The sequence below is a fragment of the Canis lupus genome, chromosome X (assembly GCF_011100685.1).
Source record: "Canis lupus familiaris isolate Mischka breed German Shepherd chromosome X, alternate assembly UU_Cfam_GSD_1.0, whole genome shotgun sequence".
Taxonomy (NCBI): domain Eukaryota; kingdom Metazoa; phylum Chordata; class Mammalia; order Carnivora; family Canidae; genus Canis; species Canis lupus.
In genome coordinates this window covers 93,085,482-93,220,685 of record NC_049260.1, presented here as the reverse complement: position 1 = coordinate 93,220,685, position 135,204 = coordinate 93,085,482, and the positions used below count along the sequence as shown (strand labels likewise).

Here is a 135,204-nt window from a genome sequence, read left to right as displayed (position 1 = left end):
AGCCTAGGTCTTTCATATCCATGCATACAATATGTGACCTGTTGTGTCTTTTTTTCATTTAACATGCTTTCAAGCTTCACCCATGATACAGCATGTGTCAATACTTCAATACATTTTATGGTTGAGTAATAGTGTATGTATATACCGCATTTTGTACATTTGGGTTGTTTTCTTGGCAATAGTGGCATAGCAACACTATGAAGATTTGTGGACAAATACCTGTTCACGTCCCTGTTTATAAATCATCTGGGTATATATTTAGGAGTGGAATGGCTGGGTTATATGGCAATTCTTTAAAAAGTAATCTATGGGGACGCCTGGGTGGCTCAGTGGTTGAGCATCTGCCTTCAGCTCAGGGCATGATCCCAGAGTTCCAGGATCGAATTTCACATTGGGCTCCTGCATGGAGCCTGCTTTTCCCTCTGCCTGTGTCTCTGCCTCTCTGTGGCTCTCATGAATAAATAAATAAAATCTTAAAAAAAAAGTAATCTATGCCCAATGCAGGACTCAAACTTACAACCCCAAGATCAAATCTCATGCTCTACCAACCGAGCCACCTAGGCACCCTTTCTTTGGGCCATTTTTATTTTATTTTTATTTTACTTTATTTTATTAAGATTTTATTTATTTATTCATGAGAGACAGAGAGAGCGAGAGGCAGAGACACAGGCAGAGGGAGAAGCAGGCTCCATGCGGGAGCCCCACGTGAGACTCGATCATGGGTCTCCAGGATCCCGCCCTGGGCTGCAGGCAGTGCTAAACCTCTGTGCCACCGGGGCTGCCCTGGGCCATTTTTAAAATGGTTTGTCAGGCCGCCTGGTGGCCCAGCGGTTGAGCATCTGCCTTTGGCTCAGGGCATGATCCCGGTCCAGGGATTGAGAATCCCGCATCAGGCTCCCTGTGAGGGGCCTCCTTCTCCCTCTGTGTCTCTGCCTCTCTCTGTGTGTCTCTCATGAATAAATAAATAAAATCTTTTTAAAAGTGTTTTGTCTTCCTGTTGAGTTGCAGGAGTTTTTTATATACTAAGGATACTAAACCCTTATCAGATATAATGGTTTGCTAATATTTCCTCCTATTCTATGGGTTATCTTTTTACTTGCTTAATAGTGTCTTTTAAAAAAATTTTATTTAAAATCTGCAGAAGGCAGGCGCTCAACCGCTGAGCCAGCCAGGCGTCCCTTGTTCTGATGTTGTCATGGCTGAAAAACCATTACCAATCCAAGCTCATAATAATTTACCTCTTTGTCTTCTTGTAAGAGTTTTATACTTTTACCTTTAATCTCATTTGAGTTCATCATTGTATGTGACATCAAGTAAGGGTCCAACTTCATTCTTTTGCATTTGGTTGTCCAGTTATCCCAGCACCATTTGTTGAGACTATTCTTTCCCCCATTGAAGCACATGTCACCCTTTTTCTTTTAAGATTTTCTTCATTGTTTCATGAGAGACCCACAGAGAGAGAGGCAGAGACACGGGCCAAGGGAGAAGCAGGCTTCCTGCCATGAGCCTGATATAGAACCTGATACCTGATCTCAGGATCACACCCTAGGCCAAAGGCAGACGCCCAACCACAGAGCCACCCAGGCATCCCTTGTGTCATCCTTTTTGAAAATGAATTGAGCATAGCTCTGTGGGTTTATTTCTGGACTCTTCCATTGATCCATATATGGGTCATTATACCATACTACACTATTTTGATTACTGTAGCATTTTAATAGTGGAAATCGGGAAGTGTCTTATACTTCTTTTTTTGAGATTTAGTTATTCAGGTCTCTTGCTATGGCATGTGAATTTTAGGATCAACTTTTCCATTTCTAAAAAAAAAAAAAAAAGGCCGTTGGGATTTTGATAGGGGTTCCATTAAATGTATAGGTCTCTTTGGAGTGTTGCCAATTTAATAGTATTAAATCTTAATGTCTTTACATTTTTTTTTAGAGTGAGCATGTGAGTGGAAGTGAGGGGAAAGGGGGAGAGAGAGAATTTTTTTAAAGATTTTATTCATGAGAGACACAGGCAGAGACACAGACAGACGGAGAAGCAGTCTCCTGCAGGGAACCCAATGTGGGACTCGATTCCAGGACCCCAGGATCATGCCCTGAGCTGAAGTCAGACACTCAACCACTGAGCCACCCAGGCATCCTGAGAGAGAGAATCTCAAACAGGCTCTGCACCCAGCACAGAGCCCAATGCAGGGCTTGATTTCACAACCCTGAGATCATGACCTGAGCTGAAATCAAGAGTCAGATGTTTGATTGAGCCACCCAGGCACCCCAGTGTCTTTACATTTTTAAACCACTTGTTTTAGGTCTTTAAGAAAAGAACAAAATACATAGGAACACATTTAACCAGGGTGATATAAAAGACTTGTACAGTGAAAAGTACAAAATATTACTGAAAGAAAAATTTTTTTAAGATCATGCATTTTAGAGAGTGAGAAAGCACTCACATATATGAGTGGCGGGGGGGGGGGGAAGCGGAGGGAGAGAATCTTCAAGCAGACTCCCCACTGAGCACAGAACCACATGCAGGGTTTGATCCCATGACCTATGAGATCATGACCTGAGCCAAAACCAAGAGTTGGACTCCCAACCAACTGAGCCACCCGGTTTAAATGTGTTCCTATGTATTTTGTTCTTTCTGATGCTGTTGTAAATTGAATTGTTTTCTTAATTTACTTTTCAGATTATTCACTGCTAGCAAATACAATTTTTTTGAAGATCTTATTTGAGAGAGAGAGTGAGCAAGAGAGAAGTGTCAGGAGGAGGGGCAGAAGGAGAGGGAGAAGCGGATTCCCTGCTGAGCAGGGAGCCTGACATGAGACTGGATTCTGAAACTTTGGGATCATGACCTGAGCTGAAGCGACTGAGCTACCCAGGTGCCCCTAGCATATACAGTTTTTAAAGAGATTTTATTTTTAAGTACTCTCTTGTGATCACTTAAGCAGCACATATATTAAGTACTCCCTATACCCAATATGGAACCGAACCTGCAATCCCGAGATCAAGAGTCACATGCTCTACTGACTGAGCCAGCCAGCTGCCCCATATACAATTTTTGTGTGTTGATCTTATACCCTGCAACTTTGCTGAATTTGTTTACTAGCTCTAATATATTTTTTGGATTTTTAAGGATTTTCTATATATAGCATCTTTGTTACCTACAAATAGAGATAGTTTTACTTTTCTCTTTCCAATTTGGATGTGTTTTATTTCCTTTTCTTGCCTGATTTCTCTGTCAGGAGCTTCCAATATAACGTCCAATAGAAGTGGCTAAAGCAGGCATCCTTGTCTTGTTCCTCATCTTAGGAGGAAAGCTTTCAGTCTTTCACCATTGAGAATGAATTAGTGGTGGGGGTTTCACAAATACCCTTTTTCATGTTGAGGAAGTTTCCTTCTATTCACAGTTTTTTGTCTATCATTAAAGAATGTTGAATTTTGTCAAATGCTTTTTCTACAACAATTCAGACAGTTGTGGCTTTTTTTTTCTTTTCTATCAAATTGGTACATTATATTTATTGATTTTCTTTTTTTAATGTTTGTTAATTTCAAAGAGAGAGTGAGAGCAAGCGTGAGCAGGTGGAAGGGCAGAGGGAGAATCAGACTCCCTGCTGAGCAGGGAGCCCTATGTGGGGCTTGATCCCAGGGCCCTGTGATCATGACCTGAGCCAAAGGCAGAGGCTTAACGAACTGAGCCACCCAGGCACCCCATTTATTTGTTTTCATATGTTGAACCACCCTTGCATTCCTGAAATAAATCTTACTTGATCATGGTGTGTAATCCTTTTAATATGTTGCTCAATTTGGTTTGCTAGTATTATGAGGATTTTTGTGTTATATATTCATAAGGGATATTGACTCGTCTATAGTAGTCTTAGGTCTTTGGCTTTTCTCTCAATAGAAGGAGTTACAAAGTGTTTCTTCCTCTTCTATTTTTGGAAGACTTTGAGAAGGATTGGTGTTAATTCTTAAATATTGAATAGAATTCACCAGTGGAGCCACTGGTCCTGAGCTTTTCTCTATGGGGAAATTTTTAATTATTCATTAAATCTCTTTGCTTATAGATCTGTTCAGGTTTTCTGTTTCTTCTTGAGTCAGTTTTAGGATTTTGTTTCTGGGAATTTGTTGATTTCATCTTGGTTATCCAATTCATTGGTGTACAGTTGTTCATAGTGGTTTTTTTCATCCGTTTCATTTCTTTAAGGCTGATCCTAATGTCCAATCTTCATCTCTGATTTTAGTAATTTGAGTTTACTCTCTTTTTCTTAGTCTAGCTAAAGGCTTGTCAATTTTGTTGTTCTTTTTAAAGAACCAACTTTTTGACTTTGTTGCTTTTCTCTTTTGTTTTTCTGTTCTCCAGTTATTTCTACTCTAATCTTTATTATTTACTTCCTTCTGATAGCTCTGAGTTTAGTTTGCTCTTTTTATAGTTCCTTAAGGTATAAAAGTTAGCTAATTGATTTGAAATTCTTTTAGTGTAGTGCATTTACAGTTATACATTCCACTTTTGGATGTGGAATGCACAAATGCACTTTTACTGTAGTGCATTTACAGTTATACATTCCACTGTTGGCATATTTTTGCTGCATCTCGTTGAGTTTTAGTACAGTATTTTTATTCATCTCAGCACTTTCTAATTTCCATTGTGGTTTCCTTTTTTGATATATTTGTAATTTAAGAGTGTGTTGTGTTATTTTTACATATTGTTAACTGTTCACTTTTCTGTTATTGATTTCTAGTTTTTTTCATTGTGGTCAGAGAAGACCCTGTGTATGATTAAGTCTTTTTTTAATTTATTGAGACTTGTTTTGTGGCCTAATATAGGATTTTTCCAGGAGAATGAATATTCCATTTGGACTTAAGAATGTGCATTGTAGGGATGCCGGGGTGGCTCAGTGGTTGAGTGCCTGCCTTTGGCTCAGGGTGTGATGCCGGCATCCCGGGATTGAGTCCTGCATCAAGCCCCCCTCAGTGAGCTTGCTTCTCCCTCTGCCTATGTCTCTGCCTCTCTTTCTGTGTCTCTCTTGAATAAAGAAAGTCTTTTAAAAAATTCTCAGAAATGTGCATTGTGTTCAAGTCCTGTTCCCTTATTGACCTTCTGTCTTGTTCCACCAGAGTGGAAGACAGATTAATGGTTAGCATGGGTTGGTGTGGGAATAGGGGCTTGACCCACAAGGGGATAGTAAGAAGGTATCTCAAGAGGCAGTGGAACTGTTTTGTATATTAATTGTGGAGTTACACTTTGTATTTGTTAAAACTTGGAAGTGTACACCAAAGTGAATTTTACTGCGTGTAAATTACAAGCTTAGTAGAAAAACAGGTGGCTCAAAAGTGAGCAAAGAATGAAGAGGCAATTCACAGAACAGGAAACCCCAATGGCCAACGAATTTATAATATCAATCTAATAGTGGGGATACAAAATAAAACAGGTACAATTTCACATGCATCAGATTGGCAAAGATGGAAAAGTCTCAGTACTAAACGACATTTGTGATCAGCAATGTAAACTCGGTGGTGGTGATATAAATTGGCACAACTACTTTAAAAAGCCATATGGTGATGTTCTGTAAAGTCAAAGGTGCTCACATTTTATGACTGAACAATTCTAATCCTAGATATATATTCTAGAGGAATTCTCACATTGTGGACAAAGGACTATACAAGAATATTTATTTCTATATCATCTGTATCATCTGTAATTAGTAAAAAAAATTGGGACATTGTGTTCAGCACAGCAGCACAATAAACTGATAAATTGTGATACATTTTAAAGTATATAACAGTTAAATTTCAAATTTATATATAAATGTATAAAATTTATAATAAATGTTACATAACATTTGAATGAATTAGTACTACATCAACACATAAATCTCTAAAACAATGGTGAAAAATGCAAGGTGGAGTACACATCCAGTATGACACCACTTACATAAGTTTTATTTTTTTAACTTTTATTTTTTAAGTAATCTCTCCACCCAGTGTGGGGCTCAAACTCACAACCCTGAGTTCAAGAGTGGCATGCTCTTCTGACTGAGCCAGCCAGGTGCCCCCATTTATGTAAATTTTAAATAACTTACGAAAAGTAAATAATTAAAATTCCTTCTTTATTTTTTTAAAAGATTTTATTTTTTCATGGAAGACACAGAGAGAGAGAGAGAGAGAGGCAGAGACACAGGCAGAAGGAGAAGCAGGCTCCCTGCAAGGAGCCTGACGTGGGACTCGATCCTGGGTCTCCAGGATCACATCCTTGGCTGAATGTGGCCCTAAACCTCTGAGCCACCCAGGCTGCCCAAAATTCCTTCTTTAAAATTTAAAAGTATAAATAATACATTTTAATGTTGAAGGACACATGTACACAAACATTTGAACTAGTAAAATTTTTAAATTGCTTTAGAATGATAAACACCACATCCAGGATAGTGCTAATCTCTTGGGAGAGGATGAAAGAGAATAAGGTAAGGGGGGTACACAGAACTTGAATTCTATCTGTAGTGTTTTATGAAAATGTACAAACCCTATGTTCAAGCGGTTCCACATTGGAGAATCATGCTTCATGCGCATGAGAAGACTTATACATAAATATTCATAGTTTCCAGCCAAGTTTGTTAACTAGGTTCTTTGAATATTCTGTATTGTTATTAATTTTTTTGTCTTCAGTTTTAACCCATCAAAAATTGAGAAAGGAGCATTACAATATCCCACCTTTTATCCTGCTCTAGTGACCCTCTCAATCCCAATGAATGCATTTTAAATTCTGTTTTGTCTTATATTAATGTAAGCACTCTGACTTTTGGCTAGCATTTGCTTGGTATATTTCTTCATTGCTTAACTGTCAGCCTTTCTGTGTTCTTATATTTTAGGGATGTCTCTCCATTTTAGGTGGATTTTCCCTTTTTGCCCCTTTTTTGACAATCTCTTGACTTTTAACTGGCAAATTACATCCACTTGCATCTCTGTGGTCACATTTATTTGTATTTGTTTCTAACATCTTACTGGTTGCTCTCTATCTGTGCTAATTTCCTTTGCTTTATCTCCTTTCTCAGCTTAAAAAAATTGAATTTTGTTTATTTTCTTATTCCATTTTCCATCATGACTTAATTTGGAAATTACATATTCTGTTTCTGTTCTTTTATTGATTACCCTTGATATGTTAGCATATATGCTTAACAAAGTCTCAAGTTAATATCAATTATTCCAAAATAATATGGATGTTAGAACACTTTAGATACTGATCACCTCTTTCTCGGCTTATGTGGTATTATCCAGTATTTTGGTTTTGTCCTCTTTTTTAAAATAAACACCACAAATTAAAAGTCTGCTCAGACACCACTTTTTCAACAAGGCTTGCCATAGCCACTGTGTTTAAAATATCCATTTACCTACCAACCCTACAACAGACATTCCTGATTCCTCACTTACCCTGCTCTTTTTTTCCTTTTTCACGTGTCACTTGTTACCTTCTAGTACAGTACGCAGTTTACCTGTTTAATGGTATGTTGTCTGTTTACTCCACTAGAGTAGAGTTTAAGCTCCAAGTTTAGTATATGTGCTGCTGAAGCGAGCACTAGTTAAGTTTAAGACTTTTGTTTGTTCCTTGATTTTTTAAAAAAGATTTTATTTATTCATGAGAGAGACAGAGACACAGGCAGAGGGAGGAGCAGGCTCCATGCAGGGGGCTGGATGCAGGACTCCTCCGGGGACTCCAGGATCACACCCTGAGCCAAAGGCAGACGCCTAACCGCTGAGCCAGCCAGGTATCCTTGTTTGTTCCTTGATTATCTCAAACACTTAGAGCAGTGTCTAGCTGTAATAGTTGCATTTGTTTCCTGTGGCTGCTGTAACAAATCACCAGAAATCTAGTGACTTAAATTCACAGAAATTAATTCCCTCAGAGTTATAGGGACCAGAGGTTGGCAGCTTCACTGGGCTGAAATCAAAGTGTTGGCAAGGCGACACGCCCCCTAGAGGCTCTAGGGGAAAGTCAGTTTCCTTGGCTTTTCCAATATCTAGAGTTGCATTCCTTGCATTCCTTGGCTCTTGTCCCCCTTCCTCCATCTTCAAAGCTAGCAGCATAGCATCTTCTCTGACTGTGCTTCTATTATATGGCTTTCTTCTCTACTTTGTAATAACCCTCTGCATCTGTCCTATAGGGACACTTGTGATGGCATTTTGGAACCACTCAGGTAATTCAAAATAATCTCATTTCAAAATCTTTAATCATACAGGCAAAAATCCTTTTTCCAAATAAGGTGACATTTTATAGGTTCTAGGGATTAGGATCTGATATCTTGGGTAGACATTATTCAGTCTACTACAGTAGGTGATAAATACTTGCTGAATAAATGAACAAATTATTTTATACAATGTATAGTTTACGTATTTTCCAATTTTTTTCTTTATCATTCCTTTTGGCATCTCAGAGTTATTCATTCTTTTCCTTCTGAAGTACATCTTTCACAAATTTGTTTGATGTAGGTTGTATGTAAGTTTGTTTTTCTTCAACTAGGATGTTTTTGCCTTGAAATATTTTTCTAGGGATGCCTGAGTGGCTCAGTAGTTGAGTATCTGCCTTCGGCTCAGGGCATGATCCCCCACCAGGGATTGAGTGAGTCCTGCATCGGGCTCCTCACAGGGAGCCTGTTTCTTGCTCTGCCTATGTCTCTGCCTCTCTCACTGTGTCTCTTATGAATAATAACATTTCTTTTAAAGAAATATTTTTCTAGGGCAGCCCCGGTGGCGCAGCGGTTTAGCGCCGCCTGCAGCCCGGGGTGTGATCCTGGGGACCCTGGATCGAGTCCCACGTCAGGCTCCCTGCATGGAGCCTGCTTCTCCCTCTGCCTGTGCCTCTGCCCCTCTCTCTCTGTGTGTCTCTATGAATAAATAAATAAATAAAATCTTTAAAAAAAAGAAATATTTTTCTAGCCACACATTTCTTGGTTACCTGTTTGGTGTTTTTTTTTTCCTCAACTCTTGGAAGATATCGCACTGTCTTCCAGCTTCTATTACACTAAAGAATTTACTCTTAGCCTCATTTTTATTCGTTTACAGATTATTTGACTCATCTGAGGCGTGAGGACTCCTGTAGTTCTGTTTTTATTTTTTTTTAAGATTTTATTTATTTATGAGAGACACAGAGAGAGAGAGAGGCAGAGACACAGGCAGAGGGAGAAGCAGGCTCCATGCAGGGAGCCCGACGTGGGACTCGATCCAGGTCTCCAGGATCAGGCCCTGGGCTGAAGGCAGCAGTAAACCGCTGAGCCACCTGGGCTTTCCTGTTTTTAAATTTTTGAAGAACCTCCATACTGTTTTCTTTATTGGCTGCACAAATTTACATTCCCACCAACAATGCCTGTGGATTTCCTTTTCTCCATGCCATCACCAACACTTGTTATCACTTGTCTTTTTGATGGTAGTGTTTCTCATAAATATGCAGTGATATCTCATTGTAGTTTTGATTTGCATTTCCCCCCCTGCTGATTGGTGATGTTGAGCACCTTTTCATGTGCCTGTTGGCCATCTGTATGTCTTTGGAAAAATGCCTATTCAATTCCTCTGTTCATTTTTTAATTGCATTGTTTAGTTTTGGGTTTAGCTAATTGAGTTGTATGAGGTTTTTTAAAAAAGATTTTATTTATTTGAGAGAGTAAGTGAGGAGGAGAGAGGGAGGAGGGGCAGGGTCAGAGGGAGAAGCAGACTCCCCACTGAGCAGGGAGCCTGACTTGGACTTGAACCCAGGACTCCAGGACCATGACCTGAGCTGAAGGCAGACAGTAACTGCCTGAGCCACGTAGGTGCCCCAAGTTGTATGAATTTTTACATATTTTGGATTTATTTATTGACCTCTTATTAGATGTATGATTTGCAAATATTTTCTCCCACTCTATACATTGCCTTTTCATTTTGTTGATGGTTTCCTTTGCTGTGCAGAGCTTTTTAGTTTGATATAGTCCCACTTTTATTTTCTTGCTTTTGCATATCTTCCCTGTCTCTACTTAATTTTTTAAACATATGGAATACAGTTATAACTGTTTTAATATTCTTCTCTGCTAATTCTAACATTTCTGCTTTGTTTTTGATAAACTTACTATTCTCATTATGGGTCGTATTTCCTTGCCTCTTTTATGATATTAATTGGATACCAGGCACTGTCAGTTTCATTATGTTGGGTCTTGGATCTTTTTGTATTTCTATACATCTTCTTGAGCGTCTGTCTTACTATTATTCTGCAATACTCAGGCAAGACCTATCTGTATTCTACGTAATACCCTGTAAGTCATGAGATTTTCCATTCTGGCTGGTGGGAATCAGGCACTATTTCTGGCCTTATGTGTGCACTAGGCATTGTGTTCTCTAATTCTTTCAGAAGGTTCTTTTCCTGTCTCAGTAGTTTTCTCATGTGAATGCACTTGTACTCTGCTGAATACTTGAGGGGCACCATCTGTAGATCTTTGGAGTTCTCTCTCTGTACAGTTGTGTCCTGTCTGGTATTCTTTCTTTCTTTTTTTTTTTAAAGAGATTTTATTTATTTATTCATGAGAGACACACAGAGAGAGAGGCAGAGACACAGGCAGAGGGAGAAGCAGGCTCCATGTAGGGAGCCCGACGTGGGACTCGATCCCGGGTCTCCAGGATCACGCCCTGGACTGAAGGCGGCACTAAACCGCTGAGCCACCTGGGCTGCCCTGGTATTCTTTCTTATGTGCTCTAGCTGCCTTGGCGTCTCTACATGCTCAGCCATGTCTCCTTAATTCAGGGAGGCTGCCAGGCTGTCTTCATTCCCCTTCCCTGGTAAATAGGAACAGCTTCACAGACTGGTACCAATGCAATGTAGCACGGGACCCCAAGCTCAAAAGGGCCCATGTTTGTATTTAGTACTCTGTGGTCACCATCTTGAAATTCCTAATAATTTTATCTTTGAATTTGTGTTTTGTAAGTCCCATGGGACTGCAGAGCATGCACTAAAGGCTTGGGACCAGGGTTCACACATGGCCTTTTTTGCCTCTGTCTCACTGCTTCTCTAGGATAGGTTCCGTCACCTTCTGGCACCTCAGCCTCCCCCTCTATTCCCTTACCCGGCAACTAATGCCAGCCTCTTGTCTCCAGTGGGGACTTGGGCATGGGCACAGGGAAGGTCAGAATTAGATGTCTGTCCTTGTGGAATATCAGGGTGGGGCCTGGTGGTAACCATCCCCGTCCAGTGGCTGGCAGCCCCGCCGTACATTCAGCAGAAGATTCAGCAGGGATGAACCTCTTGCCTACTTTTATCCAGGTACCTAATCATCCTGGCCCAGAGTTTTCAATACCCCTTGGGGCTGCTCATCCACACTGCTTTGGGGTGTCAGATTTGTGGGAAGTGCAGATTCCTTGCTCATCTTCCTAGGAGCATTGCTATGACAGCTGGCGTGAGGGAGAAGCCAGCAGCTGGTGTGCCGAATGCATGTGTGTGCATGCCTTGTCACAGGGCACAGCTTCTGGGCACCTCTGAGAGTCTGCACTTGCTCTGAAAGAGTTTCATGCCTGAAGGAATGAAACATTAAGTAGCACGTAAAAATCACCATGACAGCCTAAGAGACTGGAAGAAAGGAAAACTTTTTTCCTGCCTTTTGAATAAGGGCCCCTACTTTTTAAAAAAGATCTTATTTATTTATTCATGAGAGACACAGAGAGAGAGAGGCAGAGACATAGGCAGAGGGAGAAGCAGGGAGCCTGATGCAGGCTTGATGCGGGAGGGAGATGCAGGGAGCCTGATGCAGGACTTGATCCCAGGACCCCAGGTGCCCTGGGGCCCCTACTTTTTAATTTTGTGCTGAGCCCCATGAATTTTGTTGTAGACTGGGTTGGAGGGCTCACCTTGCTTTTTAACCATTTTCCAGGGATCACTTTTCCTACATTGCCTGATGTGTCTTGAAAACTACTGTTTCATGAATTGTTTTTTGAAGATTTTATTTATTCATGAGAGACAGAGAGTGAGAGGCAGAGACACAGGCAGAGGGAGAAGCAGCCTCCCTGCAGGGAGCCCGATGTAGGACTCAATCCCAGGACCCCGGGATCACAACCTGAGCCCAAGGCAGATGCTCAACCACTGAACCACCCAGGCATCCCTGTTTCATCAATTTTCTAATTTTTTTTATTTATTTATGATAGTCACACAGAGAGAGAGAGAGAGAGAGAGAGAGAGAAAGAGAGGCAGAGACATAGGCAGAGGGAGAAGCAGGCTCCATGCACCAGGAGCCCGACGTGGGATTCGATCCCGGGTCTCCAGGATCGCGCCTTGGGCCAAAGGCAGGCGCCAAACCGCTGCGCCACCCAGGTGTTTCATCAATTTTCTATGGCTTTTTTTTTTCGGTTGTTTAATGCAAAGGGTAAATCCATTCTTAGTTACTTACTTCCTCTTAGCTGGAGGCAGAAGTCCTCTACATTTTCATACATTTATCTTTGTGTACTTGGCATCTGTATTATGCGACTGCATTAGAAAGAGTTTAATATTAGATTAATGGCAAGCTAAATTCAATAGTAATATTTGGAATCCACAGAGATAGACACATGCACATCAGAAAGTGGATCCAATCTTATTAAAATTCAAAACCTATAACTCCCAGGGAAATTATTTCAGGAAATTTGATCAGAATGTGTCCTCAGGTGTTTTTTTTTAATATTTTATTTATTTGATAAAGAGCACAAGCTGGGAGAACAGCAGTGAGAGGAAGAAACAGACTCCCCACTGAGCAGGGAGCCCAATGCGGGGCTGCATCCCAGGACCCCAGGATCATGACCTGATCAGAAGGCAGATGCTTAACCTACTGGACAACCCAGGTGCTTTATGTCCTCAGGTTTTAATATCTGTCCTAAGCACCCTGGACCCTTCCAGCCAGCCTTGGGTTAATCCTCAAATGGGTCATTCTGTTCAACCTCTCTAAAGACTCATGGGATAAGATGCAATTAGTCATACAAGACCAATTTGTCCAAACCAATTGTTCAAAGGCCTAATCCAGAATATAGTGTTTTGAAAGGACACATAAAACCTATCATGCCCACACAGTCTGGCCAGGATTGGATTTGAAGAGTAAAAGTCAGCAACAGGCAATTTCCACTGAGCAGATTAGGAATGTTGCCAAACAAATTGAATTTAGATAAAAGGAAAGAAAAAAAAAGGAATGTCGCCAAAAGGTCAGGCAGTGGGAAATGCCTAGCAGCTGGGGAACAAAATCTGAGGGCTAGAGCCACTGCTGCTGTTTCTCTTCCTCATCCCACCAACAGAGCAAGCCCTCTCTCACCTCTCCCCAAGCATATTCTCCTTGGTCATCAAGAAAGTCCAACCCAGGTGGCTCAGCGGTTTAGCGCTGCCTTCGGCCCAGGGCGTGATCCTGGAGACCTGGGATGGAGTCCCGCGTCGGGCTCCCTGCATGGAGCCTGCTTCTCCTTCTGTCTGTGTCTCTGCCTCTCTCTCTCTCTCCTCTCTATGTATTCTCATGAATAAATAAGTAAAATTTTTTTAAGAAAAAGTCCAACCCTTGTAAAGGTTCTAACCATTAGCCTTTAACCAGAGAAGTAAAAGTATGGTGATCTGAGTTTACTTCTATAGCACTACCTAGTGGTGGAACCTTAAGCATTTCTGGGCTTCACTGTTTTCATTCAAATTGGGAAATGATATTCTTACCTTCATTTACATGATTGTTGTAAGGATGAACTTAGATTATAGGGGAAGCAGGCTGGTGTAGTGTAAAGAGCATGCTGGATCCAACAAAATGATGCTTCCAATTCCAAAATAAACACTTCATAGTTGTATGACTTTGGGGAAGTTACTTAATCTTTCAGAGTCCTAGTTTCCTAATCTAAGAGATAATATCTGTCTCATAGAGACATTGTGAGGATTAAATGAGATGATGTCAAGAAATTTGCTAACCTAGGGGCACCTGGGTGGCTCAGTCAGTTAAGTGTCTGCCTTTGGCTCAGGTCATGATCCCAGGGTCCTGGGATGGAGCCCCAAATCAGGCTCCCTGCTCTGCAGGGAGTCTGCTTCTCCCTCTCCCTCTGCTCCTCCCTCTGCTCATGCTCTCTCTATCAAATAAATAAATGAATATAATCTTTTAAAAAAAGTGCCTGACCCCTAATAAGCACTCAAAAAATGATAAAATATTACAAAATCTAGATAATACTTTATAAAATCATATACAAATGGAGCAAGGGGATACACAATGGGAGGGATTTGCTGCCCCCCCTTTTAAAAAAGATTTATTTTTTTAAGTTTATTTATTTATTTATTTATTTATTTATTTATTTATTCATGAGAAACAGAGAGAGAGGCAGAGACACAGGCAGAGGGAGAAGCAGGCTCCTTGCAGGGAGCCTGATGTGGGACTCGATCCCCAGACTGAAGATCACACCCTGAGCCAAAGGCAGACGCTCAACCACTGAGCCACCCAGGCGTCCCAGATCTTATTTATTTATTCATGAGAGACAGAGAGAGAGAGAGAGAGAGGCAGAGACACAGGCAGAGGGAGAAGCAGGCTCCACGCAGGGAGCCTGATGTGGGACTCGATCCTGGGTCTGCAGGATCAGGCCCTGGACCGAAGGCGGCGCTAAACCGCTGAGCCACCTGGGCTGCCCTACTGCCCACCCGCACCCCCCCCCCCCCCCGCGCCCCTTTTAAAGAGAATGCTACCCTTCTTTATAAAGATTGGTTATCCTGGCTTTTTGCTATAACATCTTTAAATTCAAGATTTCACAATAATAGTTTTCAGAGAAGCTTAGGACGGTAGTGTGTAATAAAAGGGTTGAAAAAAGACTTTTGGAAGGTAGGCGAAGACCTCTAGCTCTACCCATATTCCAAAATAAGGTGCTCTAGGAATTAGCCTAGGACACTTATTTCCTCAGTCGAGATAGATGCTTCTTCTTGATTTTGGGGGAGGTCTTCATGAGCACAGCATACTTCACATGTTGCATGATCTCATATTTGCCCATCAAATGTTCACTACTTGGGGTATCTGGGGGACTCAGTCAGTTGATTGTCCAATTTGATCTTGGCTCAGCTCTTGATGTCAGAGTCATGGGTTCAAACCCAATGTTGGACTCGTGGAGCCTGCTTTAAAAAAAAAGAATGTTCACTACTCTTTATGTACATTATTGTGCAACACTGGTAATTTTCATATTCTAATTTCAATTTCATTTCTCTTGTAACCCTACATGACTTCTTATTGGAACTTTCAACACTCCCACTGCTTTCGTATGTATCAGATATATGTTAATAATGTTCATTAAACTGCTCAAACCTAAGCAAAATCACAGCAAACATGCCTGATGAACACCAATGCCAGAGGCCAAAATGATGGTCAATAACCAACTGCCAGTGGCAGGCAGAGTTGGTGACATTTTCTCTCCATACAGCTTTGTGACTCTCAGAAATGTCTCAAGTAGAGAAGTTTCTGTGGATATAGAACTTACTAAATGCTGGGAATGCAGTGGGAAGCAAAACATACCTAGTCTGCTTTTCTCAAAATCTCAGTCTGGCAGAGGGGACAGATCAGGAGATGGGCAATTGTCATACAGTGTGGTAAAGTGAGAAGGAGCTATAGAAGCACAGAGGAAGGTCACCTAATCCAGACTTGGAGGGCAGAGATTTCTGGAGGAAGTGATGTCTAAGCTGAGACCAAAAGGATAAGTAAGGTTCAGTCAGGTAAAGATGAAGGGAAGAGGTGTCCTACGTAGGGAATGTGGCCTGTTCAGGGAACTGAAGTACGTCTGTCTTGATGGATACAAATTGCGTTGAGGAAGGCTGGAGAGGTAAGTGAGATCCAGGCCACACAGGGCCCTTCCTGTAAGCCATGGGGAGGGAGGGAGTAGTTGGGTGCTCTGGAGGGAGACACTTGGGAGACTCAGCTGTCTTTTCTACTCAGTAGTGGAAACTTGGACAAGTTATTTGAGATTTTAAGCCTCAGTTTCCTCATGTGTAAGGTGAGGATAATACCCAAATAATATCTACCTCATAGACTTGTTTAAGTGTTAATAAGATAATGCACATAAGATACTTAATATATAGTATGTGCTCAATAAATATTAGCAGCTATTTCTTCTTAAAAAGATTTTAGTTGAGAGAGGAGAGGGGGAGGGCAAAGGGAGAGGGAGAAGCAGACTCCCCACTGAGCCCCCAATTTGGGGCTCAACCCCAGGACTCTGGGATCATGCATGACCTAAGCTGAAGGCAGACAGCCAAACGACTGAGCCACCCAAAAGCTCCACTAGCAATTGTTTCTGTATTATTCCTTCTGATATTAAGTTCACGTATTTTGGCTGGTGAAGACTTGGTGTCATAGATTTGTTCAGGATATATGTAAGTATTGCATATGCATATACCGATATACACACATTTTTTCGCATTACATTTTTTACCTTGGTTTTATTATGAAACAAGTTTTATACATTGATATAGTACTATTTGGATTCCTTTTCTTTTCTAATTAGTCTCCCATGGCTTTAATATCTTAAACATCATCATGCCTTCACAGTGATAGTATCTTCTGTCCTCCTGTGTTCTTGCTGCCTTTCGGCCTTCTGGCTCTGTGCATCTAAATTGATATCCTTAGGAAAGTGCGCCCTCTGGTTTTCATCTTGTGTCAGTTCAAAAGACAATGTTCCATTAACTGTGGTCTGAGGTCCCTGCCTGCTGCCTGTGAGCAGAAGCCCTTAGTCCTAGAGAGCAGGGAGGCTGTTAAAACTGTAGATTTTACGATAGGAAACCTCTGGCTATTATAAAATGTTCTTGTCCTTGTCTTCTCAAAGGTATCATACAGATACTAATTAATATATAGCTAACGTTAATATATCCATGGCACAAAGATTATAACATACAAAATGCCTTTCCTAGAAGAAAAGTCCAAGGAATTTAGAGACCTAGGATTAAGGCCTATGAACCGTCTATTACTATGTGGCCTTGGAAAGTTCCCCTCAATTGGGCCTTCCATTTTTTCCTAAAGATGTTATTTGTTTAATTGAGAGAACGAGAACGAGAGAGCATGGGGGGAGGGGCGAGGAAGAGGGAGAAGCGGACTCCTTGCTGAGCAGGGAGCCCAATTGGGGCTCAGTCCTGGGACTCCGGGATCATGACCTGAGCCAAAGATAGATGCTTAACTGACAGCTACGCAGATGCCCCTCAGGCCTTCCATTTTTAAAATGAAAAAGACTAGATCCATGTTTCACGAAATACGTTTTGTAGAATACTCTGTTAATTTTGAGGGATCACACACAAACAAGAGAGGAGAGACTACAAATAAAATGGGAAAATGAGGGTTAACCAAAAAGTGTTTCTTAACTGCAAGCCTTCTCAGATTTTACAGTGCTAACCCAATATTATGAATGTGCAAGAACATGGCTATAGCTTCCCAAAGGCAGTTGACTGCAGAACTTTTGCTGGCAGAGCATTCTGCAGTGCCAATGTTGTAAAGAAAACACTTTTGAAAATGCTGGTCTACACTATGATTTAATTGGGTGAACCTTCCTGATCACTGGATTCCTTTGCTGGATAGAGACAAGGTCAGGCAACCAATCTGCTAATGTTAGGACACCAAGTCAGCAATAAAGATAACTGGATAGCAATCAAGAACATAGTCTCTTAATAATAGTAACAAAAACAATAATAATAATAGTTCATGTTTATTGAGTGCTCTATATGCCAGACACTGTGCTAAGTATTATGTGTATTACCTCATTTCATCCTTACAATAGCCCAAATGTGTTTCTATTATTATCATGCTTATTAAAAATTTTTAAAGTGAATTTATTATTATTTTTTTGAGAGACACAGAGAGCGAGCTAGGGGGAGGGATGGAAGGAGAGGGGCAAAGAATCTTAAACATTGTGGAGCCTGACTCGGGGTTCCATCTTATGACCCTTAGATCATGACCTGAGCTGAAATCTGAGATGCTCAACTGACTGAGCCACCTGAATGCCCCTAAAAAAAATTTTTTTTAAGATTTTATTTTCAAGTAATCTCTACATCTAACCCCGAGTTTGAGTCTTATGCTCTACTGATTGAGTCAGCTAGGTGACACCATTATCATCCCCATTTTTTTTTTATCATCCCCATTTTAAAGATGAGACTACTTGAGTTTGGGAAAGATTAAATAACTTACTTAAGGTCACAAAGCTACTAAATCCCTGCAAAGCTGGGATCCAAGCCCTGGCTGGCTGCTGCCAAGGCTAATATGCCAAGTATGCTAACTGAAACACTATTGAGAGTGAAGGGGACTATAAAAATAACTACATAATTTTGAGATATTTATTTTTTCACCAAAATTAATTTTAGTGGTGTGCGAAAACCAATCAAAAGTGAACTCCTTTGCTAAAAAAATGAAAATAAAATCTATCCGTATATACTAAAGCAAGATATAAATGATTTGTATTGATTTTTATTATTTCTTATTTATTTTTTGATTTATATTGATTATCTGAATATTTTTAAATAGCATGAGTAATAATTTTTAGTACATATTCAAATGATCTGATCAACTTCTTATTCTTGCCTTTTATAATGCATCACTGGTATTTTTGTGAAGTATGTATTTTTTCAATATTTTATTACTTAAAAATTTTTAAAATAAAATTGCAGTAATTTTCAAACTTGTATTTTATGGCTAAGATGTTTGAAATTGTTCACACCTTCAATTAGCTTATATCTGTAAAGCATGATTTTTAATTTTTAATTTTTTAATTTTTTAAAGATTTTATTTATTTATTCATGACAGACACAGAGAGAGAGGCAGAGACACAGGCAGAAGGAGAAGCAGGCTCCATGCAGAGAGCCCAACGTGGGACTTGATCCCGAGATCCCAGGATCACGCCCTGGGCTGAAGGCAGATGCTTAACCTCTGAGCCACCCAGGGATCCTAATTGAACTATTATTAATTTAATTTGCATTTGAAGCAGCCAGACATTGTTGTAAAGTTGGTATCGCGGAATCATTTTTTTTTCCATTGAACCATTTGTTTGTCAAATTCAGCCAACACTTTAACAGCTACTGGTTCATTTTTCATACATGCAAGGAAATTTAGAATAAAAAATAAAATGAATTTAGAAAAACAACCATTTGATCTACATGAGAAGTTATACTTTACAGCATTATATGTAAATCTTCTGTATCTGCATGTGTGATCCTTCAGCACATTATTAAAATAACTACCAACTTTTTTAAAATTTTAATTTAATTTAATTTTAAAGATTTAATTTATTTATTCATGAGAGACACACAGAGAGAGAGAGAGAGGCAGAGACACAGGCAGAGGGAGAAGCAGGCTCCCCGCAAGGAGCCTGATGCAGGGCTCTATCCCAATCCCCCCCCACCCTGGGATCACATCCTGAGCCAAAGGCAGATGCTCAATCACTGAGCCACCCAGGCATCCCTTTTTTATTTTAAATTCCAGTATAGTTAACATACAGTGTTATGTTAATTTCAGGTGCACAATGTAGTAATTCAACAATTCTATACAGGGTTACCTAGTGCTCATCAAGATGAGTGTACTCTTAATCCTCAATACCTAATTCTTCCATTCCCCCACCAACCTCTCCTCTGGTAACCATGAGTTTACTTTCTAGAATTAATAGTCTGTGTGTCTCTCTCTCTCTATATTTTTTTCCTTTGCTCATTTTTTTTTGTTTCTTAAATTCCACAATGAGTGAAATCATATGGTATTTGTCTTTCTCTGTCCAACTGACTTACTTTGCTTAGCATTGTACTCTCTAGCTCCATCCATGTCATTGCAAGGGGCAAGATTTCATTCTTTTTAATGGCTGAATAATATTCCATTGTGAACTAACCGACTTCTGAGGTAGATCCTGATATTTTGTCAGCAGATAGATGTCTTCTGGTTTTTGTGTGATCAGTTATATCACTGTGGCCCCCATGGGCGGTAGAGGTCAGTAGACATTTTATGTGAGTTACATGTAAATCATTAAGTTCAGTACCTAAATTTTCATAAACACATATGTTCATTTATTTGTGTTCATTAGTGCCAAGAGGATTTACTGCAAAATAGAAAAAGCATTATCAGTAAAATAAATAGTTGTAGATTTATACCATGTTTAAATTACACAACCATTGTTGCAAGAATGTTCAGACTGCTCTCTATATGCTATATGGCAGGGCTGCTTAGCCTCTATTCCCTATGCATATCTCATGTACAATTGACCTGTAATTTCCCACATCTCCCATTGACTCTGCTACCTGGTGAGCCAATAGCTTGTGCGAGGGACATCTGGGATTCACAGGCCAAGGAACAACGGGCTAGTTAGTATACCAAGTAGCAGGCAGTTGGACAGTGTCAAATACTTCCTCCACTACTCTCTGAGACCTGAGCTTGTTAGGCGTCCATAGCTGCTGTTACCCGGGCACATTTTCTTTCATCATGAGCTCCCTGCCTGCTTTTCCTGATGAGGATGTTAAGAAAGATGGTGAAGAAAGAAATGCATTATCACTGGTTGTCTATCAAATTTAATCATGTGAGAACCAAAGTAAGAACTCTGTAGAAACTGGAAGTTCGGGCAGCCCCTGTGGTGCAGCGGTTTAGCTCTGCGGTTTAGATCCTGGAGACCCAGGATCAAGTCCCATGTCAGGCTCCCTGCATGGAGCCTGCTTCTCCCTCTGCCTGTGTCTCTCTGCCTCTGTGTGTGTGTGTGTGTGTGTCTCTATGAATAAATAAAATCTTAAAAAAAAAAAGAAACTGGAAGTTCAAAGGGGAAATCTATTAAACCCAAACCAAATTATTTGGGCACAGCTATTAATTATAATACCCAAATCAAAGATGAAAACTGTGAGACAAACCTCACACCCATCAGAATGGCTAGAATAAAATAGACAAGAAACAACAAGTGTTGGCGAGGATGTAGAGAAAAGAGAAGCCTTGTGCCCTGTGGGTGGGAATGTGAGCTGGTGCAGTCACTGTGGAACACAGTATGGAGGTTCCTCAAAAGCTTAAAAATAGAAATGCCATATGATCCAGTAGTCCCACGTCTGGGTATTTGAAGAAAATGAAAACACAAATTGGAAAAGACATATGCACCCCTAAGTTTTTGTTTTTATTATTTTAAGACTTTATTCATTCATGAGAGACATAGAGGGAGAAGTGGGCTCCATGCAAGACTTGATCCCAGGACCCCGGGATCACGCCCTGAGCCGAAGGCGATGCTCAACTGCTGAGCCATCCAGACATCTCTGATGTTTTTATTTTTTTTAAGATTTTATTTAAGAGTAATCTCTACATCCAACATGGGGCTTGAACCCACAACCCTGAGATTGAGAGTTGCATGCTCCATCAAATGAGCCAGCCAGGTGCCCTGCACCCCTATGTTTATTGAAGCATTGTTTACAGCAGCCAAGGCATGGAAGCAACCCAAGTGTCCATCAATAGATGCATGGATAAAAAAGATGTGGGACACACACACACAAACACACACACACACAAGACTATTACTCAGCCATAAAAAAAGTGAAATCTTGCTATTTCTGACAACATGGGTGGATCTAGAGGGTATTATGCTAAGTGAAATAAGTCAGACAGAGAGGGACGCCTGGGTGGCTCAGCAGTTGAACGTCTGCCTTAGGCTCAGGGCGTGATCCCATGTCCCGGGATTGAGTCCCGCATCGGGCTCCCTGCATGGAGCCTGCTTCTCCCTCTGCCTCTGTCTCTGTCTTCTCTCTGTGTGTCTCTCATGAATAAATAAAATCTTTAAAAATAAATAAATAAATCAGACAAAGAAAGACAAATACCATATGATTTCTCTTAAATGTGGAAACAAGAAAACAAGATAAATGGACAAACAAAAAATCAGGAACACATATAAATACAGAGAACAAACTGATGGTTGCCAGAGGTGGATGGGCAAATAGATAAGAGATTAGTAGGTACAAACTTCCAGTTATAAAATAAATAAGTCACAGGGATGAAAAGTACAGCATAGGGGATATAGTCAATAATACTGTAATAACTTTGTATGGTGACAGGGCAACTACGCTTATTGTGCTAAGCATTTTGTCATGTATAGAATTGTCAAATAACTCTACTGTATCCCTGAAACTAATATAATATTGTATGTCAACTATACTTCAATTTAAAATAAGAATTTTTTTTAAAAGTATGAGACAAATGCTAAATTGGATGAGATGCAGGACAACGGGTGTAAACTAAGACCGTCCCAGACGAACTGAGAACGCGTGGTCATCCTGGTTACACTACTTCTCGGCTGATTATCCTTTCCTAAATTGGGTCCCCTTTAGTAACTCCACATGGTCTTAATCAAGGTCCTAGAGTAATAACATCATGCTGCTGTTGCTGCTGAACTTTCGACTCAGTCGATTACATGATTACACGAGCCTTAAAATGTCCTTCTCTCTCGTGGCTTCTGAGGAGTTGCATCTGAATTCTGATGTTCCTCTTTCTCCACCCAAGCTCTAAATGTTAGAGGGCTTCAGGGCTCGCTCCTGGGCCTACCTCTCTTCTCTATCTGCCCTCTCTTCCCAGGGGATCTTCATCTAGGTCCGTGGCTTTAAAAAAACAATTCTGTGCTGCTGGCTCCTGAATCTATACCTACAACTTTGAGGGTTTTCCCTCATACCCAGACTCATATCCTCACTCTCCTATTCAACATATCCATTTTTTTCTATTTATTTATTTATTTATTTATTTATTTATTTATTTATTTATATTTTTATTTATTTTTTAACATATTTTTTTAACTAGAATTCAATTTGCCAACATATAGCATAACACCCAGTGGTCATCCCATCAAGTGCTCCCCTCAGTGCCCGTCACCCAGTCACCCCCACCCCCCGCACATATCCATTTGAATGTTTTAGAGACATTTCAAAATTAACATGTCTAAAAAGGAACTGTTGCCAGGGTTTGAATCTTAGCTCTGAAATTTACTAGCTATGTATTGTTGGTTGTTTTTATGTAGCTTAAGTTCCTTATCTCTAAAATGGGGATATTAAACCTCTGGGGATCTTGTAGAGTTGTGTTAGTCAATGCAAAGCTTAGAACAGTATCTGGCACATATTAAACATTCCACTCAATAAATGCTGGCTGTGGGCAGCCCGGGTGGCTCAGCAGTTTAGTGCCACCTTCGGCCCAGGGCCTGATCCTGGAGTCCTGGGATCGAGTCCCACGTCGGGCTCCCTGCATGGAGCCAGGTTCTTCCTCTGCCTGTGTCTCTGTGCCTCTCTCTCTGTATGTGTCTCTCATGAATAAATAAATAAAATATTAAAAAAATAAATACTGGCTGTTATTATCTCTATCCTCTGTTTTTTTCATGAAGCAATAACATTTGAGATTAGTTTGTCTTGATCTTCACTAGTCTCCCCTACTAGAATGTAAACTCCTTGAGAAAAGAGACAATATTTGTCTTATTCGTCACTGTAGCCTCAGTACCCACCATAGTTAGTCCTTGGCTCATAATAGGTGCTCAATAAATACTTGTTGGAATGAATAAGTAAATGAATGAATGAGTGAATAAAATAACTGCATGACCCAACTTAAAGGTCCTGAAGCAGAGTTTTCCGTCTCTCTCTCTTTCTAATGTGTCTTATTTGGGAAATAATGGGGAGCAATGTTGGGAGTAGTTGTTTTGTACGGGGTTGGGGGATGGCTTGCATGTAAACTACCTAATGTAAGTGACCACTAGCTATGTAGACTTTTCTACTACAGGTCTTCTTAATGTGTTTTGTGCCATGCACCTCTTTAAGAATTTGATGAAGCTTATGATCCCTGACATGGAATAATGTTTTAAATGTAATAACATTAAAAAAATAAATGAAATAAAATAACATACATAAAGATTACAAAGGAAACCAATTATATCAAAATATTTAATAATATGTGTTAAAAATGTGTGTGCTTCTCTATTAACACATTAAATATCAAGATCTAGAGATGCAAAAAGTAACAATGTTGAAATACTGATGAGCGTAAACCACGGGTCAAGATACCTACAACAATAGTGATGTGATATAAAACATATCCACGGTTTCTATTGGTGACTAAGTCAAAAGTATTGCTAATTTTACTGTGGGTTGTTTCTATATCCATGGTTTAAGGAAATCCTCAATTTCAGTAAAAGGCTGGTTCAGATAAAGACGCTATGTTTTTTCCCATCCCAGTTCATGAGCCCCTCTGAACTCTATGTACAGAACCTAGGTTAAGGACTCCTGGCTTAGAGTCAGGAAGTTCAGGGCACTGACTAGGAGGAAACCCACACTATTTCTGTAACTTAGGATCCCACTGGGATTGCCCTTTGTTTACCACATCTCCTTGGTATGTGTTACTGTTACTTGTTGGTTTACCCCCCAGTGTGGTAGTCACAGAGAATATACCATCCTGATCACCATCGGAGGAAGGACCTGCTGCCCAACCTTGGAATGTGTGCTCGGACACCAGCTGTCAGCCACTTCACGGTCTGCCTCCACTTCATGTCATGAGGTAATGCCCCTCCTGGGACAGCCCACATCTCATGATTGAAAGACGGAGGGGGATAAAGGCCTGGTCTTGTTAGCCTGTTGTGGGACACTCTGATGGGCCATACTTGTTCCAGACCTCTCTGTGAAGTTGGCCAAGGCTTTGTTAGGCTGGCATCACTGTTCAACTTTTCCCTCTTCCCAATCCTGCTTCCCACCCATTTCCTTTACAGATATTGATCTCTAAACATCTTGCACCCAAAATTCCACTTCAGCACCTGCTTCTGGAAAACCCAATCTGTCACACCCCACTTCTTGCCCTTATAGCAACTAAAGTCCACAAATTTTAGGGCAACACTTTGGTGCAAACTGAGATGCTGCTCGTCCTGACCTCCGTGCCAGGTGACCCAACCTAGCTTTCCCACCCTGTGCTTGCCCAAGATGTGCTCCTTTGGCACACAGATTATTTCAAGCTGAAAACAAGGCCCCTAAGACTCAAGAATAAACTTTGACCTCTCTGCCTAATTGCCTAAAAGACTTTGGATAGAGGACCTGCTCCAGGAAGAGAGTGACCACCACAGATAACTACATTATACTATGAATTAGGGGCTGCAGACAAAATAATTTAGAAAAGTCTATGAAGATTCCTCTCTGTGTCCCATTGTTTCTGGATGGCCCAGCAAACATTTGTTGACCAAACACCTACTTTTTCATCTTCCTGTGAGTTGCTTTCCTTTCCTTTGTAGTCCCAGAATCCTACTCTGCTTTTCTTTAGTTCAAGAGGACAGGCCTCATTTTGCCTGTGTTTGGAATCTCATGTTTATGTGGACTCCCCATACGTACTTAATCACATTTTATTTTCTCCTCTTAGCCTGTCTGGTGTCAATTTAATTTTTAGGCCAGCCAGAAGAACTCTGAAGGCTAGAGGAAAATCCACCACCCCAACACCTACATCCTGCCCCATAGCCACAGGAAAGGCTCCCCATGTTAGGCCAGGGGACACAAAGTAGGGAAAGCTTCATGGAGTGGGCTGAGTTTGAGGTGAACATTTCAAAGTAAGGAGAGAGAAAGCGGAAGAGAACAAATACCCACTAAGTTTACCTCTAAATATCTCAGGCTGTCTGCCAGGAACTTGACTTGTTGATTTCATTAATGCTCTGCTCACAAGGATACTATGGGGTAGGTGGTTCCACCACAAACAATAACAAAATAAAAATAAGTCAATTGATCAAATGCAGTACTTACTATCTGTACGGTACTGTTCAGAGCCTTCACACTCATTATTATCTCATTTATTCCTTAAAGGTCCCCAAGGCCTGGGAAGCTTTCAGATTTTGGAGACATTCACCAACTCCCACCCCTTAATAGCAGAGTTCCATGGACTTCACTTAGGATCAACGTTTGTGATAACCATTCTACCAGCAATTCCACAAAAGTTTACTACTACCCAGCAGCCCAGATTGGAGGCCCTCCTAGAATAAGGGTCAAATGATCCCTCTTTCTGCTCCTCCTCTGTGGACCCTGATTCTCTCGGGACTCTGTGAGGAAGCTAAGGCTCAGAGAAAACACTAAGGGTATGAGTTCAGACCTGGGTGGCCCTGACTCCTTAGGCTGCTTCCTGACATTGGTGATGCATTACCTCTACTGGACAGTGATGTTTGTTGTTTTTTTTTAATATTTTATTTATTTATTTATTTATTTATTTATTTATTTATTTATTTATTTATTTATTTATTTGAAAAAGAAAGTACAAGCTGTGAGAGGGGAAGGGCAAGGGAAGAGGAAGAAGCAGACTCCCTTCTGAGCCGGACCCTTGGCTTTCAGCTCCCAACCTGAGCTGAAAGCACAGGCTTAACCAACTGAGCCACCCAGGTGCCCCCCTTCTGTTTTTGAGGTCTGATAGCATTGTTTTCTTAGATGTCACAGCCATAGTAAATAAAGTACTAATGAAATGTCCTCATTTAGGAAAAACTTCGCAGGTAAAACCGTGTGCCTATATTTACAGAAATTCAAAACTTTAAAATAAATAACAGTTTACTCATGAAGAAAAGGCAGTAGATCATGATTTTTTTCACTACTCAGTGACAAAGATAAAAGAAATATATTTTTGTTAACTTTTTAAAGATTTTATTTGAGAGAGAGAGCCGCACAGTAGGAGAGGGAGAAGCCGACTCCCCACTGAGCAGAGAGCTTTGGTGGGGGGGGCTCAATCCTAGGACCCTGAAATCATGACCTGAGCCACACAGGCGCCCTTTTTTTTTTTGTATTTTATCAGTCCCTCAATTTTGATTACCATTGATTACTTCTCTGAATGTATTTCTTTTTGAAAGGTTTGTTGAGGTATTGTTGACATTCAATACACTGTACGCATTTATTTATTTTTAAAGAGTTTATTTATTCGAGAGAGAGAGAGAGAGACACACACACCCAGAGAGAGGCAGAGACACAGGCAGAGGGAGAAGCAGGCTCCATGCAGGGAGCCCGACGTGGGACTCGATCCCGGGACTCCAGGATCACACCCCGAGCCCAAGGCAGACGCTCAACCGCTGCGCCACCCGGGCGTCCCCACTACACGTATTTAAAGTGTACAATGTGATGAGCTTTGACATGTGTATATGCGCGCCACAGCCGGGCGTCGGGCGGTTCCTGCGCTCATAAAGGCTCCCCGGGGCGTGCGCACGCTGAGTAAAAGACGTCAAAGCACCCACCGCACTGAGCCCAGAAGTGGCTCCCTTGGCCACGAAGGGCCGCACTTGACTGTGCTTTCCTCCCGGAGCCATAATCCGCCGGTAAGGACCGCACTGCACTCTCGGCGCCAGCCTCGCCCGGCAAAAACAAGCTGCATTTAGAAGCTAGGCCTCCAGGGGGAGAGCTCCCCTGCAGAAGTGCCTGGAAAGCGGCCGAGCCGCCGGAGTCACCCGCTCAAAGTGCAAGAGTCGCTCGGCCGAGCAAGGTCCCCAAACGGGCCCAACGCCGGAGACGCGCAAAGCCGCTGTCTCGGCGGGTCGGATCGACGCGCTGCGGTTCCCCACACGCGCACCCACCAGCGCCGAGGCGCGCCCGCCGCCCAGAGCCCCTCCTCCCGCCGCGCCTTGGGCTCCGGCCCGCGGGGGGCGCGGGGGGCAGCGGAGGAGCCGCAGCACGCATTACCCACGCTCCCCGCGCCTGTGACCATACTACGAGGGGGTGGGGGGGAGCTCCCCACTTTTGGTTTAGTTTCGTTTTTATTAAAAACTTCACGTGATTGCCCGACTCTTGACTCAGCGATTTCTGCAAACGGCCTCCTTTAATTTATTGGTTTGTCATCACCGCCTCCACCTCTTCTCGTACAGCCCTACCTACCAGTCTTGAGCCTTTAAGCGGAATTCTCCCGTTGGATTCAAAGAACAAATCAGCTGTGACCCCCATTGAACCAATTCCTTTCCAGCCCGCAAAATGCCAGGGGTTTGAAATAATCGCGTAAGTGATTCCCCTCATTCTCCACGGAAGCAACTGCCACGCGTTTTCTTAAAAGGATCGTCGACTTTTTTTTTTTTTTCCACTCTTCTGCCTTAGTTCTGGACATTACAGATCCATTCTTAAGTAAATGGGAGAATTAGATAAAGATTTAATAAGCAGTTGTCCCAGAACTTTTTCTCCCTCCCCCACATCCCCCAATAAGGACAATTCAGATAAGTTTTGTGCGAACTGAATTTTTAGGATACAAAGGTGGATTTTTGTTTTTAAAGGTTTATTTTAATCTTTATTTTTGTATTGTTTTATTTATTTATTTATTTTAGTTTATTTTAGTCATCCCTACACCCAATGTGGGGCTCGAACTCACAACCCGGAGATGAAGAGTTGCATGCTTCTCAGACTGGCACCCCTTATTTTAATCTTCATAATGAAAATGATAGTATAGAAAACGTGGGCAAACAATTCAAAAGACAAAAGATAGTATTTGCAATCTCAGTGCTCGGGAACAATTCCTGTTAATAATTTGGTTGGTGTTTTTCCAGTCTCTTTATTATGGAATTTAAAAGACCATTTTAATTGTTGAAAAGTACAGGTTTTCTCTGCCATTCAAGGATATTTTGGCTGGTCTAAGAATTAAATTGACAAGAGACAGATTTAAAGGAAAAAGTGAGACATCAGACAGGTTAACCTGAGACAGGTTAACAGGAGGGGGCTCCGCAAAAATATGAGGCTCCCAGGCAGTTATGCAGTTGAAGTTTCTATGCTGTCTAGAGGTAAGGAGAAGGGATTAGGGTTCTGGATCTTCCAAAGAAAGAAGACAATTCCTAGGAAGATGAAAAAAGAGTAAATGTTTAGCAAACAAACGTTTGCTGGATCATATAGAAACAATGGGACATAGAGAGGAATTTTAACAGATTTTGCTCACTTCCTTCTTGTCCACCAGCCCTGGTTCATATCATAATGTAGATATCCAGGGTGACTGTTTATTCCCTTCCTGAAACAGGTCCTCTAAATTCTTTTAGGCACTTAGAGAAGAGGCAGAAAAGAAAAACTTGAGTCTTCTATTTCTTAAATATAATCAGCTTAAAATAATCCACATGCCAAAGAAACACATTTTAGGTTGGCAAATATTCCTCCCCTACGTAATTATACAATTTCCTTTCTAACTCTCCCCCTCATTACAACATTACCACCTTCCCATTATATTAGGGACACAGCTTTTAATAACCGTTTAATAGTCCACCGTAGGAATGTAACATGCATCACTTAATCCTCCATTTTGTGACATTCAGGCTCAAAATTTTCAATTGAGCAAACCCTTTAAAATAACCCTGCAGTAAATTCTTTCCGTGAAGTGAAGCATCCTTTGAAATGCAAATTGCCACTCTCAGACCCAATCTGGTTTTATAAGCGTAGGAGAGAAACACTTGTCCTTTTGGCACTTCTCTGATTCTTTGGCTGGCCTAATAATCAAATTGACATGAGACAGAATAACAGGAGAAAAACAAACAAATAAAAATATGTGACTCCCAGGCAATCAGATACCAGAGGGTTCCGTGTCATCCTGGGCTGAGGAGAACAGGGTAGCGGTCTGGGGCTTCAAAGGGGAAGAGGGCAAGTCCTTCGAAGATGAGAAGAGCAAATGTTGGGTAAACAAATATTTACCATGCCAGGCAGGTACATCTTTCTGATATGAAAAGTTATCTCTCCGAGCGCCCGGGTGGTGCGGGCGGTTAAGCATCCAACTCTTGATTTCCGATCAGGTGGTGATCCTAGGGGGGTGAGATGGGGCCCCACATCAGGCTCCATGCCGAGTGCAGCACCTGCTTGAGATTCTCTCTCCTCCCCCCTGGCCCCTCCCCACCTCTTTTTCCTCTAAAAAAAAAGTGATCTCTGGCAATAGCTGTCTTCCTGGTACAGGCATCCTATCTAAATTCGTTTAAGCGGTTACGGGGGAGATAGAAAGCTTTTCCTGAGCTTGTTGGGTTTTAATTGTCTTCAGCTCAAAACATTCCACATGCCAAAGTGACACACACTTTGGGGTATTGTATTCTGCTCCCCTTCATAAGTCTTTGAGCTCTCCTGTATTGGGTTTATGGAAGGCAAAGCACACCTGAACTTTTGTTGAAGTCTGGGAGTCGTTTGAGGTTTCCCTACAAATGTATGTTGGACAACCCCCAAAACTATTGTTCTAAACATCTTCTGTGCTTTTCTCAAAGCACTTTAATGCATCTATAAGAACCTAGATCTGTGGAAAGGAGTGATTTAACTCCCTTTGCACTCATTCCTTTCCACTGAATAGAGGAGAGAAATGTGGGCGAATGGGCAACACTAGAACAGCAATGTGTTGAGGAGTGGGGGAACGGGGCTGAGTACCTGGGGACTGGCTGGAAGTAAGAAAGTGGACGTGCCCCCAAGTGTTTACAGCTTAGCCGAAGTGAAATCGAACCTGTGTGCGGTACTGGTGGGCAGATCATAAGTCATGCAAGCTCGTATTCTTCTATGGCTATTCCCCAGGACCTGGCCTAGCATGAGCACAGAGGAGAATTAATTCATTCATTCAACGGAGTATCTACTATGTTCCAGGAATTATTCTTGGTGCTTAGGCTCTATTGGGGAACATAAAAGATACAAATTCCAGCACTTTGTGTCCTTAGCATTTTAATGGGGGGAAGACAGACCCTAAACAATAAACATAATAGAGAAGTCGTATTTTATGTTAGGAGAAGACAGGTGTTGTGAAAAAATGGGCAAGAAAAGGGAGTGTGTGTGTGTGTGTGTGTGTGTGTGTGAATATTTGAGTGTGTGTGTGTGTGTGAATATTAAGTAGGGTAGTCACGGTAGGGTCCGTTAAGAAAGTGGCAGACAGGGACGCCTGGGTGGCTCAGCGGTTAAGTGTCTGCCTTTGGCTCAGGTCATGATCCCGGGGTCACGGGATCAAGGGATCAACTCTCACATTAGGGCTCCCCATGGGGAGCCTGCTTCGCCCTCTTCCTGTGTCTCTGCCTCTCTCTCTCTCTCTCATGAATAAATAAATAAATAAATAAATCTAAAAAAAAAGTAAGTGGCAGATAAGCAAAGACTTGGAGGAAATAAGAGAGTTCATCATCCGGATATCTGAGGAAAGAACGTTCTGGAGCAAACAGCCAGGATAAAGTCCTGGAGTGGGACTGTATCCAAACAGCAATCAGCTAACGTGCATGGAGAGGAGCAAAGTTTATTGCTTAAATGAGTAAATGGCTAGATACCCCATTACAAAGCAAGGTGTTAGCAAGGATGAAAAAGAACTCTACCCACGTGGCAGATCGAAGGTATGAGCAGCTGCTGAGTTAGAAAGTTATCAGATGGAGGTTCCCGGTGGGCTTCCCAGAACTTGAGGGGTGCAAGGTGTGGGGAGGGTGGACAGGGCACATGAAACAGAGCCGCGCCCTCAAACTGCCCCACGATCGTTGTCAAGACTTGCAGGTTTCTGGAGGGCCAGATAAGAAAGCTGTCTGGAGACCATCGAAAACTGGCATCTGCTCTTCTTATTCCGGGATTTTTAAGTGGCAAAGGAAGCCAATGAACCAACCCAAACCCCCAAACGACAAACTACATTTCCCCAAAAAATCTTATAAATGCCAACTTCAGTGGCCAAATGCCCAGGGACCCACCTCTCCTTCCCTAAAATCTGCTGGTCTTTCATACGGAGGTGGTTTTATTAGTTTTCTTTTTGTTGTTGGTTTTTTTTTTTTTTTTTAGATTTTTGTTTATTTATCCATGAAAGACACAGAGCCAGAGAGGCAGAGACACAGGCAGAGAGAGGAGCAGGCTCCATGCAGGGAGCCCGACGCGGGACTCCATCCCGGGTCTCCAGGATCACGCCCTGGGCCCAAGGCAGCACTAAACCGCTGAGCCACCCGCGCTGCCCTTTTATTAGTTTTCTATCGCTGCTCTGACAGATCACCACAAACTTGGCGTACAACCACACGTCTTTATTATTTTACAGATCTGGAGGCCAGAAGTCCCCAAATCAAAGCGTCAGCAGGATTGCATTGCCTCTGGGGGCTCTGCGGAAGAAGAGGTTTCCCTGCCCTTTCTAGTTCTGCAGGCTGCCCGCATTCCTTACCCTGTGGTCCCTTTCCTTTATGATACCACCGTCCTCTGCATTTCCGTTTATTCTAAGTTCCCTACCCTAACAACTCCCGAGGCACCAAGGTATTTCTGCAAGCTGCAGCATCCAGTTGATGGAGCGCTGAGAGGTCATCTTATCTAATTTTTCTTCGAGTGCTGAAACTCATTCAGCATTTTCTGGACCAATGCTCATTCAGCTTCTCTTTTTTAAACTCGGACGGCAGCTCAAAACAAGTCATTAGGAGTTGGTACTTATTAAAGTCTTACTGTTAGAAAGTCTTCCTACTGAACCGGCTCCTCGTTAACTCCAAACTAACCTTCCCATTTTCCCTCTGCAGCTCCAGAGAACCGTCTGTCTCCTCCCGTGTCTGCCCCGTAGGTATTTGAAGACTAACCCAGAAGACTTCTGTCGTCCAGCCTGAGTGCATGTGGCCATGGGATTTCCCGGTTCCTCTCCACGCTGGTCTCCCTTCGCTGGAGACTCCCTAGTGTCCTGAAACTGTGGTATCCAGAACCGAATATATGACTCTGGGCCAGGATCCACTGGGATGGGACGCCTGGGTGGCCCAGTCAGTTGGGCATCTGCCTTGAGCTCAGGTCATGATCTCGGGTTCCTGGGACGAATCCTGCATCCAGCTCCCTGCTTAGCGGGGAGCCTGCCTCTCCCTCTGCCCTGCTTGCATTGGGTGCTCTTTCTCTCTCTCATAAATAAACAAAATCTTAGAAAAAAAAAAAAGAATCCACTGGGCTATCACTTTCTTTGACTTGAGCTTTCTCTCTCCTTTTTTTTTTAAAGATTATTTTATTTATTTGAGAGAGAGGGAGAGCAAGAGAGCATGTGCTGAGCACAAAGCCCAAGGTGGGGCTTGATCCCAGGATCCTGGGGTCCTGACCTGAGATGAAATCAAGGGTCAGATGCTCAACCGACTGAGCCATCCAGGAGCTCCTTCCCCTATCTGATTTATAACAGCTACAGATAAATATTCTGTTAAAAGTGTACTTTTAAGCAAGTAAAAAATGGGCCACAGAATTTTCTGATTATAAAATGTAGCCCACAAACCACATACATCTGACTCACCTGGCTATTTTCTCCAAATGCAGACCCCTGGGCCCAACTCAGACTCAGATTCTCCAGTTGTGAGGCTTAGGAATCCTCATTTGACATTAAACCAGAGGTCATTCTTATGGACACTAGAGTTTAAGCACCCTGCTTTAGGACTTCAACACAGCCATCTACAGCAGTGGGTCTCAACTCTTAAAACCTCTCCTGCCCAGATCACACCTCCTATGAAGTCAGAATCTCTGGGTTGGGACCCTGGTATCTGTGTGTTTAAAAAAGTTCCCCAGGTGGTTCTAATGTACAGCCATTTCAGAGAGACACCAATTTCTAGGTTCTACAGTATAGATTTGAGAGTCAAATAATCTTTAAGAACTTGTCAAATCTCAAGAAAATGCCCTGAGCTCATAAAATGTCACCCGTTTACTTTGGACTTGAGTTACTTGTCCTAGAGTAAAAGTGAACTTATCGTGAGGAGAGACACGAGGTGCCTCTTAGTGCTAAAAATTTCGATAATTATTGCCATCATTTTTATTCAGACAAAGAAGTTTGATGACTACCATATGTACAGCACAGTGTTAGGTACTGCTGGCAGTGCTGGTGATAAATAAGCTAGCAGAAGGCACATTCCTCAAGGAACTTAGTCTAGTTGGAGAGTCAAAATGAACCTGAGAGAAACTGGAGTGAAAAGTTTCACAAAACCTCATCGTAATGAAATACTGAACTGTAGGACACATGGTAAACACTAATTCAGAACCTCAACAGAAAGAGGTTGATGAGGTCTGCAGATAGGGTTTGAGCTACATCTCGAAAACATTTCAAGACCTGGATTGATGGTGAAACAGAAGGACAGTTTCCTGGATGAAGGATACTAATTTAGATGACTTCAACTCAAGCAATTAAATTCCCCAACTAAGAGTGACTTAAGCTTATATGGACATTTATTATCCCACTTAACAAGAAGTTGGGAGGAGGGCAGTCCCAGAGGGGATTGTGTAGCAACTCAACGATATTAAAAATATTTTTGTCTTGGAGCACCTGGGTGGCTCAGTGGTTGAGTGTCTGCCTTCAGCTCAGGGTGTCATCCCAGAATTTGGGATCAAGTCCTGCATCAGTCTCCTTGTGGGGATCCTGCTTCAACGTCTGCCTATGTCTCTGCCTCTCTCTGTGTGTGTCTCTCATGAATAAATAAATAAAACCTTAAAAAAACATTTTTGTCTTTTTTGCTCTGACATCCACAGTATAAGAATGTCTTCCCTCATGGTTCAGAGATGGCTGCCACTGCACCATTCATTGCTTCCTAACCCTTGTATCTCAAGGAATAGGTTGGTGCAGGCCTTTCTCATATGCGTCTCTTTTTCAGAGAGGAAAAATCTCTTTCAGAAGTTCCTTGAGGGTCCTCCTCATGTGCCGTTAGTCAAAACTAGGTCACTGGCCACCTTTATATCCATCACTAGCAAAGGCTTGCATGGCTGGCGTAAAGCAATTGTGATTCATCTCTTACAGCTGAACACACTGTCACCTGTAATGTAATCAGGTTGTGTCACTAAGGAAGTAGGGAGAATGACTCTTTGATAGGCAGCAAGCCGAGTCTGCCATAGACATAATGAACATTTGTACTAAATGAATGAAAACTTATGATAACTCAGTATAGCAATTCAAACTGACAAAGATGTGCAAGTTATTTAAACTTTCTGTGCTTCAGTTTCCTCGTCTGTAAAACAGAGATAACAGTGCTTACTCTATAGAGTTGCCATGAGAACAACACGAGATAGTAAATGTATCACACATGTTAGTACATCACAACAGTCCCTGGCATACAGGATGGGCCAGCATCCTTTGGGTGTCACCAGCTTAGAGATGATTCTAGAGGAGTGCCATGGATGTGCTCTTTGAGTGTTCTCATTTGAGCTTCTATGTTTAGAACAAAACCCACCAGAATCTTTCATTATAAGACAGGTGCATTTTGGAAACTGGGAAAGAACCTAGGATTTTATACTATTACAACTGAAAGTGAACATGACAGTTTTCTCGTCCAATGTTTCTTGTAATTTTGTAGCCACCGAGCCACAAAAATTTATGCTCTAAAACAAAGAAAACCGAAGCCATTGTCTTCCCTACTCACTCTGAGATCCTTCTCCTGAACCCAAGGACTCCATGGAACACACTTTGAGAAACACTGACGTAGTTTAAACACTCAGACAGTAAAGTGTGATTAAGTGGCCACAGAGATTAAGTGGCCCAAAAGGCCACAGAGTGATTAGTGGCCAAACTGGGATCAGAAACCAGCTTTCCTGGTTTGTATGCTGAGCAGAGTGAGCGAAGTTTCGGTGTGAGCAGGGGGCCAGCTGTGACATTATGGTTAAACCTCAGCGGGGGCTGAAGCCCATCATTTAGGCTTTATCTGGAGGGCTGGCATCTTCATCCTGCTCTACAGGTCTTCAGGTAGACGCGTCTACCCCAGGAAGCCACCCTGGCTCACAGGAACCACTGTGTCTGGGAAGAAAGGATGGAGAAATGCAGATGGAAAGAAAGGGATGGAATCAAGTGACGCTCATTATTATTCTCGGCTTCTGTTAGAGCCCTAATGAAGGGGCTGGCCAATGGACTGTCTTCCTTAAAGCCTCACCATAAAGCCAGCCAGTGCTTAGGTGGACAGTCAGCTGGAAAACATCTGGAAGAGTGCAGTTTCTGGGAAACGCACACAGTGCAGACCCTAAGAGTGCTAAGCTCCATCTGATTAATTCCGTAGCCGCACCGACCGGCGCCCTCCGTGTGTTCCTGGCCTCTCTCACTGTCAGGACACTTTCGTGAATGGGGCCTTTTAGAGCACAGGGTGGGAGCTAACCGAGAATAGAGCCCCAGACAAGAAGAACAGAGGTGAGAGCTCTGGTGCCTGTTTGGCTGCAGACTTGGGCAAGTAACTTGAGCTCCCTGGGCAAAAAGAAAAGGTTGAAGCGGACAAGGGCTCTTTGATTTGAAAACATCCATCGTTCCAAAGCAGGAGTCTGCAGCAAGAGGCCGCCCTCTTTGCAGAAGAGCTGGCCGAGGCCTTCCCAGCTATATGGGCAGAGTCAGGCTATCAACATCACGGAGACACAAAGTGGGGTTAAGGATTTCTGAATGTGAAGCCCCTCCTCCAAACCCCTCCTGCAAAGGAAGGGAAATGTGACATGATCTGCTAAGCGATACATCATTTCACAGTTTTTTGGGTTGTTCTGTCCTGGGACTACTGGCCTGCGTGATCTGTTGGTTGAAAGAGAATGTGGAGATCACGGGAGAGATAGAAATAAGGCTGACATAAGTGTGTGTGTGTGTGTGTGTGTGTGTGTGAGAGAGAGAGAGAGAGAGAGAGAGAGACAAAGAGACAAAGAGACAAAGAGAAAGTGGTGGAAGTGGAAGCCAGACATTTGCCAATGGTCAGCAGGTCAGTCTAGGGGAAAGAAGGCACACAGCCTGTCACTTTCCCTGATGTGACTCAGATGGAAAAACCTGGGGAAATATTCTGCCGAGGAGACCATTCCTCCAGCTCAGCACTTAGATCACATAGTCTCCAAAAGCCGAAACCTATTCTTAGATCTGTCATTCATTCATTAATTCAATATACATTTTCCGAGCACTTACTATGAGAAGAGATTGATGGAAAACATGGCCTGGTCTTTGCCCTCAGGAAGCTCACAGCCACTGTGTGGCAATTGCAGCGTGGTGAAGGAAGTCCAGGGTATTGGGGGAGCACGTTGGTGACCCCCCCGCCAATTCCGCTGTGGCTGATTAAAAGAAGGTTTCTTTGGAGAAAGTCATGTCACCTGAAGGAGAAGCAGAAGCCAGCCTGATGTTGGAGGAAGTGGGAAGAGAAGGAATGTTCTCGGCAGAAGGAGGACTATAGGCTTTCTAAACGTTTTTCTTCATGCTTAGCAGTGTTGTACAGATATTCATTACTGGACATATATTACGTTTATATAAAAGGGATTTTAGGATTTGAAGGATAGCAATGGCCCTCCCTCAATCAGAGAGCACCAGTGAGAACTTCCTTAGGTCTGTGACAGCCTGACAGGGAGGGAAGGGAACACAATAATGACCACTACTAATCCCGGTATTGGAAATGTTTGTTAGTTCCTTTCTATATGTGAGCGTTTCCCACATACCTCACACTTAGTCCTTACGATGATTCTATGTAATAGATACTACTGTTATCACCCCCTTTTTATGGATGAGGAAACTGAGGCCCAGAAGTCACACGACTGGGAGGAGGGAGAAGCGGGAGTCAGAGGCAGTCCAAAGGCCAGAGCCCCGCTTCATCACCACCAATTAGGCTTTGCCGCGCTTCTCTAACAGAGTAAAGCGATACACACAGGGGATCAGCTAGTGTTCTAACCTCACCCTCTTCTAAGAAGCAACTTCTTGCCATCAGCTGACTGTGTTCTTGTCTCCTCCAAGTCGGGGTGAGGGGCACAGGGGAGATGCTTCATTTGGGCGTGGAGAGGGATAACGGGTGCGCAAAGCAAGAACTATTGTCCGAAGGTTGCATGACAATGTAATGAGTGGATGGGTCCCAAAAAACCACATCAGCATCACAGCTGCTGGACTCCACTTTGCTCTGGCCATACCAGCAATATTTACCTTGTGCTAAGTTTCCGAGTTTCAAAACAGCGACTTCAGTCTAAATGGTTTATTAAAATTCCCTTGGGACGCCTGGGTGGTTTGTCTGGTGGTTGCGCGTCTGCCTTCGGTTCAGGGCGTGATCCCAGGGTCCTCCCTCTCTCTGTGTCTCTCATGAATAAATAAATAAAATATTAAAAAAGAAAAGAAAATTCCCTTATATTGATGTTGTTCTGTGATGCAATTCCTAGGTGAACCACAAGGTGATGCTGCAGACAGATCTAGGGATTTGTTTGAAAGGAGAGGTTTAAGCATGTTTGTATTTTATGAATTACGATATAGCTACACAAATATTAAGCAGCCACTTGAAAGTATGAAGTAAAGCTGTATGGCTTTTAATAAATATCTTTTTAAAAAAGATTTTATGTATTTATTCATGATGGACACAGACATAGACCAAGGGAGAAGCAGGTTTCCTGTGGAAAGCCCCATGTGGGACCCGATTCTGGGACTCCAGGATCACACCCTGAGCCGGAGGCAGACGCTCAACCTCTGAGCCACCCAGGTGCCCCTCCCCTATATTTCATAAACGCTTATCACTTTCCCATTCTAAATCTCTATATCTTTACATCCATTTCCTTCCTCTGACCTGCACATTTCATTATCTATCATCTATCAAATCTGACAGGACCATTATTTCTCACACCATTCAGTGTTCACACGTAGGGATGTGTTTGCCAGCGATTCCCTGCTCCCTGGCCAAAAAGTCATGAGCTCTCAAAGCTGTTCAAATAAGTCATAGGGACACCTGGCTGGCTCAGTCTGAGGAGTGTGCGACTCCTGATCTCAGAGTTGTGTGTTTGAGCTCCACATTGGACATAGAGATTACTTAAAAATAAAATCTTTTATTTATTTTATTTTTTTAAGGATTTTATTTATTCACTAATGAGAGACACACAGAGAGAGACACAGAGACACAGGCAGAGGGAGAAGCAGGCTCCACGCAGGGAACACAACATGGGACTCAAACCCGGGACTCCAGGATCACGCCCTGGGCCGAAGGCAGGCGCCAAACCGCTGAGCCACCCAGGGATCCCCAAAATAAAATCTTTAAAAAAAAGTCATAGGGTGCCTGGGTGGCTCAGTCTGTTAAGTGTCTGCATTCGACTCAGGACATGATTTCAGGGTCCTGGGATCGAGCCCCACGTCAGGTTCCCTGCTCAGGAGAGGAGTCTGCTTTCTTCTTCTCCCTCTGCACCTCTCCTGCTTGCTTGCACACGTGCGCGCGCTCTCTCTCTCAAATAAAAAAAAAAAAAAAAAATCATCTTAAAAAAAAAGGAGTCATAAACAGGCTGGCTCAGTTGACAGTCAGGGTCGTGAGTTCAAGCCCCATGTTGGATGTAAAGATTACTTAATGGAATAAATAAATAAAACCTTTTTATTTTTATTTATTTATTCATCATGAGAGACAGAGAGAGAGGCAGAGGGAGAAGCAGGCTCCATGCCAGGAGCCCGACACGGGACTCGATCCTGGGACTCCAGGGTCACGCCCTGGGCCAAAGGCAGGCGCTAAACCGCTGAGCCTCCCAGGGATCCCCAATAAAAACTTTTTAAGAAGAGTCATAAACTACCTATGGGGGTAGAGGGTGGGGAGTGGGTGAGCTGAGAATTTTTGTACATGGGGGAGGTATGCAGGATGGCAGGAGAGGAAGTGCACATAAAAGTACTCTGGATGCAGCTGTAGCAACTCAAGTCACCGGATGTGAAGCTCAGAGGGGAGGGGGCCTCACAGAGTTTCTCAGACATGCATGCTAGTCCCCCATACAGATCTGCCTTCAATACAGAAGAGTTTGGGGTAAGCTCCTTCAGCTGGGCTGGGGTCCTGGGATGCTGCCTACAGAAGGGAGTCATTTTCAGTATTTCACACAAACAATTGTGAGTGTGGAAGCTCAGACCAAAGACTTGAGAATGTTTAATCTATTCATTCTAACAAGATACTCACCAATTGATTTACCACTTCAAAACATCACTCTGTCTCAGGAGTTCCAGTCAGGGAATCCATGTTTGTTTTTGGTCAGGGGAAAAGGTTGTGATGAGGAGGTTTAGCTTATCAGGCTGTTTATGTCTCACTGTGTTCCATTTTTTTAATTTGATGACATCTGCAGAATGTTAAGGGCAACAATTGAGTAAACTGGATGTTTGACTAATTGCAACAGTTTCCTTATCTTTGAAATAAGTGAGCATTTATTCTTAGAGAATCTTAGCTGGAACCACCTTAGAGATTGTCTGTGGCCCATGAACATTGCCTTGGAGAGTTTTGAGAAAAATCCAATGCCCAGGTCCCGCATCATACCAACTGAATCAGAGTCTCCAGAGATAGGATCAAGGGGCAACACTAGTTTTAAAATCCCACAAGTTATTCTAATGCAGCCAGGACTGAGAAACAGCCGTAGTCTCACAATACAGAAGTTGAAGAGATGAAGTGACTTGTGCTCACTTTGGCAGCATATATATGAAGAGACAAAGTGATTTGCCCAAGGTCACAGTGCTAGTAAGTGGTATCTTACCCCTAACTTCCCTGACAGCCCAGCCAGTGTTCTTTCCACTATGCTCTTTTGTGTCTTCTAGAATTTAGGGTTTTGCTGAACATCATAGTTAGGTGGTTTACAGTTGAGGGAGAAGGGACAGGGTCCATCAGAAAGGGTGGGTGGGGAAACTTTTAAGGACTCAATGCAATCAAGGATTCTCCAGAACATGGTTTCCGTCAAGTCAGCCTGGTGGGAGGACAGTCAAATGACCTTTTGCTGAAAGCAGTGCCTAATACTGTAGTGTATATTTAGTTCCTCATAGAGCAAGTCAGCTGCTCATGACTCAGTTCCACCCATGAAGACATTCATGAATAAGTGTTCTCACTTTCAGGAATTAATCACATTAAAGTAAATGACATGGTATATCAGTGATTCTTAATATTTGGGGTGGGTGTTGGGGAAAACTAACAGGTTCCATTTGAGAACTAATAAAAGCTATAACTCCTCCCCCCCTGCTGAAAAATACACATACATAAATGTTGCGTGTAATTTCTGGAGATTCACAGACTGTCCCCTACTCCCCAACTGCACCCCCCTCAAATTCATCCTTTGACATCGTATTAGGATCTCCTGGATTAGATGCTTTTGGAGCTCTGTTTTTTAGTGTTTCTCAAAGTGTAGTCCAGGAACCAGAGAAATTAGAATTATCAGGGGTGTTTGTTCAAAAAACAATTTCCAAGGACAGCCATAGACCTACCGTTTCCGAATCTCTGTGGGATGAAGTATAGGAGTCTGTATGATATTAAAACTCGGGGATGCCTGAGTGGCTCAGCAGTTAAGCACCTGCCCCTGGCTCAGGATGTGACCCGTGGTCTCAGGATCGAGTCCCACATCGGGCTCCCTGCCTGGAGCCTGCTTCTCTCTCTGCCTATGTCTCTGTCTTTGTCTCTGTCTTTCTCTCTCTCTCCTCTCTCTCTCTCTCTGTGTGTCTTTCATAAATAAATAAAATCTTAAAAAAATATATTAAAACTCCCTAGATGATTCTTTCGGACACTAACATTTGAGAATTAGTGCTTTATCCCAACTTGAGATTTTTATAGTTTTTGAATGCTTTCATTTGTTGACTGAGGTTTCATCTGTTCACCTGTCAAGCATACCAAATAGTATGTCTAGTATGAGTTCATTAAAGCATATTCACATGTGGATATGCACAGGAAAAACAAGTGGAAGGATAGATTTTCTTTCTGTGTTTAAAGAAGATTCTGGGCAGTGGCGACGGCGGCGGTGAGAGGATGAACAACAAGTTCGACGCATTGAAAGATGATGACAGTGGGGACCATGATCAGAATGAAGAAAACAGCACACAGAAAGATGGTGAGAAGGAAAAAACGGAACGAGACAAAAGTCAGGGCAGCAGTAAGAGGAAGGCTGTTGTCCCTGGGCCAGCAGAGCATCCCCTGCAGTACAACTATACTTTCTGGTACTCCAGAAGAACCCCTGGCCGTCCCACCAGCTCACAGAGCTATGAACAGAATATCAAACAGATCGGCTCCTTTGCCTCTGTGGAACAGTTCTGGAGGTTTTATAGCCACATGGTACGTCCTGGGGACCTGACAGGCCACAGTGACTTCCATCTCTTCAAAGAAGGAATTAAGCCCATGTGGGAGGATGATGCAAATAAAAATGGTGGCAAGTGGATTATTCGACTGCGGAAGGGCTTGGCATCCCGTTGCTGGGAGAATCTCATCCTGGCCATGTTGGGGGAACAGTTCATGGTTGGGGAGGAGATCTGTGGGGCTGTGGGTCTCTGTCCGGTTTCAGGAGGACATTATTTCAATATGGAATAAGACTGCCAGTGACCAAGCAACCACAGCCCGCATCCGGGATACCCTTCGGCGAGTGCTTAACCTACCTCCCAACACCATTATGGAGTACAAAACCCACACCGACAGCATCAAAATGCCAGGCAGGCTGGGCCCCCAAAGGCTCCTTTTTCAAAACCTCTGGAAGCCGCGGTTGAATGTGCCATGACCCTCTCCCTCTCTGGATGGCACCATCATTGAAGCTGGCATCATCGGAGTCTCTTGTTCTGTTGGCGTGCTACCTGGAAGATCCTTCTGTCCTGGACAAGAGGAATTGGAAGAGCATTTTATGTTTTAAGAACAGGCTGATATACAGCAGCTACAACAACAGCTGAGATCACTTAATAAATGGTGCTAAACTAAAAAAAAAAAAAATAAAGAAGATTCTTCCTCTTTCTGAGTTGAATTTCTCCATCTGAAAAATAGGGTATTGCAATTAGGCGAACCTCAAGGCCGTCCTGCTCTGGCTGTCCGCGACACCAGGCTACCCACCCGCTCCCTTGTCCATTTAATCACATGAACTGCAGGGGCATATGAAACACGTCTTATGGAACAGGCGTTCGTAGAATAATTCCGTGTTATTAGTGTTCATATTACGTTATGATGCTTAGCAATCTTTTTAATCCAGCAGAATTATTCTCTTCTTCCTCAATGAGTTGGAACTGAAATAAACTCTACTACCTACACCCCGCGAAAAGTTAATCCTCTCTCTTATTAAGCCTTAGAAAGAGCCGTCCGCACCTATCTCTTGGGCGCAGAAGAAGGACTGTGAACCAAAAAGCCAGGGCGTGGTCGCCCCGCCCACCGACTCCTGCATCACCTCCCCTCGCGCCGCTTTCCAGCGAGGCGATTGGCTAAGCGCAAGAAAGGGCCCCGCCCCAAGTCTTATGACCCGCACCGAGGCGGCGCGTCCTGGCGTTTGCAGTGCCGCGCTCGGTGGTCCGCGGTCCTCCCGCCCGGTGTCGGCGAGCCCCTTCCCGGGTGTTGCTGTGCCGTTGCCACCGCCCCCTCCCGCCCCGCCGCCGCCCCCCCGCTTGGCGGAATCATGGTGTGCTTCCGCCTGTCCCCGGCTCCGGGCTCGGGGCTCGTTCTGCTCTGCCTTGTCCTGGGTGAGTTGTCGGGCCCTCCTGCTCCGTCCGTCAGCCTGGGCCCGGGGAGCCCAGTGCCAAGGCCACAGGCCGCAAGCCTGGTCCGGGGGAAGGGAGCGTGGGGCAGGCCGCGCGGCTGACCCTGGGCGGCGGCGCTTGGCCCGGGGAGGCGAGCCGTGACCTACGGAAGGCCTGACCGAGAGATGGCGGGGAAGAAGGGCCCGTGAGAGGGGGACGGGGCAAGCCAGCCGGGTGGGCGCCCAGGGAGTAGGGGGGGAAGAGTGGGGAGTGGAGCAGCCCTGGGGAGGAAGAGTAACTTGGGGAAGAGACTAAAAAGAGTGAGTCTAGGAGGGACGTACGGGCGATTCTGGGGTGGCAGAGACCATTGGGAGACTCCTGGTTTCTTAGGATCTGGGTAGAGTTTTGAAGATGGTGGAAAATTATGGGGTGGGAGCGAAAATTGGGGAGAGAAGGGAACCGCCTTCGCCTGCGCGCAGAGCCTTGGGGGAATGGTGGGGAGTTAGGGGCGCTTATGACCGTAGAGTCTGGGGGACAGTGAGAGGGCCGGGGGGCGTTGTGTGGGTGGAAATTTGAGGCCGTGGAGGAAGGGTGATGAGAGAGATGAGGACCGCTGCCGGATTTGAGTTTGGTGGTTGGGAGTTTTGAGGGGTAGGGACCTAAGGTGACCCCGGGGCAATTAACAGGCGAGAAAACTCGGACCTAACCTCTGGAGACTAAAGGGATGAGGGGGAACTTTGGCGGGGAGTGATCTGACTTGGAGGTGCTGAAGATGTCGCTTTTCTACCAGTTTTGCTACTTCCTCCCAGCCAGATACTGATTAAGAACAAGCAGGCAAACCAACTTAAAGCCTTAAAAAACAAAAAAACAAAAAAACCAAAAACCAGAAACCTCCGGGTATTTCAGCTGGGAGGGCCTCCCAGATGTGCGGTTTTGGGGGTGGAGTATTGAGTCGTGTATACTGCCTCTGCCTTCCGAAGCTCGTTTTCTTCTCAGTGACACAACTGGCCTTTTACTTCATTTTTGGAGGAGGAGGATAGGTGACTTGCCAAAGACTGGGTTGTTACCAAGTCATAAGAAAGGCTGGATGAATGTTGGCTGATTGTATTATCCCCCCCTCCCCCAAAGATCACTGGGTCCCTGAGGGCTGTAATGCCTGAAAGGTGAACTTTGACCAGAGTGTCTCTTCCTGACCTGATTCATCCTGTGCTTGTTGCTATCCACCAGCTTGCTGTTTGTGACCAAATAAAAGAAAGGGGGAACAAACCCAGGTGGTGGGGGTGGTGGTGGAGGGAGGGGAGGGAGTAGGCTTATTAAGGGTCCGAAAGGGCAGTGAGAGGTACACAGTCTGTAATTCTCATTTCAGTAGAATAAAATCAGCACCCTAAAATAGTGGATTCTCAAACTGGGAACATTTGGCACTATCTGGAGACATTTTTGGTTGTCGCAACAGGAGATTGCTTTTGGCATCTAGCGGGTAGAGGCTGGGGATGCTGCTAAACATCCTACGGGGCATAGCATAGTGCCCCCATCCCCCAACAAAGAATTTTACACCTCAAAATGTCAGAAGTGCTAGAGTTGAGCAATCTTGCCCCAGAGTGAGAGTGCTGGAAGGGTGGGTTCTTGATGATCTAATCTAGTGCTTCTCAAGGATCTTTTTGAGGAGGTACCTGTCAGATAAAAACTTATTTCTAAAATAATACTAAGAAGTTATTTGTTTCTTTCACTCACACTCTCACCAGTGTACAGTGGAGTTTTCCAGAGGCTACACAATGTGTGATGACATCACCACCACTCTCATGGCTCTGATGTTGTATTTTAGTCACTTCTTATTTTTTATTTCGAATATGGCAAATACCGACAGATATAACGCACGTAAACCAATGTGAATAAGAGAGTAAAGGGTCCTGACACCAGACGTTTCAGACTCCCCAATCTAGTGCAGCTGTGCACATAGGGCAGGAGACACCCCTGTAGCCCTTCTGAAAGGAAGCCTTGGAGACTTTGCTCAAACACAGTTCGAAGCTGTTGTTAACACTGCTGCCAGGCACTTACTGAGGGGCCAGCGACCCTAAGAGAGGATTGTTTACAACGAAAAGCACCTTATCAGTGGCTAGAACTCATCTGACCAACGCATCTGTTAATCAGTAGTTCACTGCCAATTGAATCTGCACAAACAACCCGGTTATTGTTCAGAGAAAGTGAAAAAAAAAATAATAATTGTCCTACTTGTTGGCTTTCGTGTCATTAGATTTTTTTTGTTGTTTCTTTTTTTATGAAAGCTTTTTTGTTTTGTTTTTACAAAAGCTATGCTTGCTCATTGCAGAAAATAAACAAGCAAGAAGAAGCACATGAAAGAACCCGTCAGCTCATCTGCTAGTTTGCCATTTATTGATCTGGACTAACTAGATTCGTCTTCTTGGAAGAGTTCCAAGATCGATTTCCTCCACTTCCAGGTTTAGAACAGGGTTTGGGGGGAGTAAAAGTTCATAATGTACCTAGATTAGATTTTTAGAAGGTATCAGTGAACTAGAAATCCTCTCTTCTCCTGGGCTGCTTTTCCTGACAGTTGTTGGTTCAGTGCGGAACTCAGGTTCCTTCCATGTGGTTTTCTCTCTTAAGAATCGAGCTGGTCTTCAGTTGCCTGGTGGGGTTGGCACGTCACTTTTCATATATCAAAATACCAAGAATGGGTTTTTAAAAACTCAATAAATATTTGTAAAGTACCTGTTGTGAATCTTGTGCTGCTGTTCTGGGTACCAGTGAAGAGGGATCTGCCCTGGATTTATAGTCTCATTAGCTTGAGTGCTCAAGCTGTGCCAGTTTCACTTTGTAACTTTATAACTATCCTAGCTCCACGGAAACTTTTTAAAAATAGCTACTTTAGGGCAAGTATAGGAAAGAGTTCTTAGGAGTTATGTATTGGTCCTTTTCACAGAGATTAAGTCATGCTCCTCATTTGAATGAATTATAACTGACTAGAGAACTTTCTGAAGAAAAGCGATACGATTTTTCCAAAGCTCTACAGATGCATTATAAAGAGAGTAGTGGATAAAAACCATTTCCTAGCATCATCGTCTAAGTGTTTTTTCTTTGTGACATCATAGATTTCAGAATTCTGTGGCTATTGATTTTTACAACTAGTTTGACTTCTGGTTTTTATAGGGTTGATGTTTTTTTTTAAGATTTATTTATTTATTCATGAGAGACACACAGAGGCAGAGACACAGGCAGAGGGAGAGGCAGGCTCCCAGCGGGGAACCTGATATGGGAGACTCGATCTGGATTCCGGGATCACGCCCTGAGCCAAGGCAGATGCTCAACCGCTGAGCCACCGAGTCGTCCCTGGGTTGATGCCTTTCTGGGTGGGAGAAACCTCCTATAAATATCCTGAGTATGTACTTTACTGATAGGAAGCCCTCCCTCCCGCAGATGTTTATCGATTGCCTGGTGAGCAGAGACCCCAGCATTGCAAGGAGGGCCAGCCAGGTGACCATCTGGAGAATAGGAGTAAATCTTGTTGTTCCCAAACTCTTGGGTTATTAGGCTAGCCTGTTCTCAACTCTTTTTAAAAATACTTTTGCCAGTTAAGACTCCCCTATGGCACTAGTGTCCGAGAGCAAAGACTATTCTTATGCACTGTTATTTACCATTGCCCACTTAGCACAGCACCTGGTACAACGATCAACCCTCAGTACATTTTTGTTGAGGGTATTCATTGGTGGGCACTGGGGATATGACTGTAAATTAGACCCGCTTGGTCTCCTTTGTCTTCTGTGAACCTTAAATTACGTTTTGCAAGAAATTTTTTGTGTCTTTGGATTGAGAACTTCAAGATCAGTGCTAAGCTGTACAGATAATTATAAGACAATTAACTGATGTATAATCCCATATAATAATGCTAGTATCTTACTTGTACCCCTTCAGATACACCTCCACAGTAGGGTAGGTTAGCATGGAGAACTAGGAAGTCCTTGGTGAGAAAGAGAATAAGAGTTTCATAAAAAACCAATCTGTCTCCTTTTGGAGGTGATCTAAAAGAGAGAGAAAGTAAGCATGAGATCTTTCTGTAACCTTTCCTTAAACGGGTAACTTTGATTTCAAGGTTATGCTAAAATTATTTTTAGCTGTAACAGAGATACTTGAAAGAATAGGCTTATTATTTGTCCATTAGTCTTTGGTTATCACATCTGATAGGATTTTAGATCTTCAGATATTTCCCAGGAGTGCAGCTTTCTTCCCCTATCTCCTTGAGTGGAATTTGTGATCAACAATTATTTCACAGCACTGTAGCTGACTTAAGTGATCCTTGGTGCAGGAAGACTTCTCTTCCTCCTGTAGTGACAAAAGCATTCCCATCATAATTTCATATTAAAGTGATCAGAGATCGCCTCAGATCCAAAAGTGTACTTTATAAGTACTTGTTGGTATCTTGCTGTGCATTGCAAAAGAATTCTGGAGGTCTGCCAAACACCACTCACTCAGCAATAAGCATTTTCCATTAGTTGAATAGTGTTGAATCTTACTTCCTTACCCACTCTCTGGTCTTAAAAATAAATTATTTTGTAGCTTAGAATCATTTCATTACTTTTCTTTTTAAAAGAGATTTACCAGAAATTGAGAGTATCAGCAACTGAATGGGGTGATTGTACCTATATTAGGAAGCATAAATGAGGACTTGTAAATGAGGAACAGTTTATCTGATTTATTAAACCTACGAACAGAAAGAATAAATAGGTACTTGTATGCCTATGTCATGTGCTTTAAAAAAAACTTTATTCATTTATTTATTTAAAGATTTTATTTATTTGTTCACGAGAGAGACAGAGAGAGAGGCAGAGACACAGGCTCCCCACGGGGGAAGCCCATGCGGGACTCAAACCCAGGACCCTGGGATCATGCACTGGAGCCAAAGGCAGAGGCTTAACCACTGAACCACCCAGGCACCCCATGTTGTGTGTTTTTTTTTTTTAAACCCTTTGCCCAACATCATTCTGAACTGATGAGTTTGAGTTTAGGAGTTCATGGTTTAATATGATGAAAGTAAACAAACATACAACTAAAATTTGGGAAGGATTCCTTTAGGTGCTGTATTTATTAGGAGGGAAGCTTAGAGGTTGGGATATCTAACTTGCTTGACAAAGTTATCTTAGCTGTGAAGGTCTTGCATGCTTTCGAAGAACTTGTTCGAGAAATACTCCAATTCTTAGCAAGGATAACTTGCCTATAGTCTCACAGCTAGTAAATTGGACTGACTTGATTTGAATTCTAGCTTTTCAATGCCAGGGATGGGCCTCTTAATTGCCTCATTATATTGCTTCTTAGATCATTGTTTTTTATTGGTTTTGTTTTACCACTAGTATTATGTTCCCACCCCACCCCCCTTTCATTTGCAAATGTTTGCAAATCTTTCAAGTACACTTGCAGTCAGATAGACTTGTAAAAACCTACCCACTTTTTGCTGCATCTCCTGCTTGGAGAACTAAATTGTGAATTCTAAAAGAACGTATAAACGAATTTTTTGGAAATAAGATTGAGAGGATAATTAAATTTGAGAAAGTTGATTTTGAGGCATGCCTTTTTTTCTTTGGAGAATAAACTCTCAGCTCTATAATTATACACTCTAGGATATGTTCAGCTGTGTGGGTTTTTTTTTTTAAACATTTAACTAAATTTAATTATTTTTTTATTTGAGTATAGTTGACACAGCTGTGCTTTTTTTAAACTTTTAAAAAATATTTTATTTATTTATTCATGACAGAGAGAGAGAGAGAGAGAGAAGCAGAGACACAGGCAGACGGAGAAGCAGGCTCCATGATAGGAGCCCGATGTGGGACTCGATCCTGGGACTCCAGGATCACGCCCTGGACCAAAGGCAGGCGCCAAACCGCTGAGCCACCCAGGGATCCCTGTTTTTCTTTTTTTAATGTCATAGAGACCTTTAAACAAAAACAATTTAGCTATGCTAAAATCAAATACAGCAATAAGGATGGAAATGGTTTGCTGGAGACTTTTTAGCATATAATAAGTGTAGACGTTTTAGCTATCAACATGCTTTATGGGGAAATAGATCTTTCCTAGCTTGAAATTCATCTCAAAATTTATTGAGGCGAAAACTGACTTGGGGGTTGAGGGTGCATCCAGAGGACCAATAGGTTAGATTCATGATTTGGGGGAAACATTGGCTTTTTGTAATTAGCATAAGCTATATTTCAGGTCCTTACTGCAGGATATTTTTACCTTGATAGGCTCAGTCAGTACTTATTGAGAGACTGAGATGTATTCTACAAGATTAGGAATGATAGGAGATGGAGGACAAGTAATAGATGCAGTCTCCCCAACCATGGCACCTGTGATGGATGACATTCATATAAAAGGCACACTCCTTGGGGCTGTGACATAGATAAGATCATCTGTTGGTAAGGGAGAATTTTGGAATTCAGATGAGTGGCGGACATTATCAAAAGGGAATCTTGAATCCATATATATCAATCATTCACAGACTCAGTTCCTTTTTTTTATTAGCTAACGAATTATCAGCTGTATACCATAATTTACCATGACACAGCAGTTTGTTGTGAAGTTACAGTTGAAAACTGCTGTTTTAGAGCTTGTGACGATACAGGAGTCAGGATTTACAGGCACAACAGGCATAAAATAGCTGAATAATTTCAGATAGTATAAAATACACAGGAGGGTGGGGGTATGCACATGTATGATTGCTCCTCGAGGCTTTTACAGGTAAGGAAATCTTGGTGGAGAAATTGGCTGCTGAAAAATGGGTTAGCTTATCAGTCCAGGTTCTTAATTGTAAGCACCAGAGATAAAATCTGATTGATTTTTAAGCAGAAAAGGGGAACTTACTAGAAAGGTATCAGAGCTTCTGCGTAGGCTTCCCACCATTCCGCTCCTAGATATACTCCCAATGGAGACACATCCACATGTGTTTGCCAATGTGCCTGTTTGTAATAGGACCACACTGGAAACTATCCACATGCCATATATGATCTCCCATAGATCAGTAGAGTAGATTTAGCTTGTGAAAACTCTTTGATCTGTATGCTTAAGGTCAGATGCACTTTTCCCTTCCGTGTGTTAGTGTATACTTTTCTGTATATAAGTTGCACATCAATAAAATTGTACTGTATGAAAAAATGTGTTATCAGGTAACACAATTACCAGAGCTCCAGGCTGATGTATCTCAAGCCTGGTCCCAGTTTCCCCAGTCACGCCACTGAACCACACTAACACCACCAAGCATTAAACTGCAGTTCAAGCACTACTGGCCACTGCCACCAGCCTGCTGGCTGGCCTTGTGGCCCGAGTCCTTGATCCCACTGTAGTGACTTCCACCTGAGGGTGACAGTTCCATTCCTGGCTCCATTCCGCTGCCCTCCTATCTAAAATCTGGGGTGGATGCCTCTGTTAGGTGAAGCCTACCACAAGTGCCCACCCTTGCTGCAAGGGAGGTTGGGAAAGCGAGTAGCTGACATTTTCAGCTTTTACCCTGATATCTGCCAGAAATTATTAGGGAAAGGCAGGGTCAGTGGCATGGGGCAGAGGGTGTTGGTGTTTCAGATTTGGGGGCAGCCAAAAAGAGAAGGAAGTCCTTCCTGAAGTGAACATTTAAGTCAGTAGAAAAAAAGTAAATTTCAAATGTTAGGGACAGTAGACGCCTAAGGGTAGAGGTTGAGTAGAGCATGGCATTTGGGTCCAGTGGAACTAGTTTAACCAGATTAAAGGGTGTGTTCTGGGAAAATGGTTTGAGAGAAGTTGAAGGAATAGGGTGGGATGAGATGAAGGATTGCTTTGAAAGTCAGGTGGTAGAGTTTAAATTTAATATGGGAGTTGGGGAGCTAATAAAAGTATCTGAACAAGTGTCCTGATAGGAAGAGATATTTAAGGACCATTAATCAGGGAGCATTTCTAGGGACAGCTAGGAGGCGTCTGTAGTAATTTAGGGGTAGGGTGGTAGGTTGGGAATGGAAATAAAAGGCAAAGGTTGGATTTAAGAGAGGCCTCGAAGGGGAAAAAAATCAATAGGACTTCATGAAGGGAATGGAGTGGAAGCTTCATTCCCAAACTTTTGAGCCTGACTGACTCTACTTGGTCCTGCCTTTCCTTTAGAGCTTAGAGACGCCAAGAAGAGGACTGATGTAGAGGAAGTAGATGAGTGAATTTTAGTGTTGCAGTTGTTGAGTTTGAGGTGATAGAGACTGAGTGAAAGTGGTCCCTGGGCCGTGGGGAGAGGTGGAGGGAAGGAAGCTCTGTGGAAGGAATAGCTCTCACCGGGAGAAAGGCTGGGAAGGCACTGGAATGGAAAGTGCTGGAGCCCTCAGGGCACTTCTCAGTTCTCATTTTTTAGGTTGGTAGCTGGCCGATCTTGAATTTAATGAAGTGGTAAATTTGAACTGCAACTTGTGCCTTCTGCTTCGTGGGGTTTGAGGTCTCCCACGCGGGCACATGCTGCTGCCATTACCGCTTTACACCATTTTCTTTCTGTTGCATCAGTGTCTTTGGCAAGTAAATGAATAACACTCGCAAGGCTTTTCTCGGTTATTTCTAGCAGTTTTGAATCCTTTGGCTACAAGGAGGATATGTTAAAGCTAGGGACTTTAAATGAGACAGAGAGAGAATATATAAAAAGCAGGCCTCCAGGGATGCCTGAGTGGCTCAGTGGCTGAGCGTCAGCCTTTGACTCAGGTCATGATCCTGAGGCAGAGGATCACGACCTGAGGCTTCTCCCTCTGCCTATGTCTCTGCCTCTCTCTCTGTCTCTCACATGAATAAATAAATAAAATCTTAAAAAAAAAACCAGGCCTCCAATTGATTGGAAAAATTAGGAGCCAGAGTTCTCAGTCCTACTGCAAGGGTAGCCTTGGGTCAGGGGTGACAGCTCCTCCCTTCCACAGTGTACTGAGCAAAGACCGGCTATGAAACCTACTTAAGCCTCACGAGGTCAAGTCTTAACCAATATGTTTAGGCACTCAGTAACCACAAGCTTTAGCATAATACTCAGGCTTGAGAGGTAGCTTGGTCTCTGGAGCATCACGACGATCGGCTTTTGTGTACAACTTGAAAGCTGTTGCTGAGGGACGCCTTCTTGGTATTCCTCTTAGGACTTTATGCTCTACGGTCTATAGCATGTCCTTACTTGTAGATGGTGCTGGATTGCTCAGATATCATTAAAGGATATACATCTGTCTTAACAGGAAACAGCTTGCCCCTTGGGTAATGTGTGAGACAGTGAAGAAAATCCTTAAATGGTTGCCTGTCATTTATGCTGCTGCTGTGTTTGCTGGCACATAGTACTTTGAGTCCTTGGGCTCTTCGGTGTAATGGCAGTGTCCCTGTGTTTAGCCTAGTGTAGATCAGAGCCAAGTTAGCTCAAAAGTCCCAAGGCTTTTTTGTCCCCATAAGGTTTCTCTGCCCCTGAAGAGGTAGCAGGTTGAGAACAGAGGAAGTTGACTTTGAGTCCATGTCAAAAGGTTCATCAGCCTTCCTAATCAGTTGGATTTTAAAGTAAAACAGAGTGATGAATGTCACATCTATAAAAAATTAACCTTTTGCTTATGGACCTAACAACCTTTGAAATGAAACTCTGTTCTTTTGGTCACATGGTACAGATGCTTACAAAGAGCGATCCCACATCTTCACCTCAGAATAAAATAGTTTGCCAAGACATCCGTGTGTCATAGGTCGCGTAGCTTGTGGCAGGATTGAAAGCAACAAGACCATAGAATACCTGATCTATCATTATTTTGGCAGGGGAAGTTCCACTGGCTGGTTTGAGAGAGACAGGTTTGTTTTTTTGGTTTTTAGTTTTGATTTTTAAAAGAAATTTATTTAAAATCAATTAACATATTGGGTATTATTAGTTTCAGGGGTAGAATTTAGTGATTCATCAGTTGCCTATCACACCCAGTGCTCATTCCATCACCCAGTTACCCCATATCCCATCCCCCTCCCCTCCAGCAGCCCTCAGTTTGTTTCCTACAGTTGTTTCTTTTTAAGATTTTATTGATTTATTCATGAGGGACACAGAGAAGCAGAGACACAGGCAGAGGGAGAAGCATTTCCCCGCGGGGAGTCTGATGTAGGACTCGATCCCAGGGCCCAGGGATCACCACATGAGCTGAAGGCAGATGCTCAGCTTCTGAGCCACCCACGTGTCCCTGTTTCCTACAGTTATAAGTCTCTTATGGTTTGTCTCCCTCTCTGATTTTGTCTTATTTTCTTCCTCTCTCCCTTCCCCTATGTTCATCTGTTTTGTTTCTTAAATTCCACATATGAGTGAAATCATATGATAATTGTCTTTCTCTGACTGACTTATTTCACTCAGCATAATACCTTCTAGTTCCATCCTTATTGCAAATGAGAGAGACAGTTTAACACCTCTCCCAAGCTCCCCCTTAAACCCATTTACCTTAAAAACAAAAGTCCCAACAGCAAACTATAATTTCCTAAAACAAAACTGGCAAGGTGCAGACGAATGTGGATATGACTATTAGGAGGCAAACGGCAAATGTCACTGGTCTGTGCCATTGCATAAGCATCCTAGGTCAGGTAGCCATTCCTTCTGGAAGGAGTAATGCTAACTTTATCAATAGGATTCTACTTAAAATACAAAGAAAAACCATCACCAAGATACCATATATATTCAAAGTATTTTGTTTCATTTTAAAGCTGGTTAAACTTCAGTGGTGGATAGAGTTTGTTTTTATTTTAGATATGTTTTTGTGGTACAATTTTACAGTCTTACTCTTTTTAATCTAGGAGCTGTCTCATCTTATGCATTGGAAGTTAACGTGACAGACTCAGAAAAAGCCACTTGCCTTTATGCAAAATGGCAGATGAATTTCACAATACAGTATAACACTACAAGCAAAAATTTTGTAAGTGTTTTCCTTTTCCTTTGAGTTTTATAGTAGGAACTCAGTTCTACCCTTTATCCTTTGTATATATTTATGTAAATGAGATTTCATGTTAACTGACTTGCTTAACACTTAAATTCTGTGGGTTTTTAAAAAACATATATACTTGAAGGTATTCTGTTTAGTGTTGGAAGGAATATTTTATTTCATAGGTCCTTTGAGTTCTTGCAGTTGATTAAGGGCAAGTGATCCGAAGACTGTGGCGTTCAGGTCTAACTACATCTGTAAATGCTTTAACATGTACTAACATCAGAGCTTTCCCATTTTTAATAGTTTGCTGTTAAAATCTCCTTTTTGGGAGGGGGTGTCCTCTCAATCCTTTTGCCTTCTTATTTTCTTTTATTTAAGGTCCTGCCTGCTTATAACCTGATTTAAAAACAAATCAAGAACAGAAGTTCAGGCCACTTTCCCTTTTCCTTTTAGACATACATGAATTTGTCCAGAGGACTGGTATATAGGTGAAAAATCTGGGACTGGTTTACACAATAGGCCAGGCAAAGGGCAACCTGGCCATGGGGGCTCATGTGATGGAGATTAAATTGGCACATCCTGTATAAATGCTTGGTGCTCATTACTGTGTGTGTTACTTACCCCAAACTTCTTTTTGTTTTAGAAAACTGCAACCATTTCAGACTTTAGCACTGCAACCTATAATGGAAGCGTTTGTGGGAATGACCAGAACAATCCCAAAATAGTGGTGCAATTCGGATCTGGTTTTTCCTGGATTGTAAATTTTACGAAGAAGGAATCGGCTTACTTAATTGACAGCATCTCATTTTCCTACAACCTCAGTGATAATGCAACATTTCCTGATGCTAAAGAAAAAGGTAAATTTAAGAATTAAATTTATGTTCTCATGCTCTTTTTTAAACAAAGATTTAATTTATTTGAGAGAGTGAGAGGACAGAGGGAAAGGGCAGAGGGAGAGAGAAGAAGACCCAAGCAGACTCCCCGCTGAGCCCATGGAGCCCAACATGGGGCTCAATATCATGACCTGAGATCATGACCGGAGCTGAAACCAAGAGTCAGATACTCAACCAACCATGCCACCCAGGTGCCCCTCTTTTGTTCTATGTTAATAATAAAAATGTAGGTAATTTAAAAATCATCTGTATGCATGTCTGTCTTTCTAACTAGAATGGAAAGTTCATGTCTTTGTATTTCTCACCCCTACCCCATGTATAGCAGTGTTCAACACAGTGATGATACTTGCTGTCATTGTTTGAGTGCTTTACTTTGTACTATGGAGTACCCAAAGTGTGTGTCTAGCTGCATCTTAGTCCATAACAGCAAGCCTGGGAAGTAGATATTATTTCTACTTTACAGGTAAAGGGAATGAGGCTTGATCAAATTAAATGACTTTTCCTAGAGGTCAAATAGCCAGCAAGTGGGCGAGCTGGAGTTTGAACTAAAGTCTGTTAAGCTACAGAGTTCGTGCACTTCACTATTATTATTTATTTCATCCAGTAGCGGGTATCAACAAATGTTGAATGAATGAGAAAATCCTTTACTGATAGCTATTTTAAGCCTGTACACGGAGGATCCCTGGGTGGCTCAGCAGTTGAACACCTGCCTTCAGCCCAGGGGCGTGATCCTGGAGTCCCGGGATCGAGTCCCACGTTAGGCTCCCTGCATGGAGCCTGCTTCTCCCTCTGCCTGTGTCTCTGCCTCTCTCTCTCTCTTTCTCTCTCTGTGTGTCTCTCATGAATAAATAAATAAAATCTTTAAAAAAATTAAGTCTGTACACGTTCAGTAACCGTAGATCAGCAGAAACTTCATCTTCAATCTTTTTACTATTTATTTATTTATTTATTTAGATTTTATTTATTCATGAGAGACACAGAGAGAGAGGCAGAGACATAGGCAGAGGGAGGAGAAGCAGGCTCCATGCAAAGGGCTCAATCCTGGGACTCTGGGATCATGCCCTAAGCCAAAGGCAGACGCTCAACCACTGAGCCACCCACGCGTCCCTCTTTTTACCATTTAGATAGGATTTGGACTGAAGAGTAAATGATTAAAGGCAAAATGACTGAAGTCAACATTTGTTGCTATTTTGAGACAATTTCACGTAAAATCAAACTTGGAAAAGCATCAGCAATAAGGCGTTCTTGTCCATCTTAGAGCTGAAACATGTACTAGATTTTTTTTTTAGTACTAAAATTTTGAAGGTGCACAGATAGTGGAGATTTCAATTTTATCCAGCATATAATTCTCCTTTCTTTCCCTTCTCTTTTGATTTGGGTTAACATGGGGTTTGTAGTAGCTTAGCATTTTTCACAGGTAGATAGTATTTCATTCTTACCCCAGAAACACAGGCAGATTGGCTTCGGTTGCAAGACCTGGGATAAATGACTCATTTGGATGTATGGATATCCAAAGATATGTATGTCCAGAACCCAGAAGTGAATGAGCTCATGTAAAACTTGGTGGGTAATGTGGACTCAGACTTGGAAATCAATCCTAGCTTTCTCTTTCCTAACCTCTTAGTTTGAGAGGATAACTAAAGCAAGTCCGTTATGGGTTACTTTCTATATTTAGCCTTGTGCCCTGCATTGTCTTCTAGAATTAGTATAGGATTTGCTCCCTCACCTTCAAGTGAGGAGTTTTAAAACTAGTTTGGGAGACAAAGCAAATTTGGCTTTCTAGGTGAGATGCCAAAGTAGAAAGCATTGAGAGCAGTGTGATTTGTTTGTGGTTCTGTTTGGGGAGTAGCAACATGAGAGAGGCCATAGACACCACCCCCCCTCAGGGTACAGAGTCAATTTTGCAGATGCTGTATATTTCCCGAGCCCATCTGTTTGCACCTGATCCAAATGTGTCCTCGCAAGTGGTCTGTTTGGCAGCAGAGAGAAGGGAGAGGTCAGTGTGTGTGGAAGGAGTGAGAGATCTTGGTGTCAAGAAAGATGTTGAAGCTCGGCTAATGGTCTAATTTGAGTCAAGCGGAGAATTGGAGCAGAGGATTTCCAGCAGGGGGAAGCATAGTACTGGCAGCAGTAGCTGGAGAGCTACCTGATTCAAATAGAGGCTGTGCATGTAGCAGAAGGAAAATCAAGTTGGCTGGGCCTGGTGGGTCTAAATTATAGGGAGCCTTGGGAGCCAGGGAGAGGCATTTAACTTGATGGGGTAGGCACTGGGGAACCATTTTAGGTTTTTCAGTAGGAACATGACCTAACAAAAGCAAAGACAGTAGTTTGTAAAGAATGTTCTGTAGGATTAATTTGGAAGTGAGGAGACTGCAGGCAGAGATGCCAGCTTTAAGAGGCTGTTCTAGTAACCAAGGGATGATGTAATTGAGTGCCTAGGTCAAGGGGGTGGTAGTAAAAGGACAAATCTGACAGATTTGAATGGAAAAACTATGGACTCTAACAGTTAGCTTCCCTCCTTTTTATTTTATTTTATTTTTTTATTTTATTTTTTTTCCTTTTTATTTTAAACAAGGGGAGGATGCAATTTTTTTTATTACTAGCATCTATGTAATAAGATATGTGAAGCTATTTGGAATTTAACATGGTCTCCTTAAATGGATTGCTGTTTTTGAAATAATTTAGTGTTTTATTTTTAGGCGTCTGAGAATTGAAGCAACTTTGAAGTTGCTGTTTTCTTAAAATTTTTTCATGATTAAAATACAGAAAAGTACAGAGAAGAATATGATAGATATACCTGTATCAGTTACCCAGAGTTTATAAATGCCGTTTTTTCATATTTGCCTCATCTTTTTATTTATTTAGAGAAGTAAAAGCTTAAGATACATTTGAGGTTTCCTTTGTACTCACTCCCCAGAGCCATCTTCCTCTCTGCCTCCCCAGAGGCAGCTACTCTTAGGAATTTCCTATCCACCTGTTTACCTTTGACTAATATGTACATGTTCATGAATAATACATTGTTTAAAAAATTATCATTTCATAGTATAACTCCAGTGTGTCTATAGATTGTTTTTGAGGTCTGTCTATATAAGACAGTTCAGATATCTATTCGCTTAATGTTAACAGTGAGAAACGGTTTTGGGGAAAAATGTTCTTCTAGTATGTTGGTTTAAAAATTGTATTTTTCCTTTGGCCATTAGGGGGTGCCAAGACAGCATTAATTGGCTGCCTTGCTGCATGATGGAGAGGCCCTGAAGGCAGCCTCTATTAAGGACCTTGCATACCTTTCTTGCTGCTTCTCCAAAAGAAACTAAGCCATTTGGGTGGATAATTGTGATCCTAGTCTTGAAGCATCCCCACAGGCATTATAATAAAACTCCGTATGGGATGGCTGTAACTTATTTCTTTAACACTTTCATATTCTGAAGATTTCCTGAAATGGAACAGTCTTTAAATGCTATCCAGGAAGGAGTTCCGAAAGCTCATTATAGTAATTGTAACTGCCTCTGAAATAGTAGCACAAAAATAAGAATTTACTCTGAAGTCCCTGATGAATCCATCTTTCTTCCTCCTTTGGTCACAAAGTCCTGTTGATTGGACCTTAGCTATGTTTTCAGTGTGGCCTCTTTGCTCTCTATTACCTTAATTTAGGCAAACCCCTCACCTTTTACCTTAACCAGAGCAGCAGCCTTTTAACTACTTCCCGTCTTTTTAATTTTTTAAGTTTTTTACTTCCCATCTTAAATGACTTTCCTTTAGAGTCTTTTCCCCTGCCTGGCCCCTACAATTTTGCCATCTCCCTTATAATAAATTATATGTGTGTTATTTATTTCCAGCTTTAAAAACTGAAGCTAACTTTTCACGACTAACAAAATAAAACCTGACCTGCCCTCAGCTTCTCCAGTTTGCTTCAACATGTGGCCACCTGCAGCTCGTCTTTCCTTCCTGACCCCCGTCACATCTTTCCTCTTTCTCCTTGTGTTTCGGCCCCAGTGAATTTGTCATTTCCTGAACATGCCATGTCCATTGTCACTTAAGGATGGGGTGAGGCAGGCAGGACGAGAAGAAGATCTACAAATAGAGTTATGTGATCGCTTTTCTCCTACCTTGGAAACAGCTGGTGTTAATCTTGTTTTATAGGAATTTTGACTGTCCATGACCTCGTGGGATTCAGAATTCCTTTGAACAACATCTTTAGATGCAATAGTTTATCAACTTTAGAAAAGAATGGTGTTGTCCAGTACTATTGGGATGTTCACGTACAAGCTTTTGTCCAGAATGGTACAGTGAGCACTAAAGGTGAGTACTTAAAGTATATATATTTGGACCTGAATTTAAGATTAGAGTATACTAGCCGGCTTTGATTGAAATTGTTAAAAAAAAAAAGAAATTGTTATCCGAAAGCATTTCTATACTAAGACTTGTTTGTAGCTTACGCTGGACTATAACATTTTTGTGAATAACAACAGTCTTGTTCTTGCAGAACTTGCAATTATAAGTTGATGATGTGCATGTTGTGCGATGGGTGGTTTTGTTTTTTTTGTGTGTGTGTGGTTTTTTTTTTTTTTTACACAAATGCTGGACCTGTAGTGTTTTCAGCTGATTAAACCTAATCTTTGAACAAATCCTCAAATAGCTTGATCATCAGCACTTTAGCTTTTGACGATCCAAGACCTTGGCTCAGGAATGAGGTTTTTGTGTTCACATCTTGAATTGTATAAACTGTTTTTATCACTTCTATGTGACTTTATTGAAGTATCATAATTCTCATTTACCAGCTCTGAAAAACGACCAACACTTCCTAAGAAGAGGTTGAAATGCCTCCGATTTGTTGTAGGGGTGATACAAATAAAAGGTTCATTTGTATTCACACCCTTTAGTGATTTTTTTAAAGGATTTTTATTTATTCATAGAGACACAGAGAGAGAGAGTCAGAGACACAGGCAGAGGGAGAAGCAGGCTCCATGCAGGGAGCCTGACATGGGACTCCATCCCAGGACTCCAGTCACGCCCTGGGCTGAAGGTGGCGCTAAACTGCTGAGCCACCCAGGCTGCCCCCCCTTTAATGATTTTTTTAAAGATTTTATTTATTCATAGAGACACAGAGAGAGAGGCAGAGACACAGACAGAGGGAGAAGCAGGCTTCATGCAGGGAGCCTGATGTGGGACCGGATCCCGAGCCTCCAGGATCACACCCCAGGCTGCAGGCGGTGCTAAACCACTGCGCCACCAGGGCTGCCCCCCTTTAATGATTTTTAAACTTTTTTTCTGGTAAATCCTCTCCATCCTTATAGTGGTTGTGTGTGTGAAAGAAGAGGGGAGGCATAGGTAGGGGTGAAATGTTTTCTTACTTAAATTTCTTATTTTCACATCAGAGGCAGGTGACATTCTTTATTCTTTGGGCATAAAGGGACCTCGGGGTCTGAAGAAATGAGTGTGTGGTAAATAAAGTATAAAGTAGATAAAGCATTTGTATGCAGTGTCTGGTGTGTCATAACTCTTACAGATTGTTGGCATCTGAAGCTGCAGTTTAGGAATGAACTTCTGCCTCATTCCCTTAATAAAACCTTTTGGACTTCTATTGTAAGAAATAGTTTGCTCTTCCCTGGGCTTATGGATTAAGAAAAAGGCCAGTTAGTTTATTTTGTCTTTCGTTTGTTTCTTTAGAGTTTCTGTGTGAAAAAGATAAAACTTCAACCACTGTGGTGCCCACCATCTCCACCACCACACCATCCCCTACTACAACACCCACTCCAAAGGAAAAACCAGAGGTGGGATCCTACTCGGTTAATAATAGCAATGGTACTTGTCTTCTGGCTACCATGGGGCTGCAGCTGAACATCACTCACAATAAGGTATAGTGGTCTGTTTTTATTGATAGGTTCTTCTCGTATCTCCTGTCAAATATGGTATATCCTACCTCTGGCCCAAGAGTAGTGTTATTAGACTGATTCTGCCTTAAAGATTTTTTGAAATTTATTTATTTGAGAGAAAGAGAGAGGGAGCATGTGTGCATGAGCAGGGGGAAGGGCAGAGAAGCAGACTCCTCGCTGAGCCGGAGCCCAACACGGGGCCTCAATCCTAGGACCCTCATGACCTGAGCTGAAGGCAGACGCTTAACCAACTGAGCCACCTAAGCACCACTAGACTGATTGTGTATGTATGTATTTATTTATTATTTTAAAGATTTTATTTATTCATGAGAGACAGAGAGAGGCAGAGACAGGCAGAGACATAGGCAGAGGGAGAAGCAGGCTCCCTCTGGGGAGCCCAATGCAAGACTTGATCCTGGGATCGCGACCTGAGTCCAAGGCAGACACTCATCTGCTGAGCCACCCAGGTGTCCCCTGATTCTGTTTTAAATGGAGGTTTGATGTTGACTTGTTGAGGTCTGATTAATTTGGAGTTACTGTAACCACGAAGAGTTAATGTCACTGTCAAGGTGTTGTCTTGGCCAGCAGGAAACCTAGCCCTTTCAAGGACTCTTTGGGGTTTAGATTCAATTTACCATCAATAGATTGGAGTACAGTCGATTTTTAATTCTAGTCAGTTTAAAATATAACTCCTCATTTGTATCTGAAACACAGTGTAGGTTGATGTGCTGGGAAAGCACAGCTGTTTCTCCAGCTCCACGATGACTCAGATGGTAGAAATGCTCAAGTAGGGGAGGGCACTTCTGGTTGCAGTGTTCCACAGAGGCTACAGGGGGCGTGCTGACCAACAAATCCCATTTCCAGAGTCTTGCGACTTAAACAAGCTAGACAGATGGCTCTTGTGCTCCATAAAAATGTGTCTTCATTTGACTCATTATTGAGGAAGCTTCTCTCTTGTTTTTCTTTTTTTTTTTTTAAGTTGTCGGAGTCATAGCTTGATGGCTTGGGCCAACTTCGTTTGAAAGTAAGACACCATAAACTTAAGTATTCAGACAACAGGATTTCTTTTGCTACACTGAGGTTGCTTATTAGGGTATAAAGGTTTTGCCGTGGACTCATATGGTTGAGCTGTACCTTTCTCCCTCTTCTCCGCTAAAGGTAGCTTCGGTTATTAACATCAACCCCAATACAACTGACTTCACTGGGAGCTGCCAGCCACAGACTGCCCTGCTTAGACTGAACAGCAGCAACATAAAGTACCTTGACTTTGTCTTTGCTGTGGTGAGTAACAGATTTCTTTAAGATTAGGTCCATTTTGCTTTGAAACATCTGAAAGTCTAAATGGCTCTGTGGGGGGGGGTGTGGGGGGGGTGGGTGTCTGTAGAGCATGTTTAGCCCTATTTTCCATTTCAGCACTACTTAATTATAAAGTGTAGTCCATTGATCCCACTTAATCCCTCAGAGTCACCTCAGTGGTCTATGAGCTGGACTTTTGTATTCATGTTCATGATCATCAAAAGTCACTATTCTTCCATTATATATACTTCAGGGTAGGAGCAAGAATTAGCCCACACCAAAAAAAAAAAAAAAAAAAAAAAAAAAAAACCTCTCTCATGTATCCCATATAGAAATATTTAATAATAAAGTAGAAATATTTATGTATATTATAAAAGATAAAAAGTAATTTCCAGAATATTTTTCTCTGTTATTGGTTAGGAAACTTGTGTTTGTGTATTCTAATATTTGAGGTTTTTTTTTTGGAGGCTATGCTGTTTGTCATAGCATCAGTAATAATAATAGTTAACATTTATTGAGTACATGCCATCTATAAGGCTCTGTGTAAGTACTTAACATGCATAAGTTCATTAAATCAGGATAGTTTATAATGGCAGCATTCGAGTTTTTGTTCATGCTTGTATCAAGGGCTGAACACTAAACAGAAGGCTTAGTATACGTGCTCTACTTCTTGCTAGCATAAATTCATCCCTGAGGACTTTTATTTCTACCTTCTCAGAAGCAGTTAGTACCCTCACAATTTTTGAGGGGGCTGTGTGGGAAAGAGGGCACAGGTGTGAGTGAGGGAAAATCTTAAACTGTCAGCAGTTCTCCAACTAAGACTGATTGTTTAGGTAGATTGATTAACAAATAGTTCTGCTTTTAAATCAGATGACTCTACTAGGGATGGGGAAACACTCTCAACATCTGATACATAAAAATTTAGGTATGTGGTATTTGTTTCAATTCTGAACTTGGTATCTTTAGTCTAAAGCCTTTTTTCTCTATGGAATATATGTAGCGAAATTGAGGGTTATATTGGGCAATTATATTTCAGAAAGGTTTGTAAGAGTCTTCCCTTCACCAGTGTGGAAATCATTCCTCTGTTACAGTATGTATATGACCAGAGGATGAGTATTAAAAATGTCTGCTCAGGCTCGTCCTCTTCAATGTGGTAGGAGCAGGCCTCCCCAGACATATTCTCTTTTAAAGTCATCTCATCGGGATTGTACTATAAATAAGAATGAAGAGGGATCCCTGGGTGGCGCAGCGGTTTGGCACCTGCCTTTGGCCCAGGGCGCGATCCTGGAGACCCGGGATCGAATCCCACATTGGGCTCCCGGTGCATGGAGCCTGCTTCTCCCTCTGCCTGTGTCTCTGCGCGCGCCTCTCTCTCTCTCTCTCTCTCTCTCTCTCATTAAAAAAAAATAAGAATGAAGAAAGGAAGATTCTAGATTCCTTCTCTTTGGAATGATTGAGTTTGGTCTTTCTAGCTGTGGTCAGGTCCTAAAAGAAACATGATTTCTTTTGACTCTTATTGGGAAATATTTAATAATTACAATATTTAATTTCCCCAACAGACTATTTTAGAATGCAGTTCAAAACAGTGACATTTTAATTGCACTACAGGCACTTTGAAGAGTCAAGAAACCCTTGTAAAACCACCAGACTTCACTGCGGCCCATCTTTAACCCTGTCCCAATAGACCCTTTTAAGGAGAATTTATTGAATTTCAGTGTGCCGTGTACAGGATACCATGGTGGGATTCAAAGAAGAAGGCCTGTTTTGATAAGGAGCCCACGGTTTAGTGGTAAAGATTGAAATACACAAATAATGGCCATTTTGGGGAAGGCCTTGAATGCTATGCTAAGGCTTTTGAGCCGGATCCTGTGGGCAATTAGAGTGGTGTGGAAGTTGCATTCTAGGTTGGATGAGTGATAGACCAGAAGAAAACACAAAGTCTGTGGGAGTATAGAAGAGGCAGTGGTTAATTCTGGGTGGAGGAGAGTCAGGAAGGTTTAACGGAAGAGATGACATTTGAGCTGGACTTTCAAGGATGGGTCAGATTTGTACCCATGGAGCTAAGGGGAGTAAGCGGAAAAGGACAGGTTATTTCTGGACAAAGGAACACAGTCAAGACCAGCTAGGAGAATGAGGCATGTGGCATGTTTAGCAAAAAAGACGTTATGGAAAAGCAGTAGGGATAAATTGTGGGGAGCCTTGAATGCTGAGCCGAGACATGGCCTCAGGGAAGGAGAGATGTGATGAAGTGGTCAAGTCTTCCTTTGTGCTTCTTCCTGATAGTTCTCTCTGCATCTGTCCCCCTCTCCGTTTTCTTTCCTTTTTTTTTTTTTCAAAGGTTCTATTTGAGAGGGCGTGAGCACAAGCAGGGGGAGCAGCAGGCAGAGGGAGAGGGAGAAGCAGACTCCCCACTGAGCAGGGAGTCCAATGTGGGCTTGATCCCAGGACTCTGGGATCATGATCTGACCTGAAGGCAGATACTTAACCAGTGAAGTCACTCAGGCAGGCGCCCTATCCCCTCCGTTTTCATTCCTCACTGCCTTTGCCCTGAGTCCAGCCTGCGTGACCTCTTACCTGGATTGTTCAGCCTCCCACATCAGTTCTTCCTCCTCTTCTCCTCCCTCAACTCTGCCCCCCGCCACGACGTGTTCTTCTGCATCCGTTTAATCTTCCTGAAGCACGACTCCTCCTCAGAAAGTTTTAGCGGTTCTGTTTCACCAACAAGATAACATCTAAATTTCACGGCAGGGTGTTTTATGTCCCCCCCCCCCCCCACTGCCTCCCGCACACAGCGGAACTTGCGTATCTGGCGTTATGTTTACTTCTTTCCCTTTCCATGCATCCCATGCTTCCCTCACCCTGTGCCCATTCAGTGAGGTAGGAGAGCATAGTAGCAGCCAGTGTACAGGTTCTGCAGCCAGACTTCTGGGGTTCAAATCCCACTTCCCTGACTACTAACCATATGGCCTTGGGGAAAATCACTCCGTGTCACCCTACTTTGATCACCCTGTCGCAGAATGGGGTGTTATAATTATTCGATGAGGCCCCACATGTAAAGTTTTAAGAACATCGCTTAGCACTGAATACATTTTCAAATGCTAGCATGCTTGTGATGATGCTTTCTTTCTGGCTACCTTCACTCGTGCTCTTGCCTTCCCAGATACCCTCTTTTGCTGGTTTCCTAATTGAATTCTGCCCAGTTCAAATGGTGCATCCTGGGCAGCCTCGGTGGCTCAGCGGTTTAGTCCTGCCTTCAGCTCAGGGTGTGATCCTGGAGACCCGGGATCGAGTCCCACGTCAGGCTCCCTGCATGGAACCTGCTTCTCCCTCTGCCTGTGTCTCTGCCCCCCCCCTTCATTAATAGATAAATAAAATCTTTAGATTAAAAAAAATGGTGCATCCCTAAGCTCATATCACTTGCCTTCTCCCCTACTTGGAAGTCCACCTATCTCCTTTTAATTTTTATAATCTATTGCTATTTTTGCAATATGGTTATTTCTTTTTTTTTTAAAGATTTTGTTTATTCGAGAGAGAGAGAGAGAGAGAGAGAGAGAGAGGCAGAGACACAGGCAGAGGGAGAAGCAGGCTCCATGCAGGGGGCCTGATGCGGGACTTGATCCTGGGACTCCAGGATCACGCCCCGAGCCAATGGCAGGAGCCAAACCGCTGAGCCCCCCAGGGATCCCCGCAATATGGTTATTTCTTTGTGTAGTTATCTTCCGTGGCAGATTGCAAACATGGTGGGGGCAGGATCCACATCTGGTTCACTCGGCTAGCTCCCCAGAGCACGCGGATATGTTGCCTTGTCCATGCTAAGCACTAACATGATTAGAATGACTGGCTGATCAGATGTGTGCTTCACAGAGAGCATAGTGGCAAAGGGAAGCTCCCAGCTGGAAAGGCTGAAAGGCAGGGAGGGAGTCCAGTTAGGAGACTGATCATGATCCAGGCGGCAGGAGGCGGGGGCTCAGCAAGTGGCAGGAGACCTAAAACGAGGGGATGGATCGTTGAGTGTCAAAGACCCCGTGACTACCCCCGGGTCCAAAAATTGGAAACAAAACAAAAAGGGAAAAGGATTCTGTTACATTTTACCTAGCTGGTCCGGGTCTCATCCGTGGTTTTATCTTCTGAGTAATAGTATTAGATTGCCTTTCATCTGTAGATATTAACTGGACCTGTAGACAGTTGTGATGTGTTGATTAACTGGAAGCTCTTTTTCTAACAGAAAAATGAAAATCGATTCTATCTGAAGGAAGTGAATGTCAGCATGTACTTGGTTAATGGCTCTGGTAAGCAAAGCATCGGCCTCGGGGAAAAGAGTGGGTTACACTGAAGGAATAGAAACCATAGTTGTTTTGTTACCAAATAGTGCCTTATTTAATGGAACAGAGGAGTCTGTGTGAAAATTGTGCTTTGACCACAATTGAAAATCAATAACTGAGAACTATAGTGTTTTATCTTTTCAGTCTCCCTCGTTTTCAAATAGGGTGGATAATAGTTAAGGATGTGACTGATTTTTAGACCACAGAAACATCTATAGAAAGATAGAAAACCTAGTGATCGTAAGAATTGCTTTTTTTGGTAGACTCTGTACCCCAAGCTCCCATACTTCACTGAAAAATTCTGAGGACTGTCCCATTTCTTATGTTCATAAAGTTACTAACAGGCACCTGACTGATTCAAGCGGTAGAGCATGGAACCCTTGGTCTCTGGGTCAAGGGCTTGAGCCTCACCTTGCGGGTAGGGCCTACTTAAAAAAAAAAAAAAGAAAGAAGTTCCTAACATCTTTGTTTTCTTTAAAGTTTTCAGCATTGCAAACAACAATCTGAGCTACTGGGATGCCCCCCTGGGAAGTTCTTATATGTGCAACAAAGAGCAGACTGTTTCAGTGTCTGGAGCATTTCAGATAAATACCTTTGATCTAAGGGTTCAGCCTTTCAATGTGATGGAAGGAAAATATTCTACAGGTAAGAACTGAGCAAGTTTTATTAATAATTTATGTTCTTATGTTGACTAATAGGTGGCTTTTCCTTTGACTCATGGAAATTTAAGCAGTGAAATAGAGAAATATGAATTCACCTCTTGTGACTCTGTTGGAGAGTTCGCATGGCCTTGAGCAAGTTCTGTAAACTCCGTATTTGGCTCATCATTTTGCTCAAAGTAGATTTTTTTGTGTGTGGACCTGAAACCCATTTGCAGCCAAGTTCTTAAAACTAAAAACTGATGGAAGCTGTCAGCGAGCCTTACTTAAGGTAGAGACACTCCCTGCCAGTTTTTAGTTTGTGGGAAGGATGGCAGCTTTGAGAAGCTAGGATCTATTTTCTTGGAGCCATCTTCTTATTGGAAATATTTTCATACCCGAATGAAAGCAGTTTGGTCTTATTTTGTTAAGACAAAAGATTACGGTTAGCAAAGCTTCAAATACCATGAACAGTGTTTTGGCCAGCCAAAATGATTTGGAGAGTTTTAAAAGCATATGCCAAGGTGTGAGGCTTTCTGGAAGATCGAGTCAGGGCTAATATTAGGCAGTATTTGTCAGATTTTTAGTGAAACCTTTTGTGGAGGGCTCATTGTTCATATGAATATGAAGGATGTATTTGGCATTATGAGATTAAAATCTGCACATAGGTAAAAAAGTACATAAAATTCCTTAATTGACTTGTCCTTTGAAACTGATGACTTAAAATTGGGGGTTTGTGGATCACAGCTCTGCTGAGCAGAGCTATTCAAACCATCCACATCCTTTTTAACAATTAATTCTGTGGTTTAGAAGGAAATATGGCAGCTGTGTTTAAAAGTCAATATTCCATGAGCCACTCAACCACTTTTGCACTGGTGCTGGATCCCCGACCTGACTTGGTTAGGCCAAAATAAGTTGGGATCTCCACCCTACCATTCTTGTGACTAGAGAGGTTATTCACACTTAGAAATTTTTTTTCAGGAATTCATTTCCCCTTTTGTTATTTTTGCTTATGTACTATAATTATTTTGATCCTCTCATAGTTTTATTTTTGAGTCTTTATCAAGCTCCTCTACATTATTACCCTAATTTTAGGTCCAGATTTTTGTTTAGAATTGAATCATTTGCAGCGTGATACCAGCTCAAGTCTGTTTATCTAGTCAGCTGAAATAGAGATGAGCTACATTCTTTCTCGAACTTGAAACTTTGCTTTTTATGTATGTTGAATTCAAAATGGTACCCAAAGGAGTATACAACATTTAATACTGGCAATGAACGTGTCATCTATTTGTGGAGCTAGGTTCTTGACCGTGGGTACCTACAGATACAACATACCACTAGTATTTGACTGTACAGGGAGGAGGGAGTAGACTTGTATTAAGGGAAAAGAGTGTTGAATGGATTTTACTGGATCGGACTACTCTCTGAAATAGAAAAGCTCGCCCCTTGTGGGCTGCCAGCCCTGACTAGGTTGATAAATGTAGTAAACACACGCAAATTAGTTAAGAGGTCCCAGTTTCTTGACTTCTGTAGCTGCTAAGATCACATACTCTAGGTCAAGGATCCGCAGAGTATATTTGGAAGGCATAGACAAGTAAGTGTTTTAGGTTTGGAGACCACATGGGCTCCGACACCACTATTCAGCCTCCTGTTGTAGCATGTAAATAGCCAGAGGCAATAAGTAAATGAGTGTGGCTGGGTTCCAATAGAACTTTATTTATGGATGCTGAAATTTGAATTTCATACAATGCTCATGTGTCACAAAATCTCTTCCTTTTTTTGTGTTTTTTTTTTTTTTTGGCCATTTAAAAAATGTGGAAAAACCACTTTTAGCTCTTGGGTCAGATTTGGCCTCCAAGCTATAGTTTGTTTTCTGCTCTAAAAGATTCCAGAGCCAGCATGGTTCTAATCCCATGATTAAACCTTTCTCATCTGTTCTCAGTTTCCCAAAAGATATTCACTCTAGCACTAAGAGGCTAACCTGGCTATGTAGAAATGGATTAGAATTAGCTCTCTTCATTTCTTTCTTTCTTTTTTTTTTTTAAGTTTTATTTATTTGAGAGCATGCACACGTGACCTGGGGGAGGGATGGAGAGGGAGGGAGAGAGAGAATTTCAAGCACACTCTGCCCCGAGCGTGAAGCCTGATGCAGGTCTTAATCTCAGGACCCTGAGATCATGACCTGAACCAAAACCAAGAGTTGGGTGCTTAACCGACTAAGCTACCCAGATGCCCCTCTTCACTCCTCTATTTTAGAAAGGATTTGGACTATGAAACACATACACATGTGTATGTGTTTACTCATAGATATAAACGATATAATGTTCTTTTATTCATACATTCGAATTATCTATACATATATAACACAGAAGAAAAGACAAGTAAATTTTAATTCTAGAACAATCCATAATTTTCTATAGCTTTATCATTAAAATATACCTGTCTTAATTAAAGTTGACTTTGTAAGAACATTTCTGACTTTTGAAACAACATCTTTTACTTTTGGACATTCATTTTTTATTATACTCATTATTTGTTACACACTTTTTCTCACCTACAGCCCAGGAGTGTTCGCTGGATGATGACACCATTCTAATACCAATTATAGTTGGTGCTGGTCTTTCAGGCTTGATTATCGTTATAGTGATTGCTTACCTAATTGGCAGAAGAAAAAGCTATGCCGGATATCAGACTCTGTAATACTAATCTATCTGTAATCTCTGTTACAAAATAATAAAGCAAGTACAAGTTCCAATATGCAGTACTGTTCAATTTGAGGTATATCTAGTTGCAGTTCTGATCTTAGAATGGGTGGTGTGGGGGATTTCAAACTCAAATAAATAAAAACACCCTAAAAACTATAAACTACAAATTAGCCACATGATTTTGGTTTCCCCAGCCAAGGAATTTAAAACTGTTATTTCTACAGCAAAAAGCATGTGCAAAATAACCTGGATGATTGGTTCTGTTCTATTGTCTTGAGTTAGTAATGTCCATGTTTTCACTTTATGTATTCTGACCAGAAATACACAGTATAGAAAACTCAATTTGCAAAAAAAGAGATTTTTTCCTGCATATAGTTAAAACTGGGACCGCACATTCTACAGTGAATTTGTACTTGCTCCTTTTGTATTGTGTGTGTGTGTGTGTGTGTGTGTGTGTGTGTGAGTGAGTGATTTTGTTTGCAGGTTAACTTAGCTACTTTGGCATTGCTGCATATTTGACCTATGAGAGATATGCCAGTAGATTTGAACAGTCTAGTATTATGTTCTTAGCAATGAATGCTTTGCTAATGCCTTTTGAATATACTTGTATTTAATGTGGCTATAATGACAAGAGGTACAAAAGCTGTATACATTTTGGAATAGGTGTTAATCTTCTTGTTTAATCCCTTTTTGAAAAAAACCTGGATTTTTCAGTCTTTTAAATGGCAAGACACAAGACTATTCCAACTGGGCATTTCAATCAATTTTCTAGGTGCTTTAGAGATAATTGCTAGGCTGTGCCAATTTGGGGTGTTAGTCCTTTGTACCTGTAAATTGGCCTCTACATGCACTGCTAAAATGAATGTAGTTTCTCTTTAGCTTTGCAGTATCCTTGTTGGTGGTAGTATGTTGTATTCTTTTCTTGTTTTCTTTTTCTTTCCTTTCCTTTCTCTTCCTTTCTTCTCCTTTCCCTTTCTTTCTTAAAGAAGAAATGCCAGGATGTCCTAGAACCCAGATAAAGAAGTGCACTTACACTTAGCCATCAATTTGCACCTAACCCAAAAGTCTTGGTCTTCTCTTAGTCCATTAAAAAGTCATCCTTTGTTTCCAGCTTGCATTGATTGCGTCAACATTTACTAATTTGGCTTTCACATCTCAATGGTTCTATGCTAATCAAAACTTAATGTTATTATTGTTCATTATGGTAGAATCATTATTAATTCATGTATTTTGTGCTCTGGGGAGATACACCAATGGACACATTTACCATGCACCACCTAATGTTTATATGATAAAGCAACACATTTCAGCTTGATAGTTAATACATCAAGTATTTCTCACTGCTTCCAGGAGGTGTTTTTGTTGTTGTTGTTATTTTGTTTTTTGTTTGTATTGGAATGGCTGAGTAAATATTAAAAAGTTGTTAATATGCAGCCATATATAGGAAGTTCTTATGTTTTGGGAGTGGGAGATTATATGCCCCCATATACACTAGAAAATGGGATATGTGTTCCAAACAATTATTGATGTTGAATTAATTTAGTAGCCTAGCTCTATGCAGCACACACACAGAGGCAATTGCATGTTAGCATGTATATATCTGTACAAGTATCTTTCAAGTTATATTAGAGTGGTAAATATTTTCTCCCACTTAAATTTGCTCTCTGCTTAGAGTAGCCTGAAACCCTTACTGGCTCAGAATCAGATTCTTGACCAGTCCCTCCCTTACAGCTACACTGAGCTGCATTGCCAGCTTAAGGCACTTTTTAAGGACTAAATATAAATCTGATTTTTAAAACGTATTTTTACTTAAATAACATTCTAGTGTAGAATTGTTAACCTTATATGAATGGATAATGCTTATGAAAATATGGGCGTCAGATACTTATGAATCAAAACAAAGCAGCCTTTTTTTTTTTAAACCTAAATTGGAAGCACAAGTGAGTGGCACTAGCTTAATGCTGTTAATGTTTCTAAAAGTTTTTACATTTAGGTTATATGCCTAATTCATATTAAAATACCTCTAATTAGCACTGTTTTATAGAAAATCTGACTTCATTGAATATTTTTGTATTTTACATGGGCCAGTTCATATACTCTCTTATTTACACTATTATTTCCTATAGCCACATGTTCTTTGTACCTTTTGTAGTTTTGTTTGTTTTACTGGGGTTTATACCTTGATGGTTTGACATGCTATTTGGTTCTGGGTGTTTTTCATGTTTTAGCATTTGTATAAAGAAACTGGTCCATGTAAATGCTTTTCATGTTTTTTTCTCAAATGTTTAAACCACTAGTTGATGTATGGTGTTTCTCTTTAGATATTTGCCTGTCCATTTGCTCAACATATTGCTTCTAAAACAAACAATAAAGATTCTTTTATTTCTTAAGGAAATTTGCTCACATTTTTTCCCGTTGGTCAAAGTAAAAATTTTGTATAACTACATGATGACAATTTCTTCCAAAAGGGAAAACGTCAGAAAAGCTTAGAAGTGGAACTAAATTATTTCCAAAATATTCTGTGTATTACCGTCTGGAAGAGTGGTCCCATACATAGATAGGTCTGTACTGATCCTGGGCTGGTGACAGAATAAGATGACCTAGGAAGCTTGATAGAAAAATTCACATGCCAGGCTCCATTCCTAGAGGATTTCACTTAGCAGGTCTGGGCGTGTGTGTGCGTGCACGTGTGTGTGGGGGCGGGGTGTGGGTGTGTCAGCTCCCCAGTGGGATCCAGTGGGTAGCCAATCAGGGAACCAGTGATCTAGAATATTTATGTGATAGGAAATGCTTTAGAGTTTCTCTTTGTTCACTTTTCTCAACCACTAAGTTAAGGCTGATATTTAATGTGTATACACAGCAGCTGTACATTACAGCCATACAAACCCAGCTATTGGTCTGAACTGAAATAGGATTGTGTGTAGTCACTCTCTCAGATCACCCTAAAATACTTGAACCTTCCAGTTTTCACATAGCTTCCCACCCACAAAAACTTGGCAACCTGGCTAGTAACTTTCCTCTGGATTACCCACTTAAGCTATGTGACTGCCAGTTAATCATCACAACTCCCAACTCTGCTGCTAGCTGCTATGTGATTTTGGCCAAGCTGCGTAACTTCTGGGGTCCCAGTTTCTTCACCTGGGAGCTGAGGGCTTTAAAATCCTATTCCTCTTAATTTCTGTAAGTGATAGTTTCCAAATGTTTCAATGAAAATTGAGTATTTTTAGAAGAAATCTGATAAGCAGTTACTAGTTATAATCAAGGACATACTTTATATACAGTGTAAAATGTGCCATTTGAAGTTTCTTGCACTTTTCACAAGGAATTCTTATAAGACTCAGATATTTTTAAGATAATAGCACTTCATCTTTGTTTCTTTAAGTAGATAAGGTTACATCGTCTTGGGCTCATTCTCTCCCCACCCATCTCTTTTATTCTGGGTCACTAACTTTCGGCATCAATAATTACCACATCTTGTTTTTGAAACTAGTATAGACATGTTTGGGTAATACTGAATAGCTTCAGGTATCTTCAGATTCATGTGATATACTTCAAACAGTTTGTAGATCTAAAAGGTATATAATAAGATGTCACATAAGAATATGACTCTTAATACTGATTGTTCCAAAGAGAAATTTTGATACAATTGGTTTTTAGGATGAGTTCGTTTTATATTTCATTACAAATGTATATCTCAGCTTTCCAACTCACACTGAAAATTGTATTTGAAAAGTTTGAGCTAACAGATAATTGAGGATTAATAGTATTTTTAATCTACGTGAAACTTTTAATTGAAATTTCAGTGGCCACAAAACTTTATCTTTAAAAATCTTCACTGCTTCTGTAATTATTAAGCTCTTCCACAAATACACTGTTCCTTTCCCCAGAAATATTTTCAGTATGGTCTCAAGTGTACATTATGCAAATAAATCAGGTCAAAATGACTTCTATAGAATGAGATTTTTCTTTTCTTCAGGATGTGTTCCTATTAAAGTCATTGTTTTCCAAAATTTCTTTCCATTATCTAAAGAATTTTTAAAGGTTGAATTCATAAAATCAATAGTTATTATAAATTAATACTTCACATACTAATTGAGAGCATTTTAAGTAAGTGACAGCATCTAGAAAGATCTTTGTATTAGTGGAATTGCCTTTTTGATCTACTCTGGGAATATTTGTCTTACATGAAAGCCTTATTGGCAGTATTTATGAAAGTCGTTTCAGTACTAGGTCAAATACCCAATTTAGGGAAGAGAGGAGTATGAATCCGTTGCCAGAATAAGAAATTAATCTACTAATGAATTTTTTAAAAACCAAGTTAAATTAAATCCAAGGCATAATACTTTATGGTTCGTGTCACCTAATAGTTTATATGCCAGGTGGTAATTGGGGAAATTGAAGGGGAGGAGTCCGCTAACTGGGTGCTCTTCACACCGTGTATTCCCAAGTCATATCTGGCAATCTCAGCTATCTGGATTTCTAACAGAACCAAGAAGCAAGTAAAAAAGATCATTGAGCTGGCAGCCAAAGCCTGTATCATAAAGTCCATAAACTTCAGGATTGCATCTTTGTTCCCAGTTATTGCCCCAGAGGCTAGCTAAAGCCTGGCACATTTCTTAAATGTGGGCACAATCAAAATTGCCTAGCAGCCTATTCATTCTTATTTTGACACAATTCTAATAAGCACAATTATCTGATTTATCAATCCCCGGTAGACTGCAAGCTAGGAGGAGAACTAGCACAAGAGACAAGGAAATGGGAAACAAGTGGTGGTTCAACATCCCGGCTGCCTTCCCTCTGCAGATATACCTCCATTTGCACGCACCACCCCTTCCTCCTCTCCACTCTCAGTGAGGTGGCTTTTCCCAGTCCATGCTTCTGAAATCCCATTTCACCAGCCTCCTGGGACACCTTGTACGTTGTCTACAGTCGTTGTTTGAGGCTCTTGCCTTCATTCCACCAATGCATTTAAGTCTCTTCCACTCCAAAGATACCCTTTCTTGACCATGTTGTTCGCCTTCTAACTCCCTCCCTCGTGTCTTCTCTTCTCCTAAACTTCTCGGAATGACTACTGAATGTTCCCCATCTCACGTTCTTGATCTCCTAACCGATCACTTTCCATTGTTCCTAAACCGGCAGCAATTTGACTCACAGCCGTACCCTCTAGTCGCTAGATCCGATAGGCTTCTGTAATATTTACTGTTCTCTGTGCTGATCGAAACTGTTTCCTTCTTTGGCTTCTGTGGCACTGTTGTCTACCTGCCTTTCCTTTTTCTTTTTCTTGCTCCTTTATTCCTCAAATCTGAGTGTTCCCGAGGGTTTTGGCTCTGATCCTTTTTAAATTGTTTGCCCTTGCTGAGAAATAAATGTGTCCCTGGTTTTCACTACCACTTAGGTTCCTCTTGGTTGGGACACAGGCATCTGAAGCCCAGAAGGCCCGAAACTGCATGCCTCCTCCCACATATCCCTCCGCACCCTTCCCCCGCCCCCAACACGCGAAAATAACTACAAACCAAAACTGAATGCAGGTGTCTTTTCTCCCGTCTTCCCTATCATGATGGGAATGGCACCTGTGTCACTGGATCACTCAAGTGGGGAATTGGAAGCCTTTTTATTACTTCCTGCCACACCCCCGATACCCATTCGCTCGGTCCTGCCTTCTCATTGGCTCTCCAGTCTGCCCTTTCTGCATCCGCACCTCGTTCACCCAGTTCGGGACCCTGCTGTTGGTCTTCTGGCCTCTAGCAATAGAGACGCCTCCTTACTTCCAGTCTTCCATTTGCCATAACTTCTAAAACAGATACCCTGCCAAAAGTCCCACCGTCTTCATGTTTCCTTCCATTAGGATAAGGTGCAACTACCTAGAGCAGACCGTGCCTCTGTGAGGGGCCCTAGTACCCTTTCTCCCCCTCTTTTCCAGCCAGGAGTGCCTGTCGAGGCACCCTAGCTCTGCCAGCCTGCCTGCATTTCCCCTGGGGTGCTGCCTTGTCCCGTTGGCCCCCGTACATCTGTCCCCGCTGTTTCCTAGACCCTCGATGCTCTTCCCCCTTACCTGCGTGGTTAGTTCCTACTCGGCCTTCACAGCTCGGCTCCAGTGTCACCACTTTCAACGGATGTGTGTCTTGAGTAACAAGGCTGAGTTGGGTGTGCCCCTGGAAAACTGCTGTGACACTCTGTGTGTCGCCTGCCCCCTCCCCCCCACCCCGTTAAGGCACATTTCGAAATTCTGACCCCTGCTTTTCTTGTCTGACTCGCTGGATGCAAACAGTTATGCCGTCAAAGGCAAAGGCCCGCCTCTCTCTTCTTTCCACTACCGGACCCCGGCTTGCCACACCTGGAGTGTGTCTGTCTGCTTTGTATCGTTGTTCACGTGCTTCATTTCAATAGTGCCTCACAATGCGCAGGCTTCCAGGCGTGGTGCTGCTGCCACTTGATAGCAGTTTGCCCCTAGAAGCTCACAGCCTGAGCATCATGGAAAGATTAATGATATTTATCCTTCTGTTTAGGAAATCTGGGAAGTAGGGAATCAGTTTATATGTCTCTCATCCAAAATGCCTATATTTGGGGGGGGCGGGGGGAGGGAAGTCCCTGAAAGCAAGCGTATGACTTGGTTATTTGGAGGATGACTTTGGTGGAACCTCTCATTTGCTGATAAGGAATGCCAGTGATGCGTTCCCTTGGTGTAAAAGACAAACGTGTGTGAGGGAGTGGTGCCATTTTAACTTAACATTTGCGGCTTTGACATTTTGTCATTGTTTTCTGTTCTCAATTGTCCTTTCTCCACGTCTAGCTCAAGACTGCAGTGCCGATGACGACAACTTCCTCGTGCCCATAGCGGTGGGAGCGGCCTTGGCAGGAGTACTTATTCTAGTGTTGCTGGCTTACTTTATCGGCCTCAAGCGCCATCACGCTGGATATGAGCAATTTTAGGACCTGCAGTCCAATCAATTATAAAGAAATACATGCACATAAAATTTTTCTTGCCTCTCAATTTTGAAACACGTTGCTCTTTAAGATTGATATGTTGAAACTTTAATTCTTAAATCAGTCCCAGCATTTTGAGATTAAGTCTCTATTAATAAAAACCGTTCTCTTTTATCAGCTTAAAATTACTGTATTCACTGGTCCTGAAGACAGACTGGTTAAAATCATCGGTGTGTGGTGTGTTAAGGTCTAGCCTAAGAAGCCTCAGCCAAATTTTGATCCTAACTTGAGATGCCTTAAGCTTATTAATGCGGCCATTATAAGAAAAAAATATGTAGTTGCCTCTTAATGGAATTAATAAATTTTGTTTCACTACCAGTGTTCTGTTTTAATGTATAAGAGCTATCATGATTTCAACTCATCACAGTACTTTTGCATATAGTTCATTAAATAAATATCGATGTGACATAAATGCCCATCAGATACGCTCAAACTTGGTTTTCAGTTGAATGTCCTCAGGACCATCAACATTTTTTGAGGTTATGTGACTTTTGCTGCTTTCTTTTTCAATTTAAGGATGGAGTCACTGTCTCACGCTTGTGATTTTTTTTCCCTAGGTAAAAAACAGACCCAAGAGGCCACAACAGAACTTAAACTGGCTTTAGAATTAGAGTTTTAGAAAAATTGTTTCTTTTTCAGCAATAGAGACTGAAAAGACTCCAGCATATTTAACCACTTGCCTTTTTTTTTCCTTGTGTTTTTCTCTTTGGATGCCTGATTAGCATTGAAAGATAGAAATATTCTATGAACTAATTAGGACAGATTGTGTTGTGTTTCTCTACCTCATCTTGTTGATCTCTAGAGCATTAAAATCTATTTAGTGTTGTCATCAGACTGGTACTTATGAAATGTAAGCTAACAGCAATCTCAGAAGGGAGGCAGTGAAGCATAGCAAGTAGGCTCTTGCTTCTTCAAGAAGGCCCCCGTGGGGCAGAGTATAGATGGGGGGGGATGGAGTAGAGAGAAGCTGTTAGCATTAAAATGAGCTAGATAATCAGCTCCTATTGAAACATGCCCCTTGTCCTAAGTGCAGTTCAGATATTGAATGTATAGACAAATAAGAAGAAGCTTCTTCATCAGTGGACTGGGGCAGACTTTCACACTGAAGTGATTATTTTATTAATTCATTTTGTGAATATATTGGCTTGTTCAGAATTTCTATAACTCACTGATTACAGCATCTTAGTACCCAGCTATCTGTCTCTGAAGGCTTTCTGTGAAATGCACTGAATCCTTCCAATAAAGACTATGGTCATTACTGAAATTCCTATACTCGGAACCTCAGCAACTGTTTTTTGTTTTTCGTTTTGTTTTGTGTTTTTAATGAATGACTAAAGTGCAAGAGGAGCAAAAGATAAAATTAGAGGAGAAAGTGCAAAGTTATTACTCAATCATAAATCAGACCAAATATCACATCTTGATAATTGCATTAGGGCTTATACTTGGAAAGAGCGTTAAAGATTATCAACTCTAACCCTGTAATTTCACAGAAAAGGGGGTGACTTCACTGAGGTTATATATCTGGTGGGCCACAAAACCATTATTAGCATTTTGGTAACAGTTGTCCCAAGGAAGTCTACTCACTCACTAGTCAAACTAGTTTAAACATGCAATTATGAGATCAGAAGGGGGTACTTTGAGATTCTGTACTAACTACTTTCAGTACCTAACACCTGATGTCAACTTAAAGTATTTTTTGAAAGTCCTGAATATTGGCTTTTGATCTCTGCTTCTTTAAAATCTAAACCCTGGATGGGATCACAGACCTGAGAGGAAAGGAGGAAGGAATGAACACTTGTTGACCACCTGCTGTGTGTCAGATGCTTTAGAAATATAATTGTATTTAATCCTCAAATAGCTTAAGTCCAGGTATCATTATCCCCCTTTTACAGATAAGGAAAGTGAGGCCCGGTTTAAATCACTTGATGAAGGTCCTTTAGCTAGTTATGGAAGTAGCCAAGATCCCAGCTCGGTTCGATCTGAGTCCAAAGCTCAAAATCTACATGCAGACTGCCTTCCTAGTGGTCCCGGAATGGACTACGACGTGTTGGATATTATTATTCTTCCAGGGCACTGCTCAGCTACAAATAATTGTATATAACCTGACAACTACCTAATGCCCGTATGGAGAAAAAAAATTATACTGCATTTTCTTGATCCTAAGTCCTCTTTAGCTTAAATTTTATTACTCATACCGAATTCTCATTTATATTTTGATGATAGTGATGGCAAGGGAGAAAGGGAGTGGGAAAATACACAGGTGGTGTGTTAAGTGTAGATGATAGCTCTTTTCCCTGGTGCCATTAGACAATTAAACATAAAATCTTCCCATGTTAGGGGAGCACACATGTTTCCTGGTTCGTCCTTTAACTTCTGCCTTTTGTACTGAGGAATTAGGTGTGATGTGATCTGAGATTACATGATAATGAGAGATAGAGGAGGATGGGTTCTGTACATGTATTTGGGTGGATATGGAGAAAATAGGGACATGGAGGTAATGCTATTAAAGACTAATCTGTGTTCATTTTCAAAATGCTTGTTTCTTGTTGGCTTGTTTCTGCTTAATTGCATTCTTTACTAACTTCCTTGCTCTCTGTTCTTTTCTAACAGCTGAAGAATGTTCTGCTGACTCTGACCTCAACTTTCTTATTCCTGTTGCAGTGGGTGTGGCCTTGGGCTTCCTTATAATTGTTGTCTTTATCTCCTATATGATTGGAAGGAGGAAAAGTCGTACTGGTTATCAATCTGTGTAATCAATTAAACCTAGTGCTTTTTTTTTGCCATCAGAAGTTACATTTCCATTGGCTAGATGCCAGGAATTGCTATGCGATGGATTGTTTAAGCTATGCAGACTGACCTCAGTGAATTGCTAGCTAACTTGGGCATGAGTAGCGCTTATTTAAGACAAAAATGTATTAGGACCAATTTCTTTTTTTTTTCTATTTTTTATTCCTTTGTTAAAGTGTAATTGGAAGAAAAATTGTGGCTTAGACTATGTTTTTGAGTAAATAATGATTTTAAGCCTCTGGATTCAATTATGAAAGCATTTCTACTGAAGAATAATTTTCTGTTGCTGCTACTTGTATTTTGCTACTTTATTTGACGGTATTTGCAAAATCAAAGCTGTTAGAGAATTTAACTTGCTTGGGGAAATAAATTCAAAAACATACTGAATTCCTTTTCACTGGTGGCAAGCATAAAATTTGGTTCATAATAAGACTTCCTTTCCTCGCCTCCTGATCAGAATTGTTTAAATCTGTTTAGTATTTTTCTGTTAAAAAAAAGAAAGAAATGGCTTCTCAATATTGTGCTTAATAGCAAAAGTCTGCCTGTTTTCTTCATTACTGTTAGTGGCAACTATATTTTAATAAGGATGTCTCTCATTTTATTTATTTATTTTTTGCCTTCTGGAGTTTGGAATATATTGATTATCTCAGACTTGATATTTATGCTGAAGGATGAATTAAGATCTTCAGCTTTTTTTTTTAAGTGTTGATATAGGATCGGTTATGTTTTTTTAGGGTTATGATTTAGAATTTTTTTCCTTAGAGCCTTAACTTGTCTAGAAAGTGAATTCATCCACCAAAAAAAATGCTTCTATACTTTGTGTGCCTCCTGCACTCTCCCATTCCCTATATGAATAAATTCTAATTGACATTTTTCAATGTATTGATTTCTTCTTTCTTGCAGCAGCAAATGCTAACTAACTCTAGAGGCTAGTGGGTTCCTAAGTGTCATCAGTCAGATGGCTGCCTAGCCAAAGCTAGACTGGGATTATACTATAAATTTGTTGATCTTAATTGAAACATGTCCCTGTAGGGACTTCTAATGGCTCTGGCTTCTGGAGCAAGGTACTAGAGACCATTCATCCCAGGGCCTGCTTGGTTGGCTAGGCTGTTGAATTGCCCTTTGATTTGGAAGCACAGTGTTGTATTTCTCTAGGGCCCAAATGGCTACTTTGCATACCTGTTATTAGCATAAGGCAGATGTTTATTTTACCAGGCTATTTTCTCTCTAACTAAAAACAAAAGTCTCCAAAGATCTGCCTTTGCTTCAGAAATGTCCCATGGATTAAAAAATGGAGCCTAAACTTTAAATAAAGTTAGTTTGCTATGAAATCCAAGGATTAAGTTCCAATCTACCTCTCAGCACAATGCCAATGCTCACCACTGTGTTGCCACCGTTAACTGATGCCAGAACTCTTTGCCAATAACTGGAATTAGAAAATTTTGTTACAAGGAAGAAACTTCATCAACATCTTTCTTTACTGTCTTACCTATATGTTCATCTTGAAAGCATCTATTCCAACATGGCACATCAGATCGCTCAATTGCATCTTCCTTAGAGCTCTCTCGCTCTGACTTGCAGATTCAGGCTCTCCTCTATTTGCTAAGTATAGAAAGAAAGTTTTCTTTTAAAATGTTCTCCTGTGAAAACAATTGCTTATTTGTTATTTGGTCAAAATGATGGCACCATAAAGAACAGGGGCTTCATTTCAACAAATATTTTTTTTTCAACAAATATTTTTGAGATGATTGTCTGGAAAGCCAGATTGTGTAAACTCAGCTTGTGACCTTGTGAAGTATATGAACTGGAAATTCAGATGGATTCAAAATAGAGGTTTTGCTTAAAAGTTTTCTGCCTTCTGGGTTGGAGACTAATAGCACTATTTCTTCATTAGGTGTCATGGCTTTATCTTAGATAATTAGCAAATGTGCTTAATTCTCGTTTGAGAATAAAGATTAAAATACAAAATATTCGTAGAGGGTGAAAACAAGAGTGGCTTTAATTCCAATAAAATATGGGAAACTCCAAATCTATGAACTGAGGATTCTGTTAGCTTTGCTCACTGAGTTCATTTTTCTGTCAGTACAACAGTGAACCAGACAGCAGGACTTTGAACTCACGGGTATAAAGGATAGTTTTTCACCTAGGCTTCTTTGGAAGAAGTGATACTTGCTGCTACCTAAAGTTTTGGATATATCAATTTAGTGAACTAATCAATACCTGCAAGATAAAGCATACTGTGTTATTTCTGTTTAATCTGATATGTGTGATTTTTAGACCAGTGGATTCAAAGATAATAAAGATTATACAATCCATATCACTATGGATAACTTCATTTTTATTCCAGGTGCTCAGCCTTAAGAGCTTGGATTGATTTGTATAATCTAAGTTCCTCAAATTCTAGTCTCTTGAATTGTCAGTAGGAATCGTATGATTTCATAGGTCTGCAAATTAACCAAGCACCATTGGGAAGAAGGCATTAGGAACCTTTAGTACAGACACTTCAAATACGGGAGCCTATGTGGTCATGAAAATTCCAAGAAAACATTAAAAATAAAATATGGAAATCTAACAAATGTAAGAGCTTCTTAATAAATGTACTTTCAGCATATGTCTGTTTTTCCTTGATGAACTGTACTCATTGTTGAAGTTCATTCCATTTCGAGCAAGATAGACCTTGGGAATATGGCAGGGGTGGATGAGGAGCTACCCATTATCTGCAAATTTCTTTAGATTCTTTATAACCCAGTCTAATGCTCAAATGTTCTATCATTGGATTAAATAACAGCACACTTCTTTTTCCATAGGGCGCATTGTGGGTGGCAGAGGGAATTGAACATTGGTTCTCTCTATAGCTCCTGAGTAATAGGGTTTCATTTTCTGATTGTTAGACATTTAATGGATATTAAGTTTTTTTTTAAAGGCCTTACTTGCATTTGAGGGACTGGCAAGAGGGTTTGTGGTAGAACCCATCTTTCTTAGCTTCTTTGGTGACTGTACTTCACAAATTTGTACCTCACCGGGCCTGGAAAAGAAGCACTTGGAGATTATTGGCAGCGACAAGAGTGGTTCTTTAGAACTGTGAGAGGAAATATTTTATTTTCTCTTTGCTTTTATTCTCTATGTATTTTGATGGCAGTGTAAACGTGAGTCCCTTTGTTTCAAGAGATATGCTTAAGAAACAGGAGACATCTTGGAATACAATGCATTTTTAGTATGAAAAAGCAGCTAGAGTTGCAGTGAGCAGTTACAGAGCTGTGCACTTTACACACATTATTTTACTTAATTTTCACAGCCCTTCTCTGAGGTTGTGTGGTATGGTTCCCAGTTCACAGATGACGTGACTAGGTTAGCTACTTAACCAAAGTTGCACAGGAAGTAAGTGACAAAACTGACATTTGAGCTCATCTCTGTCTGCCTTCAGAGATCATGCTCTTTATATATATATTGCAGTTCAATTTGCAGACATATAGCATAACACCCAGTGCTTATCCCGCCAAGTGCCCCCCTCAGTGCCTATCACCCAGTCACCGCAACCTCCCCTCCCACCTCCCTTTCCACTACCCCTTGTTCGTTTCCCAGAGTTAGGTGTCTCTCATGTTTTGTCACCCTCACTGATATTTTCACTCATTTTCTCTCCTTTCCCCTTTAATCCCTTTCACTATTTTTTACATTCCCCAAATGAATGAGACCATATAATGTTTGTCCTCTGATTGACTTACTTCACTCAGCATAATACCCTCCAGGTCCATCCACGTTGAAGCAAATGGTGGGTATTTGTCATTTCTAATGGCTGAGGAATATTCCATTGTATACATAGACCACATCTTCTTTATCCATTCATCTTTCGATGGACACCGAGGCTCCTTCCACAGTTTGGCTATTGTGGACATTGCTGCTAGAAACATCGGGGTGCAGGTGTCCCGGCGTTTCACTGCATCTGTATCTTTGGGGTAAATCCCTAGCAGTGCAATTGCTGGGTCGGAGGGTAGCTCTATTTTTAATTCTTTGAGGAACCTCCACACAGTTTTCCAGAGTGGCTGCACCAGTTTGCATTCCCACCAACAGTGCAAGAGGGTTCCCCTTTCTCCACATCCTCTCCAACATTTGTTGTTTCCTGTCTTGTTAATTTTCCCCATTCTCACTGGTGTGAGGTGGTATCTCATTGTGGTTTTGATTTGTATTTCCCTGATGGCCAGTGATGCGGTGCATTTTCTCATGTGCTTTTTGGCCATGTCTACGTCTTCCTCTGTGAGATTTCTGTTCATGTCTTTTGCCCATTTCATGATTGGATGTTTGTTTCTTTGCTATTGAGTTTAATAAGTTCTTTATAGATCTTGGATACTAGCCCTTTATCTGATAGGTCATTTGCAAACATCTTTTCCTATTCTGTAGGTTGTCTTTTAGTTTTGTTGACTGTTTCTTTTGCTGTGCAGAAGCTTTTTATCTTGGTGAAGTCCCAATAATTCATTTTTGCTTTTGTTTCTCTTGCCTTCATGGATGTATCTTGCAAGAAGTTGCTGTGGCCAAGATCAAAAAGGGTGTTGCCTGTGTTCTCCTCTAGGATTTTGATGGAATCTTGTCTCACATTTAGATCTTTCATCCATTTTGAGTTTATCTTTGTGTATGGTGTAGAGAATGGTCTAGTTTCATTCTTCTGCATGTGGCTGTCCAATTTTCCCAGCACCATTTATTGAAGAAACTGTCTTTTTTCCAGTGGATAGTCTTTCCTGCTTTGTCGAATATTAGTTGACCATAGAGTTGAGGGTCCACTTCTGGATTCTCTATTCTGTTCCATTGACCTATGTGTCTGTTTTTGTGCCAGTACCACACTGACTAGATGACCACAGCTTTGTAGTACAACCTGATATCTGGCATTGTGATGCCCCCGGCTCTGGTTTTCTTTTTTAATATTCCCCTGTCCATTCAGGGTCTTTTCTCATTCCACACAAATCTTAAGATGACCAATATCCCTAATGAACACAGATGCAAAAATTCTCAACAAGATACTAGCCAATAGGATCCAACAGTACATTAAGAAGATTATTCACCATGACCAAGTGGGATTTATCCCCGGGATGCAAGGGTGGTTCAACACTCATAAAGCAATCAATGTGATAGATCATATCAACAAGAGAAAAAACAAGAACCATATGATCCTCTCAATACATGCAGAGAAAGCATTTGACAAAATACAGCATCCATTCCTGATCAAAACTCTTCAGAGTGCAGGGATAGAGGGAATATTCCTCAGCATCTTAAAAGGCATCTACGAAAGCCACAGCAGATATCATTCTCAATGGGGAAGCACTGGGAGCCTTTCCCCTAAGATCAGGAACACGACAGGGATGTCCACTCTCACCACTGCTCTTCAACATAGTACTGGAAGTCCTAGCCTCAGCAGTCAGGCAACAGGAAGAAATAAAAGGCATTCAAATTGGCAAAGAAGAAGTCAAACTCTCCCTCTTTGCAGATGACATGGTACTGTACATAGAAAGCCCAAAAGACTCCACCCCAAGATTGCTAGAACTCATACAGCAATTCAGCAGTGTGGCAGGATACAAAATCAATGCCCAGAAGTCAGTGGCATTTCTATACACTAACAATGAGACTGAAGAAAGAGAAATTACAGAGTCAATCCCATTTATAATTGCGCCCAAAAGCATAAGATACCTAGGAAGAAACCTAACCAAAGAGGTAAAGGATCTATACCCTAAAAACTACAGAACCTTTCTGAAAGAAATTGAGGAAGACACAAAGAGATGGAAAAATATTCCATGCTCATGAATTGGAAGAATTAATATTGTGAAAATGTCAATGTTACCCAGGGCAATTTACACATTTAATGCAATCCCTATCAAAATACCATGGACTTTCTTCAGAGATCATGCTCTTAACCACTATGCATTCTGCTTTCTAAGGTACAATAGATTTAAAAATATATGCCTTATATTAAATGGGTAGGGAAATCTGTCTTTGGTACTCTTCCATCCTGTATGCGGTCATCCTATAAATGTTCTTCAATACTCTTAAAATAACTTGAGTTTTTTCCAGCCCACTTGAGGGGCAGACGGATGCTGTGGCAACACGCCTTTTGAAAGATCAAGCCAAGGCCAGTTTGTGCTGTGCCTCATCAGTAATGGTAAGCCCTGAATGTCACTTTTTTTTTTTCAGAGGAGCCTCATCTAGTTATTCTGATCACGTATCATTATCATCCTGCCCTCAAACTGTTCTGCACCGTGAATCATTTTAACTGTGCATTAGTGTGTTTAAGAGACTAAATGGAACTGTCTCTCTCTTCACTTTGCCTAAATTAATGCCGTCCCTCCCCCCCAGCCATCTCCCAGCCTTAAGTGCAGTGTAGCCATGACACCCAGCAGTCCTCGCTAGGTGCTCCTGAGCTCCGTTATGCGGTTCCTCCTCTCAGATCTAGGGCATTTTTGAGAGGATTTCAAGAAATCTATACCCACATACTTAAAGTTTCCAGCCCTATCTGCAGTGCTCCCCCTTCTTACCGCATCCACTGCTCTTCCGTACTCTACTCCACTCCAGCCAGACCAGCCCTCCTGCTATTTATTCCTCAAGGCCCCTGAGGGCCTCTGCACCTGCTCTGCCTTAACCTGAAACAGTCTTCCCCTAGCTATCCTCAAGGCTCACTCCGTCATCCTACTCAGTTCTCTTTCCAAACGTCATACAGTCAGTGAAGCATTCCCTGACCACCCTATTTAAAATAGCACTCCACACTCCCAACCCCCGCTTTTCATTCCCCTTACTCTGCTTCACTTACCGCTTATCTCCTGTCACCATCTGACATACCACACATTTTCCGTGTGAATCTGTGTTTCAGGCATGGCTCCCCCTAGAAGGTAAACTTCATGAGAGCAGGAGTTTTTGCTCTATCTACTACTCTGTCCCAGTCCCTAGAATGATGCCCGGCACAGAGTTCACACTGAATAAAGATTTCTTGAATGTACGAGTGGTCATCTTGTGCCATAGCTAAACATTTATTAGGGGCTTAATACTTCCTTTCATCAGTTCTAAGATGCCAGCAACTGTAAGATAGATATGCCAATTAAACAGGCTGTGAGAACCCCATTGGTTTCGAAGGTATAAAAATGAACAAATATACATCTCAGAATTGATATGTGCCAGGCACTGTAGAGAGTGCTGGATGTGGATTATGCCATCTACCTTTCATCCATCGACTGCATCTGGGCTTCGGACCCAAGCGGTCAGAGCCAGAGCCTCTCAGTTCTCTGCCACAACAGCCTCCCTTTGGTACGACCTACTGGTTCTTGTGTCATTTTCAGTTCCCAAAACAGAAGTCTCTACCTCTGGTTGCTATAATTTTCACTTTTAAAGCAAACAATATTTAGCATTCACTTTCTTTTCTTTAAAATGCTATATAGTAGAGCATGGCAGGTGTGTGAGAACAGGATTTGAATCCTGGCCCTTACCACACAGTGGCGGTATGACCTTGGATTTAACTTCTAAGCCAAGGTTTCTCCATCTGTAAAATGGAGATGATACTGTTAACCATCTTGTAGGGTTTTAAAGAGAACTAAATAGCTTGAGGCCACCAAATACATCAGAAGGCAATCAGCGTGGGCTTTTTTAATGATACAGAGAAGAACATTCTTTCCAAAGATGATAGATGTCGAATGTTTAGACAAGATCACAGACACAGGAAATAAAGAGATTAGGGCTGAGATAAAACCTTAGGAATGGAAATCCACTCAAACTAGGTTTAAAAGAAAAAGAGAAGTGAATTATGAAGTTACAGGGTAAGTCTCACAGAATCCAAATCAAGGGAGTACATCTGGGACTCAGAGGAACAGAGAGTTAAATTATAAAGCGTCAACTGAGAGCATACACAGATGATGACGCCCTGGAAAGTTTAGAAAAAGATGAATGAGCGATAACTTGCACTGCATTATTAGAATGTGTTTGAAAGCCAGAATCAAATGTTAGATGGGAATAAGAATAGACCAGGAGGGGTTTTTTAAAAAATATTTTATTTATTTATTCATGAGAGACACACAGAGAGAGAGAGAGGCAGAGACACAGGCAGAGGGAGAAGCAGGCTCCACGCAGGGAGCCCGACGTGGGACTCGATCCCGGGTCTCCAGGATCAGGCCCTGGGCTGAAGGCGGTGCTAAACCACTGGGCCACCGGGCTGCCCTAGACCAGCAGTTTTAACAGACAACACGCACACACACAAACATCAGTGTGTGTGTGTGTGTGTGTGTGTCTGTGTGTCTGTGTTTGATAAAGCTGTTCTTTTCAGATTGGTAGGAAAAGAATAAAATATTGAGGCTGAAATACAAGGTTAATCACATTTAAACACTTACCTCACAGTAAGTACCAAAATAAATCCAAAGTTGATTAAAGACTTAGATTTTTGAACACTATAAAAGATATAGAATCGAATATAGATGGCTGTGATCTTACTGCAAAATAAAGAAGACCTTCTGAAGAATAAAGGAAAAAGAAAAAATGCCAGTGGAAAAGATCTCAATGTATAAAAATCTAAGACTTCTTTTTTTTAAAAAAGATTTTATTTATTCATCAAGAGATAGGCAGAGACATAGGCAGAGGGAGAAACAGGTTCCCCATGGGGACCCTGACGCGGACCCTGTGATCCCAGGACCCCAGGATCACAACCTGAGCCAAAGGCAGACACCCAACCACTGAGCCACCTAGGTGCCCCAAAATCTAAGACTTCTGATCATCAAAGGGCCACCAGGCACAAATTTAAAGACAAACTCCAAACAAAGGAAGATATTTGCAATCTTAAGGATGACAAAGGGTTAGGTTAATATCCTTACTTTCAAATACAAAACAAGATAGGACGGATATTCCACAAGTGGGACATGAATAGCTAAATCATGATGGAAGTAATACAAAGTGAACAAGTACCTTGAAGAAAATGTTCCATCTTTCAGGTAAGCAAAGAAATAGAAATTAACACAAGATCGTCTTTCTTTTTTTCTTTCTAAGATTTTATTTATTTAATCATGAGAGACCTAGAGAGAGAGAGAGAGAGAGGCAGACACAGGCAGAGGGAGAAGCAGGCTCCATACAGGGAAGCCCAACGTAGGACTCGATCCGGAGACTCCACCAGGATCACACCGTGAACCGAAAGCAGACGCTCAACCTCTGAGACACCCAGGCATTCCAAGATATCTTTCAAACCAGTTAGGATACTTTTTTTAAAAAAAAGGATTTATTTATTTATTTATTTATTCAGAAAGAGAGAGAGAGAGAGAGAGACTGAGAGACACAGGCAGAGGGAGAAGCAGGCTCCATGCAGGGAGCCCGACGTGAGACTTGATCCCAGGTCTCCAGGATCACACCCCCCACTGTAGGTGGCGCCAAACCGCTGCGCCACTGGGGCTGCCCCAGTTAGGATACTTTTTTTTTTTTTTTAATTTATTTATGATAGTCACACAGAGAGAGAGAGAGAGAGAGAGAGAGAGAGAGAGAGAGAGGCAGAGACACAGGCAGAGGGAGAAGCAGGCTCCATGCACCGGGAGCCCGACGTGGGATTCTATCCTGGGTCTCCAGGATCGCGCCCTGGGCCAAAGGCAGGCGCCAAACCGCTGTGCCACTCAGGGATCCCCCAGTTAGGATACTTTTAATGGTGACATTCACTCTTGGCCCTGGTACAGAAAATTGTGTATACCAACATACTGTTGAGTGTGAAAATAAAAATTTGAAAACAATCTAAATGCCCAATAAGGTAGAACTAGTTTAGTAAATTGAAATATTGCCGTGAAAGAATATTATGCGGCCATTCAAAATCACATCCTCCGGACGCCAGGGTGGCTCAGCGATTGGGCGCCTGCCTTCGGCTCAGGGTGTGATCCCGGCATCCAGGATCGAGTCCCACCTCGGGCTCCCTGTGAGGAGCCTGCCTCTCTCTCTGCCTCTCTCTCTCTGTGTCTCTCATGAATAAATAAATAAATCTTAAAATAAATAAATAAAATCACATTCTCAATATGAATATGAGATTCCTTGTGTCTTACTGTTGTTACGTGAAAAATGTCGGAAAGAAATATGTATCATTATTTTGTTCTGGTAAATCAATTTATATCTATGTATCTGTATCAACCACTGCCCTTCTGCCACCCAAGAGGAGCTTCACCCTTTTCTTCCCCCTGCCCCCACGCGTCCACTGCAAGAGGGGTCCACACTGGAATCACTACTTCAGCAGTTGAGGAGGCTACAAAAAAAGCATGTAGCATATCCTGTTTGGTAGACATGTATGTGCAGACATTTACATATGCCTGTATGGATATAAAACAAATACATTAAAGTCTAAACAAGCAGTCACCTCCAGGTTTTGGGATCATGGGCGGTTTTAACTGCTTTTTATATTTCTGGGTTTTTTTTTTAAAGATTTTATTTATTTATTCATGAGAGACACACACAGAGAGAGAGAGGCGGAGACACAGGCAGAGGGAGAAGCAGGCTCCATGCGGGGAGCCAGACGTGGGACTCAATCCCGGGTCTCCAGGATCATGCCCTGGGCCGAAGGCAGGCCTAAACCGCTGAGCCACCCGGGCTGCCCTATATTTCTGTTTTGATCAATCCAGTTTGCTTTGATACCCAGAAGGGCCTCAGGAAGATAATTTCCCAGGAGAGTGGGTCTGGAATCTCCTTGGTTCTCTCTAGCATTCTGCTCAGATGACAGCTGGCTCGTGAGAGGACAGAGCCTCCACTCCTACCAGATATCAGGGCTTTCCCCTCATTTGACGCATATTTCATTCAAAGAAAAATGCATTTATTTTACACCGTTCTTTAGTCTAGGCACCGGGCCTTTACCATGCTTCATGCACAGCTCTGCCACCCCTAAAGCAATGCAGAGGCATATTTCTCATTGGCCTGTTGTTGCTTCTGGTGACCGTGCTTCTTCCCATCTCTACACCCTTCCACATGCTGCCTGCAGAAGCCCCCCCAGGAAGGGTTGGATTGGAGCCATTCCTTCTGCAGCTGAGGCCAATGGGTGTTGTTGGCCAGGGGCTGTGTGTAGGTGGGCCTGGGAACATGTCAACCACTGCATGCTGCCCCATCTTCTGTACCTCTAGCTGCAGGTTTCACGCAGCTGTTGCCCTAGGAGATAGGTCCACAATCCTCTTCTTTTTTAAAAAAGATTTTATTTATTTATGAGCGACACACACACACACACACAGAGAGAGAGAGAGAGAGAGGGAGAGAGAGAGATGCAGGCTCCACGCAGGGAGCCCAATGTGGGACTCGATTCGGGACTCCAGGATCACGCCCTGGGCTGACGGCGGGCCTAAACCTCTGAGCCACCCAGGGATCCCCTACAATATCCTCTTCTTCCAGTACCTTATTTTCTATCACCAAGACTCCCCAGCCACCAAAGCCGGACTCTTGCCATTTCCACCCACTTCCCTCTCCAACGGACTGCCTCTATGATTTAGAGTCCTTTCATTATAGTCAATTCTATCAGGCAAGGCATTGACAGACCCTGTTAACTGCTAGTCACTGGGAAGGGTATAAGTTTGATGTAGTATAGTAGGGCATGGAATTTGGTGCCAGGCAGATTGGGGCTAGAACCCAGGCTTCACCAACTCCCCGCTGAATGATTTTGGGTAGGTTATAGAGTTGCCACATCTGTAAAATGGGAGGAAGATATCCTCCTTGGAGAACTATTAATAGTGGAATCTATTATACTTCACAGAGCTGTGGCAGTCACCAGTGGGATAATGGAGAAGGAAGTAACACTTTTTGGGGATCTGAGAAATTCAGTAGTTTGTTCCAGGTCACACAGCTAGTGAATGGCAGAGTAAGTACGTGAACCCGGGTCTCTCTGGCTCCAAAGCCCAGGCTCTTCCCTTAGACTAAACTTACTGGCTTTACATGCATGTGCCCACCCAGAATGAAGGGATAATTAAGAGCCAACCTTAATAATTCTGGCCAAAGACTTATGAAGGTTTTTTTTTTTTAAGACTTATTTATTTATTCCTGAGAGACACAGACCGAGAGAGAGGCAGAGACATAGGCAAAGGGAGAAGCAGGCTCCTCACAGGGAGCCTGATGTGGGACTCGATCTTGGATCCCAGGATCATGACCTGAGCTGAAGGCAGGCGCCCACTGTTGAGCCACCCAGGCGTCCCCTTATGAATGTTTTTATGAAAAAAGTCAGCCCTGAAATAATGGGTAATCACACTGAGCTATGGAAGAGCTATGCCCAGGGATGAGTCTATTTTCATATAGATCTAAAGACATTCTAGTAGACATCAGAGTGAGTTGTGAAGCCCTAAATGAACTAACCATAATGGAATCTAGGGTGATTTGTTCACACTACACTATGGATTACAAAGGCTCTTGAACTTCAGCAGGCATCAGAAACACTTGTTAGGCTCCACTGCCGGGACTTCCTGGAGTCAGGTCTGGAATGGTGCTTGAGAATTTGCATTTGTAACAAGCTCCCAGGTGATCCCGATGCTGCTGGTCCAGAAACCACACAATGAGAACCTCCAGATAAAAACCTACTATAACATTCCCGAGTTACATCTGTGCCCCATCTTCCCAAAATTCCAGGGAGCTATTGGCACTCACGAGAGTATCACAAAACCAGCCCCTAGCCCAGAAAACTTAGCTTTAGGTTGATGTCCCGAATGGTCCTCTTCCTCCCCAGAGCTCCTTTCTGGTAAGCAAGGCCTCTCGGTTACCAGGCCTGAGGGAGGAAGCTGGCGAGGCAGGGTCAGTTCCCTGCCCCATCCCTTGTCCCATACAGCAGGCAGCCAGGCTCCACCCCCTGTTGCCTAGGGGAACATTTGTCTTATTAGCAGGGCATCTAAACCTGGCTGTTGCCAGACTGGTGGTTGAGTGCCTCCCTTCGGCCCAGGGCATGATCCTGGGGTCCAAGATCGAGTCCCTCATCCTGCTTCCCACAGGGAGCCTGCTTCTCCCCCTGCCTATGTCTCTGCCTCTCTCTCTCTCATGAATAAATAAATAAAATCTTTTAAAAAATACATAGCAACTGCCCGCAGGAAGGAAAAACAGTTGCTATTAAAAAAATTAAAATAAATAATAAACCTGGCTGTTTTCCAGAATCCTGAGCCCCGTGATGGGGTTCTGTATAGGAAGGAGGGGAGCGTGCATTGCGGGGCAGAAACGCCGGAGGGACATTCCTGCTCACTGGACCTCTGGGAGACAGGGCCTCTGGGAAATGGCTTCTTGGTGCACAGAGCGGGGCTGGACACCGGGCGGTCGGGCTCCCAGCCTAGACAGAAGCCCCCTCCCCCCCACCTCTCGTGCCCCGCGGGCCCAGGAGCAGCAGGGACAGTGTGGACATTGAGGGGCGCAGGGACAATCACAATGGGCCGAAGATTCCATAGAAGCCTCTCCCCCTGCCCTTCTTGGGGAGCTCGCTGGAAGAGGAGAGGCCCTCGAATAGTGAATGAGAGAACTTTCCTTCACTTCGGTGGGATGCTGGGAAGGATGGGCAGCCCGGGTGGCTCAGCGGCTTAGCGCCGCCTTCGGCCTGGGGTGTGACCCTGGAGACTGGGGATCGAGTCCCACGTCCCGCATGGAGCCTGCTTCTCCCTCTGCCTCCGTCTGTGCCCCTCTCTCTGTGGGTCTCTCATGAATAAATAAATAAAATCTTAAAAAAGAGAGAGAGATGGTGGGAAGGTGTGGGTTTAAACCGCCTCAGAGCAAACCTGCCCCGAGATGCACACCTCACAGAAGACACAGCAGGCAAGTGCACACGCTTTATTATTAGAATCAGGAACCTGTGACCGATGCTGAGCTCGGTGAGCTGGGATTTCACGGGGGAACTCAAGAACAACTTTCGTTCAGGCTGGAGACCATCTAACTTTCCACCCCCTGGACTCCACCTGCCTCGGGGGTGGTGGAGAGCCTGCAGAGAACACACCAAGTGGAAGAGAAGGGGCCGGGGGGCATTCTCCAAAGTTCTCATCCCAGTCCCGTTCTATTTTTAATCCAATTAGTCTTCCCAACAGAAGAACCATCCATAGTATGATGTCCGCCCTTGGAATCCATTTTGTTCTTCATCCATCTAAAACAGAAAGGAGCTTGGGATAGCCAAAGTCTGAGGCTGAGGGCTCAAGTGTGTAGCCAACACTCTCCTTCTTCAAGACAACCTGGTGGCCTTTCAGACAACCAGGAAACTAGCAGTCCTTTTCAAGGGAGTAAATCAGCAGGAGTCTCAGAAAAGTCCCGCCTGTACTTTTGTGAGGCTACTTCCCTCCCCCCATCTTTACCACTGCCTGTTTGTCTGAGTTGGGATTGTGTGCTGAGCAGTTCAGTCATTCAAGTCCTTCCACGAAAGTGCCTTTGACGTTGCCTCCGGAATCACAGAAATGGATCTTGATGTTATTTCAATTGAGTTCACCCAAATGCCACATTATATGCTAGGCAAAGAAGACACCCCTGGTGTATACTGAATCCCAAATTAGGATCTTCTGTCATCTAACCAAACTCCTCCAATTGGGTTATAATGTGTGCACCAGATAATAACATATAATTGTAGTTCCTAACACATACCGGGCAACCAATAACTGTTCAATGAATTAATGAACAAAATTCAACAAACGTGCTATAATCTCTAACATTTAATACTACCCTCCCAGCCCCTCTTTGAAATCTGCTGTCAATCCCTTTTCCATAACAGAAGGATCAAATTCTAACAAAATCTATCTGCTTTCCCCTATTCCAAGATGTGGCCAGAATGTCTCCCTTCCCCTGATTTCTTCACATTCCTACTAGCTCCAACCAGTTAAAGTCTCACTGAGGTGAAGCCTGCTGAGAGCCAGAGGGTATTTCATAAGGATTCATTCACACACCAGGAGCTGGAGTTTCTTCAGCTTCATACAAAGTTCCTGGAGCTTAGAGACACAAAGAACAGGCCCTTGGATATGAATGTTGTAAAAATAAATCAAGAAACAAGTATGAACACTGCTGTAAGTTGACAGCACAACGACAGCATTCTCAAGGAAAAGTGGTGCGGTGTTCCTAGGATATAATGTGTATGTGTTCTAAAAGCATGATTATTCTTAGCCAAAGACCTGCTACTGTGTGAGAGAGGCAGTTAATGAGAATACAGAAAAGAAAAAGAATGTGTCATCATGTCAGCCTCTCCAGGGTGTCAGCCAATTGGTAGCAGCCATCCGGAGTCCACCACCTGTGAACTTAAATGCAGTTGCGAGAATTTTCCTTTAAAGGATTCATTAACATATTCACTAGAATCTTTCTTTTTTCTTTTTAAAGACTTTTGTCTATTCATGAGACACACACACACACAGAGAGAGAGAGAGTGAGGCAGAGACACAGGCAGAGGGAGAAGCAGGCTCCATGCAGGGAGTCTGATGTGGGACTTGATCCTGAGTCTCCAGGACCACGCCCTGGGCCGAAGGCAGCTCTAAACCCCTGAGCCACCCGGCTGCCCGAATCTTACCTTTTTTTTTAAAGCAGTACACATGCGGGAGGAGCCTCGGTGTCCATCGCCAGATGAATGGATACAGAAGATGTGATCTATGTATACAATGGAATATTACTCAGCCATTAGAAATGACAAATACCCACCATTTGCTTCCATTGGATAGACCTGGAGGCTATTATGATGAGTGAAGTAAGTCAATCGGAGAAGGACAAACATTATAGGGTCTCATTCATTTGGGCAATATAAAAAGTAGTGAAAGGGAACAAAGGGGAAAGGAGAGAAAATGAGTGGGAAATATCAGAGAGGGTGACAGAGCATGAGAGACTCCTAACTCTGGGAAACGAACAAGGGGTAGTGGAAAGGGAGGTGGACGGGGGGGGGTCGGGGTGACTCAGTGACCGGCACTGAGGGGGGGCACCTGACGGGATGAGCACTGGGTGTTATGCTATATGTTGGCAAATTGAACTCCAATAAAAAAATATATGAAAAAAATAAAGCAGTACACATAAAATATAAAATAAAATAAAGCAGTACACATTACACACACACATACACGTGTAATACAAAACTGTGGAAAGAGACCCAACTGTGGAAGTAGTGATATTAATGTGTAAAAAATGGTTATTGCTTGATGGTAGGATACTGGAAATTTGGGACATTTTAAATTTTCCTATGATGTGTCTTTTATCAGAAGGGGGACTCCAGAAATTGATTTCTTTTCAGAATCTGTATCAGTTCTTTTCCACATGCCTAAATTCACGGAGGAGCTTGTTTGGGGGTCAAAGTTAGTATCTAGATTTTCTTGCATTTATCACCAGCCACAGGAAAAGTAATCACCTCCTCCACCACAGGCGATCCCAATCCTTCCTCCCCAGGTCTGAGACAGGTTTCTCCTTTTGCTGGGATTCAAAGGCTTTCTTACCACTTGGTAGCTCCAGCATCGCTTCCTGCATTTGTTGCTTCACTCCATCTCCTTGGCTCCAGTCGTGCCCTGAAGGGTTTACTACGAAGTGAGGCATCACAGAACCTTCCTCTTGGCCTTGGCTCCTCTGGTCCCACCGTAGGACTATCTCCCGCTGGGGCCCGAATGCAGGCCACGTGGCAGGTGGGTAGATCACTCCAGCAGGCATCTGGGGTGGGAATGCTGCTCCTGCTGCTGCTTCTGAGACTACTCTGGGTTGGGGAGCTGGTGGGTAGGAGAACACTACCGGGAATGGCTTGGGAAACGACATTGGCAGAGGGAGTTGAATCTGGAGACTGGCGGCAGCGGTCCCAGCACGTAAAGCACACCTTTTGTCGTCGGGGCCATCGGGGCCATCGGGGCCTCCTCCTTCTGCGTCTGCGAATCCTGCTCACGCTCGCAACCGTGCTGCGACCAGCACCTCATTGCGCTCCGCGGCATTCAGGGGCCACACGTCGGTCGTCAGCTGCTGCACTCGAGACTCGACCTGCTGGGGCAGCGTCTGGGCCTGGTGCAGCTGCGCACGCAGCGCTTCGCGGTCATCCAGCTGCGTGGAGCGGAAATGCGAGGCGACCTGCTCACGCCCCTGGCGCAGCCGCGGCCGCGGGGAGGCCAGAGCCCAAGTGGTGGCCTCGCGCTCCCCCAGCTGCTCCCGCAGCCGCCTGACCTGGTGCGCCTGCGCGCACGCTCGAGGCCAGCGCGCTCCAGGAATAGGCCCTGTTGGTGGCGCGCGGCACCTGTGGGTCGGCCTCCAGGGCCGGCAGCTCGTGCTCTCTCTCGTTCCAGGGCTTCGAGCCTGGCCCGCCGCCATTACCGAGCACCTCTTCGTTGATAAACACGACCACCTCGTTGTGGCGGGAACCGCTCCCGGGGTCCCCGAAATCCACGGCCACGGCCTTCGCGGCCTACTCAGCCGGGCCGGCAGCGTCTGCCGCTGGAAACGACGGCGCCTTACGGATCCGCCCCTCAGCCCCTGGCTCGGTCCTTGAGTCCTTGCACAGTCCTGGACCCCCCGCCCCCCGCCCGCTTCCTCTCTCACCCACCCGTTCTCCTAACAAAGCGTGAAACCGACCCGCCACACCAACCTCGTTCCGGACGACAGAGTAGCGCGTCAGACACATGGGACGTGAGTCGCGGCCGCAAGGCCTGATGGGACCGGCCTCCCGGGGTAGAGCCCCCTACTCGGCAGGCGGGTTGGCGGCTGCACCGGGCTCTGCCCCCTTTCCTTGGCTCAACGCCTCCTACGGGGCGGCTCGGGTGGGCGACTGCGATGGAGACTGCAGGGAGCCCAGAGATGGCCTCGGGTTCCCAAGAGCTTCTGAAGGACGGCACCCAGGCGCGCGGAATTAATTTCGGACCTGAAGGTCGGGTGAGTGCGTGCTTGGGGGGCTCTTTTTGGTTCAGCTCCCCCTGCCGTAAATCGCAGGTGCTATATCAGACTCCCCATAGTCTCAAGCTGTCGGCTCGGTCAGCTCATCCTAAGCAGGAGACCGTGGGAGTTCCTCCCGTCGAGAAAATCAAGTGAGTGAGTTGTGAGGTCCCTCAGCTTTCCTTGCCAAACCCTCTGTCCATGCCCCAGACCCTAGGTCCTCCTATTCCATTTCCTCAGCCACTTCAATACATCTTATCCACCCACCCACCTCGTATTTCGCTGCATCTCCACCCCTCCCCATGCTACTGGATATTTTTCTCCCATACAGTAAACCTGTTCAAGGTCCCTCTGTGCTTAGAATAATTGCCCCCCCTCTACCCTATATCCTTCCCATTAGAGAACAGTCTGCACTCTGCCCACGGCATCGTGCTTCCCGTCACCATTCAGCCGGCTGCACACTGGTCCTCACCTTCCAAAATCTCAGTGAAAGTTCTCTATTAACATCATCGGCGGGGCAGCCCGGGTGGCTCAGCGGTTTAGCGCCGCCTTCACCCTGGGGTGTGTCCTGGAGACCCAGGATCGAGTCCCACGTCGGGCTCCCCGCATGGAGCCTGCTTCTCCCTCTGCCTGTGTCTCTGCCTGTTTCTCTCTTTCTCTGTGTCTCTCATGAATAAATAAATACAATCTTTTTTTTGTTAATAAATACAATCTTTAAAAAAAAATCACCAGCAGTCCCTACCTCAGCACAAAATCAAGGGGATATTTTGAAAGTTGGGTTTTTTAAAAACTATTTATTTATTTATTTATTTATTTATTTATTTATTTATTTGAGAGAGCGAGAACGTGTGCAAGCGCAGAAGCAGGCTGAGGGGCAGAGGGAGAAGCCAACTTCGTGTTCAGGGGGAGCCTCAGGTGGGGCTGGATCCCAGGACCCGTGGATCATGACGTCAGCCTAAGGCAGATGCTTATTTAACTGACTGAGCCACCCAGTGGGCTTCTTCCTCTCCCTCTGCCCCTGCCCCCTCCCCACTCGTGCTCTCTCAAAAATAAAAAAATAAAAATCTTTTAAAAAAGAATAATGAATTTCATTCTAGGTATGAAGGGGAAACGTAGTATTTCCTGTGATAGTGTTGTCAGGTGTAAAAAGTTTCACTCTGGATGTTATGGAATAGACATTATATGAAATTATATAAACAGGGACAACCGTTTGGAAGCTGTTGCAGTGGATTAAGCAAGAAATGATCATGATTTGGCTTAGTCTAAAGTGGTGTTAGAGGATATGGACATCGGGAGAGAGATTCAGAATGTATTTTGAAAGTAAAATTGATAGGTATTTTAGATTGTATGAGGGTTGTAAAGATTGAGATAACAGTGACCCCTGGTTTTTAGGCTTGAGCAAGTAGGTGGATGATGGTACCACTTCCAAGATGAACAGGGAAAGATGTCTCTTAGTGACCTGGGTTGAGATATCAAGTAGACCTTCTGGGGTATACAGATCCGGAGCAGAGAGGAGAAATTGTATTGGATATATAAATTTGGGGGGAAAACCCAGTGAGCTGATGGTATTTAACAACCATGGACTTGAATGAGATCCCCTAGGGAAAGAGTTGAGTAGAAAGCAGAGGACTGAGTCCTGGAGCATTCCAACATATAGAAGCGTGGCTTGAGTGTCATCAGTTATTAAAAGCACAAAACATGATTCCATGCTAATTCCTATTTAGCCTTTAAAATCAGATGATTATGACATATGCCATCTCAGCCATAGAAAAATATTAAATATTAAAATTCCCTAGATCATTTTGTATGGCCATTATAATATAATATCCAATGAGAAAAATATATAACCTCAAAAAGAATGCTATTGACACATCTCACTTATAAATATAGCTGCAAAGAGATTGTACCAACATTTCTATGTTGGTTAATATCCAAGAGCAATTCCTTGTTTCGAGATTCTTGCATAATATATGGAGTATAATAACTCTTAAAGGTATGTTATGATAAGCTAAAGATGTGTATTATAAGTTAAGGATGTGTATTCCACATCACAGAAAAAGATGGACAGCTCCCGAGTTCGTTCTGTGAAGCCAATAAAATTTAATAGCCAATCAGATAAAATAGTGTAGAAAATAATATAGTATAAAATATACTGGCCTATCTGTAAAATTCTACATTAAACATCTGAAAAAGGACTGTATCAACATTCCTGTGATGAGTGGGTGTGTTACCCTGTGCTGGTCAGTGAGACAGAAAATTTGCTGGTGGTTTCAGTGAAACATACTCCTTTGTAATAAAGGATCAATGAAATGAAAACCTTACCACAAGCCCTCATCCTTGGGATGCTGGTATGAGAATGTATTGTTTAGACCTTGAGACCATGAAGAAATATGTGGCAGACATATGTTGTGATCATCATGAAGAAACAGGTGAATCCTCACCCAAAATTTGGTTTAGGTGTCTAGACTGATGTCACCACATACACACTAAGAGGGTATGAACATGTTTATTCCTTACCCAATGGGACTCCTGGGGAGAGCAGCCGGGCCTCCACAGATGGTTTAAGACAGTAAGGAAAGGAGACTGGGATTTTTTTTTAAGATTTTATTTACTCATGAGAGACATACACACACACACACAGAGAGAGAGAGAGAGAGAGAGAGAGAGACAGGCAGAAACAGGCAGAGGGAGAAGCAGGCTCCATGCGGAGACCCCGATGTGGGACTCCATGCCAGGACTCCAGGATCACGCCCTAGGCCGAAGGCAGGCGCTAAACTGCTGAGCCACCCAGGGATCCCTGGTTTGGGATTTTAATGGTGTTAGGGTTAGGGCTGGGGTGACAGTTCCTAGATGGGGCAGGGGCTTGTGTGGTTTGAAACTCCTGTCAATACCAAAGGAGGAAGGACTCAGGCTTTCTTATTAACTTTCCCAGATGTAGAACACAGGGAAAGAGTGAGGGTTGAGACATAAAAGCTGTCAGCAGTCAAACATTAAAAAATGGGGTCGGGCTTTTCATTATAATTCACCCCGGATGTTTGAGTGATGACAAAAATGTACCATGCTTCATTTAATTGAATTTGAACTTGTTTGAATAAGCCACATGGCATACTCTATGAGGCCTGAAGCCTGTAGCCTGTAAAAAAAGTGAAAGTTTCACTGAATATCTTATTCAAGAGCCCAGTGTTTTATATTCTGAAAAAAAAAGTGCCTTGTTCACTACCAGTAATGTTTGGAAATCTAAAGGGGATAAAAGAGTGTCTTGGTAAGGCCATATTTTGTGATTTCAGTATATATACAGGCATATATGACCTTGATTTTATGTGGGGTATCTCTGAGGTAAGAGTTCTTTACCCCAAAGAGGAAACCTCAGACAAGGAATTATTAGCTGGACCAGAGGGCCAGATCACTGGCAACAGTCTACAAGTCTGTAAAACGGTGCAGATGGGGCTGATTCTTGGCCAGGGAAAATAGTTCTGAGATGCATGCTTGAAATTTGGCCAATTGTGTTGACCTTTGTGGCTTATCCTTTGTCAGGAATGTCCTGGTTAAAGGACGAAAATAATACCTCTCTAGTGAACTTCTGTCACATACGATGGTGACATTATCATCTGTAAAATGTATAAACTCGCATTACTGCTCACTCAGTTGATCTCAAGGGGCTCCCCAGGTAGCCAAGGGGTCTGGCAGAGGGATGGCTTCTCCCAGCACCATGCCATCTGGCAAAGAACTGAGGACAGGAGAAGCCACCCCTCCTGCAGATGGGATATGCCCACGGGCCGAGGTTTGGTTCTGTCCTATAGCAAAGGAGGCCTTTGTGGTCATGGCAAACTTATGGGTGCTACTCCCATGACCCAACCATAGTAGGTGGCTGGATATGGAGTATCATGGTCTCAGAGCCTGTGGGACTTCTGTTTCCAGGGAAGTCCAGTATGTGGCCAGCAATTGCTGCTCCTACAGCGTACAATACAGGGCCGAAGAGGACAGTTTTTTGCACCAGAAGCCCATAGGTAATTCATGGCCAGGGTGAGTGGTCCAGAGACTTAGGAGGCATGAGAGAAGGTTGCTAAAACTTCTACCTTAAAAAGAGTCTGATGGAGGGATGTTAATGAGAGTGGCTGTTACAATGCAATTTTGACAGAATCTAGAGCCTCTTGTTGGAAGGTGCTCCATTCAAAGTGGACTGATTTACAAATAATGCCGAAATGGACATAAGGGAAATTTGTAAATGAGGAGTATGTTGCCTACAGAACCCAAAAGGCCTAAAAGGTATTGGACTTGTTTTCATATTGTGGGAGTTGAGAGGGCCAATAGCTGTTTCTTGACAACGTTAGGTATGGAGGGGCCCTTGGTTTGCCAAATAATTTTTAGTAATTTACAGAGATGACAGGGCCTTGCACTATGTGTGAGGCAATGGTCCATCCCCTTTGCTGAGCTGCCTGTGAGTACTTGCATGTCCTGAATCAGTGTACCAAATGAATATCCTCGGGGGAGTATGTCATGAATATAATGCTATACATGTGCCCCAGGAAAAAACTAGATGCATCTAAGATCATGTCTACGAAGACTGTGTGCAATGGCCAGGCTATTGTGGTACTCCATAGATAGCCAGGCAAAGGTGTATCATGTCCATTAGGAGGTAAAGGAAAACTTCTGGTAGAATAGACACAAACAAAACATACGAGCCAAATCTATTATGGAAAAATATTTACCAGTTGCTGATCAGATAGAGTCAGCAATTTCAATAATTTTGAATATGGGAGCCTTAATGAGTGAGACCACAGTGCTGAGGCTGCAGCAATCTACTGTGAGGCACCACCGTTCATTTGAAGTTTAAGAAATTGGTCAGGGGCGCCTGGGTGGCTCAGTGGTTGACTGTCTGCCTTTGGCCCAGGGTGTGATCCTGGAGACCGGGGATCGAGTCCCACATCAGGCTCCCTGCATGGAGCCTGCTTCTCCCTCTGCCTGTGTCTCTGCCTCTCTCTGTGTGTGTCTCTCATGAGTAAATAAATAAAATCTTAAAAAAAAAGAACTTGGTCAAATTGGGTTGTTAAATGGAAGAGTAGTGGTTAACAATCACTCTTTTTTTCTAAATAGGTCTTATATAATGGGTTTCAATCCTTAAAGGTTCTATTTAAATTTACATTGGACCTTATTAGCTTTTTTAACAGGTATATGGTGGGGAGAAGGTCCACATGGTCTCATTTTTAAAAGCCAATTTGTAAGTTCCAAAGATTTAATTTTAATTTATTGCCCACTGTGTTGGAGTGTCCATGTCCTTATTATAGGATATTTTAGGGCAATGGGTGCTACCATCACAGGGAATTTAGGCAAGGCTATTGTCTGGATAGTTAAGATGAGGTATAACTGGGCAGCCCGGGTGGCTCAGCGGTTAAGTGTCTGCCTTCAGCCCAGGGTGTGATCCTGCAGTCCCGAGATCGAGTCCTATGTCGGGCTCCCTGCATGGAGCCTGCTTCTCCCTCTGCCTGTGTCTCTGCCTCTCTCTCTCTCTCTCTCTCTCTGTCTCATGAATAAATAAAATCTTAAAAAAAAAAGATGAGGCATAACTGTCCTCTATTTTGTGTTACAATAATTTCCCTAAGACTATAGGGGTTGTGTTGTTCAAATTTAGAAAGATCCTCAGGTATCACTATAATTTGAGCACAAGTGTTGATTAAGGCCATCAAGTTTTGCCAGTTGATGCATTTCAGCAGAAATTAAAGTTAATTCAGGGAATGTCTGGGTGGCTCAGCGGTTACACGCATCTGCCTTTGGCTCAAGTCGTGATCCTGGAGTCCCGGGATCAAGTCCCACATTCGGGCTCCCTGAGTGGAGCCTGGTTATCCCTCTTCCTATGTCTCTGCCTCTCTTTCTCTGTCTCTCATGAATAAATAAATAAAATATTAAAAAAATAAAGTTAATTCATAAGCTATGTTGTTAGAGGTCCTAAAACAAATCAGCACACTTTTGTCTTTTTGTTTTATAAATTCTTTTGATAAATTTTGGATCTTCAATTGGGTCAAACTATGGGTCTGTTTCTTTTCTTTTTAAAGATTTTATTTATTTATTCATGAGAGACACACAGAGAGAAGCAGAGACACAGGCAGAGGAAGAAGCAGGCTTCATGCTGGAGCCCAATGTGGGACTCAATCCCGGGACTCCAGGATCACACCCTGAGCCAAAGACAGACACTTCAACCACTGAGCCACCCAGGTGCCCCTGTGGACCTGTTTCATTATTTTCTTTCCTCCCTTGTATCCAGATTTCTCCCTCCCTCCCTCTCTCCTTTCCTTCTCTTCCTTCCTTCCTTCCTTCCTTCCTTCCTTCCTTCCTGCCTGCCTGCCTGCCTGCCTTCCTTCCTTCCTTCCTAGTTTTCTGCTTGCTTGCTTGATTTCTTTTCAGCTACATTTCCCAGAACTTAAAAAATTTTAATTTAAAATTCAATTTAATGACAATATAGTGTATTATTAGTTTCGGAGGTAGAGTTAGTAATGACTCATCAGTTGAACATAACATTCGGTGCTCATTACATCAAATGTCCTCCTTAATGCCCATCACCCAGTTACCCTCCACCCACCTCCTCTCCAGGAACCCTCAATTTGTTTCCTATAATTAAGAGTCTCTTATGATTTGTCTCCCTCTCTGATTTCATCTTATTTTATTTTTCCTTCCATTCCCCTATGTTCATTTGTTTTGTTTCTTAAATTCCACATGAGTGGAATCATATAATATTTGTCTTTCTCTGACTGACTTATTTCACTTAGCATAATACCCTCTAGTTCCATCCACGTCGTTGTAAATGGCAAGATTTCATTCTTTTTTTATTTTTTAAAGATTTCATTTATTTATTCATGAGAGACACAGAGAGAGAGGGAGAGACATAGGCAGAAGGAGAAGCAGGCTCCCCACGGGGAGCCCAATTCAGGATTCAATCCAAAGACCCTGGGATCACACCCTGAGCCAAAGGCAGACCCTCAGCCACTGAGCCACCCAGGCATCCCAAGATTTCATTCTTTTTGATTAGTGAGTAATATTCCTGTGTGTGTGTGTGTGTGTGTGTGTGTGTGTATCACATCTTTATCCATTCATTTGTCAGTGGATATCTGGGCTCTTTCCATATTTTGACTATTGTCGAGATTGCTGCTATAAACACTAGGGGAACTCTCTTTCCATTGTTTCCAGTTAGGGTGGGACACAAGAGAGTTTATTATGGGAGATTTGGAGGAAAAAGTGAAGTAGTAGCCATGAGAGAGCAAGCATGGGCGCACAGGCGGGGGCAGTGAGGGAGAAGCAGACTCCTCGCTGAGCAGGGAACCCAGTGTGGGGCTCGATCCCAGGACCCTGAGATCAGGAACTGAGCCGAAGGCAGATGCTTAACTGACTGAGCCACCCAGGCACCCCACATTGTAGCTTTTCTGTTAATTCACCTTAATGACAAGGCAGCAGCTGGGTTTGGAACTATTCCACCTTCTGCTGGATCTTCCTTTGGCTCCTCTGACTCCTGGGCCAGGTGTGTGAATTTAGTTCTGTGATGAAGTGCCTTGGCCTCTCTGCAGGATACCCATTCCATCAAGGTCAAATGAAATAAGAACTGACAAAGGTTTCAGTTCATGCTTGGGGGTGCCAGCTCATGCTTGTGGGTTCCAGTTTGTTTTTGTTCTCTCCCATTTTACGTTTATGTCCATCTTGCCTTCCTGACTACCTGTACTGTGGACTTCAGGTTTCATCATTAGATGTGAAGATAACAGCCTTAAAAGACTCCTTAACCAGTTCCCACAATTGTATAAGAGAAAATCTCTGTAGCAAATCCCTTATAAATTACATGCATACACACACACACACAGTAGTTCTACTACTTTGATTGAAGCCTGACTGACACACTTTGAAGTAAAATTTAACAAAAAAGGAGGTAGATTTTCACTACTGGTCAAGATGATATAATAGGCACTGGACTTACAAACTTTAAAAAATGGACAAAAGATATGAAATAACAGTTGAAATAGCAGTTTTAAAGTCATTTAATATTAAGTGATGAAGGACAGTGATCCCTGAGAAATGAGGTGAACCCCATGTTTGTGTAGCATACTGTCTGGCATGAGTTTCCAGGTCATGTCCTGAGGAGAGGGAACCCAGGGGGAACCTGAAAAACTGACATGAGTGGAGAATCTGGGGAGACTATGGTGGCTAGTGTTTGCAAGACAAAGTACTAAATAGGAGAGATGTATATATAGAGAGGACTCCACAGACCTGCAGAGGGTCCCCTTGCCAAGTACTAATGTGCGCATACATCTGAGGAAACTACCAAGGCCAAGGAATTAACCACACAAAAGGATCAGAACACAAACAGAGCTGGAAATAGTGCCTGGTCCCTTAGACGAGTAAAACTTCATAATTCATGGAACATTGGGTAGAGTATTGAGGTTCTTGTCTTAGTAGTGCAGGATATTTAGACTCAGACTGAACACTGCTCTCAATCCATCTAAAATATCATAAAATCCATATCCTAAAGGATCCAACTGTTTCCATGTAACTTGTGTCTGAAAATGCTCAATAATATTTGTGGGATAACAAAAAAACAACCAATACCCAACAAGTTAAAATTTATAATCTTGGGCATCCAGTAAAAAATTGTGAAGCATGAAAGAAGGAGGAAAATATAACTCATAATGAAATGAAAAAAATCAAGCAACCAAAAGCAACCCCAAAGTAACACAGTTGTTGGAAATAGAAGACAGGGACATTAAAACAGTTATTATAACTAGATTCCATATGTTCACAAAATTAAATAAAGACATGGATAATATAAAAGACAAAAATCAAATCTCTAGAGATAAGAACTATGCAATTTGAAATAAAAATGTACTGGATGGAATTAACAACAAATTAGATATTGCAGAAGAAAAAATAGTAAACTTGAATATGTAGCAATAGAAATTATCCCAAATGACACATTCAGAAGAAAAGGCATCCAAAGAAATGAATAAAGCAAATCCTGTCACATACTACAACATGGATGAAACTTGAGGTCATTACACTAAGTGAAATAAGCCAGCCACAAAAAGACAAATACCATATGGTTCCACTTATGTGAAGTACCTAAATTCACAGAAACAAAGTAGAATGGTTTGTTGCCAGGGACAGGGGGAGGGAGGGAAAGAAGATTTGTTTAATGGGTATAAAGTTTCAGATGAAAAAGTTCTGGAGATCTGTTTCACAACAATGTAAAGATACTGAGCATTATTAACTATAAACTTAAAAATGGTTAGGATGGGCAGTCCGGGTTGGTTCAGCAGTTTAGCGCTGCCTTCGGCCCAGGGTGTGATCCTGGAGAACCAGGATCCAGTCCCACGTCAGGCTCCTTGCATGGAGCCTGCTTCTCCCTCTGCCTGTGTCTCTGCCTCTCTCTCTCTCTCTCTCTCTGTCTGTCTCTTATGAATAAATGAATGTAAAAAATGGTTAGGATGTTAAATTTTATGTTGTGTGTATTTTTTTACCACAACAGAAAACTATTCTAAAGAAATAATCAGAAATGTACAAAGAGGGATGCCTGGGTGCTCAGCGGTTTAGCTCCTACCTTCGGCCCAGGGCATGATCCTGGATTCCTGGGATCAAGTCCCACATCAGGCTCCCTGCATGGAGCCTGCTTCTCCCTCTACCTGTGTCTCTGCCTCCCTCCCTCTCTCTCTCTCTCTCTGTGTCTCTCATGAATAAATAAATACAATCTTAAAACAACTTTTTAAAAAAGAAATGTACAAAGAGATTTTTTGTGCAAGAATGTTGATTTCTATATAATTTGTAGTATCAACCAAAAAAAAAAAGGTAACAACCTTAATGCACAATTTGGAATTGGCTAAATACATTTTGATGTGCCCATACTCTGAATAGTACATAATACTATTTAGTTATTAAAAGTCATGTTGCAAAAAAAAAGAGGTAATTAAGGCAAACAATAGCGATGTAGTGTGGTGTTTATAACATATGTAGAAGAAAATTGTATGATAGCACAAAGATAAAAATGGAAGTATAGGGCATCCCCGGTGGCTCAGTGGTTTAGCGCCACGTTCAGCCCAGGGCGTGATCCTGGAGACCCAGGATTGAGTCCCACGTCGGGCTTCCTGCATGGAGCCTACTTCTCCCTCTGCCTGTGTCTCTGCCTCTCTCTCTCTATCGCTGTGTCTCTCATGAATAAATAAATAATAAAAAAAAATGGAAGTATATTGTAAATTTCCTATACTATATGAGAAGTAGTATAATATGACTTCAAGGTAGACAGTGATATGTTAAAAATATCTACTATGAACCCTAAAGCAATGTCTAAAAAAAGGAACCCAAACAAATAAACCAAGCAATACAGCTAATAAATCAATAAAGAGGATAAAATGGAATCATTTTTAAAACTCAATTAGTTCAATTAGAAAGCAGAAAAAGGAGGAAGGGGAACAATGAACAAACAAGACCAACAGAAAACAAATAGCAAGGTGGTAGATTTAAATACAGCCCATATAAATAATCACATTATTTATAAATGGTCTGAACGACTCAAGTAAATGGTAGAGATTGTCAGGATAAGAAAAAATGCAAGACCCAATCACGTGTAGTCTATAATAAACCCACCCTAGATGTAAAGACACAAATAGGCTAAAGTATAAGAAGGGAAAAAATACATTCTCCTTTTAAAAAATATTTTATGTATTTATTCATGAGAGACAGAGAGAGAGAGAGAGAGAGAGAGAGAGAGAGAGAGAGGCAGAGACACAGGCAGAGGGAGAAGCAGGCTCCATGCAGGGAGCCTGACGTGGGACTCCATCCTGGGTCTCCAGGATCAGCCCCTGTGCCGAAGGTGGCGCTAAACCGCTGAGCCACCCGGGCTGCCCAACAATACATCCTCCTAACACTAATCAAAATAAAGCTGAAATGGTGGCTTTAATTTCAAACAAAGTAGGTAGCAGAGCAGCAAACACAAAGAAGACTTGAAAACTGTGATTAATAAAAAAAAAGTATGATTAATCAACTTGCCTTAATTGATATTTATAGAACACTATACCCACAAACATCAGAATACATATTTCAGGTGATCATTTGCCAAGATAAACAATATCCAGAGTTATAAAACAATTCAATATATTTAAAATCATTTAGATAATATGAAGTATATTGTCTCACCACAATGGAATTAAATCAGAAATCAATAACAGAAAGATATCATAAATCCCCAAATATTTAGAAACTAAATAATGCTACTTCCAAATATTTCATGAGTTAAGGAAGAAATCAAACAGGAAACTAGAAAGTGTTTTGAAGGGAATTAAAATAAAAGCACAATATATCAAAATGATTGAGGTGTAAAGCATAAGCTTACTTAGAGGAAAATTTAAACATGTTTAAATGTGTTATGTTTAAATTTAAACATACTTGGAAATTTATAGAACTAAATGCTTACATTAGAAAAGGAAAAAAGGTCCAATTCAATGATGGAGTTTCTACTTTAAGAAACCAAAAATATAAGAGCTAATTAAATGCAAAATAATTTTAAAAAATCAAAACAGAAATCAACGAGGTAGAAAACAGTAAAACAATAGAGGAAAATCAGTGAAATCTAAAGCTGGTCTTTAAGAAAATCAATGAAATTGATAAACCTCCAGGCAGACTCATTAGGGAAAAGAAAGTGAAGACACAAATTACTAATAAGGAATGAGAGACAGTACATCACTGCAGATTCATACAGGCATTAAAAGTATTATAAGGGAATATTATGAACAACTTTATGCCACAAAAAATGCCAATGCAGAGTATATTTTGACATATCAAGATATATTACTTCCTCTAAATCTGGATCTGAACATTGTCATTGGTGCTCCAATTTGGGTTCTTCAGAAACAGATGCTGAAATGGAGTTAGGATGTCAGATGTTTGTCAGGGATCAACACCCACGACAGGCGGATGAAGTAGGATTGGGCCAGTGGAGAAGCTGAAATGTGATACAGGCCAAAGACTTCGGTGACCCAGCAAAGAGCTTTGGAATGAATATTGCCAATCAGTGTGGCCCCATGTCAGACTCACTCAATTCCTAGATGTGGGCTGCCACAGGAAGCGTGTAACTTGCGCAAAGAGAGACTGCAGCTGAGGCAGGCCCTGAAAACACTGATAGCTACCTAGGGTCTGCTGACTGCCCTTCCCAAGAGCCAAGCAGTAAGTTCTCCCCCAAAAGGCAGCTATGTAGTATATGTCTTTGTCTACCACAATATACCACTCATGCCACTGGGATACATTTCTTTCTGAATATTTGGGGGGAGATTCTGCAGGACTCTATAAGGTATTTCCTCCTGAGGGGAAACTTAGAAGAAGGAGGTCAGTGTTACAAACTACAAGCAACACTACAGACATTGGTCTTGGGTTCACAATCGATAGTCATCATCTCCTTCCTCTACTATCCATTTTAAATTCCTTTCATCCCCAGTTACTACCTCTGTTGTCTCAATGGCATACCAAGTGGTATGACTCAGACCTTCGTCCTTGAGTGGCCTCAATCTCCTTACCACATCCTTCTCAGTCCAAGGTTGCTGTACCTGTCCATTTATAGTCATGACTGGGAAAGGTTGTACCTAGAAAATATTCAAGTGGATCACCTGGATTCCACACACATACCTGTAGGGAAATGGGTCAAGCATGGCACCCTGGCAACCTTCATATGTCTGTGTAGGCCACATAGGCAAGGCTTAATTGGTTTGACCTAAGTCTTAGCAGAACACCCTGGTGATCCTCCCAGGAACACGGCAAGATAGCAATCTTTTGACGAGCTGTCACAAGGCTATTTCTCATAAGCTTCCCTATCTTGCAGGAGGATGCCACAAATCTGGTTTTTTACTACCTCCCTGCTTCCAGTGAGGCATGGACTATCTACCTTGGCTTCCTTAGTGTATAGATAAGGGCTCAAATACTTCTTAGCTGCAGTCTAGAATTGGTTTCTGCACAACAGAGTGATCTATCAGTCTATTATCTGACCCCTGTGATTCAGGTGTCATCCTGTGAGATTAGGGATGTGGGGAGCTGACACTGTGCTGATCTTGCTTATGCTATCCATGAAAGTAACAAAGCATGTATATCTATTTGGGCTTTTCTCCTTACTGGACAGATCTCTGACAGAATAGTAATCCAATCTAGCAGCTGCTTCTGCTTAGAGACTACTTGATCATCCAGTCATTCCTTCCTATTCCCATTGTATAACAGTAGCCCTATCTCCTGATAGCCAGGGTCAATTGATCAAGTTAAGATGGTGACTCCTCTTCTTGCCTGCTGGACCCTGGACATGAGGAGATCAAAATGCCCAGGTGCAGCCACAAATTATAATTCAATGTGAATCTTTTTTTCTTCTTTGGATAGAGCAGTGATTCTCAACTTGGGGCATTTCAGTCTCCCAGGAAACATTTGGAAATATCTGGAGACATTCTTTTTTTCATCACAGCTGGGAAGAGTGTGCTACTGGTGTCTAGCCAGGGATGCTGTTAAATATCCTAAAATGTACAGGACAGCCCCTACAATGAATTGTCTGGCCCCAAATGTCATTGGTGGCAAGGTTGAAAACCCTGGGTTAGAGTGAGCTCCCTTCAGGGCTAGCACCTCTAACCTTAGAAAGTTCAGAACCCACCATTTGCTTTGATGGAGATAGAACTGGAGGGTATGTATTATGCTGAGTGAAGTCAGTCAATCGGAGAAGGACAAACATCATATGGTTTCATTCATTCGGGGAATATAAAAAATAGTGAAAGGGATTAGAGGGGAAAGGAGAGAAAATGAGTGGGAAATATCAGAGAGGGTGACAGAACATGAGAGACTCCTAACTCTGGGAAATGAACAAGGGATGGTAGAAGGGCAGTGGGCGGGGGGTGGGGTGACTGGGTGATGGGCACTGAGGGGGGCACTTGACCGGATGAGAACTGGGTGTTATACTATATGTTGGCAAATCAAACTCCAGGGAAGAAAGAAAGAAAGAAGGAAGGAAGGAAGGAAGGAAAGAAAGAAAGAAAGAAAGAAAGAAAGAAAGAAAGAAAGAAAGAGAGAAAGAGAGAAAGAGAGAAAGAGAGAAAGGAAAGGAAGGAAAGGAAGGAAAGGAAGGAAGGAAGGAAGGAAGGAGAAAGAAAGAAGAAAGAAAAGTTCAGAATTGTGGGGATCACAAACATAAAGTCACCCAAATGTGTCATTGGAAGTGATGCTAAGTGTGGCTATTCCTGCTTCCACTCCCTGGCTCCTGAACCCATATATCCTTCTAATTGAAGATATGCACCATGTAAAAATGTTTGACTCAATGAATTTAATGTATTCTGGAAAATAGCATTCTGTTCTCACAAAGTATTTACTTTGTGTTGGCGCTTCAGCTGTTTTTCAGCAGGCAATTCCATTACTTTGTCAGGATATCAGCTTTCTGGAGGGTATCATATGTTATGGAGCCAGTAGATTCCATCATCATAGGCCCATTCTTGCATCTCCTTTGCTGTAAAATGCATCTCCTAGTTTAGTGCAATGTTATGTAATATCACATACCGATTGATCAAATACTCTATAAGATCTCAGATAGCAGTGTTGACTGGGACCTTGTGATTAAGAAAGGCAAACCCATACCAGGAATATACATCTATTGCCATGAAAACAAACTGGTGGTACATCCAGGAGTGAAGCCGATCATTGTAGTCAACTTGTCACCAAAGGTCAGTTGGACACATAAAGTGATGGTGCCATACCAGATGATCCCTATTGGCCTATTTTGCTGGCAGGTTAGAAAGTCAGAGGTAGCAATAGCTAGACTAGTCTTGGTAAGTATGAATCCATGCTGTTGGGCCCATGTTTAGTCTCCACCTCTGCCATTAAGGCCACCTAAATGTGCTCAACATGCTAGCACTGAAGTCAACTGACTAAGTAATTTGTTTACTTGGTTTTCTAGTACCTCTTCCATGGTAGACATTGTCTGGTGAGCATTAACAAGTGATATAAAGATCTTCACACTTTGTAAGCATTGCTGTATGTTGATCCACATCCTGAACTCTTTTGCTTGCAATCTCCCAATCATTTTCCTTCCAGGTTCCCAATCAGTGGACCAGGTCATGTACAACTGCCCATAAACCTGTGATCACCTAATCTTAAAAAAAAAACAAAAACCAAACTCATTGGGTCACCTGGGTGGCTCAGTCAGTTGAGTGTCTGACTCTTGGTCTTGGCTCAGGTCATGATATCTGGGTCGTGAGATCAAGCCCCATGTGGGGTTCTGGGCTCAGCACAGAATCTGCTTGAGATTCTCTCTCTCCCTTTCCCTTGGCCCCTCCTCCTGCCCTCTTGCTCTCTCTCTCAAATAAATAAACAAACCTTTTAAAAGGTCATTATAAATGTATTTAATATCCTCAATAAACTACAGAAAGACTGAACATAATAAGTAGAGACATGGGAACTATAAAAAGGACCCAAATCAAACTTGTGGAAATTAAAACCACAATACCTGAGATGAAATAGCACTGTATTGGATTAATGATAGATTACCAGTTGTGAGGAAAATATTAGTGTATCTGAAGATGTAACAATAGAAAATAGTTGAAATGAAATGCAGATAGAAAATGAAAAAAAGATCAGTGTATCAGTGAATTATGGGAAAATTTCAAGCAATCCTATATACAGATATAGGTGGGAGATGCAGCCAAAAGAATATTTGAAGAAGAAATAATGTCTGAGATATTTCCAGATTTTAGGAAAACTATAAGCCCACAGATCCAAGAAGATCAATGAACTCCCAGCACTAGGAGCATGAAAACTGTGCCAAGCGCATAATATCAAATTGCTTAGAAACAGTGATAAAGAGAAAATCTTACAAACAGTAAGGGGAAAAAAACATATGTACAAAGGTTAACATCAGATTTCTTGGAGAAACAAGCCAGAAGAGAATGAAGCAACATCTTTGAAGTAGTGAAAGAAAACACTCTCAATGAAGAATTTTTTTTAGAGTAGGTTCCATACCCAGTGTGGAGCCCAGTATGGACCTTGAACTCACAACTCTGAGATTAAGACCTGAGCTGAGATCAATAGTTGGATGCTTACCCAACTGAACCACCCAGACGCCCCTCTTAATCAAGAATTACATACTCGTTAACATATTTTTCAAAAACAAAGGCAAAAATGAAGACTTTCAGGCATACAAAAGCTGAAAAAAAAAAAACATCACCAGCAGTTCTGCATCACTGAACAAGTTAAGGGACATTTTTCAAGCAGAATGAAAATGATGCTATTTGGAAACTTGGATCTGCACAAAAGGATAAAGAGCCTTGGAAATGGTAACTACATGATTAAATATATAAGATTCTCTTTCTCATTATTTAAATCTTTTTAAAACAATTAATTGTTTATTTTTAAAAAGATTTTATTTATTTATTCATGAGAAACACAGAGGCAGAGACATAGGCAGAGGGAGAAGCAGGCTCTCCACAGGGAGCCTGATATGGGACTCGATCCCGGGACCCCGGGATCATGACCCAAGCTGAAGGCAGATGCTCAACCACTGAGCCATGCAGGTGTCCCAACAATTAATTGTTTAAATAAAAATAATGTGTTGTGGGGCTTATAATGTATGAGTAAGTAAAATATAAAATGACAGTAGCCAAAAGGTCTGGATGGGGAAAATGGAAGTATATTATGGTAAGGTTTATATATAATACTTGAAATGGTATAACTTGAAGGTAGGTTGTGATGTTAAAGAGATAAACTCTAAACCAGTGGTTCTCAGTCTGGGGTGATTTTTGATCCCTGGAGGACATTCAACAATGTCTGGAGACATGTTTGGTTTCCAAAACGTATTTATTGGATAGAGGCCAGGGATGCTGCAAAATGCATATAACAGTCCCCAAAACAATTGCCTGGCCCCAAATGTCAACAATGCTGAGGTTGAAGAAAAACCTGCTATAAACCCTAAAGCAACCATTGAAATAGAGCTTTTCTTGCAGAAATTAACAAGCAGATCCAAAAATTTAAATAGAGGTTGAAAGGATGCAACCTTAAAAAGGTCTTTTTTTTTTTCTTAAAAAGGTCTTTAAAAAGAAGAACAAAGTTGGAAGATTCATACTTTCCAATCACAACTTGCTACAAAGCTATAGTAATTAAAAGACTGTGGTAACTCAAAATGGTCATAGATCTAAATGTACCAGCAAAAGCTCTAAAAACACTTAGAAGAAAATGTAGAAGCAAACTTTATGACCCCGAGTTTGGAAAGAACTTCTTAGATATGAGACCAAAAGCACAAGCAACAAAAGAAAAAAAATATAAATTAGACCACATCCAAATTAAAAATGTTTTTACTTAAAAGTATTCTATCAGGAAGCCCGGGTGGCTCAGTGGTTTAGTGCTGCCTTCGGCCCAGGGTGTGATCCTGGGGACCCGGGAGCTTCCTGGGTGGAGCCTGCTTCTCCCTTTGCCTGTTCTCTGCCTCTGTCTCTGTGTCTCTCATGAATAAATAAATAAAATCTTTAAAAAAATAAATAAATTATTCTATCAAGAGCTTGAAAAGACAACCCATAAAATGGGAGAAAAGTTATGTAAACATTATACTTGATAAAGGTCTACTATCCAGAATCCATAAATAGCTCTAACAAAAATAGTAAAAAAGACAACTGAACTAAAAATGAGCACAGAATCTGAATAGATATCTCTCCAAAGAAAATATACAAATGGTCAATGAGCACATGAAAGAAAATGCTCAACATCATCAGTCATCAGGAAAATACAAAATTCAAATCAAAACCACAATTAGATGCCACATCCCACTCGGTGAGATGACTGTAATTTAAAAAATGGGCAGCAACAAGTGTAGGCAAGGATATAGAGAGATTAGAACCCTCATATATTGCTAGTGGGACTGTAAAATGGTGCAGCTTCTTTGGAAAACAGTCTAGCAGTTCCACTAAAAGTTAAACAAGAAGTTGCCATATGACCCAGAAATTTCTCTGTCTATAGATAGACAGATAGATAGATGGATAGACAGTTGGATGGATGGATAGGTGGATAGATAGATAGATAGATAGATAGATAGATAGATAGACAGATAGTCTCATTCCCATTAGCAGTCACTCTCTTTTCCACTTCCCTCCAGCCCCTCCCTGGCAACCACTGATCTGTTTTGTGTCTTTATGGATTTACCTATTTCTATGACATGTCATAGAAATGGAATCATAGATGTGGCCTTTTTGTTTCTGGCTTCTTTCACTTAACGTAATGTTTTGAGGTTCATCCATCCTATAGCATGGATCCATATTTCATAGCTTTTATAGCTGAATAATATTCCATTATATGGTTATGCCACATTTTGTTTATTCATTCATCAGTTGAGGGATATTGGGTTATTTCCACTTTTTGGTTATTATGAATAATGCTGCTATGAACATTCGAGTACACGCTTTTGGGAAGACTTATGTTTTCAATGATCTTTGGTGTGTATCTAGGAGTGGAATTTCTGGGCCATATGGTAAACTCTGTGATTAATCTTTTGAAGAACTAACTGCCAAACTGTTTTTCCAAAGTGGCTTCACCGTTTTGCATTCTCTCCTGCAGCTTATGAAGGTTTTAATTTTTCCACATCCTCAACACTTGTTATTGTCCTTTCTTTTAATAGCCATTGTAGTGGATGTGAAATGGTATCTTATTGTGCTTTTGATTTGCATTTTCCTAATGTCTAATAGTGTTTAACACCTTTACATATGCTTATTACTCATTTGTATATCTCTTTTGGAGAAATATCTCTTTAGACTCTGCACTGAAGTTGTGTGTTTAAGAAACCATTGTTTAAGAAACAAAGATTTATGTCTATATTTCTTCTAAGAGTTTTATAATTTTAGCTCTTGCATTTAGATCTTTGATCCATTTAGGGTTAATTTTTGTATATGGTATGAGGTAAGGGTCCAAATTAATTTTTTTGCATGCAGATTATCCTAGAACCATTTGTTGAAGAGACTATTCTTTGACTATTAATGGATGTAGCACTGTTTTCAAAAATCAACTGGCCATAGAAGTATGGGTTTATTTCTGGACTCTCAATTATATTCCATTTTTCTGTATGTCTATCCTTATGGCAGTACCACACTGTTTTAATTACTCTAGCGTTATTTTTTTAAAAGATTTTTATTTATTTATTCATGAGAGACACACAGGGAGAGAGAGAGAGGCAGAGACACAGGCAGAGGGAGAAGTAGGCTCCATTCAGGGAGCCTGACATGGGACTCGACCCCAGGTCTCCAGGATCATGCCCTGAGCTGAAGGCGGCACTAAACCGCTGAGCCACTGGGGCTGCTATAATTACTCTAATGTTATAGACGTTTTGAAATTGGAATGTATGAGTCTTCCAGATTTGTTCTTTTTTGAAATTATTTTGGCTTTTCCTGGGTCCCTTACATTTCTATATGAATTTTTGGATTGCCATATCAGTTTCTGGGGTGAAAAAAGGAAGTTGGATTTTGAAAGGATTGTATTGAATATGTAGACCAATTTGGAAAGTATTGCCATTTTAGCTATATTAATCTTCTAATCCATGAACATGGGTGTCTTTTCATTTATGTAGCTCTTTTATTTCAACAATGCTATGTAGTTTTCAGTGCACAAGTCTTGCATTTCTTTTTGTTACTCTTTTCCTAAGTATTTTTTATGCAATTGTAAATGGAATTGTTTTGTTAATTTCTTTTTTTTTAATTACTTACTACTAGTGTATAGAAAGACAACCAATTTTTGTATACTGACCTTTTATCTTACAATGTTGGTGAACTTGTTTATTAGCTGTAATAGTCTTTTAGTAGATTCCTTAGGATTTTCTATATACAAGATGATATATCATCAGCTGGGGGATTGGAGAGGGAAAGGATGTCACCATTATCCTGATTCTCATTTATGAACATGTTTGTCCTTAATGGAAGACAAATACTTTTCTGATTCAAGTTAACTGTATTATGAAGGTTGTATCATTCTGTTCTGGAAAGAAAATGTTTTATGCAAGCTAGACATTTCATTTAATGCAGAGTTGAATTATAGAATGTTTTTTGGTAAAGATAAAGCAGAATAAATCAAGATGGTTTGTTTCTCTCTTCACCCTCCCTTTCTTTCAAGTGAAAGATGTCAACAAAATGCTAGGGTAGACTGAAAGGACTGTTCTTTGGAGATCTTAATTTAAAATTTTTTTAAAGTTCAGATACAACCATAAATAAATGTATGATTACCTCCCTACAAGATCACCTTGGGCTAGCTTAGGCCTTCAACAAGGTCACCACTCCTCTCAGGGCAGTTAGCTGTACATGACTTGGCCCTTCTGGGTTGTGGGAGCCACTTCCTATGCCTGTCCCTTGGGGTCTAGGGAAGGTAAGAGTTCAGCTTATACTAGTCTGGGTTATTGTGCTATTCTCCGTGGTTCCCTGCATCTACACATTTATCAGTAATCTCTTTGTAAATAACGCCCCCTGCCAATTACTCCATTTTGTCAAGTGTGCTATCTATTGTTAGAACGCTGATTGAGGGGCAGCCCTGGTGGCGCAGCACTTTGGCTCCGCCTGCAGCCTGGGGTGTGATCCTGGAGACCCTGGATCAAGTCCCACGTCGGGCTCCCTGCATGGAGCCTGCTTCTCCCTCTGCCTGTGTCTCTGCCTCTCTCTGTGTGTCTATGAATAAATAAATAAAATCTTAAAAAAAAAACCCTGATTGATGTTATGGCCATACAGGAGCCTGCACAGAAGTATATCCTGGCGACTAAGCTGCCAGACTGAGAGCCTATCATATCTTTCTTAAGCCTTTTAGATCCTCCTATCAGTGTTTCTTCCCTTCTAGCTTGCAACTAAAGAACTTTGTGAAGTAAGCAGGGCTATTCAGCCTTTCAACTCCTTTCTCTCACTCTTTGCCTCCATCCATCCTGTTCTTCCTCCCCATCACCACACACATCCAAACCTCTGTTTTCTGCCTAGATAAAATCACAGTGGAAATCATGTTTCTGTTTGATTTGGTTAAATTCCTTTATCATGTTTGAATACTTTAAGAGGAAATCAGTAAGGAAAATGACTCTAACCAAGAACCTAGATTGGGGAAAAGTATTGGGATCACAGATCTCGCCTCAATCAAACCATATAAGCCTAGTAGACCTTAGGCCAGGGCAGCTCCCAAAGAAAGAAGGGATTCCTACAGCAGCTTAGTTTCTGAGTCAGACAAGGGAGTGGAAATATTTGTCTTTAATTGCAGTTACCATTAGAGATTTGCTCTGGGAGACCATTTGTGGCCAGATGTGCCTTAAAATCACTTAGCCAGGCTTTCATCAAGCAATTGCAGCTTCTCTTTGGATATTGGTTCCTTCTCTCCACCTCAAAGTTTCTCTTGGTGTTCTTTTTCTATACAAACAAATGGAACAATTTACACGAGGACTCGATGAAGAAAGGAAGTTTGCTCTGACAAAGTAGTCTTCCGTGAAACCAGAGCATAGAGACTACAAAAGGAAAAATGCTCAGAAACGAAACAACTTTTAGTTTCATCCTTCTGTGGTTAAACCCCAAGAGTCAAAAAAAAAATAGAGGGAAGAAGAAGAAAAAAGTTTTAAACTAATAGGCTGTCAGTTGTCAAGTTTTCCACCCACATGGCTGCCCAGTATTCCTGTGGGAAAATCAGTGGTACTGTCTAGAGAGAGGAAACCATACACTTCTTTTTTATTTCAATTTATTGTTGTCAACAATTCCTCAATACAATAATAATGTTTTCTACATGAAGATTCCCAGCAAATAGATGCCTAAGGAAAGTTACTTTAGGATAATGATTTCGGAGGGGGTGTGAAATCATAAGTCTAGCATGGACAAAACCACGAAGGCATTTGGAAGTAGTAATTCTCATTGACAATAAAGTAAAGCCAAGTGCATTGCAACAGATGGTATGCAAATCAAATCTTGGTATGATACAGTATGGGGGATGATTTTAATTAATCCACTGGAAGTTTATTGAACTGTTAGAATTCCATTTTAGTGAGTATATATTATAATATCCAGTTCTGTGTGATAAAGCTATTTTTTTCATGTCCCAGCTGACAACCCAAACCATCCTAGTACTATTCAATACTGCTTGGAAACTGTGGATACAATGGATTCCACTGAATGAGAAATACTGTATGACAAAAGATTCATAATTCCTTGTCTGTGTAATAGTCAACGCATTTAACAGGATAATGTATTATGTATAAAATATAGCACCAGTAATTGAATTCCTGTGAAATGTTAACTATTCTAACCCAAATTTGACATATGTTTCAAAATGTTTGGGATATCATCCATTGATTTTTAAAAAGATGGTACTTCCTGGTAAGCAGCAGCTCAGAGTAGAAAGAGCACTGGACCTGGAGTCAGATGCAATGCAGGTTGTTTTCTCTAAACACTCTAATATCCTTTCCAGATCTAATGTTCTATTATCTTTTACTACTGAATCTTGAGAGTTTGATTACTTGAAGTAATCTTGAAATGGTTTTAAAGTTATCATCTTCAGGTATTTTGTTCTTTTTCAAGATTAGTTTTGAAAATTGAATTTGATAAGGACAGGGGTTGGGAGGAGACAGTTTTGTTGTTTGTATTTTTCACATATCTGCTGTCGAATATTTTATCACTTGTTAATAGAGGTCAGCTCCCTTCTACTCTGTTGACAAGAGTTGGAAAGTGGGAAGGAGATTCCAAAGAGCAGCCACAGTGCTTTCTGCCACAAATGAAGAGAAAAACACTATCTGAGAGACTAGATTGGTGTGGTGTGTTTAAATAACTGGCTCAAATTCCCCGAGATCAAATAGCTTAGAATTTCTTAAGAGAGTTCACTTAAGCAAATGTTGCTTTTGTTCTCAGATTTCCTTCTCCCCAACTCCACTTATGTTTACATCTCCACATGGGTGTCTGACCAATAGGAATCACAAGCTTTAAATTGATCACATCTTGCTCTCCAATCTTGCTTCTCTCTTGTATTCCCAGTCTTGATCAACAATATCACCATCACACCTGTTCTAGCCAAGTTCAAAACCTTGGTTCCATTCTTGACTCCTTCTTCTCCCTCATTGCCCACTCCCCAGTCTTGCCCTCTTCAACCCATTTTTCACACTGTGGCTGCCAAAGTGCTCTTTCTAAAGTGTAAATATGATCACAGAGCTTCCCTGCTTAAAATACCTTGATGACACCTTTTCACCTACTGGATTAAATTCAAAGTCCTCTTTCAGTACCTGTACACCTTTCTAGCTCAATCCCCTGCCACTCCTGGCCATTCCTTTGAGCTCCTTACACTCCAGTTACATGAACTGCTCCCAGTTACCCAAACACACCATGGTATTTCGTATTTGTGACTTTGCATGTGAAATTTCCTCTGCTACTTTCTCAGCTCAAGTTACGTTTCCTCATGTTCCCATGGCATTACCACATACTAGTTTTATAACTTGTCATACTAGTTCATAGTTACTTCTTTGCTTGTTTGTCTTCACTACCAGACTGCCAGTTCCCTGTTTTGGGAGAAGATAAACATTGTAGAGGAGATTCAGACTCTGGATGCTTCTAGGTGGCATTTAAGCTTACTTTGGACCCTGAGACACTATGCAATGCTCTAATGCTCACTTTTTCTCCTTGTCCCAGCCCTCCCCCTGGTGGAGGTGTTAAGAAGCAGTGGAATGGTCGCATGGCCAAAGATAAGACAAAGCAGCCTGGCTGATCCACAACCTGGATCTCTATAGTGCTTAATTACTATCTGCCTCCTATCGTTTTCTAGGCAAATGAAACGCTGGCAGTGGGCCTTGGGTTTTGGGTGGCCTGGCAGGAGCTTTCTGTCTTACGATGGATCAGTAGGAAGAGACTGAGATTTCAATCCCCAGAGCTGTAGCTGGGGACCAACATGCCCATCCCTGATGATCTCAATGAACATTATACTGCTGTCAAGCAAATAGCCCAAGAATAATTAACAGGTGAAGATCTTCCTTGCTTTCTCCTTTGCCTGAAGTTGAAAGAAACCTGTGTGCAGGAATGTTTGCTTTTGGATGACCACACCTCAGAGCAAGGAATCAAATGCCAATCACATCCACATGGTAGGTATTCTCCCCAATTGCTGTGGACCCCACCTCCCAGAAAAGTCATAGGAAAGGTCTTCATTTCTATTCCAGAACGATATCCAGTTAGCACTGCTTTCTGGCCCAGTTGAAGATAACCTAGTCTTCAAATCAGTATTATTTAGTTGCCCATTTGAGGCAGCCAGTTCCTCAAGCACCCTTAGATATAGAGTTCTCTAGGTATGGTAGCCCTGAGTGTATTCCAAGTTGATATGATTGGTGGTTCCCAGGGAAGGAACTTGCCAGGCAGGTTGAGAAAAGAAAAAAAACTTATCGGCCTGATTGGGAGGACTCTCACCTCTAAAAACAACAAAATTTTACAAAACACGATGAGTTTAAAATTATCATAGCAATTCTCCTTCATGGCTCTTGTGAATTTTATCAGATACTATGTTTACACTATGGTGAGACTTCTAGCAGCAAGAACGGGTTTTAGTTTTAAGTCGCGGGGAAAGGAAATTAACATCATCTATTTGTCATCAGGAGAGACTACCTTTGAAAAATCAATCCCACAGTATCATTTTATACATATGTCAAAGGCAAGGAAAGATGATCTGCTGTCTTAGGTGTCCATCTGGCTGTGTCCTGATCGAAGAAAAAGAATCCAGGTACTACCAGGGGTACATGAAATAAACAGAAACAGAACAAGCAGGAGGCCCCCGCACAGTTCTTAGGTTTCTATGTTCAGAGTAAAGATCACCCTCCCCACAAAACGATCATTGATGACATCATTTATGATGCCTTTGCCCTTCAGCTGGCACTGTACAGGCACTGCTTGGTTCTTCACCACGTCTGTAAAGTGCATTGCCACCAGCGGGGAGGTGTAGTTAACCTGTAGGTGGAAGAACAATGAATCCTAAGTGGGAAGAGGGGAGGGGGTGGAGTGGGTAACAGGATAGAAGCGATCAGATATTCAGTGCAAGATGGGATAATCCTCACACAGGGAACTGAGTGAGTCCTATGAGGCCAAGTCGCAAATGGCTAAAGCCACTGACATGCTCTCTCTCTGCTCTGGGACAGTGGGGAAATGGCATGTTTCTCCTGTAAGTCACTGTCAGATGTCTGATTGTCCTCTGGGGAAAACCAGTTCTAAGTCTATGTGATATGATTTTCTGGATATCAAACCACGAATGAAACCAGAACTAGTATCTTTCAAATGTTTCTGCTAAAGATGAAGCCTCACTCTATGACCCACCACCACTGCCCCAAGGCTTCACCTGGGAGAAACAGGCAGGTGTGATTATTTGGGTGTAATGGAGTGCAATGACAGTGATTTGTCTGCTCCTGGCTCTGCCGCTAATTAGCTATGTGTTTTGGGCAAGTCACTTTCTCTGAAGCCTAAAATCTCCGTCTGTAAACTGAAGGAGTGAGGCCAGACCATATCTGGGATTCCTTCAGATATGGAAAGGAGCGTTTAAACTAGGAATTGGTAGAGGTAGCACCTGGTCTTGGCCAGCTGCTATTCATCCTGCTGTCTAATGCTGCTCCCTAATTCTCAGAGATTCCAGACAGCCCTTCCTCTGTCTCTGAGCCCTTTCTGACAGCAAAGACTGAAAAGGATACAGGCTTACGTGAGTCAGTTTGCCGTAGTAAGGGTAGTAGCGAAGGTCAAAAGAAGCCGACTCTGGGTAGTAATTGATGGATCGGATGTCATTTTCATCGCCTCTCTGTAAGTAAAAGCAGGTGTATGTGGGATGCTGGGTCCCTCCGTGGGTTGAAGCCTGAGCTCAAGGGGCCTGTGCCCCAGGTGAACTCACCATGTGACCCACAACCAACTGTCCCAGGAAGACCCATGAAAGCAGAATGGGGCATAGCTTACCCCACACCTATATCCCCAGAGCATTTCCAGAGGGAGACTGTGCCTTGGTTTTCAGTTCCAAGAATATTGAATGGAAGGCCTAGACTGAGGAGGCCAAACATGCTCAATATAGTTCTGTACTGCTCCTAGGGGACCTAGACAGAAGGGCTCCAGAGGGCTTGCAGTAGCTGGTGCTGCTCTAGCAAGAGGGCCTACCATGCCAGCCCCTCTCCAAGAAAATCATCCTGGGGCTGGCACCCAGTCTTGGACTTTGAGGCAGGTATAAGTTAGAACATGTTTAGTAGGGGTACCTGAGTGGCTCAGTTGATTAAGTGCCTGCCTTTGGCTTAGATGGTGATCCCGGGGTCCTGGGATGGAGCCTCACATTGGGCTCCCTGCCCATTGGGAAGTCTGCTTCCCCCTCTCCTTCTGCCCCTCCACAACCCTTGCTTGTGCACACACGCAATCCTTCTCTCAAATAAATATATAAAATCTTAAGAAAAAGAACATGTTTAATAAATTCCATGCCACAACAACCTTCACATTGTGGGCTCAGTTCTGTTGGAAGTCAGACAGTCAGACCGATGCACAGGAATCTGATGTATAGGGACACATCCCATAAGTTTGGCCCACCAAAACTCATGTCTCTGACCACGTTCTCTATAGTGCTTAATTACTATAGAGGCAATCAGGGGGATGAGCAAGAGGGAACCAGGGCTGGAAAGATGAAATAAATAAGTCTAGCTTCATCATATCATGTCAGGTAGGGGACGGACCTTTCTGCCTATGAATTAGGCTTGCCTTATATGGCGGAGGTCTGGGGGCTGATAAGGGACAGACAGTGCATCACTACTAGCAAATCACTCACTGGGGTCATGTGATTACTTCTTTCAACACAGTGTAATCGTTCCTAGTATAATTGGAGCTCTCCTTAATTTATTCTAGTGATTACCTTATCCTGCTTTATTTCCACAAGTGGGTGTTGATTTTGACCAGTTGATTATTATAGAATGTATAAAGACTCTTAATATTTCTTGTTTTCGTTTTAAAGGACAGTTCTCAGCAAGGTTCTATGTCAGCTGAAAAATGAATGGCTTCTACTAGAGAACTATAAGCAGGACTCAAGCTAATTAATATACTAGTTTAAGATTGTGTTGGTCTTTATGATTTACTTACATATTCTTCTAGAAAGCGATGCAGTTCACGTTTGTGAATAATCCGTGGAATCAGTTCCACTAATTTGTAGTCACACCTCACATGTGTGTATATTTACACATACTCATGTACATGTGAACAGAATGAATGTCCTTCGATCTTGTTCACAGGGCAAACCATATCCTGACCTTTCAACATTCATCTTCAGCGTCAGCACCTCCCATGTGGAACTAACCTTTCCCTCCTCAGTGTCCCCACTGCACTTTTCATAGCAGCTGTAATATTTGATTGCCCTGATTTCAGAGACAGAGTCGTATTTATCTTGGCACCCCCAACACCTAGCAAAGTACCTGGTATATCATAAGTGATCAATAAATGCTTGCTGAATGAATGTTGCCTCTTGCTGCTTTCTGATCTAGCACCATCAAGACTGGAGTTTTGAGCTGTATTTCTAGAACTAAGAATGGGATTACCTGGCTTCACACATTAGTGAGACAACTGTCCAGGGCTGGGGGTACAGTGGATGTTATGAAACAGGAGGGAGCTACCACTTCCAGTTTGAGAAGCAAACCCAAGATCTAGGGCTTCTTCCTACAAAGGAGCTAATTGGTGCAGATGAGATAGGAGTTAATGGCCCCTCGAAGGGCAGTTAATTAGCATATTAATGGAGTTCTGTTTATACTTCCCTTGTAGTCATTTGTTATTGCAACACGCAGTGCCACTGGTCATTGCTGCAAAAAGTGAAATTCTGTTTTAAAAGCAGGGACTAATGGCTCTAATGAAATCTGTTTGTTTAGTTCAAAGAAAAAAGTAATTAGAGCTAAAAGCAAAAGTGTAAACAGAATCCCAATTAATGACGTGGCACATTATCATTCCCTGCTGTGGCCCCTAACAGGTTCATTGTTTGGCTTTCACAGGTATAAACTGGCGCGCACACGCAGACACACTACACACACACACACACACACACACACACACACGAATTGAATGCTTTCTGGCAAGAAGAAGGCCTGAAGGTACTAAAGGGACTTGTAGTTATGAAAAAATGAACCCTTTCCCTAACCCATAGCCAGTCAGTCATCCATAGTGAAGCCCTTGGAAGGGATGAACCACCTTTTTGCATAAAACCAATGTGCTAGCCATACTCACTCAAAAAGGCACCTTACCTGAACTTTGCAGGACACTTTCACAGGATCCCCAAGCTCAGGACGAAAGCCTACAATCTAGCAAAGGAAAACCAGCATTGTTGTTACTGTCTTCACATCATAAAACAAAACGGATTGGACAGTGAAAATGGGACTTTTCTAAATCCCCCTGAAGCCACCACTTCCTTAGGCATAAACGTAATCTATTTTGCCCTCATAGGAATATCACAAAAAGCAAAATATGCAAAATATCTTCAGAGTTGCGCAGCTCAGCTTACTCATTACACTGTTACCTGATGTTCATACAGAGAACCCTGAAGATGTAAAGAACTTTCTGGTTTGAAGAGGTATGTACTTGGGAAGGCTCTACCACACCTCAGGCATGGCAAGAGAGGAAGAAAATGTATTTCTTATAAGAATTGCCCCTCCCTACTGCCACCATGTCAGTCCCTTGTTGCAAACAGCTCAGGACCTCATTGCTGACAGAGGGCATCAAGGGCTGGTTTGGGATGGGGGAGAAGAGTGGACATAGGAAGTACTCAGGGAGAAAAAGGTATTATTGTTTGATAGGTTTGTCCCATTGTTTGTATTACTGATGCTGTCAGTAAAAGTGACCACACTTGCAGTGTGTGGAGACAGAGCCCAAGAGAAATGGAGTGGCCAGAGCCCTCCTACCCAGCTCATCCACCTATTATCACCGGAGTATCAAAGGCCAGTATACCCGGTTCATCTTTAGAAGGATGCAGGGCTGTCCCGTAGAGTAGCCAAAAGTAGGGTCCTCCAAGCCAGAGCAGTTCTTGAGGAAGGAGCGCTTAAACTGGCAGGCCTTCTTGTCTTCATCCTCATCGCCATCTTGGATGAAGTACTGCCCCGGGGGACAATCTACATTCATCTCCTCTTGAAGACTGTCATTGTAACCTAAGGTGAGCGTGTGGGTGGCAAAAGGGTACGTTAGACAGGTGCTACAGAGGAAGGCCACGTTTCCAGTAGTCCTCCTCCCTAGTTTCCTGTCTGCAGCTTGCTTGTACTCCTCTGAAAGCCCACTTGGCCTGGCCTAGGCTCTGTGACCCGGATCGGTGCCCAAGGCCCTCCATCAATCAGCCTCTCTCCTGGAAACCTTTTGGGCTCATCCCCCTTGGCCCACTTTGATTGCTTCTCCTTCCTTCTGCACTTGGGAATATCTATCGCCGGGTCATGTGCTGGCCACTTTATAACTGCCATTTTCCCTTATTTCTTTTCAGCTATGGCACATCGTAATCTTGGAGGGCTGCTCCTTCTACTCTTGGAAGAGGAATAGGCACGTAGCAGACAGATTTTGGAAGAGGGACTGAATCGTGTCACAGTGGGGCTTATATAAGGAAGTGAAGCTCTTGGGTGAAATCTCTTTAAGGTCAGTCTAGGACACATCTCCTGTGAGGTCCACAAGAGACACCTGATGCAAGAAAATGAGAAGTGTGTGCTGTGGGGCAGGAGGAAGGGAGAGGAAGAGAAAGAGGGAGAAAGAGAAGAAAAACCAGCTTCTGGTCCTTTACAGAGGGAAGTTAGCACCGCAAAATAGAAGCTTAGATTGAGAGACAGAAACCAACGACAAGATGTAGGGTCTCCCCCAAGAAGGTGAGAAGGTGAGATCTTGTCTGTCGAGACCCGAGGCACTCAGAGTTCACGTCACATGTGTCCAAGGTATACACATCGGGAAAGAGAGTTGAAGAGGGCTATCTGGGATCCCTGGGTGGCGCAGCGGTTTGGCGCCTGCCTTTGGCCCAGGGCGCGATCCTGGAGACCCGGGATCGAATCCCACGTCGGGCTCCCGGTGCATGGAGCCTGCTTCTCCCTCTGCCTGTGTCTCTGCCTCTCTCTCTCTCTCTCTCTCTCTCTCTCTCTCTCTCTGTGTGTGTGTGTGTGACTGTCATAAATAAATAAAAAAATAAAAAAAGAAGGGGGCTATCTGTGAGCTCACTCTTTGGACTACCAGATAGATGCCATGGAACTGGGCTTTGGAAATTACTACATTATTTCCAATCTGGTGTTAAACGACGGAGTCCAGTTAGTCCTGTTAGGTCCAGCCCTCCTGCACTCATGTTCTTAGCCACTTAGTTTATCGGAGGAGATTGTGTACCTATACGATTTACCAGTGGTGAAACTCCAAATGTACTGCTGGGTCTGCATCTAGACAGGTTGTGACTCCAGTTTAATATTATTAAGAAGCAACTGGGAATTTTAAATCAATTCTGATTATGGTTAAGTCTTTATTTTTCCTTCAACAAAGCTACATTTGATTCAAGGCTTTGTTTTAATCTTTTTTTTTTTTAGCACAAGAACTATGTTCAAATAATAAGTTTCTAAATAGAAGCTCTAATCACGTGCTCGTTGTTTCTCTTGAGGTAGTTCCATTAAAAATAATGTGACATGGGCATGACCCTTATTGCAAAATCCCAGTCCTCCTGGGAATGAAATTGATACTCTGGGATGCTATTTCAGAGATGTGTTCCTTTTAAATAGGGCATGCTATCTACACGTAGCAACTAAAAACCCACTGCTTTCCCTAATGTTTTCCATCTCTGTCATTAGGTCAGAATTGGTATTTCTCTAGCTTCTCAGACGGATTTCCTCCGCAGAGATTCTGGCAACATGCTTGTAATAGTTCACAAACAGTTTGAAAGAAAAGAAGATATTGTGCTGGCTATGATGCCCAAAACATTTTTTGAGCTCAAAAAGGAACAACATGGACTCAGAAAGGACCCAGCTCCCCTCATTTCACAGGTTAGGAATCTGAAACTCAGACTTACCCAAAAGGACACTGAGCATAACTGATAATAAAGCTGAGTTTCTAACTCCTGGTCATAGGGCAGCAAGCAATTACAAAAAGCAGTGTATTTCTCAAGCTTTAAAGTTTATACAGATCACCTGTGGCTGTTGTTCAAGTGCCAGTCCTGATTCCACAGGCCTTGGGGTGGGGCCTGAGAGCCTGCCTTTTTAATAAACTCCCAGGGGATGCTGTTGCTGCAGATCCTGGACTACACTTCCAGTAGCAAGGGTGTCAAAACCACGGATGTGGGTTTAAACACTGGTTCGGCTGCTGGGAGACTTTTATCATGTTACTTCCCCTTTCTGAGCCTCAGTCGCCTCGTTTGTAGAATAGAGATGGTAGATATTTTTTAATGTAGGCTCCACACCCAGTGTGGAGTCCAATGCGGGGCTTGAATTCACAGCCCTAGGATGGAGACCTGAACTGAGATCAGAGGTCAGACACTTAATCGACTGAGCCACTCAGGCGCCCTGATGGTGGATTTTTCTATGCATGAAATGACAAGGGACGCCTGGGTGGCTCGGTGGTTGAACGTTTGCCTTCAGCTCAGGGCATGATCCCGGAGTCTCGGGATCAAGTCTCGCATTGGGCTTCCTGCATGGAGCCTGCTTCTCCCTCTGCCTATGTCTCTGCCTCTCTCTCTGTGTCTCTCATGAATAAATAAAATCTTTTTTAAAAAAGACAAAATTTATGCATTTACATAGCGCTTCCCATCACATAAGAGATTGTTTTTCTCTTAATTCAGTGCACATTCTACTGCCCCCTATGCCCCTCCTCCACTCCCCCACCCCCCAACGCCCCACCAATTCAGCCAGGAAGGGACAACCAAACCAATCCAACTGGCTTTTTTCCACAAATAATTGGTGCAGCAATGTTAATACACTGGGGCTCTTCTCTGATAGCTGGATCGATACAGAGCCTGTGTGCTCCGTGTCGAACCTTAACCAAACTGCTCCCTGGTTTTTAGTCTGTGGAAGGGCTTCTCAAAAAACCACTCATTTGTCCTCAAGAGTGTGTCTGATGACCCTACAGAGATAGGCATCTTGCAAACATTTGTTATCAAAATATTGGAGTGACGGTCACCCAGAGATTCTTCCTCTAACTCCCTGCCGGGATGCTATTAAATCAAGACCCCTGTTCTCTTCCATCAAGATGGCCCATCTCTGAGAAAGGAGAAAGGAATTCTCTTACCTTGAAAGAGTATAGGAAGCAGGAATCTTCCCATGCTGGAGAACACTCTTCTTTTCTCATCACTACCCACTCCCATGGAATGATCTTTTATAATTGATCATCATTGAGCCATCTGGATGTGCCCGGAACATAACTAGGTGCCCGCGAATGTTTAAGAAAAGGAAACAAGTTCTCTGCCCTGATGAACTAAGCATCTTAATGGAGAGTTGGCTTATGTGCTTTCAAGACAACATACGATCACAAGCTAGAACAGTTTTGATTGTGTATACAGGTGCTGAGAGGGATGCATAGTAGGGAAAGACCAGGATGGGCTGGGGTTAGTAAGAGTGGGATTTCTGGTGAACTGTGAATTTTGATCCCTCCCACCCCAACCCGTGCACCCAACCCATCACCTTTCCAAAGAGATTTCCCCCACTCAGAAGCACTTACTTACCCTGGAGAAAGCCATTTAGACTAATGACATAATGCTGCCAAGTGTCAGGTTCAGAAACGTTGAAGTTGAAGTTAAGGCTATGGGCGAAGGGTCTAATCATAACTCCTGGCAATGAAAACAAGTCTTGGATATATTAACCCATTCTTGGGATAATTTTTTTGTATCGATTCCCATGAAATCACTACCCGCCCCAGGCAATCAAAATAAAAAGGACCATAATTTGCCAAATACCATTTTACTTTTACTCTTAATGATTGAATCCCTAAGTCATTACTGGGAAGAGCCAAAGTTAATTGAGGCTGAACATGCGGTGCAAGCAGATTTCTCTCCAGCAAATTTGGGCAGCACAGGGCACTTGGGCACTCACCAGGAGGCTTCACCCTCTCGGTGAAGGGCGGCATGTAAGGACTGATGGTCAGGAAGAGCGTGTACATGCAGAGGGTAATCACAGCGGCCAGGGAGGCATAGAAGAAGAAGTAAATGACTAAGATCAGGCCTGCAGAATAATCAGAGATGAGAGTGGTCAGCGCTTGCCGACAAGCTCTGCCTGCCTCCTCACTCGAACTCATGAACCAGAATCCACCCCAACAAATGAGACAGCTTTTATTTTGTTTTTGTTTTTTCACACTCCCCAGATTCAGTATGTCCTTGCTTGTTCCAATTTCACCAATTTGGAATTCATGAGAATTTTCGTGTCGGAGGTCTGATTGCAGTGTGTACCTTTACAGCATCTCCGATGGAAGGGCTTGTGGAACAGATGATGGCCATGAGCAAGATTACCGGGGAGTGGAGTTGAACATACTGCAGAGGGCACATTGCTTGGGAGTCCTCATTAAAGCAGGTGCCCTGAAGAGTCCTAGCGGCTTGGCTCCAGTGATTATATGTGTTTGCAGGTGATGAAAACAGCATTTCTTTTTGCATAGCTTATAATTCAAACTTTTGATTAATTTCCGCTGGACTTGCCTCTACTCTAATCAAGGCAAAGTGAGTCCTCACCCTACTTATTTCAAGTCATATTCATCTTTAGCAAAAGTTTGAGTGGCTCATGCTTTCCATAAAGAACACATGACAGGGAAGGAAGGAGGAAGAAAGTGTACTTCATTATTGGTGCTTGCTACCTGTGAGCTCTGCCTGTGAGCTTGGGCCAGTTCCAGAACCTCTCTATACCCCACCAAGTCCTCACAGGCAAAATGGGAACAAGTCTAGTACTTAACCTCATAACACTGAAATACATCCCTAACAATATCTGAAATTCCGCTTCTGCTTGCATCCTATCCTGACCTTACCATTGCTTTGCTGTTTCATCTTGGACATGCTGCTTGCCTCTCTGGGCCTCAGTTTCCTCATCTGTAAAATGAGGACGACAGTAGGACTTCCTTCTTAGCATTGGACGATGCATCTAAATAGCATAGCACAGAGCCTGGCAGATACCAAGTGCTCTTTAAACGGCAGGACCTCACCACTGTTCTTATTAATATGATTACTGCTGTGGGACCAGAAGCACAGCAGTGTGAATCCCTCCTCCGTGGGCTGTATTGGAATCATGTTTGCCCCAAGATGAGGCAGTGCTGAGTAAGGTGAATGAGCACGAGGCAGCTGCTGAGGACTTTTCAAGTCCTCCTTGGGGCCTTCTCAGGCAACAATATCTGGCTCCACTCACAGCACTAACATGATGTTGGAACGACAGATTTGAACTGCATCACGAACCAAAAACCGGAACAAACTACATAACTTTGCTGTACCCAAAACTGAATCCAAATATTAATTTTTAAATCGAACCATGAACCAAATAAAATTAACCAAAACGGGGGAGGGGAGAGGAGGGACGGAGGAAGGGAGAAAAAAGATCCTCAGGCATCCAACTGAAAATGGAGCCTTGATGTTTTATAAGGTGAACTGAGGCAGAACTGGGACATGGACACATGAACTCAGCTGGAATCCCTGGAGAAGAAACCGTGCCTGTGTGCCTGCGATACTTGGCTACTGCCCACCAGCTGCCCCAATGTGCTGTGTCCTGGGCCTCCTCCTCCTTCCTAAACCCCCATCCCTGTTCCTGGGGACAGGTCAATGGCTGGAACCCATCCTCGGGGACTAGAAGACTCAGTTTCAGGGATGAAAGGAAAGCAATAGAATACAGGTACATTCCATTGGGGATATCTTCCATCTTGCCTAGGATGTGTGGCTAGGAAGTGTAGAGGAGAGAATGGCACTAGCGGGGAGGGCCCTGAGCCTTACCCAGGAATCTGTGCCCTGAAGTCTGTGATAGGCTAACAAACACAGCTTCCCGACCCCCATCCCCACCAAGAAAGATCAAGCACCATACCTTTCGGAACCCATTGATCCCTCCAACTTTTTCTGCTCTGGATGTTCAGGTTTTACTTGGGCCACTCCTCTAGGTAATCCAGGGGTCTCTCCTGAATACTTTACCCAAGCTTGGATAGACCAGGGTATCTTAGCTATAGTAGGTACCCACAATCCACATTCTTTATTCCTCCCACCGAAACATCCCATCAGGTTCTGAGACGCTACCCATCAGGGCCTCGCTCATCACTACGGTTCACGAAGACAGTGTGGTCTGGCAAGAGAACAAACCCTGGTGTTCATCTGACCTGGGCTTGAATCCCAGTGCTGCCACTTAATAACTGTGTGACTTTAGATAAATTACTTACCCTCTCTAAGCCTCAGTTTCTGCATCTGTAAAATGGGGATAATAATATTACTACCTCATATGGTTCTTGTCAGTATCCAATAAAATAACAGATAGTTCCTAAAAATAGAAGTTGCCCAGCTACCAAAGGAAAAACCCAGAATATAATCATAGGCTGGGTGAATATGTTGGTCATGTTTATGTGCAGGCTGGGATAGGGTTAGTAAATGCTCAAGTGGGCACCTAAGTTTCAAGCAAGAGGGCGGCAAAGCATATGCTCGGTGGCCTAGGCATTAACATCACCACATGACCCTTGCCCAGGCATAGCCCAATAGCAGAAGCCTGAGTTCCTAGACTCTCCTGAGACCTGCCATCCAGAGGCCTGGATATGGCCTACCATGCAGTGTCCCCACTGTCATATCTTCCCCAGGCACTTGAACCTTTCTCCTCCATCACTCTCTTTTGGCCTATGGATGATTCTCCACAGGGACAGTGTGGATCAGATCATCTGGTGAAGTTCTAATGGCTGGCTATTTAGGGGTTAAAGTATAGCTTTCTCTCTCTCTCCCAGAATCACACTTGCATTTCACAAGGCCTGTTTTCCCAGTCTTCTTTAGGCAAGGGAGAAACAGCTGTGCCCCCCTTTGGAGCCTCAGTGAGTGTCCAGCGTTTGCAGCTTCCAGAACGTTGGAATGTTCCTTGAATGGTACATTTGTTCCAGTTGAGAGCTTGAAGGATAGGCAGGGGTGGGGCTGGGAACTGGGGAGGGGTGAAGGGAGGTGGGTGTTGCTCAGAGCCCCACACCTGCTATTCCTAATTCCAGGAAGGGAGGGCTGGCCGTTTCACCCTGATGGAGCTGAATTAGAAACATAAACTAGGAGGGAGAGAATTCTCAGCCAAAGGAGCCTTTGGAAGGCATGACCATCAACTTTAGCAGCCTAGACCGTGGACACTAGAGGACTCTTATTTCATCCATAGAGTCATCTATTTTGTCCTTCTCCTGTGGGCTAACTGAATGCCAAACCAGCAGCTGCTCCTTTTCTGAGCCTCGTAGAGTGTGGCAAGTGTGAATTTTACCACAGGCTAAATCTCCTGAGGAGAAGGCTCAGCATTAATTGTTCAGGAGGTGAGTAGGACCCAGGGAGTGGGATGCTGGGGAAGTGGTGAAGTTGAAGTGGTGGCAGTGTGTGGTACAAGGTGGCACAGCTAGGGGTGCCATTCTGCCATTGATGGAGCACTACGGGGGGCTCAGCCGTAATCACCAGAAACAACCGCTTTAAACCTAATTTCTCTGTGTACACCGTGGGAGCCTAAAACACACACAAGCCAGCCAGGGCCAAGGGCAGCCCTCCTGGCTTTCCTTTTCTGACATTACTGGGTGAAACGATGAGATTTTGTAAACCCCACCCCCTACCCCCAGTCAAGTTAGCGGGGACTGGGGTCTCACATCCTAGAAATAGTCTCTTGCATAGTACAGTTGACCCTGGAACAGTGCGGGGCTTAGGAGTGCTAACCCCCGTGCAGTCGAAAATCTGTGTCTAATTCTTGACTCCTCCAAAACTTAACTAGTAATAGCCAACTATTGACCAGAAGCCTTCCCAGTTACAGAAATAGTCAATTAACTCGTATTTGGTACGTTGCATGCATGATATATGGTCTTCTTACAATTAAGTAAGCTACAGAAAAGGAAATCTTGTGGAAGAGAAAATATATTTACAGCACTATGCTGTGTTTGTGGGAAGAAAACAAACAAACCAACCGCCTGTGTGGAGCAGTGCCATTCAAACCTGTGTCGTTCAAGGGTCAACTGTGCTTTCAACTTGACAATTGGAGCATCTGACGGGGGACCTCAGGCTGATCATATGGGGAGAGACAAGGTAGGGACTGTTGCCCTCATTTGGCAGGTGAGGAAAACCGAGGCTCAGAGAGGGTCAATGATGAGCCCAAGGTCACACAGATAGAAAGTGAAGGGGGTGGGACTTAAGACACCAAAAATAAATAAACACATAACGAAACAAAACAAAAAAAACCCTGTGCTCTTTCAACTCATTCTTACTGTCTCTCTGCATCGCAAATGAAGTTGAGCCCAGTGGCTTTCAGCTCCATAATCCAGTTTGTTTACCTATTTTGGAGTTTCTTCCAAAGGGATCTGCCCGCAGTCCAGGCATTTCCCGAGGCACTGAGCCCTTCACGTGAAATCTAAGAGAAGTTTGCAGACAAGCCCATCCAACGTATGGTAAAGGAGTCCTGGACACCAAGCCAAAAGCAAAGGACACCCGACTGGGGCATTGGGACAACTGGGACTTACTCCAACTCTGACCTGTTCGGGCCAGAGACATCCTTTTCTCCGGGTCCCACAGGTATTCGTTCACGATCTGCCATTTCTGCCACCAGGCATTGCCTGTTGGCTGACCCTGACCCTTTTCCTCCTCCTTTTCCTCCTCTTCTATCTCCTCTTCCTCCTCCTCCTCTTCCTCCTCCTCCTCCTCCTCCTCCTCCTCCTCCTCCTCCAAATCGGGTACCACCATCACCCGAGCCTCTTCTTCAGCTTCTTCCTCTTCATCTGCTAAGTAGTTCTGGTTCACTTCATCTTGATCGTCCTGGAATG

At 42.4% G+C, this 135,204-nt stretch overlaps 3 protein-coding genes and 2 long non-coding RNA genes across 8 annotated transcripts in view; 2 read left to right on the top strand and 3 right to left on the bottom strand.

Annotated features, from left to right (window-relative positions):
• Positions 1-30,274: 30,274 nt before the first annotated feature.
• LOC119868232 lies at positions 30,275-39,812 on the bottom strand. The gene is made up of 3 exons (XR_005386006.1): positions 39,660-39,812; positions 36,683-36,864; positions 30,275-30,413 (listed from the first exon to the last, which is right to left on the bottom strand). It is a non-coding gene; the product is annotated as an uncharacterized LOC119868232 (long non-coding RNA).
• A 1,639-nt stretch (positions 39,813-41,451) lies between these two features.
• LOC611215 (eukaryotic translation initiation factor 4E type 2-like) lies at positions 41,452-42,416 on the top strand. The gene is given in 2 exon segments (XM_038588214.1): positions 41,452-41,987; positions 41,989-42,416. Coding segments are annotated over 2 exon segments (738 nt in total). The 5' UTR covers positions 41,452-41,477; the 3' UTR covers positions 42,217-42,416.
• Positions 42,417-42,930: 514 nt separating this feature from the next.
• Positions 42,931-81,875, top strand: LAMP2 (lysosomal associated membrane protein 2). Of its 3 annotated transcripts, none has more exons than XM_038588211.1 (9): positions 42,931-43,156; positions 53,930-54,048; positions 54,701-54,914; positions 59,091-59,249; positions 60,618-60,805; positions 61,982-62,104; positions 66,345-66,408; positions 66,922-67,086; positions 79,379-81,875. In XM_038588211.1, exons 1-9 carry the CDS (start codon positions 43,093-43,095, stop codon positions 79,519-79,521), a joined length of 1,239 nt encoding a protein of 412 aa, XP_038444139.1. In that variant the 5' UTR covers positions 42,931-43,092; the 3' UTR covers positions 79,522-81,875. The 3 variants fall into 3 exon arrangements, with proteins under 3 accessions (XP_038444139.1, XP_038444141.1, XP_038444140.1); XM_038588213.1 differs by lacking the exon at positions 79,379-81,875 and adding an exon at positions 76,575-78,032 and having other exon boundaries at positions 42,942-43,156; XM_038588212.1 differs by lacking the exon at positions 79,379-81,875 and adding an exon at positions 69,640-72,179 and having other exon boundaries at positions 42,942-43,156.
• Positions 65,789-75,904, bottom strand: LOC119868507. Its single transcript, XR_005386419.1, has 3 exons — positions 75,837-75,904; positions 66,212-66,294; positions 65,789-66,105 (listed from the first exon to the last, which is right to left on the bottom strand). It is a non-coding gene; the product is annotated as an uncharacterized LOC119868507 (long non-coding RNA).
• Positions 81,876-118,996: 37,121 nt separating the features above from the next.
• The window catches only part of ATP1B4 (ATPase Na+/K+ transporting family member beta 4), a 20,659-nt gene continuing 4,451 nt past the window's right edge, over positions 118,997-135,204 (bottom strand). The window contains exons 2-8 of one of the 2 annotated variants that reach the window (XM_038588209.1): positions 134,905-135,196; positions 130,317-130,445; positions 129,950-130,054; positions 126,241-126,437; positions 125,541-125,597; positions 122,993-123,088; positions 118,997-122,253 (exon numbers count right to left, since the gene is read on the bottom strand). In XM_038588209.1, the coding sequence (XP_038444137.1) occupies positions 122,092-122,253; positions 122,993-123,088; positions 125,541-125,597; positions 126,241-126,437; positions 129,950-130,054; positions 130,317-130,445; positions 134,905-135,196 (1,038 nt within the window). In that variant the 3' untranslated portion in view covers positions 118,997-122,091. The remainder of the gene's footprint in view (positions 122,254-122,992; positions 123,089-125,540; positions 125,598-126,240; positions 126,438-129,949; positions 130,055-130,316; positions 130,446-134,904; positions 135,197-135,204) is intronic. The other variant, XM_038588210.1, reaches the window with a different exon arrangement.

Coding starts and splice junctions, on each gene's coding strand:
- LAMP2 (XM_038588211.1), top strand. CDS start 43,093: ATGGTGTGCTTCCGCCTGTCCCCGGCTCCGGGCTCGGGGCTCGTTCTG. Junction 62,105..66,344: donor TTGACTTTGTCTTTGCTGTG/GTGAGTAACAGA, acceptor TTTTTCTAACAG/AAAAATGAAAATCGATTCTA. Junction 66,409..66,921: donor GTACTTGGTTAATGGCTCTG/GTAAGCAAAGCA, acceptor TTTTCTTTAAAG/TTTTCAGCATTGCAAACAAC.